The 144,179-nt window shown below is 41.1% G+C and overlaps 2 protein-coding genes and 1 long non-coding RNA gene across 3 annotated transcripts in view; all 3 read left to right on the forward strand.

Annotated features, from left to right (window-relative positions):
• LOC115127700 (regulating synaptic membrane exocytosis protein 2) overlaps nucleotides 1–14,681 on the forward strand; it is a gene marked incomplete at its 5' end in the record, with an annotated part of 134,535 nt that extends 119,854 nt beyond the window's left edge. The window contains 2 exons of the mRNA XM_065020070.1: nucleotides 11,161–11,264; nucleotides 14,584–14,681. Coding sequence (XP_064876142.1) covers nucleotides 11,161–11,264; nucleotides 14,584–14,681 — 202 coding nt within the window. The remainder of the gene's footprint in view (nucleotides 1–11,160; nucleotides 11,265–14,583) is intronic.
• A 6,445-nt stretch (nucleotides 14,682–21,126) lies between these two features.
• LOC135572392 (uncharacterized) lies at nucleotides 21,127–62,133 on the forward strand. The gene is made up of 4 exons (XR_010464252.1): nucleotides 21,127–21,167; nucleotides 41,816–41,838; nucleotides 56,532–56,677; nucleotides 62,036–62,133. It is a non-coding gene; the product is annotated as an uncharacterized LOC135572392 (long non-coding RNA).
• A 17-nt stretch (nucleotides 62,134–62,150) lies between these two features.
• On the forward strand, nucleotides 62,151–80,831 carry LOC115116572 (regulating synaptic membrane exocytosis protein 2-like). The gene is made up of 7 exons (XM_029645067.2): nucleotides 62,151–62,200; nucleotides 62,507–62,685; nucleotides 71,141–71,282; nucleotides 77,042–77,154; nucleotides 78,270–78,371; nucleotides 78,534–78,673; nucleotides 79,066–80,831. Exons 2-7 carry the CDS (start codon nucleotides 62,556–62,558, stop codon nucleotides 79,279–79,281), a joined length of 843 nt encoding a protein of 280 aa, XP_029500927.1. The 5' UTR covers nucleotides 62,151–62,200; nucleotides 62,507–62,555; the 3' UTR covers nucleotides 79,282–80,831.
• The last annotated feature ends 63,348 nt before the right edge of the window (nucleotides 80,832–144,179 follow it).

Here is a 144,179-nt window from a genome sequence, read left to right on the forward strand (position 1 = left end):
GGAACCAATACAATGGAACCAATATATGGAACCAATAGATGGAACCAATACAATGGAACCAATAGATGGAACCAATACAATGGAAACAATACAATGGAACCAATATATGGAACCAATACAATGGAACCAATACATGGAACCAATACAATGGAACAAATAGATGGAACCAATACATAGAACCAACAGATGGAACCAATAGAATGGAACCAATAGATGGAACCAATATATGGAACCAATACAAAGGAACCAATACAATGGAACCAATAGATGGAACCAATACAATGGAACCAATAGATGGAACCAATACAATGGAAACAATACAATGGAACCAATAGATGGAACCAATACAATGGAACCAATAGATGGAACCAATACAATGGAACCAATACAATGGAACCAATAGATGGAACCAATACAATGGAACCAATACAATGGAACCAATACAATGGAACCAATAGATGGAACCAATATATGGAACCAATAGATGGAACCAATACAATGGCACCAATACAATGGAACCAATACAATGGAACCAATAGATGGAACCAATATATGGAACCAATAGATGGAACCAATACAATGGAACCAATAGATGGAACCAATACAATGGCACCAATACAATGGAACCAATACAATGGAACCAATAGATGGAACCAATATATGGAACCAATAGATGGAACCAATACAATGGAACCAATACAATGGAACCAATACAATGGAACCAATACAATGGAACCAATAGATGGAACCAATACAATGGAACGATACAATAGACCCAACAGAATGGTACCAATGGTAGGGTGTTAGGTGACTCGACAAGCAATGGACACTTTGAAGCAGCAGTGATGAAATCAATTTTCACTAAATGTCAATAATATGGACTTTACAATACATAATAAATCATTTGAAAACATGAATGTGGAATTGTTTAACCATGGCTAAATATCACAAAAATGTATATGATGATATTTCGATGATATGAGCCCAAATGTAAAGCAAGTGCCGTGCTAAGATCATTCAAATCTGAGGCACAGCCTTTTTTATGAAACACATGAAATCGGTGTGTTCATAATGATTTTATTTTTACCATCAGTATTCCTCGCTCTACCAGAGTCAGATTGATGTGATACTGTATTGTCAATAAGTATAGGAAAGTCCCATGTTTTATGGTCATCAGACGTCCTGAAATATGAGGTAAAACGTTTTTCCTTCGCTTCTGTCATTCAGATGTTTTCAGAGACAGGACAAAAACATAGCCTGTTACAGAGTAGGGCTTCGTAACCAGGGATTGGTCCAAATTCACATCGCCACCCGTTTTCATGACGAGACGCTAGTCGCAACGTCCACAGTGAAGAGGGATGCTGGCCTTCTAGGCAGAGTTGCAAAGAAAAAGCCATATCAGACTGGCCAATAAAAATAAAAGATTAAGATGGGCAAAACAACACAGACACTGGACAGAGGAACTCTGCCTAGAAGGCCAGCATCCTGGAGTCACCTCTTTACTGTTAATGCTGAGACTGGTGTTTTGCGGGTACAATTTTTTTTTTGTAGTATCCAATTGGTCAAATCAAATCAAATTTATTTATATAGCCCTCCGTACATCAGCTGATATCTCAAAGTGCTGTACAGAAACCCAGCCTAAAACCCTAAACAGCAAGCAATGCAGGTGTAGAAGCACTGTGGCTAGGAAAAACTCCCTAGAAAGGCCAAAACCTAGGAAGAAACCTAGAGAGGCACCAGGCTATGTGGGGTGGCCAGTCCTCTTCTGCCTGTGCCGGGTGGAGATTATAACAGAACATGGCCAAGATGTTCAAATGTTCATAAATGACCAGCAGGGTGAAATAATAATAATCACAGACAGAACAGTTGAAACTGGAGCAGCAGCACGGCCAGGTGGACTGGGGACAGCAAGGAGTCATCATGTCAGGTAGTCCTGAGGCATGGTCCCAGGGCTCAGGTCCTCCGAGAGAGAGAAAGAAAGAGAGAATTAGAGAGAGCATACTTATATTCACACAGGATACCGGTTAGGACAGGAGAAGTACTCCAGATATAACAAACTGACCCTAGCCCCCCGACACATAAACTACTGCAGCATAAATACTGGAGGCTGAGACAGGAGGGGTCAGGAGACACTGTGGCCCCATTCGATGACACCCCCGGACAGGGCCAAACAGGAAGGATATAACCCCAATGTTACCTTAATTTAATTATACCAATGTGTTTTCAATAGTTGAATTCCCTTAATCTATTTTATGAGAATTTGTAAGATTCTTGTTTGCATAAAATAGACGGAGACTTAATCCACAAACCATTCCTTTCTTCCTAGTTGGAATGGTGTTCATTAACTTTAATTACTCCTTTTCGGTGTCACACAATCCCTTCTTATGAACTCATATTGTTAATCAGATACAGTGCCTTGCGAAAGTATTCGGCCCCCTTGAACTTTGCGACCTTTTGCCACATTTCAGGCTTCAAACATAAAGATATAAAACTGTGTTTTTTTGTGAGGAATCAACAACAAGTGGGACACAATCATAAAGTGGAACGACATTTATTGGATATTTCAAAAAAATTTAACAAATCAAAAACTGAAAAATTGGGCGTGCAAAATTATTCAGCCCCCTTAAGTTAATACTTTGTAGCGCCACCTTTTGCTGCGATTACAGCTGTAAGTCGCTTGGGGTATGTCTCTATCAGTTTTGCACATCGAGAGACTGAAAATTTTCCCCATTCCTCCTTGCAAAACAGCTCGAGCTCAGTGAGGTTGGATGGAGAGCATTTGTGAACAGCAGTTTTCAGTTCTTTCCACAGATTCTCGATTGGATTCAGGTCTGGACTTTGACTTGGCCATTCTAACACCTGGATATGTTTATTTTTGAACCATTCCATTGTAGATTTTGCTTTATGTTTTGGATCATTGTCTTGTTGGAAGACAAATCTCCGTCCCAGTCTCAGGTCTTTTGCAGACTCCATCAGGTTTTCTTCCAGAATGGTCCTGTATTTGGCTCCATCCATCTTCCCATCAATTTTAACCATCTTCCCTGTCCCTGCTGAAGAAAAGCAGGCCCAAACCATGATGCTGCCACCACCATGTTTGACAGTGGGGATGGTGTGTTCCGGGTAATGAGCTGTGTTGCTTTTACGCCAAACATAACGTTTTGCATTGTTGCCAAAAAGTTCAATTTTGGTTTCATCTGACCAGAGCACCTTCTTCCACATGTTTGGTGTGTCTCCCAGGTGGCTTGTGGCAAACTTTAAACAACACTTTTTATGGATATCTTTAAGAAATTGCTTTTTTCTTGCCACTCTTCCATAAAGGCCAGATTTGTGCAATACTGATTGTTGTCCTATGGACAGAGTCTCCCACCTCAGCTGTAGATCTCTGCAGTTCATCCAGAGTGATCATGGGCCTCTTGGCTGCATCTCTGATCAGTCTTCTCCTTGTATGAGCTGAAAGTTTAGAGGGACGGCCAGGTCTTGGTAGATTTGCAGTGGTCTGATACTCCTTCCATTTCAATATTATCGCTTGCACAGTGCTCCTTGGGATGTTTAAAGCTTGGGAAATCTTTTTGTATCCAAATCCGGCTTTAAACTTCTTCACAACAGTATCTCGGACCTGCCTGGTGTGTTCCTTGTTCTTCATGATGCTCTCTGCGCTTTTAACGGACCTCTGAGACTATAACAGTGCAGGTGCATTTATACAGAGACTTGATTACACACAGGTGTATTGTATTTATCATCATTAGTCATTTAGGTCAACATTGGATCATTCAGAGATCCTCACTGAACTTCTGGAGAGAGTTTGCTGCACTGAAAGTAAAGGGGCTGAATAATTTTGCACGCCCAATTTTTCAGTTTTTGATTTGTTAAAAAAGTTAGAAATATCCAATAAATGTCGTTCCACTTCATGATTGTGTCCCACTTGTTGTTGATTCTTCACAAAAAAATACAGTTTTATATCTTTATGTTTGAAGCCTGAAATGTGGCAAAAGGTCGCAAAGTTCAACGGGGCCGAATACTTTCGCAAGGCACTGTATAATAAAACAGAGTATAAGTTTACTTAGTTACAGTTTCATTTAAAATAAGACTATTTGTTCAGTCATTTAATCATAATTTTCCTAACACCCACCCACTTTGCCAAAGCACAGCCCCCACACCACCAGAGGGATATCTTCAACCACCAACTTACCATCCTGAGACAAGATCTTCGCCACGGCACAACCCAAGGGGGGGCGCCAACCCAGACAGGAAGATCACATCAGTGACTCAACCCACTCAAGTGACGCCCCCCTCCTAGGGACAGTATGAAAGCCCGGACGACGCTGGGCCAATTGTGCGTCGCCCCATGAGCCTCCCGGTCGCGGTAGGCTGCACTCAAACCCAGAATCTCTGGTGGCACAGCTAGCACTGCGATGCAGTGCCTTAGACCACTGCGCCCCCCGGGAGGCTTGCCGGTACTATTTAATGAAGCTGCCATTTGAGGACTTGTGAGGCGTCTGTTTCTCAAACTAGACACTCTAATGTACTTGTCCTCTTGCTCAGTTGTGCACCGGGGCACATCCAGATGGAGATATATACAGTTGAAGTTGGACGTTTACATACAATTAGGTTGGAGTCATTAAAACAAATTTTTCAACCACTCCACACATTTCTTGTTAACAAACTATATTCTTTGGCAAGTCAGTTAGGACATCTACTTTGTGCATGACACAACTGAGTCTGGTTCATATCTGGGTTCTAGTGAGTCTGGTTATCTGGGTTCTAGTGAGTATGGTTCATGTCTGGGTTCTTAGTGAGTATGGTTCATGTCTGGGGTCTTAGTGAGTCTGGTTCATGTCTGGGTTCTAAGTGTGTCATATCTGGGTTCTAGTGTGTCATATCTGGGTTCTTAGTGAGGCTGGTTCATGCCTGGGGTCTTAGTGAGTCTGGTTCATGTCTGGGTTCTTAGTGAGTCGGGTTCAAATCTGGTGTCTTAGTGAGTCTGGTTCGTATCGTGGATCTTAGTGAATCTGGTTCATATCTGGGATCTTAGTGAGTCTGGTTCGTATCGTGGATCTTAGTGAATCTGGTTCCTATCTGGGATCTTAGTGAGTCTGGTTCATATCTGGGATTTTAGTGAGTCTGGTTCGTATCCGGGGTCCAAGTGTATCATATCTGGTGTCTTAGTGAGTCTGGTTCCTATCTGGGATCTTAGTGAGTCTGGTTCCTTCTGCTAAATGACTTAAATGTAAATGTAATGTAAATGTTCCTATCTGGGGTCGTAGTAAGTCATTTCTGGGGTCAGTGGGTCATTTTCATATCTGGGGTTTTAATGTGCCTGGTTCATATATGGCGTGTTAGTGAGTCATTTGTGGGGTCTTGGTGAGTCTGGTTAACATCTACAGTCTTAATGAGTAATATCTGGAGTCTTGATGAGTCTGGTTCACATGTGAGGTCTTAGTGAGTCTGGTTCATATCTGGGGTCTTCTGAAATCATATCCTGGGTCTTAGTGAGTCCTTTTAATGTATTGTGTCTTAGTGAGTCAATTTCCTATTTGGATTATTGAGGTCAGTCTGGTTCAAATATGGGGTCTTAGTGAGTCTGGTTCCATTCTTGTGTCTTAGTGGATCTGGTTCAAATCTGGGATCTTAGTGAATCATATCTAGGGTCTTAGTGAGTCTCGTTAATATTTGGGATCTTACTTAATAAAGTTCATACAGTGCATTCGGATTGTATTCAGACCCCTTCACCTTTTCAACATTTTGTTACGTTACAGCCTTATGCTAAAATTGATTCATTTTGTTTTCCCCCCTCATCAAGCTAATCAAATAGATTTTTATTTGTCACAACAGGTGTTGACCTTACCGTGAAATGCTAAATTACAAGCCCTTAACCAAAAATTCAGCCGAAAATATTTACTAAATAAACGAATGTAGAAGAAAGTTGTTCAGCAGTCTTATAGTTTGGGGTAGAATATGTTAATGAGCCTTTTGTTACTATACTTGGCGCTCCGGTACCGCTTGCCTTGCGGTAGCAGAGAGAACAGTCTATGACCTAGGTGACTGAAGTCTTTGACAATTTTGGGGGCTTTTCTCTGACACCGCCTAGTACATAGGTCCTTGATGTCAGGAAGCTTGGCTCCAGTGATGTACTGGGCCGTACGCACTACCCGCTGTAGTGCCTTACGGTCAGATGCCGAGCCGTTGCCATACCAGGCGGTGGTGCAACCAAGCAGGATGCTCTCGATGGTGCAGCTGTAGAACTTTTTGTGGATCTGGGGACCATTGTCAAATCTTTTCAGTCTCCTGAGGGGGAAAATGTGTTGTCGTGTCCTCTTCACAACTGTCTTGGTGTGTTTGGACCATGATCATTTGTTGGTGATGTGGACACCAAGGAACTTGAAACTCTCAACCCACTCTACTTCAGTCCCATTGATGTGAATGGGGACCTGTTCGGCCCTCCTTTTCCTATAGTCTTGATCAGCTCCTTTGTCATGATCATATTGAGAGAGGTTGTTTTCCTGGCACCACCCAGCCAGGTCTCTGACCTCCTCATAGTTGTCGGTGATCAGGTCTGCCATTGTTGTGTAGTCAGCAACCTTAATGATGCTGTTGGAGTCGTGCTTGGCCACATAGCTGTGGGTTAACAGGAAGTACGGGGGGGACTAAGCACGCACCCCCGAGGGGCCCCAGTGTTGAGGATCAGCGTGGCAGATGTGTTTTTGCCTGCCCTACCACCTGGGGGTGGCCATGGTGTTGAACACTAAGGTGTTGAACGCTGAGCTGCAGTCAATGAACAGCATCCTCACATAGGTGTTCCTTTTTTCCAGGCCAGGCCACTCAAGGACATTCAGGGACTTGTCCCGAAGACACTCTTTACATTGTCTTGGCTGAGTGTGCTTATGGTCATTGTGCTGTTGGAAGGTGAACCTTTGCCCCAGTCTAAGGTCCTGAGTGCTCTGTAGCAGGTTTTCACAGCATCAATCAATCAATCAATCAGTCAAATGTATTTATAAAGCCCTTTTTCATCAGCCAATGTCACAAAGTGCTATACAGAAACCCAGCCCAAAACCCCAAACAGCAAGCAATGCAGATGTAGAAGCATGGTGGCTAGGAAAACTACCTAGAAAGGCAGGAACCTAACAAGAAACCTAGAGAGGAACCAGGCTCTTAGGTGTGGCCAGTCCTCTTCTGGTTGTACTGGGTGGAGATTATAACAGTACAAGGCCAAGATATTCATAGCTGACCAGCAGGGTCAAATAATAATAATAACAGTGGTTGTAGAGGATGCAACAGAGGGTGCAACAGGTCAGCACCTCAGGAGAAAATGTAGTCGAGCCTTCAAAATTCAAGACAACAGGTGCGGTAGAGAGATAGAGTGGAAAAGAGTCGAAAACAGCAGGTCCGGGACAAGGTAGCATATCCGGTGAACAGGTCAGCGTTCCATGGCGGCAGGCAGAACAGTTGAAACTTGAGCAGCAGCACGACCAGGTGGACTGGGCATAGCAAGATGTCATCAGGCCAAGTATTCCTGAGGCATGATCCCGGGAGGAGAGGGAGAGATTTAGAAGGAGCATACTTAAATTCACACAGGACACCGGATAAAACAGGAGAATTACACCAGATATATCCGACTGACCCTAGCTCCCCGACACAAACTATTGCAGCATAGATACTGGAGACTGAGACGATACCCCGGCCCCGATACCCCCGGCCCCGTCTGACGATACCCCCAGACAGGGCCAACCAGGCAGGATTGGCCCCGCCCACTTTGCCAAAGCACAGCCCCCACAGCACTAGATGGATAACCGCAAACGTACTACCCTGAGACAAGGCTGAGTACAGCCCACAAAGAGCTCCCCCATCGCATGAACCCAAGTGGGTGCCAACCTGGATAGGAAGATCACATCAGTGACGCACCCCTCCTAGGGACGGCATTGAAGAGCACTCGTAAGGCAGTTACTCAGCCCCTGTAATAGGGTCAGAGGCAGAGAATCCCAGTGGAAAGAGGGAAACCGGCCAGGCAGAGACAACAATGGTGGTTTGTTGCTCCAGTGCCTTTCCTTTCACCTTCACACCCCTGGGCCAGACTACAATCAATCATAAGACCTACTGAAGAGATGAGTCTTCAATAAAGACTTAAGGGTCGAGGTTAGCACTGGAGTAATATCACAAACATTTTTGGTTCTAGTCAAGATTCTAGCACTAACTGAAGTTTATTTAGTGCTTTATCCGGGAAGTCGGAAAGTAGAGCATTGCAGTAGTCTAATCTAGGATTGATAATAGCATGGATTAGTTTTTCGACATCCTTTTTGGACAAAACGTTTCTGATTTTTACAGTGTTACGAAGATTGAAAAAGCTGTCCATGAAATACTCTTGATTCGTTCGTCAAAAGAGAGATCAGGGTCCAGAGTAACGCAAAGGTCCTTGACAGTTTTATTTGAGACAACTGTACAACCATCAAGATTAATTGTCAGAGCCAACAGAAGATCTCTTTGTTTCTTGGGACCTACAACAAGCATCTCTGTTTTGTCTAAGTTTTAAAGTAAAACATTTGCTGCCACCCACTTCCTTATGTCTAAAACACAGGCTTCCAGGAAGGGTAATTTTGGGGCTCCACCATGTTTCATCGAAATGTACAGTGTGTATCGTTAACATTATGTTTCCGAATGACATTACATGTGAATAGTAAAGTCACCAAAAATGTGAATATTATCTGCCATGACTATAAGGTCCGATAGGAACTCCAGTCCAGGAGCCCTGTAAACAGTAGCTATAAAAAGTGATTGAGTAGGCTCGATAGATTTCATGACTAGAAGGTCAATAGACGAAAACGCAGTCCTTAAAAAAAAAGTGTTACATTTGCTATCGTAGATGTTAGCAACACGTGCAACACGTGGAGGATGTGGTCACTAGTGTAACCAGGAGGAGATACCACATATAACACAGTAAATTAATCAGGATTAAGACATGTTTCAATCAGGCCAATCACACATATTTTTTCTTGTTACCCCTTTTTCTCCTCAATTTCGTGATATCCAATTGGTAGTTACGGTCTTGTTCCATAGCTACAACTTCCATACGGAGCCGTGCGTCCTCCAAAACACAAACCAGCCAAACTGCACTGCTTCATGACACAAAGCCGGCTTAACCCGGCTGGCGAGTGTGTCAGCGTGCATTGCGCCTGGCCCACCACAGGAGTCACTAGATGGGACCAGAACATCATGTCGGCCAAACCCTCCTCTAACCCGGACGACGCTGGGCCAATTGTACGCTGCCCCATGGGTCTCCTGGTCGCGGCTGGCTCCGACAGAACCTGGACAGAACCTGGACAGGAACCAGGATCTCTAGTAGCACAGCTAGCACCTTAGACGACTGCGCCACTCGGGAGGCCAAGTAGCCCTATTTTGAGATGTGAGATATCACAATCTCTTTCAATAATTATAGGAATGGATGAAGTCTTTATTCCATTCACACCGTCATGTTTAGTTTTGCACAAGCTAGATCGAGGCAAAGACACGGTCTCAATGGGGATAGCTGAGCTGACTACACTGACTATGCTAGTGGCAGACTCCACTAAGCTGGCAGGCTGGCTGACAGCCTGCTGCCTGGCCTGTACCCTATCTCATTGTGGAGCTAGAGGAGTTAGAGGCCTGTCATAGATAAGATGAGAGCACCCTTCCAGCTAGGATGGAGTCCGTCACTCTTCAGCAGGCCAGGCTCGGTCCTGTCTGTGGAAGATTCCCCTTTTGGGAGGGGCAGAAAACAGTTTTCAACCAGCGATTGAGTTGTGTGACTCTGCTATGGAGCTCATCACTCCCCCTAACAGGGAGGGGGGCAGAGACAATTACTTGATGCCGACAAATCTTTCTAGCTAATGTACACACTGAAGCTATGTTGTGCTTGGTGATCTCTTACTGTTTCATCCGAACATCGTCGGTGCTGACGTAGATAACAATATCTACACTCGCCAGTTTTAGCCTTAGCCAGCACCCTCTTAAGATTAGCCTTAACATCGGTAGCCCTGCACCCTGGTAAACAGATTAGCCTTAACATCGGTAGCCCTGCACCCTGGTAAACAGATTAGCCTTAACATCGGTAGCCCTGCACCCTGGTAAACAGATTAGCCTTAACGTCGGTAGCCCTGCCCCCTGGTAAACAGATTAGCCTTAACGTCGGTAGCCCTGCCCCCTGGTAAACAGATTAGCCTTAACATCGGTAGCCCTGCCCCCTGGTAAACAGATTAGCCTTAACATCGGTAGCCCTGCCCCCTGGTAAACAGATTAGCCTTAACATCGGTAGCCCTGCCCCCGGGTAAACAGATTAGCCTTAACGCCGGTAGCCCTGCACCCTGGTAAACAGATTAGCCTTAACGACAGGGTGTTGTCCAGGTAGCCCTGCACCCTGGTAAACAGATTAGCCTTAACGATCGGTAGCCCAGTCCCCCTGGTAAACAGATTAGCCTTAACATCGGTAGCCCTGCCCCGGGTAAACAGATTAGCCTTAACATCGGTAGCCCTGCACCCTGGTAAACAGATTAGCCTTAATGTCGGTAGCCCTGCACCCTGGTAAACAGATTAGCCTTAACGTCGGTAGCCCTGCCCCCTGGTAAACAGATTAGCCTTAACATCGGTAGCCCTGCCCCCGGGTAAACAGATTAGCCTTAACATCGGTAGCCCTGCACCCTGGTAAACAGATTAGCCTTAATGTCGGTAGCCCTCCCCCTGGTAAACAGATTAGCCTTAACGTCGGTAGCGCACGTTCAAGAGTTTTGGAGAGAAAAGAAAGAAGGGATACTGGTCTGTAGTGACATGCGAGTGTAGGCTTTTTTCAGAAGGGGTGCACCCTGGTAAACAGATTAGCCTTAACGTCGGTAGCCCTGCCCCCTGGTAAACAGATTAGCCTTAACGTCGGTAGCCCTGCACCCTGGTAAACCGATTAGCCTTAACATCGGTAGCCCTGCCCCCTGGTAAACAGTTTATGATCGCTGGATGATTCGTTTTAAGTCTAATACTGCGGGTAATGGAGTCGCCAATGACTATGGTTTTCAATTTGTCAGAGCAAATGGTGGGAGGCTTCGGCGTCTCAGACCCTGTAACAGGTGGAGGAGAGACCAGAGAAGCGTCCTGTCCCATAAAGACGAACCTTAGGTCCAGGACTAACACCTCTCTGTCCAACAGGATGAACACTTACTTGGTCCAAACAAGCACAACCGGTTCCCCAGTGTCTCATCAAAGAGGACGACAGCTACCCAACGTCCCATCCAAGGGCTCACTGGATCGAAGTGAGTAAACCAGCTTTCTCTGCAAGGATGTTTCTTCATCAAAACTTTCTGTGGAGAGAAAATACAACTTCTCTGCATCCACAACATTCTGCTCTTCAAAGTTAGTCAGTGAAGTGTTTCTCTCCAATATCTCAAGTCAGACAGTGTCTTTCCCATCAACATACTGTACAATATAAATCACTTTTAGACCATGTTAGTACCATGTAGTAGAATACAGTACTAGACCATGTTACTACCATGTAGTAGTTGTCACTACTAGACCATGTTACTACCATGTAGTAGAATACAGTACTAGACCATGTTACTACCATGTAGTAGTTGTCACTACTAGACCATGTTACTACCATGTAGTAGAATACAGTAGAAGACCATGTTACCACCATGTAGTAGATGTAACTACTAGACCATGTTACCACCATGTAGTAGAATACAGTACTAGACCATGATACCACCATGTAGTAGAATACAGTACTAGACCATGTTACCACCATGTAGTAGAATACAGTACTAGACCATGTTACCACCATGTAGTAGAATACAGTACTAGACCATGTTACCACCATGTAGTAGAATACAGTACTAGACCATGTTACCACCATGTAGTAGAATACACTACTAGACCATGTTACCACCATGTAGTAGAATACAGTACTAGACCATGTTACCACCATGTAGTAGAATACAGTACTAGACCATGTTACCACCATGTAGTAGAATACAGTACTAGACCATGTTACCACCATGTAGTAGAATACAGTACTAGACCATGTTACCACCATGTAGTAGAATACACTACTAGACCATGTTACTACCATGTAGTAGAATACAGTACTAGACCATGTTACTACCATGTAGTAGAATACAGTACTAGACCATGTTACCACCATGTAGTAGAATACAGTACTAGACCATGTTACTGCCATGTAGTAGAATACAGTACTAGACCATGTTACCACCATGTAGTAGTAGTTACTACTAGACCATGTTACTACCATGTAGTAGAATACAGTAGTAGACCATGTTACAGTGCCATGTAGTAGAATACAGTACTAGACCATGTTACCACCATGTAGTAGAATACAGTACTAGACCATGTTACCACCATGTAGTAGAATACAGTACTAGACCATGTTACCACCATGTAGTAGAATACAGTACTAGACCATGTTACTGCCATGTAGTAGTTGTCACAACTAGACCATGTTACCACCATGTAGTAGTTGTCACTACTAGACCATGTTACCACCATGTAGTAGTTGTCACAACTAGACCATGTTACCACCATGTAGTAGAATACAGTACTAGACCATGTTACCACCATGTAGTAGAATACAGTACTAGACCATGTTACCACCATGTAGTAGAATACAGTACTAGACCATGTTACCACCATGTAGTAGAATACAGTACTAGACCATGTTAACACCATGTAGTAGAATACAGTACTAGACCATGTTACCACCATGTAGTAGTTGTCACAACAAGACCATGTTACCGCCATGTAGTAGAATACAGTACTAGACCATGTTACCACCATGTAGTAGAATACAGTACTAGACCATGTTACCACCATGTAGTAGAATACAGTACTAGACCATATTACCACCATGTAGTAGAATACAGTACTAGACCATGTTACTGCCATGTAGTAGAATACAGTACTAGACCATGTTACTGCCATGTAGTAGAATACAGTACTAGACCATGTTACTACCATGTAGTAGAATACAGTACTAGACCATGTTACTGCAATGTAGTAGAATACAGTACTAGACCATGTTACCACCATGTAGTAGAATACAGTACTAGACCATGTTACCACCATGTGGTAATTGGGGCGGCAGCGTAGCCTAGTGGTTAGAGCGTTGGACTAGTAACCGGAAGGTTGCGAGTTCAAACCCCCGAGCTGACAAGGTACAAATCTGTCGTTCTCAGTTAACCCACTGTTCCCAGGCCGTCATTGAAAATAAGAATGTGTTCTTAACTGACTTGCCTGGTTAAATAAAGGTAAAAATTAAATAAAATAAAAAAATGTAGTAGTAGTTACTACTAGACCATGTTACCACCATGTAGTAGAATACAGTACTAGACCATGTTACTACCATGTAGTAGAATACAGGACTAGACCATGTTACAACCGTGTGGTAGAATACAGTACTAGACCATGTTACTGCCATGTAGTAGAATACAGTACTAGACCATGTTAACACCATGTAGTAGTTGTCACTACTAGACCATGTTACTTCCACATAGTAGTCACTACTAGGCCATACTACTACCTTGTAGTAGCAGTTACTACTAGGCCATGTTACTACCATGTAGTAGTAGTTACTACTAGGCCATGTTACTACCTTGTAGTAGCAGTTACTACTAGGCCATGTTACTACCTTGTAGTAGCAGTTACTACTAGGCCATGTTACTACCTTGTAGTAGCAGTTACTACTAGGCCATGTTACTACCATGTAGTAGTTGTCACTACTAGACCATGTTACTTCCACATAGTAGTTACTACTAGACCATGTTACCACCATGTAGTAGCAGTTACTACTAGGCCATGTTACTACCATGTAGTAGTTGTCACAACTAGACCATGTTACCACCATGTAGTAGTAGTTACTACTAGACCATGTTACTACCATATAGTAGAATACAGTACTAGACCATGTTACTACCATATAGTAGAATACAGTACTAGACCATGTTACTACCATGTAGTAGAATACAGGACTAGACCATGTTACAACCGTGTGGTAGAATACAGTACTAGACCATGTTACTGCCATGTAGTAGAATACAGTACTAGACCATGTTAACACCATGTAGTAGTTGTCACTACTAGACCATGTTACTTCCACATAGTAGTCACTACTAGGCCATACTACTACCTTGTAGTAGCAGTTACTACTAGGCCATGTTACTACCATGTAGTAGTAGTTACTACTAGGCCATGTTACTACCTTGTAGTAGCAGTTACTACTAGGCCATGTTACTACCTTGTAGTAGCAGTTACTACTAGGCCATGTTACTACCTTGTAGTAGCAGTTACTACTAGGCCATGTTACTACCATGTAGTAGTTGTCACTACTAGACCATGTTACTTCCACATAGTAGTTACTACTAGACCATGTTACCACCATGTAGTAGCAGTTACTACTAGGCCATGTTACTACCATGTAGTAGTTGTCACAACTAGACCATGTTACCACCATGTAGTTGTAGTCATTACTAGACCATCTGACAAAATAGAAATGTCAATGATTTTACATTTGTGTATATTGTGACATAACATCACAGCTTCGTTCCCTTTTTTATTGCCCAGAAGATGGAGAGGAGATGAATAATTCTTATCAAGGTCTGTACCTGCTAGTCTGGAGAGTAGTAGAGCAGTCCCAACAAGGCAACGTCCATGTCTCCTAGTCTGTCATGTTCTGTACCTGCTAGTCTGGCCTCTAGTTCTACAGAGCTGTCCCCAACAAGGCCAAGTCCATGTCTCCTAGTCTGTCATGTTCTGTACCTGCTAGTCTGGCCTCTAGTTCTACAGAGCTGTCCCCAACAAGGCCAAGTCCATGTCTCCTAGTCTGTCATGTTCTGTACCTGCTAGTCTGGCCTCCAGTTCTACAGAGCTGTCCCTAACAAGGCCAAGTCCATGTCTCCTAGTCTGTCATGTTCTGTACCTGCTAGTCTGGCCTCTAGTTCTACAGAGCTGTCCCCAACAAGGCCAAGTCAATGTCTCCTAGTCTGTCATGGTCTGTACCTGCTAGTCTGGCCCCTAGTTCTACAGAGCAGTCCCTAACAAGGCCAAGTCCATGTCTCCTCATCTGTCATTACTGTTAGCCGGTGTCCGTTGGGCCCTGTGCTTTCCCCTTCCTGTTAAGTTCCCTGTATATATGGGCACTTAGGTCCCTGTCTCTACACAGTCACTGTAATGTCTTGTTCCTTATATGGTCACTCAGGTCCCTGTCTCTACACAGTCACTGTAATATCTTGTTCCTTATATGGCTATTCAGCTCCCTGTTTTTATACAGTCATTGTCATCTTGTTCCTCATAGCCATTACAGCAGGGGTGGGCAAAGTACTGCCCCTGGGCCAGATCCTGGTCCCGAGCCCATTCAATCCCGATGTTACACCTCTGCTGTAATTTCTCATAATGGCCACTCAGAAACCAACCCATAGCTGATACATATTGTCCATGTTTGCAGATGGGGTTGTGTTGTTGATATGGTATTGTGTTTTATGTCAATGTCAGTTTTATGTCCAATTTGATTTGGATCTGTTTAGTCCAAGCTCATAGTTCTGTTGTATTCTCTGCACCACAGTGATTTACAGTAGATATGCTATGTTAGAGTAGATATGCTATGTTAGAGTAGATATGCTATGTTACAGTAGATACAGTACCAGTCAATAGTTTGGACAAACCAACTCATTCCAGGGTTTTTCATTATTTTTACTATTTTCTACATTGTAGAAAAATAAGACATCAAAACTATGAAATTACACATGGAATCATGGAGTAACCAAAAAGTTAAACTAAAATATATTTTATATTTGAGATTCTTCAAGGTAGCCACGCTTTGCCTTGATGACAGTTTGCAGGTATATGGGTGTGCGAGACTTGACCCATTAACTCTGCATCTTTAAAATAAAATAAAAATATTCTTTCAAAATGCCGATGTTTTTTAAGTTATGGATCCATAACGAATTACTATGGGAATAAATATCACTGAATTACGGAAACATCCTCCAACCCTCTACATGTAATTGTTGGCGGAGAGTCACGTCATTTTTTCGACATACTGTAGGTGACATGAGTCTCACTAGTGTAATGTGCTGTTAAAAGTGGTGTAGGTCTTATAATTAAAGAGCATATTGATGTTAGAAGCAATAGCCTACAACTATTTTGGCTGGCAGAACAACATATTTTTACCACGTCAGCTCGGGGATTTGATCTAGCAACCTTTTGGTTACTGGCCCAACTCTCTAACCACTAGGCTACCTGCCGCCCCAGATAGTGTATAGCAGCGGATAGTAGATAACAGCAGATAGTAGATAGCAGCATATAGTAGTTAACAGTATATAGTAGATAACAGCATATTAGTATATAGATAGTAGCAATACTAGCAGCACAAAGTAGATAGCAGCAGATAGTAGACAGCAGATAGTAGACAGCAGCAGATAGTAGACAGCAGCAGATAGTAGACAGCAGCAGCAATAGAAGCAGTTAGAAGATAGCAGCATATAGTAGTTATTAACAGTAGATAGCAGCATATAGTAGTTATTAACAGTAGATAGCAGCATATAGTAGTTATTAACAGTAGATAGCAGCATATAGAAGTTATTAACAGAAGATAGCAGCATATAGTAGTTATTAACAGTAGATAGCAGCATATAGTAGTTATTAACAGTAGATAGCAGCATATAGTAGTTATTAACAGTAGATAGCAGCATATAGTAGTTATTAACAGTAGATAGCAGCATATAGTAGTTATTAACAGTAGATAGCAGCATATAGTAGTTATTAACAGTAGATAGCAGCATATAGTAGTTATTAACAGTAGATAGCAGCATATAGTAGTTATTAACAGTAGATAGCATATAGTAGTTATTAACAGTAGATAGCAGCATATAGTAGTTATTAACAGTAGATAGCAGCATATAGTAGTTATTAACAGTAGATAGCAGCATATAGTAGTTATTAACAGTAGATAGCAGCATATAGTAGTTATTAACAGTAGATAGCAGCATATAGTAGTTATTAACAGTAGATAGCAGCATATAGTAGATATCAGCATATAATAGATAGCAGCAGATAGTAGATAGCACCAGTAATAGCAGCCGATAGCAGATAGCAGCTGAGTAGAAAGCAGCAGATAGTAGATATAGTAGATATCATTAGATAGTATTAGATGCAGATGGTATACAGCATCAGGTATTAGATAGCAGTGGATAGTAGTTAGCAGCAGTAATAGAATCAGAAACTAGTTAGTAGCAGTAATACCAAATAGTAGATAGCAGCAGCTAGTAGATAGCAGCTGTAAGAGCAGCAGATACCAGTAGTAATAGAAGATAGAATATATAGAAGATATGTCTCTTTTCATTGAGCCATCTTTCTTTTCATTGAGCCATCTTTCTTGTCATTGAGCCATTTTTCTTGTCATTGAGCCATTTTTCTTGTCATTGAGCCATCTTTCTTGTCATTGAGCCATCTTTCTTGTCATTGAGCCATCTTTCTTTTCATTGTGCCATCTTTCTTTCTGCTCATTGTGGTGCTTTATGGTCCTTCTCTTTTCTTTTCATACCATCTGACATCCTTGGCCATGCCCCCAACAGGAGGACCAATGGCGTATCAAACACCTCACCCCATCCACTACCGAGTTCCCTCCCCTCTCCAACACCAGCCATCAATTCCTGTCCAGCAACATCCTCCACAACCTCTCATACGCCAACTATCTGCCCCTGTACAGTACCAAAACCAGCCCCTGTATATTACCAAGGCCCACCCTCTGCTCTGTATCAAGCTCCTCCCCTGTCCAGTCCCCAGCCCCTTCCCCAGCCCCTGTTGTAACCTCTCCCCAGCCCCTGTTGTAACCTCTCCTCCAGCCCCAACACCTGCCCCAGTTGTAACCTCTCCTCCAGCCCCTGCCCCAGCAGTACCTTCTCCTCCAGCCCCTGCCCCAACACCTGCCTCAGTTGTAACCTCTCCTCCAGCCCCTGCCCCAATTGTAACCTCTACTCCAGCCCCTGCCCCAGCACCTGCCCCAGTTGTAACCTCTCCTCCAGCCCCTTCCCCAGAGCCAGCCTTGCCCTCCCCCAGCCCCTGCCCCTGCCCCTGTCACCTCTTCTCCAGCCCCAGAGCCAACTCCAGCCTCAAACCCTGTGCCGCCACCACAGACTCCTGAGCCAGGTGTGTCTCACTCATTTAATCTGTTGTCTGTAGCTATGCTGTACCTCACAGAACCTCCCTACAACTATTCTTATCTCATGATAAAAATGTCTGTTTCCTTGATGTGTTCTGATGTATTATTTAGACTGTCTGTTGTCCTGTCTCATCCTCCTCGGTAATGTGACTGTCTGTGTTGTCTTCTCTCATCCTCCTCGGTAATGTGACTGTCTGTGTTGTCTTCTCTCATCCTCCTCGGTAATGTGACGGTGTCTTTCCCACAACCTGGAAGACACTGAGAGAAGCCAGTCTACAGTCAGTAATGGGAGGAACACACCTGGGGTACGAGAAAAGGTAAGTGTGGGGAGTGTGTGTGACGGTATGCAGCTTTGTGTGATGCTGTGTGGTTTTCTGTTTGAAGGTTGATGCTTTAGAAATGATGCATAAAGCTTTAGGTAGTGTTTTAAGTGATTTGCTAGCTGATAAATTACGTAAAGACCGTGGACACATTGTTAGCTTGTGTATTTTACACTACTGACCAAAAGTATGTGGACATCTATGCACATCGAACCTGTTATTTCCAAAATCATGGGCATTAATATGGAGTTGGTCCCCCCTTTGCTGCTATAACAGCCTCCACTCTTCTGGGAAGGCATTAATATGGAGTTGGTCCCCCCTTTGCTGCTATAACAGCCTCCACTCTTCTGGGAAGGCATTGATATGGGAAGGAGTTGGTCCCCCTTTGCTGCTATAACAGCCTCCACTCTTCTGGGAAGTCATTAATATGGAGTTGGTCCCCCTTTGCTGCTATAACAGCCTCCACTCTTCTGGGAAGGCTTTAATATGGAGTTGGTCCCCCTTTGCTGCTATAACAGCCTCCACTCTTCTGGGAAGGCATTAATATGGAGTTGGTCCCCCTTTGCTGCTATAACAGCCTCCACTCTTTCTGGGAAGGCATTGATATGGAGTTGGTCCCCCTTTGCTGCTATAACAGCCTCCACTCTTCTGGGAAGTCATTAATATGGAGTTGGTCCCCCCTTTGCTGCTATAACAGCCTCCACTCTTCTGGGAAGGCATTAATATGGAGTTGGTCCCCCCTTTGCTGCTATCACAGCCTCCACTCTTCTGGGAAGGCTTTAATATGGAGTTGGTCCCCCTTTGCTGCTATAACATCCTCCACATTAATATGGGAGTTGGTCCCCTTTGCTGCTATCTTCTGGGAAGGCATTAATATGGAGTTGGTCCCCCTTTGCTGCTATAACAGCCTCCACTCTTCTGGGAAGGCTTTAATATGGAGTTGGTCCCTGGGAAGGCATTAATATGGAGTTGGCTTTGCTGCTATAACAGCCTCCACTCTTCTGGGAAGGCTTTAATATGGAGTTGGTCCCCCCTTTGCTGCTATAACAGCTTCCACTCTTCTGGGAAGGCTTTCCACGAGATGTTGGAACGTTGCTGCAGTGACTTGCTTCCATTCAGCCCCGAGAGGATTAGTGCGGTTGGGAGATTAGGCCTGGCTCCCAGTTGGCGTTCCACTTCATCTAAAAGGTGTTTGATGGGGTTGAGGTCAGGGCTCTGTGCAGGCCAGTCAAATTCTTCCACACCGATTTCGACAAACCATTTCTGTATGGACCTCGCTTTGTGCATGGTCATGCTGAAACAGGAAGGGGCCTTCCCAAAACTGTTGACACAAAGTTGGAAGCACATAATCGTCTAGAATGTAATTGATGATGTAGCGTTAAGATTTCCCTTCACTGGAACTAACAGGCCTATCCCGAACCATGAAAAACAACCCCAGACCATTATTCCTCCTCCACCAAACTTTACAGTTGGCTCTATGCATTGGGGCAGGTAGCGTTCTCCTGGCATCCGCCAAACCCAGATTCGACCGTCGGACTGCCAGATTGTGAAGCGTGATTCATCACTCCAGAGAAAGCGTTTCTACTGCTCCAGAGCACAATGACAGCGAGCTTTACACCACTCCAGTCAACACTTGGCAATCTTAGGCTTGTGTGCCTGCAGCTCCTCAGGCCATGGAATCCCATTTCATGAAACTCCCTGACAAACAGTTATTGTGCTGACATTCCTTCCAGAGGCAGTTTAGAATTCAGTAGTGAGTATTGCAACTGAGGACAGATTTTTACGCACTACGCGCTTCAGCACTCAACAGTCCCGTTCTGTGAGCTTGTGTGGCCTACCACTTTGCGGCTGTGCTGTTGTGGCTCCGAGACATTTCACAACAACAGCATTTACAGTTGCCCGGGGCAGCTCTAGCGGCATCCTATGACAGTGCCAGGTCACTGAGCTTTTTAAAAAACCTTTATTTAACTAGGCAAGTCAGTTAAGAACAAATTCGTATTTACAACGACAGCCTACCAGGGAACAGTGAGTTAACTGCCTTGTTCAGGGGCAGAATAACATACTTGTTAGCTCAGGATACGATCCAGCAACCTTTCAGTTACTGGGCCACTAGGCTACCTGCTGCCCCTTTACAGTAAAGCCATTCTACTGACAATGTTGTTCGAAGGAGATAGCATGGCTGTGTGTTCGATTTTATACAACTGTCTGGCAACAGGTGTGGCTGAAATAGCCAAATCCACTCATTTGGAGGAGTGTCCACATACTTTTGTTTATATAGTGTACCTTCCTAAAATACAAGTCAGCAGTAGCACCATCAGACCTGCAGGCAGAGCCAAAGTCCTATTGTTTGAGAAGATTTCTGCAGACAGAGGATATGTGTGTTTTGAGCTCATTCCAGTTCAAAAGCTCCAATATAATTACACACTTTTATGATTTTTAATGGACTGTTTCAACCCAGCTATTGAATCATAGAAAGTCCTTCTACATTAGAGGGGTAGAGGAAGGTAACCTAATAAGACTAGAGGGATGTAGGAGCTATGCAGATGTACTGGTGTGTGTGTGTGTGTACATGCATGCGTGTGTCAACATGGTCTGTGACATGACTGGCCGTCTCTTCCTGTGGTTTGTAATAGAGGTGACGTGGGAGGACCAGCAGAGGAAGGCTAATGGTATGGTACCAGGTAGCCTCCCTAACCCTAACCCAATGGTACGGTACCAGGTAGCCTCCCTAATCCTAACCCAATGGCAGGGTATCATGTAGCCTCCCAAACCCTAGCCCAATGGTATGGTACCAGGTAGCCTCCCTAACCCTAACCCAATGGTACGGTACCAGGTAGCCTCTATATCCTTAACCCAATGGTATGATACCAGGTAGCCTCCCTAACCCAATGGTACGGTACCGGGTAGCCTCCCTAACCCTAACCCAATGGTAAGGTACCAGGTAGCCTCTATATCCTTAACCCAATGGCAGGGTATCATGTAGCCTCCCTAACCCTAACCCAATGGCAGGGTACCAGGTATCCTCCCTAACCCTAACGGTACGGTACCAGGTTGCCCAACTTAGTACCTCCCTTTCACCACTTTAGGAACCAGGTAGCCCAACTTAGTACCTCCCTCTCCACCCGTAGGAACCAGGTCTGGCTCCACATATGTAGGCCTGTGTCTCAGCCAAACATTAGGGCCCTGGCTTGGGAGGAAACCTATTCCCATGGGCCACATGCTCTGGCCCTCTGACACCATGGGCCCCATGCTCTGGCCCTCTGACACCATGGGCCCCTGGCCCCATGCTCTGGCCCTCTGACACCATGGGCCCCTGGCCCCATGCTCTGGCCCTATGACACCATGGGCCCCTAATCCCATGGGCCCCATGCTCTGGCCCTCCAACACTTTGGCCCATATCCCTAACCATATGGTTCTCATTCTCTGGCCCTCTAACTCCATGCTCTGGCCCTCTAACCCCACGGACACCATTCTCTGGCCCTCTAACCCCATGGATCCCATGCTCTGGCCCTCTAACCCCATGGACCCCATGCTCTGGCCCTCTAACCCCATGGACCCCATGCTCTGGCCCTCTAACCCCATGGATCCCATGCTTTGGCCCTCTAACCCCATGGACCCCATGCTCTGGCCCTCTAACCCCATGGATCCCATGCTCTGGCCCTCTAACCCCATGGACCCAATGCTCTGGCCCTCTAACCCCATGGATCCCATGCTCTGGCCCTCTAACCCCATGGATCCCATGCTCTGGCCCTCTAACCCCACAGACACCATGCTCTGGCCCTCTAACCCCATGGATCCCATGCTTTGGCCCTCTAACCCCATGGACCCCATGCTCTGGCCCTCTAACCCCATGGACCCCATGCTCTGGCCCTCTAACCCCATGGATCTGAATCAAAATACAAATCTGTCCATGCTCTGGCCCTCTAACCCCATGGATCCCATGCTCTGGCCCTCTAACCCCATGGATCCCATGCTCTGGCCCTCTAACCCCATGGATCCCACGCTCTGGCCCTCTAACCCCATGGATCCCACGCTCTGGCCCTCTAACCCCATGGATCCCATGCTCTGGCCCTCTAACCCCATGGATCCCATGCTCTGGCCCTCATACAGTTAATGGTAGATCTATCCTGAATCAAACCATACAGTTACTGATAGTTCTGTCCTGAATCAAACCATACAGTTACTGATAGTTCTGTCCTGAATCAAACCATACAGTTACTGGTAGATCTGCCTGAATCAAACCATACAGTTACGTGTAGATCTGTCCTGAATCAAACCATACAGTTACGTGTAGATCTGTCCTGAATCAAACCATACAGTTACTGGTAGATCTGTTCTGAATCAAACCATACAGTTAGTGGTAGATCTGTTCTGAATCAAACCATACAGTTAATGGTAGATCTGTCCTGAATCAAACCATACAGTTACTGGTAGATCTGTCCTGAATCAAACAATACAGTTACTGGTAGATCTGCCTGAATCAAACCATACAGTTACTGGTAGATCTGTCCTGAATCAAACCATACAGTTACTGGTAGATTTGTCCTGAATCAAACAATACAGTTACTGGTAGATCTGTCCTGAATCAAACCATACAGTTACTGGTAGATTTGTCCTGAATCAAACCATACAGTTACTGGTAGATCTGCCTGAATCAAACCATACAGTTACGTGTAGATCTGTCCTGAATCAAACCATACAGTTACGTGTAGATCTGTCCTGAATCAAACCATACAGTTACTGGTAGATCTGTCCTGAATCAAACCATACAGTTACGTGTAGATCTGTCCTGAATCAAACCATACAGTTAATGGTAGATCTGTCCTGAATCAAACCATACAGTTACTGGTAGATCTGTCCTGAATCAAACAATACAGTTACTGGTAGATCTGCCTGAATCAAACCATACAGTTACTGGTAGATCTGTCCTGAATCAAACCATACAGTTACTGGTAGATTTGTCCTGAATCAAACAATACAGTTACTGGTAGATCTGTCCTGAATCAAACCATACAGTTACTGGTAGATTTGTCCTGAATCAAACCATACAGTTACTGGTAGATCTGCCTGAATCAAACCATACAGTTACGTGTAGATCTGTCCTGAATCAAACCATACAGTTACGTGTAGATCTGTCCTGAATCAAACCATACAGTTACTGATAGATTTGTCCTGAATCAAACCATACAGTTACTGGTAGATCTGTCCTGAATCAAACAATACAGTTACTGGTAGATCTGTCCTGAATCAAACCATACAGTTAGTGGTAGATCTGTCCTGAATCAAACCATACAGTTAGTGGTAGATCTGTCCTGAATCAAACCATACAGTTACTGGTAGATCTGTCCTGAATCAAACCATACAGTTACTGGTAGATCTGTCCTGAATCAAACCATACAGTTACTGGTAGATCTGTCCTGAATCAAACCATACAGTTACTGGTAGATCTGTCCTGAATCAAACCATACCAGTCCTGAATCAAACCATACAGTTAGTGGTAGAACTGTTCCAAGGTTTTTAGAGACCTATTTTTCTGGTTGACCTCTTCTACAGACCCAGAAATATCTAGAAATACCTTTTGAAGAGGAGCTAAGGAGTCTGAAGTATTGACTAGCTACATGTTTATCGTCCACATCACATCTGGTTGTCCTGTAGCTTTTCAACATTACATTGTCCTGTAAATTGTGTGAAGTGGACAACACAAAAAAAACATTAATTCAAGAACCGTACAAGAACCATGCATATACAAGAACCGCTCATATACAAAGAAGCATGCATACACAATAACTGTTCATACACAATAACTGTTCATATACAAGAACCGTTCATATACAAAGAACCATGCATACACAAGAACTGTTCATACACAAGAACTGTTCATATACAACAACCGTTCATATACAAGAACCGTTCATATACAAAGAACCATGCATACACAATAACTGTTCATACACAATAACTGTTCATATACAAGAACCGTTCATATACAAAGAACCATGCATACACAATAACTGTTCATACACAAGAACTGTTCATATACAAGAACCGTTCATATACAAGAACCGTTCATATACAAAGAACCATGCATACACAAGAACTGTTCATACACAAGAACTGTTCATATACAACAACCGTTCATATATTATGACACAGGCATCTAACGTTTATGTCAGCCTAGTATCTTGTGGACACACTGTCAATATAAATTATACTGTAAATCTGTCATGGTACAACAGGATGTGTGAGATAATGAGCAGCATTAGTTCTGGTGTTTAGGGTTAGGGTTCGATCTGTGATCATACAACAGGATGTGTGAGATAATGAGCAGCATTAGTTCTGGTGTTTAGGGTTAGGGTTCGATCTGTGATCATATAACAGGATGTGTGAGATAATGAGCTGCATTAGTTCAGGTGTTTAGGGTTAGGGTTCGATCTGTGATCATACAACAGGATGTGTGAGATAAGCAGCAGCATTAGTTTTGGTGTTTAGGGTTAGGGTTCGATCTGTGATCATATAACAGGATGTGTGAGATAATGAGCTGCATTAGTTCAGGTGCTTAGGGTTAGGGTTCGATCTGTGATCATACAACAGGATGTGTGAGATAAGCAGCAGCATTAGTTTTGGTGTTTAGGGTTAGGGTTCGATCTGTGATCATACAACAGGATGTGTGAGATAAGGAGCAGCATGAGTTCCGGTGCTTTGGACAAATCACAATTGAGCAAGTGTTTGCGTCGTTCCAATTTCGGAAGGGGGGAGTGGGCAATCATTTGGCCCATAGACTTGCCAAGAGAGAGAGTGGAGCACTTTGTTTCGGTTCTGATCCTCTTTCCATCTCTTCTCTTAAAACGTATGAACTTAAACCAGTTCTGGGTTAACCAACATTAGTGTCAGCCAGAGGAGAGTTCAAGGATGGAGACCCCTCTGTGTCCCAGTGTGGTTATTATTATTATTATAATAAAGTTCTCATTAGCAGCTGTTATACTGGTAGTTTTCTATTCTCTAAACTTCTACCCTATGGCTCGTCTTGCTTTGACTAGAGTAGTCTGTAGATGAGGTAGGGTAGTCCGTTATTGCAAAATAATGCTTTAATGCTGCCTAGTTTTGTACTGACTTAAAATGAATAATAAAATGAATAATAAAATGACTCATTGCATTGGGTTTTTGTAGCCAATATAGGATAGTTTCTTGTCCCTATAAAAAACGTAAAAATATTGGGTATATTCACTACAGTATTAAACCAATAATTTAGGAAAAGAATGATGAGTTAATTTGCAGACCCTGACGCTTCTAACTTACACTATATATATACACACACAAAAGTGGATTCTGCTATTTCAGCCACATCTGTTGCTGACAGATGTATAAAATCTTGCACACAGCCATGCAATCTCCATAGACAAACAATGACAGTAGAATGGCCTTGCTGAAGAGCTCAGTGAATTTCAACCTGGCACTGTCATAGGATGCCACCTTTCCAACAAGTCCGTTCGTCAAATTTCTTCCCTGCTAGAGCTGCCCCGGTCAACTGTAAGTGCTGTTATTGTGAAGTGGTAAGGTCTAGGAGCATCAACGACTCAGCCGCGAAGTGGTAGGCCACACAAGCACACAGAACCACAGAGTGCTGAAGTGCGTAGCAAGTCAAAATCGTTTGTCCTCAGTTGCAACACTCACTACATAGTTCCAAACTGCCTTTGGAAACAATGTCAGCACAAGAACTGTTCGTCGGGAGCTTGCCAAGAAGCCGCACACAAGCCTAAGATCACCATGTGCAATGCCAAGCGTCGGCCGGAGTGGTGTAAAGCTCACCACTATAGGATCTGGAGTAGTGGAAACACGATCACTCCAGTGAACATCTGGCAGTTTGATGGAAGAATCTGTGTTTGTCGAATGCCAGGAGAACGCTGCCTGCCTGAATGCATAGTTCTGACTGTAAAGTTTGGTGGAGGAAGAATTATAATGTGGGGCTGCTATTCATGGTTCGGGCTCCTCAGATATTTTAGACGGTTCTGTGCTTTAAACTTTGTGGCAACAGTTTGGGGAAGGCTCCCTTCCTGTTTCAGCATGACAATGAGCCCGTGCACAATGCGAGGTCCATACAGAAATAGTTTGTCGAGATCGGTGTGGAAGAACTTGACTGGCCTGCACAGAGCCCTGACCTCAACCTCATGGAACAACTTTGTGATCAATTGGAACGTTGACTGCGGGCCTAATCGCATATCATAGGTGCACAACCTCAATAATGCTCTTATGGCTGAATGGAAGTCTCCGCAGAATGGTCCAACATATACAGTTGAAGTCAGACGTTTACAAACACCTTAGCCAAATACATTTAAACTTAGTTTTTCACAATTCCTGACATTTAATCCTAGTAAAAATTCCCTGGCCAAGGTCAGTTAGGATCACCTTTTTATTTTAAGAATATGAAATGTCAGAATAATAGTAGAGAGAATTATTTATTTCAGCTTTTACTTCTTTCATCACATTCCCAGTGGGTCAGAAGTTTACATACAGTCAATTAGTATTTGGTAGCATTGCCTTTCAATTGTTTAACTTGGGTCAAACGTTTCAGGCAGCCTTCCACAAGCTTCCCACAATAAGTTGGGTGAATTTTAGCCCATTCCTCCTGACAGAGCTGGTGTAACTGAGTCGGGTTTGTAGGCCTCCATGCTCGTACACACATTTTCAGTTCTGCCCACACATTTTCTATTGGATTGAGGTCAGGGCTTTGTGATGGCCACTCCAATACATTGACTTTGTTGTCCTTAAGCCGTTTTGCAACAACTCTGGAAGTATGCTTGGGGTCATTGTCCATTTGGAAGACCCATTTGCGATTAGCTTTAACTTCCTGACATGTTGCTTCAATATATCCACATATTTTTCCATCCTCATGATGCAATCTATTTTGTGAAGTGCGCCAGTCCTTCCTGCAGCAAAGCACCCCCACAACATGATGCTGCCACCCCTGTGCTTCACGGTTGGGATGGTGTTCTTGGGCTTGCAAATATCCCCCGTTTTCCTCCAAACATAACGATGGTCATTATCACCAAAGAGTTCAATTTTTGTTTCATTAGAACAGAGGACATTTCTACAAAAAGTACGATCTTTGTCCCCATGTGCAGTTGCAAACCGTGGTTTGGCTTTTTTTATGGCGGTTTTGGAGCAGTGGCTTCTTACTTTCTGAGCGGCCTTACAGGTTATGTCGATATAAATCAAATCAAATTGTATTTGTCACATACAAATGGTTAGCAGATGTTAATGCGAGTGAAGCTAAATGCTTGTCCTTCTAGTTCCGACAATGCAGTAATAACCAATGAGTAATCAAACCTAACAATTTCACAACAACAGCCTCCTGAGATTGAAGAGGCACTGCTGCCTCTTCTTCACCACGCTGTCTGTGTGGGTGGACCATTTCAGTTGGTCCGTGATGTGTACGCCGAGGAACTTAAAACTTACTACCCTCTCCGCTACTGTCCCGTCGATGTGGATAGGGGGGTGCTCCCTCTGCTGTTTCCTGAACGATCCACGATCATCTCCTTTGTTTTGGTTGACGTTGAGTGTGAGGTTATTTTCCTGACACCACACTCCGAGGGCCCTCACCTCCTCCCTGTAGGCCTTCTCGTCGTTGTTGGTAACAAAGCCTACCACTGTAGTGTCGTCTGCAAACTTGATGGTTCAGTTGGAGGCGTGCGTGGCCACACAGTCGTGGGTGAACAGGGAGTACAGGAGAGGGCTCAGAACGCACCCATGTGGGGCCCCAGTGTTGAGGATCAGTGGGGTGGAGATGTTGTTACCAACCCTCACCACCTGGGGCCGGCCCGTCAGGGAGTCCAGTACCCAGTTGCACAGGGTGGGGTCGAGACCCAGGGTCTCGAGCTTGATGACGAGTTGAGGGTACTATGGTGTTAAATGCTGAGCTCTAGTCAAATCAAATTCAAATCAAATGTATTGATATAGCCCTTCTTACATTAGCTGATATCTCAAAGTGCTGTCCAGAAACCCAGCCTAAAACCCCAAACAGCAAGCAATGCAGGTGTAGAGGCATGGTGGCTAGGAAAAACTCCCTAGAAAGGCCAAAACCTAGGAAGAAACCTAGAGAGGAACCAGGCTATGAGGGGTGGCCAGTCCTCTTCTGGCTGGGCCGGGTGGAAATTATAACAGAACATGGCCAAGATGTTCAAATGTTCATAAATGACCAGCATGGTCAAATAATAATAATCACAATAGTTGAGGGTGCAGCAAGTCAGCACCTCAGGAGTAAATGTCAGTTGGCTTTTCATAACCGATCATTAAGAGTATCTCTACCGCTCCTGCTGTCTCTAGAGAGTTGAAAACAGCAGGTCTGGGACAGGTAGCATATCCGGTGAACAGGTCAGGGTTCCATAGCCGCAGGCAGAACAGAGCAGCAGCACGGCCAGGTGGACTGGGGACAGCAAGGAGTCATCATGCCAGGTAGTCCCGAGGAATGGTCCTAGGGCTTGTGGAGGTCTGAGGTATTGGCTGTTCTTTTGATTTTCCCATCAGCCATGAAGTTCTTTGAAAGGCTGGTAATGGCTCAGATGAACACCATTATCCCAGAAACCCCAGAGGGATATCTTCAAACCACCAACTTATTACCCTGAGACAAGGCTGAGTATAGCCCACAAAGATCTCCCCCACAGCACGAACCCTGACAGGAAGATCACATCAGTGACTCAACCCACTCAAGTGACAACCCCTCTTAGGGACGGCATAGAAGAGCATCAGTAAGCCAGTGATTCAGTCCCCATAATAGGGTTAGAGGCAGAGAATCCGTCAAGATCGGCCATGCAACTTCTCCTGAAAAAGAAAGATATCTTGACAAGATTGAAATCTTCGGTTGTGTTCTATATCTTGCTCCTTGCAAGCTTTTCACACCACTTAAAATGTGCAAAAAATCTCCCCCTCCCCCCATACCAGATATTTAGCTATTTGGCTAGCTAATGATGCTACTGACAGCTGGCTAAAGCTACCTCTTCTGACATAAACCGCTTAATTAGCTTGTTTAATTTATCCTATAAGTGTAGCTGGACATACGGCTCCTAAATTAAGAGGGACTATTATCAGAAATCAGTCTGTCGATCAGCATGTTTCTCCACGATTGCTACTTTTGATCAGCTTTGGACAGACAGCTGCTTCGTGAAAACTCATCATAATGTTAGCTAGCTGCTAAGAAACAGTAGCTAGCTAGTTTTTGGTGGAAGAATCTAACATTGTGTGTGTTGCACTCGTCAGCTGGTTAACAGCATCCCTTTAGTATGACTGGCTGGCTTAGCTAGCAAGCTTAGCCTGCTTGTTAGCTAATGTTGGACAAATCATGTTAGTTTTCATGACATTGTCAAACGTCAAAATACTGCTCATTGGTGCACAAAACATTTTAGCTTGATGTAAAATGATACAACTTCCTCATCAAAGAATGTCAACATTATATACAGATGTATTGTTTCAGCTTTGATTAATTCAGCCTGTACAAAGCTGTATTAATCCCTTGGGATCTAATAAAAGGCCTACAGCGTTCAGTAGGATCCGTTGATCAGTTGATTGACTGTCTGCCGGTGTGGAAGTTCCCCAATGTTTATAGTTATGGATAATGTATCATTATAGTGGATAATGGATAATGTTTTTTTGTAGTTATTGTTATAGTTGTAGACAATTTATCATTATAGTTATGGATAAATTATCAGTATAGTTATTGTATTAATCGTTACAGTTATGGATAATGTATCATTATACAGTTATTATAGCTATCATTGTAGTTATCGTTACGGATAATGTATCATTATGCAGTTATTATAGCTGTCATTGTAGTTATCGTTACGGATAATGTATCATTATACAGTTATTATAGCTATCATTGTAGTTATCGTTACGGATAATGTATCATTATGCAGTTATTATAGCTGTCATTGTAGTTATCGTTATGGATTTTGTATCATTATACAGTTATTATAGCTATCATTGTAGTTATCGTTACAGTTATGGATAATGTATCATTATACAGTTATTATAGCTATCATTGTAGTTATCGTTACGGATAATGTATCATTATGCAGTTATTATAGCTATCATTGTAGTTATCGTTACGGATAATGTATCATTATACAGTTATTATAGCTATCATTGTAGTTATCGTTACAGTTATGGATAATGTATCATTATACAGTTATTATAGCTATCATTGTAGTTATCGTTATGGATTTTGTATCATTATACAGTTATTATAGCTATCATTGTAGTTATCGTTACAGTTATGGATAATGTATCATTATAGCTATCGTTACAGATCATTTATCAATGTAGTTATCATTGTAGTATAATGATGAATTATTAATAACGATAACTATAATGATAATTTATCCAAAACTATAAAGATAACTATAATGATAAATGATCCATAATTATAATGATAAATGATCCATAACTATAACAGCACCTTACAAAAGTTTTCACCCCCCTTGGCATTTTTCCTATTTTGTTGCATTACAACCTGTAATTGATTTTTATTAGGATTTCATGTAATGGACATACACAAAATAGTCCAAATTGGTGAAGTGAAATGAAAAAAAGAACTTCAAAATGTAAAAATATAGTATTCACCCCCTTTGCATACGGAAAATGGATTATTATCGTTATGGATCATTTATCATTATCATTATGGATCATTTATCGTTATGGATCATTTATCGTTATGGATCATTTATCCTTATGGATCATTTATCGTTATGGATCATTTATCATTATCATTATGGATCATTTATCGTTATGGATCATTTATCGTTATGGATCATTTATCGTTATGGATCATTTATCGTTATGGATCATTTATCATTATGGATCATTTATCGTTATGGATCATTTATCGTTATGGATCATTTATCATTATGGATCATTTATCGTTATGGATCATTTATCGTTATGGATCATTTATCATTATGGATCATTTATCGTTATGGATCATTTATCATTATGGATCATTTATCGTTATGGATCATTTATCATTATGGATCATTTATCGTTATGGATCATTTATCGTTATGGATCATTTATCATCATGGTTATAGTTATGGATCATTATCATCATAGTTATAGTTATGGATCATTATCATCATAGTTATAGTTATGGATCATTTATAGTTATGGATCATTTATCATCATGGTTATAGTTATGGATCATTATCATCATAGTTATAGTTATGGATCATTTATCATCATGGTTATAGTTATGGATCATTATCATCATAGTTATAGTTATGGATCATTATCATCATGGTTATAGTTATGGATCATTATCATCATAGTTATAGTTATGGATCATTATCATCATAGTTATCATTATAGTTATGGATCATTATCATCATAGTTATAGTTATGGATCATTATCATCATAGTTATCATTATAGTTATGGATCATTATCATCATAGTTATCATTATAGTTATGGATCATTATCATCATAGTTATCATTATAGTTATGGATCATTATCATCATAGTTATCATTATAGTTATGGATCATTATATCATAGTTATCATTATAGTTATAGTTATCATAGTTATCATTATAGTTATGGATCATTATCATCATAGTTATAGTTATGGATCATTATCATCATAGTTATCATTATAGTTATGGATCATTATCATCATAGTTATCATTATAGTTATGGATCATTATCATCATAGTTATCATTATAGTTATGGATCATTATCATCATAGTTATCATTATAGTTATGGATCATTATCATCATAGTTATCATTATAGTTATGGATCATTATCATCATAGTTATCATTATAGTTATGGATCATTATCATCATAGTTATCATTATAGTTATGGATCATTATCATCATAGTTATCATTATAGTTATGGATCATTATCATCATGGTTATCATTATAGTTATGGATCATTATCATCATAGTTATCATTATAGTTATGGATCATTATCATCATAGTTATCATTATAGTTATGGATCATTATCATCATTATAGTTATGGTTATCATTATAGTTATGGATCATTATCATGGTTATCATTATAGTTATCGTATTATAGTTATCATTATTATGGATCATTATCATCATAGTTATCATTATAGTTATGGATCATTATCATCATAGTTATCATTATAGTTATGGATCATTATCATAGTTATCATGGATCATTATCATCATGGTTATAGTTATGGATCATTATCATCATAGTTATCATTATAGTTATGGATCATTATCATCATAGTTATCATTATAGTTATGGATCATTATAGTTATGGATCATTATCATCATAGTTATCATTATAGTTATGGATCATTATCATCATAGTTATCATTATAGTTATGGATCATTATCATCATAGTTATCATTATAGTTATGGATCATTATCATCATAGTTATCATTATAGTTATGGATCATTATCATCATAGTTATCATTATAGTTATGGATCATTATCATCATAGTTATCATTATAGTTATGGATCATTATCATCATAGTTATCATTATAGTTATGGATCATTATCATCATAGTTATCATTATAGTTATGGATCATTATCATCATAGTTATCATTATAGTTATGGATCATTATCATCATAGTTATCATTATAGTTATGGATCATTATCATCATGTTATCATTATAGTTATGGATCATTATCATCATAGTTATCATTATAGTTATGGATCATTATCATCATAGTTATCATTATAGTTATGGATCATTATCATCATAGTTATCATTATAGTTATGGATCATTATCATCATAGTTATCATTATAGTTATGGATCATTATCATCATAGTTATCATTATAGTTATGGTATATCATAGTTATCATTATAGTTATGGATCATTATCATCATAGTTATCATTATAGTTATGGATCATTATCATCATAGTTATCATTATCATAGTTATCATTATAGTTATGGATCATTATCATCATAGTTATCATTATAGTTATGGATCATTATCATCATAGTTATCATTATAGTTATGGGATCATTATCATATAGTTATGGATCATTATATCATTATAGTTATGGATCATTATCATCATAGTTATCATTATAGTTATGGATCATTATCATCATAGTTATCATTATAGTTATGGATCATTATCATCATAGTTATCATTATAGTTATGGATCATTATCATCATAGTTATCATTATAGTTATGGATCATTATCATCATAGTTATCATTATAGTTATGGATCATTATCATTCATAGTTATCATTATAGTTATGGATCATTATCATCATAGTTATCATTATAGTTATGGATCATTATCATCATAGTTATCATTATAGTTATGGATCATTATCATCATAGTTATCATTATAGTTATGGATCATTATCATCATAGTTATCATTATAGTTATGGATCATTATCATCATAGTTATCATTATAGTTATGGATCATTATCATCATAGTTATCATTATAGTTATGGATCATTATCATCATAGTTATCATTATAGTTATGGATCATTATCATCATAGTTATCATTATAGTTATGGATCATTATCATCATAGTTATCATTATAGTTATGGATCATTATCATCATAGTTATCTATAGTTATCATTATAGGATCATTATCATCATAGTTATAGTTATGGATCATTATCATCATAGTTATCATTATAGTTATGGATCATTATCATCATAGTTATCATTATAGTTATGGATCATTATCATCATAGTTATCATTATAGTTATGGATCATTATCATCATAGTTATCATTATAGTTATGGATCATTATCATCATAGTTATCATTATAGTTATGGATCATTATCATCATAGTTATCATTATAGTTATGGATCATTATCATCATAGTTATCATTATAGTTATGGATCATTATCATCATAGTTATCATTATAGTTATGGATCATTATCATCATAGTTATCATTATAGTTATGGATCATTATCATCATAGTTATCATTATAGTTATGGATCATTATCATCATAGTTATCATTATAGTTATGGATCATTATCATCATAGTTATCATTATAGGATCATTATCATCATAGTTATCATAGTTATGGATCATTATCATCATAGTTATTATGGATCATTATCATCATAGTTATCATTATAGTTATGGATCATTATCATCATAGTTATCATTATAGTTATGGATCATTATCATCATAGTTATCATTATAGTTATGGATCATTATCATCATAGTTATCATTATAGTTATGGATCATTATCATCATAGTTATCATTATAGTTATGGATCATTATCATCATAGTTATCATTATAGTTATGGATCATTATCATCATAGTTATCATTATAGTTATGGATCATTATCATCATAGTTATCATTATAGTTATGGATCATTATCATCATAGTTATCATTATAGTTATGGATCATTATCATCATAGTTATCATTATAGTTATGGATCATTATCATCATAGTTATCATTATAGTTATGGATCATTATCATCATAGTTATCATTATAGTTATGGATCATTATCATCATAGTTATCATTATAGTTATGGATCATTATCATCATAGTTATCATTATAGTTATGGATCATTATCATCATAGTTATCATTATAGTTATGGATCATTATCATCATAGTTATCATTATAGTTATGGATCATTATCATCATAGTTATCATTATAGTTATGGATCATTATCATCATAGTTATCATTATAGTTATGGATCATTATCATCATAGTTATCATTATAGTTATGGATCATTATCATCATAGTTATCATTATAGTTATGGATCATTATCATCATAGTTATCATTATAGTTATGGATCATTATCATCATAGTTATCATTATAGTTATGGATCATTATCATCATAGTTATCATTATAGTTATGGATCATTATCATCATAGTTATCATTATAGTTATGGATCATTATCATCATAGTTATCATTATAGTTATGGATCATTATCATCATAGTTATCATTATAGTTATGGATCATTATCATCATGGTTATCTTTATAGTTATGGATCATTATCATCATGGTTATCATTATAGTTATGGATCATTATCATCATAGTTATCATTATAGTTATGGATCATTATCATCATAGTTATCATTATAGTTATGGATCATTATCATCATAGTTATCATTATAGTTATAGTTATGGATCATTATCATCATAGTTATCATTATAGTTATGGATCATTATCATCATAGTTATCATTATAGTTATGGATAATTATCATCATAGTTATCATTATAGTTATGGATCATTATCATCATAGTTATCATTATAGTTATGGATCATTATCATCATGGTTATAGTTATGGATCATTATCATCATGGTTATAGTTATGGATCATTATCATCATGGTTATCATTATAGTTATGGATCATTATCATCATAGTTATCATTATAGTTATGGATCATTATCATCATGGTTATCATTATAGTTATGGATCATTATCATCATGGTTATCATTATAGTTATGGATCATTATCATCATAGTTATCATTATAGTTATGGATCATTATCATCATAGTTATCATTATAGTTATGGATCATTATCATCATAGTTATCATTATAGTTATGGATCATTATCATCATAGTTATCATTATAGTTATGGATCATTATCATCATAGTTATCATTATAGTTATGGATCATTATCATCATAGTTATCATTATAGTTATGGATCATTATCATCATAGTTATCATTATAGTTATGGATCATTATCATCATAGTTATCATTATAGTTATGGATCATTATCATCATAGTTATCATTATAGTTATGGATCATTATCATCATAGTTATCATTATAGTTATGGATCATTATCATCATAGTTATCATTATAGTTATGGATCATTATCATCATAGTTATCATTATAGTTATGGATCATTATCATCATAGTTATCATTATAGTTATGGATCATTATCATCATAGTTATCATTATAGTTATGGATCATTATCATCATAGTTATCATTATAGTTATGGATCATTATCATCATAGTTATCATTATAGTTATGGATCATTATCATCATAGTTATCATTATAGTTATGGATCATTATCATCATGGTTATCATTATAGTTATGGATCATTATCATCATAGTTATCATTATAGTTATAGATCATTATCATCATAGTTATCATTATAGTTATGGATCATTATCATAATAGTTATAGTTATGGATCATTATCATCATGGTTATCATTATAGTTATGGATCATTATCATCATAGTTATCATTATAGTTATAGATCATTATCATCATAGTTATCATTATAGTTATGGATCATTATCATAATAGTTATTGTTATGGATCATTATCAACATAGTTATCGTTATGGATCATTATCATCATAGTTATCATTATAGTTATGGATCATTATCATCATAGTTATCATTATAGTTATGGATCATTATCATCATAGTTATCATTATAGTTATGGATCATTATCATCATAGTTATCATTATAGTTATGGATCATTATCATCATAGTTATCATTATAGTTATGGATCATTATCATCATAGTTATCATTATAGTTATGGATCATTATCATCATAGTTATCATTATAGTTATGGATCATTATCATCATAGTTATCATTATAGTTATGGATCATTATCATCATAGTTATCATTATAGTTATGGATCATTATCATCATGGTTATCTTTATAGTTATGGATCATTATCATCATGGTTATCATTATAGTTATGGATCATTATCATCATAGTTATCATTATAGTTATGGATCATTATCATCATAGTTATCATTATAGTTATGGATCATTATCATCATAGTTATCATTATAGTTATGGATCATTATCATCATAGTTATCATTATAGTTATGGATCATTATCATCATAGTTATCATTATAGTTATGGATAATTATCATCATAGTTATCATTATAGTTATGGATCATTATCATCATAGTTATCATTATAGTTATGGATCATTATCATCATGGTTATAGTTATGGATCATTATCATCATGGTTATAGTTATGGATCATTATCATCATGGTTATCATTATAGTTATGGATCATTATCATCATAGTTATCATTATAGTTATGGATCATTATCATCATGGTTATCATTATAGTTATGGATCATTATCATCATGGTTATCATTATAGTTATGGATCATTATCATCATAGTTATCATTATAGTTATGGATCATTATCATCATAGTTATCATTATAGTTATGGATCATTATCATCATAGTTATCATTATAGTTATGGATCATTATCATCATAGTTATCATTATAGTTATGGATCATTATCATCATAGTTATCATTATAGTTATGGATCATTATCATCATAGTTATCATTATAGTTATGGATCATTATCATCATAGTTATCATTATAGTTATGGATCATTATCATCATAGTTATCATTATAGTTATGGATCATTATCATCATAGTTATCATTATAGTTATGGATCATTATCATCATAGTTATCATTATAGTTATGGATCATTATCATCATAGTTATCATTATAGTTATGGATCATTATCATCATAGTTATCATTATAGTTATGGATCATTATCATCATAGTTATCATTATAGTTATGGATCATTATCATCATAGTTATCATTATAGTTATGGATCATTATCATCATAGTTATCATTATAGTTATGGATCATTATCATCATAGTTATCATTATAGTTATGGATCATTATCATCATAGTTATCATTATAGTTATGGATCATTATCATCATAGTTATCATTATAGTTATGGATCATTATCATTATAGTTATCATTATAGTTATGGATCATTATCATCATGGTTATCATTATAGTTATGGATCATTATCATCATAGTTATCATTATAGTTATAGATCATTATCATCATAGTTATCATTATAGTTATGGATCATTATCATCATAGTTATCATTATAGTTATGGATCATTATCATCATAGTTATCATTATAGTTATGGATCATTATCATCATAGTTATCATTATAGTTATGGATCATTATCATCATAGTTATCATTATAGTTATGGATCATTATCATCATAGTTATCATTATAGTTATGGATCATTATCATCATAGTTATCATTATAGTTATGGATCATTATCATCATAGTTATCATTATAGTTATGGATCATTATCATCATAGTTATCATTATAGTTATGGATCATTATCATCATAGTTATAGTTATGGATCATTATCATCATAGTTATCATTATAGTTATGGATAATTGATCCTTAGTTATATTTATTGGTAAGGATATAGTTATCCTCCTATATTTCCTTACCTTTACCTTTACCTATGTATATATCATTATATATCATTACCTAATAACAACTCCTAGTAGTTATTATGCTCGTCAGCTAGTAGTCACTCGGAAACTAGTATTGGGATATGTTTTGACTCTCTTAAAAAATATATTATTGTCCACACAATGAAATATTCTTTAGTCCAATCATTTTAACCTATAACCAGGGTCCCTTTCTGTTCAGTGAGAGTGTCAGAGGCGTTTGCTCTCCAGATCGTTAATCTGGCCTAGTTGTCAAAGTTTCAAGCTTTTATTAAGTCACTCTGTTTTTTGTCTTATACACATCATTACAATTCAATGGTTATACAGTTTCTTAATACAACAATAATGCTCAATCAATCCTTAATGCTGTAAGCTATGCCAGGTAATATTGCAAAACTTGAAATGCGTTAACACGTCTAACAATATTCAATAAATAGCAAAAATAGTTAAATTACCTTAAATGCTCAGCCCCTTGGTCGCTTTCCTGTAATTGGTATTCTCACCGCTATCACATCTGGTTCCTGGTGTCTAAAATGTGAACGCCCGCTTTGTCTAAGTGATCAAGAGGTGGTTAGACCTCTGTTTTTCGGAGACTCAGTCGGGTTCACAAGATTCAACCAGTTTCTTCAGATAGTGACCCAATAAGTACTTAAGCAAAATTATCCGGTCCTCAAAATATTGTTCTAGTTCAACAAAAAGTGTATATCCTAATACTATTCACTTCCAACTCTGTGCATATACTCAATATATTGTAACTGGTGCTTGGCTGTTTTTCCTTGAATTGCTAATCACCTCTGGTTCCTGGTGTCAAAAATGCGAACGCCCGCTTTGTCTAAGTGATCAAGAGGTGGTTAGACCTCTGTTTTTCGGAGACTCAGTCGGGTTCACAAGATTCAACCAGTTTCTTCAGATTGTGACCCAATAAGTACTTAAGCAAAATTATCCAGTTCTCAAAATAAAGTGTATAGTGCAATAGTAAATTTACCTGTGATGATTCTTCATATGAAGTCTGTCTCATATGTTAATGAGGATCATACTGTCTTATGATCTCTGTTCTCTTTATATACCTTTTTACAGGGGAAGTTCCCACTAGGGCTGTAGCCCTACGTAACCTTAGGCCTGTGTGTTAAACGGAGGCTTCCTATTATTACCATTTAAGGTCATGCACTACTGACTCTCACATTGCTGCTTCTACTCAATCATACCAGCTGGTTGTTTCTACCACTGGAGGTGGCGTAGGTGGTATGTCAAGCGTCAGCTGGGAGAAGTCTATGATAGGTATCTCCTCTGCTTCCCCCTGTTGTCCAGTTTCTGCAGGTGCGGTCCATGGTTCCAGAAGGTCCCGTGAATGCCCTGTGTTGCTGTCCCCATTGCTTGGTGGAGTGGGCAGATTCTTTTCATCTCTTGTCACAGATAATTTATCATTATAGTTATCCTTATAGTTATAGATCATTTATCATTATAGTGATCATATTGTGATCGTTATAGTTATCCTTACAGTTATGGATCATTTATCATTATAGTTATCCGTATAGTTATGGATCATTTATCATTATAGTTATCCGTATAGTTATGGATCATTTATAATTATAGTGATCAGTATAGTGATCAGTATAGTTAACCTTATGGATCATTTATCTTTATAGTGATTATAGATATGGATAATTTATCATTATAGTTATGGGTCATTTATCATTATAGTGATCAGTATAGTGATCAGTATAGTTAACCTTATGGATCATTTATCTTTATAGTGATTATAGTTATGGGTCATTTATCATTATAGTTATCCTTATAGTTATGAATAATAATGCATTATGTCTCAATAGAGTGATTGCAATTAGCTGGAGGTACAAAATAACTCTTACTTCTAAAAAGAGTCGGAGTAAGTGCAGGTGAGCAAACTACATGTTCAGTAGAAATATCACGATTGGGGCAGCTAAAGTATTCTCTTCAACTGATTTTTCTAAAACACTTAAACATGTCTACCTTAACATCAAAATCGTTGCACCTAGTTGTAGGCACAAAATATAATAAAGGGTTAAGCAAGGAGACATGGGCAGGGCTCAATATCTTGCTTGATAAATTAAAAAGACACTCAGTCCCGTGCCTCTAGTAGTAGTTTCTTCGAACCCTGTCGGGTGCCTCTAGTCGTCGGTTCTTCGAACCCTGTCAGGTGGGGCATCTCCGCCCTTCCGTCGGCCCAGTTTTTTGTATGCTATTTTAATATGAGAATTAATTAATGATATCAGGCCAAACCCAGCCATGATTACAGACACCTCTATGTGTGTGTGTCTTTTGACACTATATAAACTAGCCACCTCTGTCATTATACCCTGATGAAGACAGCTTGTCTGTCGAAACGTTGGACATTAGGTTATTACATTTTTGCATCTGAGCTCCTAGAGTGTGCGGCTCTCCTTTATTTTTTCAAGTGTCCACCAGAGGACACCATGTCCTTAGTAGTTGTTTACTTTGTTCTGGCAGTGTTCGTTAGACTTGATATGACAGACGTTCCAATGTTCCTCTTTTCTCGTCTTCGGTCCAGTTTCCTAGACTACGTTACATGCAGAGCTGCAGGCGACGCATGTCTAGTCTTCTTCTTTGTTGAGTTTCAGAGGGTCTTACCCTTTTCTGGTCTGGTAGAGTCGAACCATATTACACATGTAGCCACAGTTCCACGATTTCTTGTCTCAATGGGTGATTATTTAGGGTATAGCTAAGACAACTTTCCACACTGGCAGCAACCCGGCATGTTTTGGTCTAATGTACATTTCGTTAGGAGTCCTTTTATAGGCACTCTGGAAAAAGGGATGTTCCATCCTTTTGGCATAATGGTTACTGACTGGATAAAACTTTACATGAACAACAAATATCTCATCTATCCTTATCAGGTGGTAGCTGGTATCCTTATCAGGTGGTAGCTGGTATCCTTATCAGGTGGTAGCTGGTATCCTTATCAGGTGGTAGCTGAAGTGATGATATTGGTAATAATCAATTTCCTCCAATTCTTTTCTTCTACAGGTGCTTTGAAGGATCCATCCAAGGTAAGAGTTATTTTTTAAAATTTGTGTTGAAAAGCTTGTTGCTTCGGGTTAAGGTTAGATTTGACATTACAGACAGCACTAAGATTGATTTGGCTCTTTCCAATACAGTAATTGATTGAACCTCTGTTTAAACCATGGAATGCAAATGTTGTCATTAAAAATATAAAAAATATACAATATTTAGTGGACAATATTTAGTGGGCAATATTTAGTGAACACTCCGAACCTGCATGAATTCAACTATCAGAAAGGTTTCTCTCTGTCTTCAAATCCTCTTACCTTGGCATACTGTAACAGTTTTGACTTGAGGTTATTGTTTGTATGGATGCCAGGTAGGTTGTGCTTACCAGAGAAAATATAGGTTTCTCCTTTTGGTTTGGGAGGGAATGAGTCTCGTCTGGTCCATCAGGTCTACACCAAAACAAAGGACTCATGTAAAAGTCAGGATGGACATACACTTTTGTGACCTTAGTCATGCAATGTTTGTCCATTCATAAAGTGTAGCGTAAACCCAGTCTCAATCATACAATCAAAATATCAAACTCTTTTACCACACAAACATAAAGAGTATCACATCTCAATACGTCTTCAACTACAACTGACCACATAAATCATGGTATACATCACACTAAAACAAATTAAATACCTTCTGCAATAAAGTTGTAGTCGGTCAGTCAGACAATCCAATCTGCCAACAGAGGAGAAACGCCATGAAGAACCAGCAGAGACCAACTGAGATGTGTAGTATAGTCCAAAGGAAGCAATGAGTGGATCCGATCCTGGTTAAACTTGAGACAAGGCTACAAAGCACACTTTTAAATGCAACAAAACAAGTAAAGAAGCTTCGGAACTGAGGTTTGAACACATCCTCAGTCACGTCTCCATCACAACCCCACTTTTGCACAGCTGATGCTGGCGATTTAATTGGGAATTAATGGGGAAGCACCCTATTGGAAGGAGAAGCACTGAGACGGTTCAGACAAATTCAGGGCCGTCATAATACGAGTCCATATCATCAAGTTCTGCTTTCCTGACCATATACCATAAATAGTATTGAAAAACATGTTTTTAATCAAAGTAATCCCCCATAATACTTATTAATGAATTGTGACGTGGTTGAGAAAACATGTCTTCCTAAGAACCTGGTACCTAAACCAAATGTATAGTCATTGATTCAACCTCTACGTTTGGAATGTAAATGCACACAGTATTCAATGGGTATGGATGTAGCATATACACACCTGGAAGGGACACATGGCCATAGAGAGAGGACAGGGGGTGGAGACAGATGCCCAATAGTAGGGTGTTAGGTCACGTAACAAAATTTGGACGAGAATTCTACTGTTTGACTCTCACTTCATAAATCAGGATATTTTGATCAACTGTGAATTCATTTTTATAAAATATTTTCTCATAAATGTCTTCCTTAATATGTTGTGAATAACGTGAGTATGTGTCGATGTCTGAAACCGTTTGTGAGGATGTCTCTCTGATATCGGGGGAGCTCCCTGAATCAGTGGGCCAGAGTGGTTTGACAACCACTTTTTGCACTCTCCTGAAAATACTGCTTTCACATTCGTCCATTTCGGGAGGTGTTATCTTATCCAATCATAAACGATTTGAGTACCAACTCGAAGTATACAAGTTGACTGACATCTGGAAGGAGTTTTCAGGAGAAAGCAAATAAAGTGCATGAGTGAGAAGGTAAGCAAGCTTTCATCTACATGGTTTGACCATGTACTGTACATTTGAAGAACCTGAAAAAAATGTATGTCACTACATGTCTAAGATTATTGGGAACATCTTGCAAAGCTGCTATCAAGATTTCATGCTGAATTGTTGAACCGATTGTAGATTTACAGCGAGTAGGTGGCTATCAAGTTGTTTACCTAGCTTGCCACCCTTATCTAACTAAGGGAAAGAGTGGGGCGTTCTGCTTGGCTGTGGCGGAGATGTTCTCTCTCAATGCGCTCTCTGTCACCCTGTCTCACTCTATCGATTTGGTAAAAATTATATTAAATTGATTATCTACGTTTAATTACTCAGGGTCTTAGGAACAATTTGATGTGCAGAAATTGAGACTTAATTTAGACTGGTGGATATGACCGGAGATTAACCACAGAGGTGAAAAGCTGTTTTTAGCAAGTCTACTAGCAAGCTAGGTAACGTTAGCTAGTTCATGGGGGAGAGAAGTGTTACTTGCCGCCTGACTTTCTGACAAAGGAGAGAGAGAAAGGAAATAAAAGAGGGAGAGAGAGTAGTAGGCAGGAAGGGATGAAAAGAGAGAAAATGGGGGAGAAGATATGGAAGGGAGGGATAAATTCTGACTGATAAATGCCTTGACAGATGCTCATTATTTTTATTGTTTGATATTAATAATATTCTAGCCATGTTCAACAGATATCTTGCTCTTCTGGGTGGCCTATTCTGATCAATTAGTGTTTATAATGTCCAGTGCTTTCAGAAAGCATTCACACCCCTTGACTTTTTCAAGATTTTGTTTTGTCACACAGTGAATTCAAAATGGATTACATTTAGATGTGTCACTGAACTACACACAATAACGCATAATGGCAAAGTGAAATGTAGTTTTTAGATTTTTTTTTACAAATAAGTACAGGAGTATAAATGTGTTTAATTAACAAGTCACATAGTAAGTTGCATGGAATCACTCTGTGTGCAATGAAGTCACGCCTACTCCCACTCCCCCTCTCCAGCGCTTGACGTCACCTGTCTACTAACCACCAGTCCTGGAAACCATCATTACGCACACCCGCTCCCCATCATTATGCACACCTGGGCTTCATCATCATCTATATTACATTCCCTTTATTTAGCCCTCAGTAGCCTCAGTAATCAGGCAGTATTGGTTTGTTGTCATATTCAGTAGGCATCTCCTGTTTTGATAATTTACCTTTCAATGCATTTCGTCATCAATTTACCATCACTCCCTGCTTCCTGACTCCCTGCATATTCGAATACTGCCTCACAATATGGAAGTAGCAGAAGATAAAACCATCTTCCAGACTGTCAACGAACAGGGTCATCTACTCCACCAACACCACGACCAGCTGGCGGAACTGGGTACGGCCATGGTGGACGTCCTCCACTTTCTCCACCACCTTAAAACCCTCAGCGAGGCTCTCCATACCCCTATCAGAGGGCCTCCTACCATGGATCGTCACAGGGAGTCAGTCCTCCAGCCTACCCAGCCGTCCCCCTAGGTCAGCAATGTCTGACTGTCCTATTCAGAGAAGTATGACGGTACTCCATCCCAATGCCGTGGCTTCCTACTCCAGTGCTCCCTCTGTTTTGCCCATCAGATGGGAGCCCCCACCACAGAGGTCCAAGATTGCCACAGTAATTTCCCTGCTGACCAGGCAGGCGTTGAATTGGGCTATGGCCATCTGGAAGAGAGGAGAGGAGGAGCTGGTTTCCTTTGTGAGGTTCATGGCTCTGTTCAGGACGGTCTTCGACCATCCTCCAGTGGGCAGAGAGGGAGGTAAGAAACTTCTCCAACTCTAGCAGGTTGCTCAGACAGCTGCGGAGTACGCCCTCACCTTTTGGACTGTGGCAGGTTTTCCAATGCCTCGCAAAGAAGGGTACCTATTAGTAGGCAAAAAAAAGTAGGCACTGAATATCCCTTTGAGCATGGTGAAGTTGTTAATTACACTGCATGGCGTATAAATACACCCAGATACTACTAAGATACAGGCCTCCTTCCTAACTCAGTTGCTGTAAAGGAAGGAAACAGCTCAGGGATTTCATCATTAGACCAATGGTGATTTTAAAACAGTTAGAGTTTAATGGCTGTTGTAGGAGAAAACTGAGGATGGATCAACAACGTTGTAGTTACTCCACAATACTAACTTAAATGACAGAGTGAAAAGAAGGAAGCCTGTACAGAATACAAATATTCCAAAACATGTATCCTGTTTGCAACAAAGCACTAAAATTGTACTGCAAAAAATGTCAAAGAAATTAACTTTTTGTCCTGAATACAAAGCATTATGTTTGGGGCAAATCCAACACAACACATCACTGAGTACCACTCCACATATTTTCAAGGGTAGTGGCGGCTGCATCGTGTTATGCTTGTCATCATTAACCTCTATAAAAAGCACAGGCAAAATCCTAGAGGAAAGCCTGTTCAGTCTGCTTTCCACCAGACAACGGGAGACAAAATCACCTTTCAGCAGGACAATAACATAAAACACTAGGCCGAATATACACTTGAGTTGTTTAACAAGACGACATTGAATGTTATGTTCCTGAGTGGCCTAGATAGAGTTTTGACTTAAATCGTCTTCAAAATCTATGGCAAGACTTGAAAATGGCTGTCTAGCAATGATCAACAACCAACTTGACGGAGCTTGAAGAATTTTAATCTTGTCCAATAAAGATATGCAAAGTTCTTAGACTTACCCAGATGGACTCACAGCTGTTATCGCTGCCAAAGGTGATTCAAGATATGAGTGTTTTATTTTACTTTCTATTTTGACAAGAGTATTGTGTGTGGATGATTGACAAAAAAAATGCCAGTTAAATACATTTTAAGCCCAATTTTTAACACAACAAAATGTGTAAAAAGTCAAGGGGAGTGAAAACTTTCTGAAGGTACTGTATGTGTGTGTGTGTGTGTGTGTGTGTGTGTGTGTGTATATATATATGTCTGTGTAAAATTCAGAAGTTTACATAAACCTTATGTCACGACTTCCGCCGAAGTCGGTCCCTCTCCTTGTTCGGGCGGCGTTCTGCGGTCGACGTCGCCGGCCTTCTAGCCATCGCCGATCCACTTTTCATTTTCCATTTGTTTTGTCTTACACACCTGATTTCACTCACCCAATTACTTGTTCATTATTTAACCCTCTGTTCCCCCATGTTTGTTTGTGAGTGATTGTTCGTTGTAAATCGGTCCGTTATTGTGGGCTCGCTATATTGCTTTGTATGTGTAGTTTGAGTAAAGTACGTTGATTACTCATATCTGCTGCCCTGCGCCTGACTCTCTACACCAGCTTCACACAGGACCATTACACCTTAGCCAAAAATATTTAATATCAGTTTTTCACAATTCCTGACATCTAATCCTAGTAAAATTCCCTGTCTTAGGTCAGTTAGGATCACCACTTGATTTTAAGAATGTGAAATGTCACCAGATTTTTCAGTACTGCCCACAAATTTTCCATGGGATTGAGGTCAGGGCTTTGTGATGGCCACTCCAATACATCGACTTTGTTGTCCTTATGCCATTTTGCCACAACTTTGGAAGTATGCTTGGAGTCATTGTGCATTTGGAAGACCCATTTGCGACCAAGCTTTAACTTTCTGACTGATGTCTTGAGATGTTGCTTCAATCTATTAATCTATAATTTTCCTTTCTCATGAGCCATCATTTTTGTGTAGCGCACCAGTCCCTCCTGCAGCAAAGTACCCCCACAACATTAAGCTGCTGAACAGAGGACATTTCTCCAAAAAGTGTGAAGCTGTGGCTTCTTCCTTGCTGAGCGACCTTTCAGGTTATGTTGATATAGGACTCGTTTTACTGTGGATATCAAAAGGCATGGACCAAAGAACTGGTCAATGGTAAGTGTTCATGATATTTTAGTTCTCAAAAAACACTCAAACAAAATAACAAAGGGAAAAACCAAAACAGTTCTGTCAGGTGCATACACTAAACAGAAACTAACTACCCACAAAACACAGGTAGGGAAAAAAGGCTGCCTAAGTATGATTCCCAATCAGAGACAACGATAGACAGCTGCCTCTGATTGGGAACCACACTCGGCCAAAAACAAAGAAATAGAAAACATAGAAATAAAGAAACTAGAAACTAACCAAAATAGAGAATAAAAGCCTCTCTATGCCCAGGGAGTGACAACCCAAGTTAACCTGTTGCTTCTACTCGGGACGCTTGCGTCCCAACTAGAGCTCTGGAAATGCAAATGCGCTACGCTAAATGCTAATAGTATTAGTTAAAACTCAAAAGTTCATTAAAATACACATGCAGGGTATCGAATTAAAGCTACACTCGTTGTGAATCCAGGCAACAAGTCAGATTTTTAAAATGCTTTTCGGCGAAAGCATGAGAAGCTATTATCTGATAGCATGCAACACCCCAAAAGACCCACAGGGGACGTAAACAAAATAATTAGCATTTTGGCGTTACACAAACCGCACAATAAAATAGAAAACATTCATTACCTTTCACCATCTTCTTTGTTGGCACTCCTAGATGTCCCATAAACACTATTTGGGTCTTTATTTCGATTAAATCGGTCCATATAAAGCCTAGATATCGTTATATGTAGACTGTGTGATAAACGAAAAAACATTGTTTCAAAACGTAACGTCATTTTTTAAAATTCAAAAAGTCGACGATAAACTTTCACAAAACACTTGAAATACGTTTGTAATGCAACTTTAGGTATTAGTAAACATTAATAAGCGATAAAATTCATCAGGAGGCGATGTAAAGATCATTAGCTGTCCGTCTGGAAAAATGTCCGGCTAGAAACTCAACGAAAATATCCGGTCCTAGACCTGAAGAAATACGGTGCCTCGCATGTGTTTGACCAAGAAAAAACTCGAAGGGAAATGACAAGACTCTAGACACCGTGTGGAAGCTGTAGGTACTGCAACCTCAGTCAATTAATTGTGGTTCACCTTTATCAATGGGTTCAAGTAGCGCATGGATATATTTTCCCATTTTCAGTGATCAGTTTTTCCTGTGCTTTTCGATGTAAATGCCGTTCTGGTAAAGCCACAGCAGTGATTTAACCAGTTTTTTAACGTCTGAGTGTTTTCTATCCACACAGACTAAGCAAATGCATATACTATATTCCTGGCATGAGTAGCAGGGCGTTGAAATGTTGCGCGATTTTTAACAGAATGTTCAAAAAAGTAGAGGGTCGACTTAAGAGGTTAAACAATTTAAAGGCATTGATACCAAATACTAATTGAGTGTATTTAAACTTCTGACCCACTGGGAATGTGATGAAAGAAATAAAAGCTGAAATAAATAATCTATTATTCTGACATTTCACATTCTTAAAATAAAGTCAGAATCATAACTGACCTAAGACAGGGAGTTTTTACTAGGATTTAATGTCAGGAATTGTGAAAAACTGAGTTTAAATGTATTTTCAAAGGTGTATGTAAACTTCCATCTTCAACTGTACATACTACCACAATCAGCCCAACTAACTGATGCCTGTATATTAGCTTAGATAGCTACTGTTGTAGTTTCGCTTCTGTTTTTTTTCACTGTCTTTATTACTGTTTTTATTTCTTTACTTGTTCAACTAATACCTTTTTTCCACTATTGTTTAGAGCCTGTTAGTAAGCATTTCACTGTAAGGTGTATTTTGGCGCATGTGACATGTGACATATAAACTTTGATTTGATTTGAGCCATGGAGGGAACATCAAAGTCCCCGGCAGAAGACAGCTGGTACATGGGCTCAAAACGATATGAAGGTCTTAAGTCCGGACACAGGGGAAGAAGGCAGGCGCGCCGAGAATTATTATTTTTCTTTATTTCTGGTTCCGACACACATCCATTCACGCTCACCTGGAGTCCAAAAATGAGCAGCCATTTACGCTCACCTGGAGTCCAACAATGAGCAGCCATTTACGCTCACCTGGAGTCCAACAATGAGCAGCCATTTTCTGGTTCAAGCTAGTAGAGGGGTACAGTGGTGGAAATTGATCATAGTTGAGTAAGCTCCCATTATGATCCTGTTGGATGTTTTGATAGGAATCTTTTAAAGATACAGATAGTCTCATAGAATCCTTATTGGTCAAATGTTTTATTTAAAAACTAAGACTTTGGTAAATGTGTTAAGTGCACAGTTTTGATTAAAAGGTTATTCAAAGTAAACAGCACAGCAACACGACAACACAGAGGTGTAATGTTTGTAATCACTGCCAAATGTGTTGAGTAGGATTAACCATTGTTGGATTAACAATTTTTTGGTCATTGACTTTAATTCCTCAAAGTATTTTGGAGGAGGAGGTATAGGCAGCATAGAGAAAATAACATTTAGTCAACCCAGTACTTTCATTTTTACTATAGCAATCTTACCTTGTAATTAGATTTTAAGAGAGGACCATCTCTGCAAATCAGAGGTGATCTCCTCTTTTAGTTTGACATAGTTCCTTCTACAAATTTGGGAATATTTGGTTGGTATGCATACGCCCAAAAAAATAAAGTCTGCCTCATGCTACTGCACTGGAGATGCAGCAGGCAAAGTAAGCTGTTTCACAGGGCTATTTAGGGGCACCATTACATATTTTTCCTAGTTTATTTCATATCCAAGAATGAACCAAAAACATTAAATAATTTCACAATCTGTGGAAGGATATTCGAAAGGTCTGATAACTACTATGTCATCAGCATAGTGACACTTTATGCTGCGTAACTTTAATATTGATTGTTGAAATAGGTGGGTCCAATCTAATCGCTTGAACAAGGGGCTCCAAAGACAGGGCAAAGGGCGTTGGTGATAATGGACATCCTTGTTTTGTGAAACGTTGTAAACAGAAAGTCTTGGATATAATGTTTCCCATCTGCACAACTGCTCGTGTTGCAGAGTACAATGTTTTTAACATGGGATAAATCCTTTACCAAAACCAAAGGACTCCAAAACACAAAATAAATTGTTCCATTCTTGCCTATCAAAGGCTTTTTCAAACTAAAAAGTGAAGCATGGACTAGGTTGTTTTCTGACTCATTTTTGATATTGAATGGACGTCTAATATTATCTGAGGCTAAAAGACATCACTTAAGTCTCCTCCCATAACAAGTTGGTATTCTGAAAGATCTAATAGGGCTCCCGAGTGGCGCAGCAGTTTAAGGCACTGCATCTCAGTGCTAGAGGCGTCACTACAGACACCCTGGTTCAGCGGTCTAAGACACTGTATCTCAGTGCTCGAGGCGTCACTATAGACCCTGGTTCAGCGGTCTAAGACACTGCATCTCAGTGCATCACTACAGACACCTTTTATTTTCTTAGTGGCTGAGGAGTGAGGAACACATAAATTTAGAATGTATGGATAATTGTGTAATTTGTTTATCAAGAAATTAAATAAAATCACCTATTTCAATATAAACAGGAAAATATATTTTTATACACCATTATACACATTTGTGAACAAACTCTGACAAAGGTTTTAACAATAATAGAAACAAAAACAGTAACCACCGGCAAGTGAGGAAATCTATAGCTTCAACTATTCTCTTTGCCTGGAAGGAACTCAAATTCACTAACATCAGGAGGAGGCTCTCAAACAGCGACGCACGTCGCAAGTCAGTCCCACTATGTCAGTCACTTGTCTTTATCCAACATGACATGAATACGTGGCAGCTGCAGTTAAGCAATACTGTATAACTAGAATGACAACAACCAAGTCAAGCAAGTTAACAAATCAACCAGGCCCCTCATACCAAATTAACTAAGTTATGTAGCTGAATAACAAATAAACATGGGTAACATTAGCTACTTAGTCTGCAGTGGGAAGAATCTGGAGGAATTGTTGGCTCCTTCTCTTGTAGTTGTCCTCAGCTGCAAGGCCTGCCTCTGCTTCTATCACAGTATGGAATTTAAGAAGTGTTCTATTTTTCCTGATCTCCAGGATGGCTGGGTATGTCAGGAATGGGCGAAGTCTTCTTGCTGTCATCTGTCGTTTGATATAGTCAAAGGATTTCATCTCCAGTGTGGTTTCACTGCTGTAGTCTGGGATGAACGCCAGATTGGATCTCCCATCTCGGTGGGTTCTTGAGGGCTCTGGTTCAGAGTATCCACTCAGTCCTCATATCTTTAACAGGCAGAATATGAGGGTGCGGGAACGGCTGCGATTATTATTGCCAATGTAGATTTGGTGTGCCTGTTGAATTTCAATATTGCTCCGTTGTAGCAACAGTATCCATTTTGGTAGATTCTCCTGAGGAAAACCTTTTGGGTCAGAACCCTTCGCGGTTACATCCAGGCCCACCATAAGTATGTTCAGTTTCCTCTCTCTGTCTTCAAGCACGTCATTTTCTCCCTCAGTTGCATCACTGCTTCTCGGCAGGTGGCTATGTCGTCTGTAGCAGTCCTGGTGCTAACCTGCATCTCTTCACAGCATCGCTCCAGAGACTTGCATGTGACAGATTGGCTGGCTATGTTGTTTGAGAGTTTTAAGATAGATGTTTTGGAGGCTTCCACCATATATTTAAGTGATTTAATTTCTCCAGAAAGCAGTTCCTCCAGGGATTCCTTAACTGCTTGTTTGAACATTACATCGAAGTTTGTTGTTGATTCAGAGCCTTCATTATGGCAGAGTTGGATGTATCGTCACTGGTCTTAGTTGGCTCGTTGTCTTTCTTTGTTAGCGATGCTTTTAGGCTTTCCTGTGCCTTAGTTGAGTGTCCTCGGTTGCGTAAATCCATGTAATGAAGCATGTTGATGGTTCAGAGGCAAGTTGTCAGAAATGTATTACAGATATTGGACTTTTGAGACAGTACTAGGAACTAACCTTGCATCTCTGCCAAAAGGCCACTGAAAGTTTGTTGTGCACACATTTATGATCACTTGCAATCTCACTTTTACTAGAGTAGCTATCAGGGAGGTTAGCCGCCAACACACACACACACAGTTTGAGTGGTAAAGGTATGGTGAGTCTAGCATAGAAGGTGTGGGAGGAGTTGGGAATGGTTTGAAAAGGAAAAAAAAGTTGGGAATGCATTGATTTGAATGCATATATTTCTATGGTTTGAAAAGTAGAAACAAACATTTCTCAGCTATTGTAGTCTGAAGCAGTCTGTAATGTTAATTTGGTGTCTCTAGCTCAAAGGTTTTAGAGCAGGGTTAGGAAGAAGAAAAATAATAAGAGCATGTCAAACAAGTGTTGCTGTTACAAGAACACTAAACCCTAAAAGTGCCTCTGGTTAGTTCAGTAGTATATCTAGGTCAAAAAATGATTATCAATGATTATCAATAAACATCAAATATTCACATAAATTAATACATTTGCATATATGTATTTAATTGTATTTAATTTGAACATGCAAATGAATTACTTAAAAATCACACAATGTGATTTTCTGGATTTTTGTTTTAGATTCCATCTCTCACAGTTGACGTGTACCTATGATAAAAATTACAGACCTCTTCATGCTTTGTAAGTAGGAAAACCTGCAAAATCGGCAGTGTATCAAAAACGTGTTCTTCCCACTGTACACATAATGATTAAATATTCACTTACTTTTTGAAAATCATCCTCTGATTTGTCATCCAAAGGGTCCCAGCTATAACATGTAGTGTTGTTTTGTTAGATAAAATCCTTCTTTATATCCCAAAAATTCAGTTTAGATGGCTCCACCGATTTGAGTATTCCACTCGTTTAACTTGCAGAGAAAGGAATCCGAAAATCTACCCCTAAACTGTTTCAACAAGTCAAAATACATTTCTATTTACTCCTCAGATACCCTAAAATGTAATCAAACTATAATATTTATTTCAGGAAGAAGTATGTTCAGTAGGAAACCGATTTTAGCAGGTGCGTAATTTCTTCATGACCCGCACAGACACAACTTTTCAAGACTGTGTCCTTCTACAAAAACTGTTATTTCTTATTTGTTTTTGAAGTTACATGCCCGAGAACCTGAACTGCTGACACCCTGTGGAAGCAATAGAAATGCATCCAGGGAGCTAATTTACTATATGACCTTTGTCTTGCATTTCTAAGAGGATGGTCTCTCTCTCTCAAAAACATTCTGGTTGGTTTTTCTTTGGATTTTCTCCTACCATATCTATTGTGTTATATTCTCCTAAAATTATTTTAGCTTTCCAATGGTACCAATTATATGCATATCCTGGCTGCAGGGCCTGAGCTACAGGCATTTTATTTTGGGCACCTCATTCAGCCGGAAATTGAGAAAAAAGAGGCCTAAGAAGTTCTGAGTCCACCTGTCATTTTGGTGCCATTTTTGTAAAAGGCCTCACCATTGACCTGTGCATTATCTCCCATGACCTTTTGCCCAGAATTTGGACACACAATTTTTTTTTTCAGGCATGGTAAAGCCTACAGACGTGGGAGTCTGTTGTACCATTTGGTATGTATTATCAGTTCAGCTCTAACAGTAATGTTTATTTCAACCCCCCTTAACACCCTACCAGTAGATTGGCATTAAACAAACACGTCTAGATTATGGCATTAGCCAAACACATCAGCAAGTTTCCTTCCCTATGTGAGTGTAGAAGCAGATCTATCGCTATCGACAAGTCATCCTTCATGGTAACACACCTATGGTAGCACAGTTGACAAGTCATCCTTCATTTTGCCGCTAGAAATGTGGTAACCATGATTTGCCGCTAGAAATGTGGCCATTTGCAAGTATAAATGTGTTAAAAATCCATTGAAGTAACTAGCAGATTTACTAGATAGCTACAATAGTTACCTTGGTAACCAAATAAACAGATTTACTAGCTTAGCTAACAAACCATCCTTCTTGCTTTCTATTACGAAAATTGAATTCAACAATACCAATAATGTTTCCAATTTGACTTTTGTTTTCAAAAGCAGCTCAAGCATAGGATATTTAAGGATGTACTGTAGCCATTGAGTATTGGGTAACACTTTACTTAACACCCACCCAGCTAGCAATGAGGAAGCAGCCCTCTTCCGAGGGCTGGAACTGATTGAATCGGCCTGGAATCGGGTGTCGGACTCGGGTCGTTTCTGTCACCAGAATTCAGCCGACTTTGCCGGCATCTTACCAGAATCCCTCCAGAAGTGGCCCGATGCAAATTTAAATAAACATATACAAAATTAACCGATTTAGTCATTTTAAATATTACTATTATTCATACCAATTATACCCATCCACAAAAAAAACATTTTGTCTCTGAGGAAATACCACACACCATGGTGACTGTGTCAGCGTGCATGCGCCTAGCCCGCCACAGAAGGCGCTACAGCTCGATGGGACAAGGACATCCCGGCCGACCAAACCCTCCCCGAACTCGGACGATGCTGGGCCAATTGCGCGTCTAACCAGCATCTGTAGAAACACAGTTTGCACTGCGATCCAGTGTCTTAGACCGCTGCACCACTTGGGAAGTTCCATTCACAAAGTTTTTCATGCTTATCAATTGCCTTGTACAAATTATCAAAATAGTAAAAAAGCAGCCCGTGTCGTCATCTGCCAGAGAGTAGCCCCAATCGTCCCTAGCCCCAAGTAATACATTTGGCACAGATAACTCCGGAATCAGCCCGAGATCAATCCCCGCATCCTAGCCATAAGTAATACTTCCGAAGGCGGCCCAGACGATGGCCGAGTCTGACTCTCAGCCGAGTGCCCCAAATCGGGCACAGGTGTGTCCCATTTCATTGACAACCTTTCTGGCTCTGCCCACCGACATCCTATTAAGGAAACGAGCAAAGAGAAAGAATTTGGCAGACAGAGTGGGAGGGTCATAACATGTCATAATATGGTCATAACACTGTCATGACGGTCACTGTTTAGACCTGTTGAGACATATATTGTGTTATTTTATGGCTGGTCCAGTCGGACACCTACATAAGAGTGTCTAAACCTACTAAACCTACTACACAAGGCAAAAAGTTCCATTACACCATAGCCTAGCTGTCAACAGTATGTTTATGTTATTTTCTGAAATTGACCATATTCAATTATCATTGCAATTGATCACAAATTGATGTCAGACATGTACCTACCCCAATGCTCTGTTGCTGATGAATGCAGGAGCAGATTTTAGGAGCAGGGCATAAGTTTTGTACGATTATGATCGTCATAATGCTTCTTAACAGTGTCAAAGTGTATTTTATGCAAGTTACTTAAAATATATATTTAAAAAAACATGACTGTAAATAATTCATTACAACAACAACAAAGGATTAAAGAAACAAACTTTTTTCAAAAAGGAAACTTCTTGGAAGGGAAAAAAACGTAACGCAACAGCATTTGCTGTTAACATGGTCTAGATACTGTTATGACCATGTTATGTCAGCTGTTATGACATATTATGACATGCTTATGCCATAATGTGTTATGATGCTGAGTATTAAGTAACGTTTTCCAGAATATTATTCTGGAAAATAATGCAGGGCATTATAATACATGCTCTAGAATGTCCTTCGAGCCAATCAGAAACGAGTATTCAACAGGGGCGGCAGGATAGCCTAGTGGTTAGAGCGTAGTGGTTAGAGTGTTGGACTAGTAACCCAAAGGTTGCAAGTTCAAATCCCCGAGCTGACAAGGTACAAATCTGTCATTCTGCCCCTGAACAGGCAGTTAACCCACTGTTCCTAGGCTGTCATTGAAAGTAAGAATTTGTTCTTAACTAACTTGCCTAGTAAAATAAAGGTCAAATTAAAAAATAATTCTGAATGATTATTGACTTCACTTCTGTTATACATACAATTATTACATGCATAGTATACAACTATGGAATGGCTATTGCTTCTATAGCTCATATCTTCTGGTCTAGGCCTAGCAAGTGGAATAGAATGTTATATCGAGTGTCTTGGCTAACACAACGTATTTCTCCAACACTTTATTGAGTGTTTTGGCTAACGCAATGCATTTCTATAACACTATATATAGTGTTTTGGCTAACACATAATATATTTCTCCAACATTATATTGAGTGTCTTGGCTAACACAATGTATTTCTCCCTCCACCCCTGTAGCCGCAGACGCTGAGAGGCTCAGACACTGCCAAATCCTTGGACAGTGATGTTAGCGACGTGTCCGCTATGCCATGTGCTTCTCGGCTCAGCAGCATGAGCCACATGTCTGTCCAGTCGGAGACGGCAAAGGGAAGCCACAACATCAGGTGGGACTGAGCTCTGTGTCTGGCCTGCCTGGCCAGCCTTACCTCTGGAACCTACTAATGCTAATGCCACTGGCAATGGGCAAGCTGCCTCAATTCATGGTTGTTCATTACTCTGCTATGCAGAAATGTTCCATATGGAAATATTTGCACCCAGCTACTATTTGAAAGGGAACGTGAATATTCTATGCAGACAAGTACTGCTCTCTTGATGGTTTAGTTCATGATTGACTTTGCTCAGACTAGAAGCGAATGACTGAACATGTTTTTTGAGGGTTGTTCCATCACAAGCTTGGCTATATGTTGCTATGGTGTATTACGGATATTACAATGGGATTTCAAACAAAAGAGCATACAGTATGTTTAAGAAAACCCCTTGCCAGGGATGTGCAACTCCAATCTTTTTTGGGGCAAGTGTCTGCTGGTTTTCATGTTGCCTGTATGAGTCAGATAGTTCACTTGTTTTCTGGGTCTTGATATTTCACTTTGGTTTGTCATTCTATGTTGTATGTCTGCCTTGCCTGTTTCAAACAATATTCTATTTGAATTTATTATTTATTTCAGGTAGGCTAGTTAAGAACTAGTTCTCATTTACAATTGCGACCTGGCCGAGATAAAGCAAAGCACTGCGACACAAATAACAACAGTTACACATGGAAAACACATACAGTCAATAACACAGTAGAAAGAAAGTCTATATACAGTGTGTGCAAATGAGGTAAGATAAGGGAGGTAAAGGCAATAAATAGGCCATAGTGGTGAAATAATTACAATTTAGCAATTAAACACTGCAGTGATGTGCAAGGAGAGATACAGGGGTGCAAAGGAACAAAAATATATATATGGTGATGAGGTAGTTGGATGGGCTATTTACAGATGGCATATGTACAAGTGCAGTGATCTGTGAGCTGCTCTGACAGCTGGTGCTTAAGGTTAGTGAGGGAGATATGAATCTCCAGCTTCAGTGATTTTTGCAATTCGTTCTAGTGATTGGCAGCAGAGAACTGGAAGGAAAGGCAGCCAAAGCAGGTATTGCCTTTGGGGGATGACCAGTGAAATATACCTGCTGGAGCACGTACTACGGGTGGGTGCTGCTATGGTGACCAGTGAGCTTAGATAAGGCGGGGCTTTACCTAGCAAAGACTTATAGATGACCTGGAGCCAGTGGGTTTGGCGACGAATATGAAGCGAGGGCCAGCCAACGAGAGCATACAGGTCGCAGTGGTGGGTAGTATATGGGGCTTTGGTGGCAAAACGGATGGCACTGTGATAGACTGCATCCAATTTGCTGAATAGAGTGTTGGAGGATATTTTGTAAATGACATCGCCGAAGTCGAGGATCGGTAGGATGGTCAGTTTTAAGAGGGTATGTTTGGCAGCATGAGTGAAGGATGCTTTGTTGCGAAATAGGAAGCTGATTCTAGATTTAATTTTGGATTTGGAGATGCTTAATGTGAGTCTGGAAAGAGAGTTTATAGTCTAATCAGACACCTAGGTATTTGTAATTTCAACATATTCACTCAGAACCATCCAGAGTAGTGATGCTGGACGGGCTGGCAGGTGCAGGTAGCGATCGTTTCAAGAGCATGCATTAGGTTGTACTTGCATTTAAGAACATCTGGAGGCCACAGAAGGAGAGTTGAATGGCATTGAAGCTCATCTGCAGGTTGGTTAAGATTGTGAGGAAAGCACTTTTAAAGAATAACCAGGCATCTTCTACTAACCGAATGGGGTCAATATCCTTCCATGATAACCGGGCCAGGTTGATTAGAAAGGCCTGCTTGCTGAAGTGTTTTAGGGAGTATATGACAGTGATGAAGGGTGGTCGTTTGACAGCAGATCCATTACGGACCAAGCAATGAGGCGGTGATTGCTGAGATCCTGGTTGAAGATAGCAGAGGTGTATTTTTAAGGCAGGTTGGTTAGAATGATATCTATGAGGGTGCCTATGTTCACAGATTTGAGGTTGTACCTGGTAGGTTCATTGATAATTTGTGTGAGATTGAGGGCATCAAGCTTAGATTGTAGGATGGCCTGGGTGTTAAGCATGTCCCAGTTTAGGTCAGCTAACAGCACAAGCTCTGAAGATAGATGGGGGGCAATCAACTCACATATGGTGTCCAGGGCACAGCTGGGGGCAGAAGGTGGTCTATAGCAAAGCTGCAACAGTGGGAGACTTGTTTCTGGAAGGATGGACTTTTCAAAGTAGAAGGTCAAATTGTTTGGGCACAGACCTGGATAGTATGACAGAACTCTGCAGGCTATCTCTGCCCTAGATTTCAACTACGACACCTTTGGCAGTTCTATCTTGTCAGAAAATGTTGTAGTTGGGGATGGAAATTCAGGATTTTTGGTGACCTTCCTAAGCCAGGATTCAGACACGATTTGGACACCCGGGTTGGCGGAGTGTGCTAAAGCAGTGAATAAAAAGAAACTTAGGGAGGAGGCTTTTAATGTTAACATGCATGAAACCAAGGCTTGTACGGTTACAGAAGTCAACAAATGAAAGGGCCTGGGGAATGGAGAATGGAGTAGAGCTAGGCACTGCAGGGTTTAACCTCTACATCACCAGAGGAGCAGAGGAGGAGTAGGATAAGGGTACGGCTAAGGGCTATAAGAACTGGTCGTCTAGTACGTTCGGAACAGAAAGTAAAAGGAGCAGGATTCTCAGCGCGGTAGAATAGATTCAATGCATAATGTACAGGATGTGGTAGGATGTGAGTACAGTGCTGGTAAACCTAGGCATTGAGTGACGATGAGAGAAGTATTGTCTCTAGAGACATCAACTAACCCAGGTGAGGTCACAATAGGGCTAGCTGAGGCATATTGAGCAGGGCTGGAGGCTCTACAGTGAAATAAGACAATAATCACTAACCAAAACAGCAATAGACAAGGCATATTGACATTAAGGAGAGGCATGCGTAGCCGAGTGATCATTGGGTCCAGTGAGTAGCTGGGCGGGCTGGAAACACGGCGATTCAGACAGCTAGTGGGCCGGAGCTAGCAGAAGGGCCTTAGAAGGACGTCGCAACGGAAGAAGTCTGTTATAGCCCCTTCCTGTGGTTACGTCAGCAGACCAGTCGTGATGGATCAGCGGAGGGCCATGTAGTAAAAGGGTCCTGGCCAATTGGCAAAATATGTATAGTAGCCCAAAAAATTGGCATACTCTAGACAGCTAGCGGGCCGCTGCAAGAAGGCTAGTAGATGGGCATTCAGCGGACGTCGCGACGGAGGAGCCTGTTGAAAAACCCCCTCGGGCACATTACGTCGGTAGTCCAGTCGTGATGGATCGGCACGGCTCCGTATCGGCAATAAAAGGGGTCCAGGCCAATTGGCAAAATAGGTGTTGTAGCCCAAACGGTGGCTGATGGACCTCTTGAGTTAGCCGGGTGATGGGCCTAGCATAGGCTAGCTCCAGGTTAATTGGTGCTTGCTTCGGGACAGAGACGTTAGCCAGGAGGTTAGCTGATGACCGCTAGCAGTGGCTAGCTGACTACTAGCTAATAGCTAGTTAGCTGGCTAGCTACTGTTGGGGGTTTTGGTTCTAAAGTAAAGAAAATAGCAAAACCATACCACATTGGGTGAGGCGGGTTGCAGGAGAGAATGTTGAAGTTGGGGATAAGAAAAATATTTTTAAAAATATGTGCGAATAAAAAAGATAAGCTATTTACACACTGGACACGACAAGACTAAGAGAAAAGACGCCTGACTGCTATGCCATCTTGGATCCGATTAGTCTGCATTGCCTATTTCTTACAATATTCTTTGCCTGCCTTGCCTGTTTCTGAGAATGTTCTGTCTGCCTGTTTCTGAGAAAGTTCTACAGTTGAAGTCCAAAGTTTACATACACTTCGGTTGGAGTCATTTTTCAACCACTCTAAGTTGGTTAGGACATCTACTTTGCGCATGCCACAAGTAATTTTTCTAACAATTGTTTACAGACAGATTATTTCACTTATAATTCACTGTATTACAATTCCAGTGGGTCAGGAGTTTACATACACTAAGTTGACTATGCCTTTCAACAGCTTGGAAAATTCCAGAAAATAATGTCATTGCTTTAGAAGCTTCTCTTAGGCTAATTGACATATGAGTCATATTAGTCAATTGGAGGTGTACCTGTGGATATATTTCAAAGCCTACCTTCAAACTCAGTGCCTCTTTGCTTGACATCATGGGAAAATCAAAAGAAATCGGCCAAAAATCAGCCAAAAATTGTAGACCTCCACAAGTCTGGTTCATCCCTGGGAGCAATTCCAAATGCCTGAAGGTACCACATTCATCTGTACAACCAATAGTGTGCAACAATAAACACCATGGGACCACACAGCCATCATACCGCTCAGGAAGGAGACTTGCACTTGGGTCAACCAAGTGCACTTCACAAAATAGATAGCAGCATGAGAAAGGGAAATGATGTGGATATATTGAAGTAACATCTCAAGACATTAGTCAGGAAGTTAAAGAATGGGTCTTCCAAATGGACAATGACCCAAAGCATACTTCCAAAGTTTTGTCAAAATGGCTTAAGGACAAAAAAAGTCAAGGTATTGGAGTGGCCATCACAAAGCCCTAACCTCAATCCTATAGAAAATTTGCAAGCAGAACTGAAAAAGCATGTGCGAGCAAGGAGGCCTACAAACCTGATTCAGTTTCACCAGCTCTGTGAGGAGGAAGGGGCCAAAATTCACCTAACTTATTAGGAATTGTGGAAGGCCACCTGAAATGTTTGACCCAAGTTATACAATTTAAAGGCAATGCAACCAAATACTAATTGACTGTATGTAAACTTCTGACCCACTGGGAATGTGATGAAATAAATGAAAGCTGAAATAAATCAAGTAAATCAAAGTGGCTTGGGGGTAGAAGATGTTAAGGAGCCTTTTTTGGTCCTAGGTCCCCTCTTCACAATTGTCTTGGTGTGTTTGGACCATGATAGGTTTTTGTGGAAACCAAGGAACTTGAAACTCTTGACCCGCTCCACTTCAGCTCCTTCAATGTAAATAAGGGCCTGTTCGGCCCTCCTTTTCCTATAGTCCATGATCATATCTTTTGTCTTTCTCACATTGAGGGTGAGGATGTTTTCCTAGCACCACACTGCCAGGTCTCTGATCTCCTCCCTATAAGCTCCCTATAGACATGTTCTATGTCTGCCTGTTTATGAGAATGTTCTGTGTCTGCCTGTTTCTGATAATATTCTATGCCTGCCTGTTTCTGAGAATATTCTATGCCTGCCTGTTTCTGATAATGTTCTATGCCTGCCTGTTTCTGAGAATGTGCTATGTTCATGGTCACCCATTTTCTCTGCCCTCTGTTCTGTTTTTCATGCCTCCGATCATTCATCCTGTTGTGTGTCTTCAGTGAGGGCCAGTTGGAGGTGGGGATTGTGGCTGAGGTGGCTGAGGAAGTAGTGGGAGGAGCAGAAGGAGGCCGAGTGGGGGCAGAGGGGGGCGGAAGTGGGGCGGAGGGCGGAGAGGGGGCAGTGTCAGGGGAAGAGGAGGAGGAAGAAGACACAGCAGAGACCAAGTAAGTCTGAAATCTAACCAGTGACAACCTGTCACTAACCCTAAACCCTGACACTGCTCCTGTTCCACTTATACTTGTAACCTGTGACCTTTGACCGTTGTCAGTGTCGTAGTCCCCTGTAGCTGAATCTGCAATCTCCCTCCTCTCCTCCTATTTTCTCTTTCCCATCTCCACTTGTCCTCTTTCCATTCCTTCCCTGTATCTTTGCTCTGTCCCATCTACGTTACATACTGCCCTGAGCTACCTTGCCCTGCCATGATTGATGTTGCTGACTGACAGTAAGTTTACGTCCAAAATGATAAACAGGCCAGTGGCGGCGGCTCCCATCCAGAGGAGCTCCAGTGTGGGAGGGGAGATGTGCTCTCTGAACAGGAATGATGACGATGATGACGACAAGAAGAGGCGCTCAAGCTTCGGTGCTAAAATAATGGGGATGGTCGGCCTCGGGAAGAAAAGCCAGAGCGCCACGCAGATCAATGATGAGGGTAAGTCCACACTGTTTACCTCACCTTATAACCCTAACCCTGAGGGTGAGTCCAGGCTGTTTAGCTCAACTTATAACCCTAACCCTGAGGGTGAGTCCAGGCTGTTTTGCCTCAACTTCTAACCCTGAGACTGAGCCCAGAATGTTTTACCTCACCTGCTGATGCTACAGGGAGAGACAAGGAGAGGGTTGATGCTACATGGAGAGACAAGGAGAGGGATGATGCTACAGGGAGAGGGTTGATGCTACAGGGAGAGACAGGGAGAGGGTTAATGCTACAGGGAGAGACATGGGAGAGACAAGGAGAGGGTTGATGCTACAGGGAGAGACAAGGAGAGGGTTGATGCTACAGGGAGAGACAGGGAGAGGGTTGATGCTACAGGGAGAGACAAGGAGAGGGTTGATGCTACAGGGAGAGATGGTGAGAGAGTTGATGCTACAGGGAGAGACAGGGACAAGGTTGATGCTACAGAGAAAGTGTTGATGCTACAGGGTGAGATAGGGATAGGTTTTATGCTACAAGGAGAGGGTTGAGGCAACAGGGAGAAAAGGGGAGAGGGTTGATGCTACAGGGAGAGGGTTGATGCTTCAGAGAGAGACTGGGTCATCAAATAAATGAAACATTTGGAATACAGACTGTTGTCCTACAATAAACATATAGAGGAGATGGACCCCCCGGTTGCCCTCTAGTTTACAGTGAGCTGGCAGTCCCATCCACCAAACTACCAGGTGTGAAACAGGGAAGAGACTGGCTAAAAACTAATGAGGAAATGATCTCAACAGAGAAAAATGTCCTCCTGTGTGCTACCTATATCCCCACCAATAGAATTCCCATACATTCATGATGACAGATTCTCCATCCTGGAGGGGAAGTCAACCATTGCCAGGCCCAGGGACATGTACTAGTCTGTGGCGACCTAAATGCCAGAACTTGACAAGAACCTGACACTCTCAGCACACATGGGGACAAACAGCTACTGTCGTGGAAAATCGGTTCAAATATGACGCTTACAAGAACTGGTGAATTCAATAATAGACTTTTAATACAACGTATTGCAAGCCGGAGTGGTCCGCGGAACACACACACCCTTTTTCAGAGCACTCGCTCTGATTTATACACATTCAACATATGAGTCCATCCCACATGCAAATGAAGTTACATCCCAATCCGTGCATCCTGCTTGTTCAGCCCAATAACGCCCATATCTGCGTTCCGTCAGATTATAATGATGACAAGACCCTTGCTTTTTCCCTGCACTCCGCTTAATGCATTCTCCTGTTTGTGTGTTATCTAGGGTCAGCAGACTATGTGTCTCCTCTGTTTTTAGCGTGTCCAGCTATACTAAAAATACTATACATTCCTCTATGCTATAGGCTTGCTTTGTCCCTGCACTTAGCTCAATGTGTGTCTTTATCTCGGATCAGCAGACTATGTGTCTCCTCTGTCATTCCTTCAGCATCTCCATGTCCTAAAAATATGTGGGCTATGTCTATAATCCATCAGTTGGTCATTTGGATGACCCCCTCCTTTGTATATCCCTCTGACCTTGGTATGTCCAGCTGTCCTGGCGCCTATGTGTCGCCTTCTCTTCATGTGGTCTGTTTTTAGTGTTCAGCTATTCTATACATCTATGGCCTCCTCTGGTCTCCTCTCCTATACAATAGACAATGTATTTTACCAGAATGGCAAATGCACTCTATAAGTGTATCTCTCTCTTGTGTTACAGTATTACGTTCCTCCATATATGTACATAATTCTCCCATACTACCAACATAAATGGGTCACAATTCCTGCAGCTCTGTCTTACGTTGGGTCTGTACATAGTCAATGCTAGGCTTCGAGGAGACTCTTATGGTGGGTACACCTACAGCTCATCTCTTGGCAGTAGTAGTGTAGATTACTTTATCAGTGAACTCAACCCAGAGTTTCTCAGAGCGTTCACAGTCCACTAACACCACTATCAGAACCTGAACAGAAATACTCAAATTTTGTATTTATTTATTTTATTTAACCTTTATTTAATCATGCAACAAAGCCAAAGCAATTGCACAATATTAAGAAATTGTATAGATGGAAGGAAATGCAAAAACCTACCAAAAAACAATTAGGCAATAACGAATTCAAACCTTTTAGACAACTTCCTGGACAAAATATGTCACTGTAATAGTGGTGTGAACTTGGCAGTAGAAAGCCTGAAAACTATTTTTGACCTCTCAGCTTCCATATTAAATCTAAACTTTTCAAGCATTCAGCCTAAGAAAATTAGCAACAATTGCAAATGGTTTGATGAAGAATGCAAAAACCTAAGAAAGACCATAGAGACACAGAAAAACCTGAGTCTATGCCTTCACTATGGTGAATCACTAAAACAATACAGAAATACATTAAGGAAAAAAACAACACGTCAGAAATCAGCTCAAAGTAATTGAAGAGTCCATAGAATCTAACCACTTCTGGGAAAATTGGAATATACTAAACAAACAACAACACAAATAGTTACAGTTGAAGTCTAAAGTTTACATACACTTAGGTTGGAGTTGTTAAAACTCGTTATTCAACCACTCCACAAATTTCTTGTTTAACAAACTAGTTTTGGGAAGTCGGTTAGGACATCTACTTTGTTTTTCAAAAATAGTTTACAGACAGATTATTTCACTTATAATTCACTGTATCACAATTCCAGTGGGTCAGAAATTTACATACACTAAGTTGACTTTGCCATTAAACAACTTTGAAAATTCCAGAAAAGGATGTCATGGCTGTAGAAGCTTCTGATAGGCTAATTGACATCATTTGTGTCAATTGGAGCTGTACCTGTGGATGTATTTCAAGGCCTACCTTCAAACTCAGTGCCACTTTGCTTGACATCATGGGAAAATCAAAAGAAATCAGCCAAAACATCTGAAAAAAATGTGTCGTCCTCCACAAGTCTGGTTCATCCTTGGGAGAAATTTCCAAATGCCTGAAGTTACCACATTCATCTGTACAAACAATAGTAGGCAAGTATTAACACCATGGGACCACACAGACGTCATACCGATCAGGAAGGAGACGTGTTCTCTCCCAGAACAACAGCAAAGGACCTTGTGAAGATGCTGTAGGAAACAGGTGCAAAAGTATCTATTTCCACAGTAAAACGAGTCCTATATCAACATAACCTGAAAGGCCGCTCAGCAAGGAAGTTTTAATGGTTGTTCCAAAACAGCCATTAAAAACAGACTATGGTTTGCAACTGCACATGGGGACAAAGATCATACTTTTTGGAAAAATGACCTCTGGTCTGATGAAACAAAAATAGAACTGTTTGGACATAATGACCATTGTTATGTTTGGAGGACAAAGGGGGATGCTTGCAAGCCAAAGAACACCATCCCAACCCTGAAACACGGGGGTGGCAGCATCATGTTGTGGGGCTGCTTTGCTGCAGGAGGGACTGCACCTCACAAATATATGGCACCATGAGGATGGAAATGTGGATATTTTGAAGCAACATCAAGACATCAGTCAGGAAGTTAAAGCTTGGTCGCAAATGGGTCTTCCAAATGGACAATGACCCCAAGAATACTCCCAAAGTTTTGGCAAAATGGCTTAAAGACAACAAAGTCAAGGTATTGGAGTGGCCATCACAAAGCCCTGACCTCAATCCCATAGAAAATTTGTGGGCAGAACTGAAAAAGCGTGTGTGAGCAAGGAGGCCTCAAAAACCGACTCAGTTACACTAGCTCTGTCAGGAGGAATGGGACAAAATTGACCCAACTTATTGTAGGAAGCTTGTTGAAGGCTACGCAAAACGTTTGACCCAAGTTAAACAATTTAAAGGCAATGCAACCAAATAGAAATTGAGTGTATGTAAACTTCTGACCCACTGGGAATGTGATGAAAGAAATAAAAGCTGAAATAAATCATTCTCTCTACTGTTATTATGACATTTCACATTCTTAAAATAAAGTGGTAATCCTAACTGACCTAAGACAGGGCATTTTTACTAGAATTAAATGTCAGGAATTGTAAAAGAAAACTGAGTTTAAATGTATTTGGCAAAGGTATACGTAAACTTCCGACTTCAACTGTATCTATCCAAAACAGAGATGAGTGGATAAACCACTTTTCCAATCTTTTTCACTATATAACAAAGAGCAAAACAGCAAGAACAAATACCTGATCAATTACAAATCTTAGAATCAGCTATTAAAGACTACCAGAACCCACTGGATTCTCCAATTACATTGAATGAACTACAGGACAAAATACTAACCCTCCAAGTCAAAAAGGCCTGTGGGGTTGATGGTATCCTACATGAATTCATAAAATATACAGACCACAAATTCCAATTGGCTATACTTAAACTCTTTAACATCATCCTTAGCTATGGCATCTTCATCAATATTTCGAACCAAGGTCTGATCACCCCAATCCACAAAAGTGGAGACAGAGTTGACCCCAATAACTACCATGGGATATGCGTCAACAGCAACCTTGGGAAAATCTTCTGCATTATCATTAACAGCAGACTTGTATATTTCCTCAGTGAAAACAATGGACTGAGCAAATGTCAAATGTGCTTTTTACCAAATTACCATACAACAAATCACAGGGGTGGCAGGTAGTCTAGTGGTTAGAGCGTTGGACTAGTAACCGAAAGGTTGCAAGATTGAATCCCTGAGCTGACAAGGTAAAAATCTGTCATTCTGCCCCTGAACAGGGCAGTAAACCCACTGTTCCTAGGCTGTCATTGAAAATAAGAATGTGTTCTTAACTGACTTGCCTAGCTAAATAGAGGTAAAATAAATATTCACCCTTCGCACTCTAATTGACAAAGTCTTCTTATGCTTTTGACTCAATTTGGCATGAGGTTCTGCTATACAAATTGATGGAAAGTGGTGATGGGGGAAAACATACGACATTCTAAAATCCATGTACAAAAACAACAAGTGTGCATTTACATTTGGCAAAAAACACACATTTCTTTCCACAGGGCTGTGGGGTGAGACAGGGATGCAATTTAAGCCCCACTCTCTTCAACATATATAACAGTGGATTGGCGAGGACACTAGAACAGTCTGGAGCATCCGGCCTCCCGCTACTAGAATCTGAAGTCAAATGTCTACTGTTTGCTGATGATCTGTTGCTTCTGTTCCAAACCAAGATGGGCAGCAGCATTTAGATCTTCTGCACAGAGACAGTCAGACCTGGGCCCTGACAGTAAATCTCAGCAAGACAAATATTATGGTATTCCAAAAAAGGTCCAGTTGCCAGGACCATGAATACAAATTCCATCTAGACACCGTTTCACTAGAGAACACAAAAAAAGATGCATACCTTGGCCTAAACATCAGCTCCACAGGTAACTTCCACAAACCTGTGAATGATCTGAGAGACACAGCAAGAAGGGCACCCGAGTGGTGCAGCGGTGCAAGAGGCATCACTACAGTCCCTGGATCGAATCCAGGCTGTATCACATCCGGCCATGATTGGGAGTCCAATAAGGCAGCGCACAATTGGCCCAGTGTCATCCAGGTTTGGCTGGCCATCATTGTAAATAAGAATAAGTTCTTAACTGACTTGCCAGGTTAAATAAAGGTAAAAAAAATATATTCACTAACGTTTAAAAGTTTGGGGTCACTTAGAAATGTCCTTGTTTTTGAAAGAAAAGCACATTTTTTGTCCTTTAAAATAACATAAAACAGATCAGAAATACAGGGTCGACATTGTTAATGTTGTAAATGATTATTGTACTTGGATACGGCAGACTTTATTTATGAAATATCTACATCGGCGAACAGAGGCACATTATCAGCAACCCTCACTCCTGTGTTCCAATGGCACGTTGTGTTAGCTAATCCAAGTTTATAATTTTAAAAGGCTAATTGACCATTAGAAAACCCTTTGCAATTATGGTAGCACAGCTGAACAATGTTTCTGATTAAAGAAGCAATAAAACTGGCCTTCTTTAAGACTAGTTGAGACTAGTTAAGACTAGCATTCATGGGTTTGATTACAGGCTCAAAATGACCAGAAACAAAGACCTTTCTTCTGAAACTCGTCAGCCTGTTCTTGTTCTGATAAGTGAAGGCTATTCCGTGCTAGAAATTGCAAAGAATCTGAATATCTCGTGCAACGCTGTTTACTATTCCCTTCACAGGACAGCGCAAACAGTCTCTAACCAGAATTGAAAGAGAAGTGGGAGGCCTCGGTGCACAACTGAGCAAGAGGACAAGTACATTAGTGTCTAGTTTGAGAAACAGATGCCTCATAAGTCCTCAACTGGCAGCTTCATTAAATAGTACCCGCAAAACACCAGTCTCAACGTCAACAGTGAAGAGGCGACTCTGGGATGCTGGCCTTTTAGGCAGAGTTGCAAAGAAAAAGCCATATCTCAGACGGGCCAATAAAAAGAAAAGATTAAGATGGGCAAAAGAACATAAACATTGGACTGTCACGACTTCCGCCGAAGTCGGTCCTTCTCCTTGTTCGGGCGGTGTTCGGTGGTCGACGTCACCGATCTTCTAGCCATCGCCGCTCCACCTTTTCATTTTCCATTTGTTTTGTCTTGTTTTCCCGCACACCTGTTTACTCTATACGTGTATATTATCCTCTGTTCCTCCCATGTCTGTGTGGTCGTTCGTTACGTGTGTAATGCTACAGGCTGGTTTTGCGCCAGGTATTGTTGTAACCCGTGGTTATGTTATTTGTACCTAGTTGTGTAATTTTTGCCCTATTGCTTTTTTGCTTGGGCCAGAGTGTTGTGACACAGTTGCGTCCGGCTGTTTTCCTCTGCCTGAACAAAGTGTGCCTGTTCACTCATCTCTGCTCTCCTGCTCCTGACTTCCTTCGACCAGTTGCGCATACGCTGACATGGACAGAGGCACTCTGCCTAGAAGGCCAGCGTCTCGGAGTCGCCACATTCGTTCTTGACGTTGAGACTGGTGTTTTGCGGGTTCTATTTAATGAACCTGCCACTGAAAATTCTTATTTAAGTCTGTTTTGTAAAATACACTTTGCATAAAAACCCTTAAATATGTAAAAGAAGGAACTTCAAAACAACTGTGTTCTTTGATGTTGGTTGCACTGTATATTCATGTAACGATTGTCCTCTTCTTCTGATGAGGAGTAAGAGAGGTCGGAACATTATGCAGTGTGGTAAGTGTCCATTTTAACATATAAAACTGAACACTACAAAAATACAAATAACAATGTGAATGAACAAACTAAAATTGAAACAGTCCCGTATGGTACAAACACAGACACAGGAAACAATCACCCACCAATCAAAAGTGAAACCAGGCTACCTAAGTATGGTTCTCAATCAGGGATAACGATTGACAGCTACCTCTGATTGAGAACCATACCAGGCCAAACACCGAAATCCCAAAACATAGAACAGGGAACATAGACAACCCACCCAACTCACGCCCTGACCATACTAAAACAAAGACATAACAACAGAACTAAGGTCATAACGTGACAATTCAACATAAATGATCTCACAAATGTAATAATACCTAAGGCTTGTAAATGTCCCGTACCTCAGGTTCTGTTAATGATGACCTCAGTAGCAAAGTAAATATCCATTCATAAATTCATAATGCAGTAACCACGTGTTCCACACAGGAATACAAATTATAAGGATTCCCTGTTTCACCAACAACTGAACACATATCCCAACTCAACACGGAGTAAATCACAATAAAAACAAATGAAATATCACTTGGAAAAAGTTGTATTCAGTCTGTTAGTCAGTCAATCCAATCTGCCAACAGATCTCCAGCGGAGAAGGCCACAGAGAACTGCTGGTACCAACGGAGATTTGTTAGATGTCCAACAATAGACATTTTTGGATCCAATCTTTTCTAATCTTACAACACGGCTAAAATGCTGTTAAATGGAACAGAACGGTCTAAATGAGCTGTGGAACTGAGGGTTTGATTTCCTCATTTGCACCACCTGTCACCATCTGATGCTATTTAACAGGGAGTTAAAGGCGAAGCGAAGTTTCAGGAGGAGAACCACAGACAGTTCAGACAAATTCAGGGCCATCAGAAGGGAGACGGATAATGATGACGCTAAAGTGAAAGATTTGATGCTACAGGGAGAGGGTTGCTGACCTCTCTTGACACGTTCTGGAACCTCAAATCAATATGTTACACTGCAGTTAGATGTTACCGCTCAAGGCTAACACGTCCCCATCTGTCTCTTTCTCCGTGTAACATTATAGTTAAATGTTACTTCTCAAGGCTAACACGTCCCCATCGGTCTCTTTCTCCATGTAACATTATAGTTAGATGTTACTTCTCAAGGCTAACACGTCCCCATCTGTCTCTTTCTCCGTGTAACATTATAGTTAAATGTTACTTCTCAAGGCTAACACGTCCCCATCGGTCTCTTTCTCCGTGTAACATTATAGTTAGATGTTACCTCAAGTCTAACATGTCCCCTGTCTGTCTCTCTCTCTCAGAGGAGGAAGGGAAGAAGAAGATAATTCGTCTGCCAGTCCAGAGGAGTGTTGAGACGGGATTGGCCATCGAGTTCAAGAGCAGATTGACACGGCAGGTTAGCCGAGAGTCTTCCGACCCTGACGCCGAGGCCAAGCCGGGAAAGTAAGCATCCCTCTCAAAATCCTATCCTCATTTTCCTTCTTCCCCCTCCAGGATACACTATAAAGAGGAAGAATCTGAATCGTTTATAGTGCACTGGAAATCTCCCAATATTAACATAGTAGTTTGTGAATAAAGTACAACATCAATGGATTTCCTAGACCAAACATTGATAATATAATGTCCCATTTCAGTGGGTTGTTATTATGAATACACTACTTGAGCGTTATAGGATAGTGCAGCAGTGTTGTGAGTAACACATTACAAAGTCACATAGAGTACTCAGATTATTTTTTTGTCGTAATGAGCAGGGTAGTTTCTCAATTTAAGTAATCTGTTAATAACATTTCAGGAGAATCCCCTGCTGATTATAGACCCGTAAATGTAATAAATTGTGACAATAAAATAATAACAAATCTTATAAGCAATATAATTGTGAAAAATCTTACCAGATTTGCCAGGCTACATATCTATCAAACAAGGTTAATTAAAAAGACACTTACAAACAAATACAAGAACATGTTTCAGTTTATGCAATAATGGCTGTTGATGCCTAAAAGGCTTTTGACCTTCTTGAATGTCCTTTTCTATTTAAGACTTTGGAAGATTTCAACTTTCTAGCTGAAACGATACATTTAATAAAAATATTTGATAAAATATACACTAATAACACATTATCTGATTAAATTGTTTTTGAAAGGATCACAAGACAGGGATGTCCTCTCTCCCCTTTTCTGTTTGCACTGGCAATTTAAACACTTGCAGAAAGAATTAGGCAGGACCCAAACGTAAAAGGTATCAGTATTGGTAAACATGAATTTGAACTAAACTTATTTGCAGATTATCTCCTGATATACCTGACAAATATTGAAAACTCAATGCCCCCTTCGCTAAAAGAAAATAATCTGAAAACTCAAATCTCAGGTTATAAAATGAACATATGAAAAAAATCTAATGGTGGCAATAAGAAAAAGAAAAAGAGAAACTCACGATCTACAGAAATCCTTTAAATGGACCACAAAAACATATGAAATACTTAGGATGCTTAATGAGTGATGACAAACAACAAATATACTACTTTATTCCATTACTCAAACAATATTACATTTACATTTTAGTCATCCAACAGAAACTCTTATCCAGAGCGACTTACATCAAACTGTTTTAGAAACTGACAGACAGGGTCTGGTAGTGCTCCAGTCCCAGCAACATCAAACTGCTTTTGAGACTGACAGTCAGGGTCTTGTAGTGCTCCAGTCCCAGCAACATCAAACTGTTTTAGAGACAACAGACAGGGTCTGGTAGTGCTCCAGTCCCAGCAACATCAAACTGTTTTAGAGACTGACAGACAGGGTCTTGTAGTGCTGTGGTCCCAGCTACATCAAACTGCTTTAGAGACTGACAGGCAGGGTCTGGTAGTGCTGCGGTCCCAGCTACATCAAACTGTTTTAGAGACTGACAGACAGGGTCTTGTAGTGCCCCAGTCCCAGCAACAAACTGTTTTAGAGACTGAATGACCTCATTGCTGAGCGTGAAGTTGATTTCATGTTTCTCACTGAAACATGGCTGTCTTCAGACTGTAGTGCCACTCTCATTGAAGCCCCCCTCCAGAATACAGCTTTTCATACTCTTTCCATACTCGATCATGGGGGACAGACTCTATTTTTACTAATGCTCTCAGCTGTAAGGACATTTTGTTTGGTGTCATTGGGTGTTTTTCTTTTGAGCATCATGTTATACTGTTTAAATGTCAGCCACCAGTGCTGGCCATATCCTTATATAGGCCACCAAAGCAATGCCCCAATTTATTTACTGTTTTGTCTGAACTATTGTCTATTGTCCTTGAGAACTATGATAAAGTCATTGTGTTGGATATTTTAATATTCATGTTGACAAAAGACTGACTCCAAGGCCATTGAATTTCCCCACCACCTTCTGGAAAAAAAGGTTTTAATTGCATATATGAAGAAGTGCAAGCTTTTGTTAATGACTCCCTGGCACTAAAAAGGCACTAAAAACTTCTATGGTGAAACCCCTTTTGAATAAAATGTGTCTAGATTCTTCAGCCTTTAGCAATTCCCGGCCAATCTCCAACCTCCTAATCTTAAAAAGAATTCTAGAGAAATGGGTTTTCAAACAGCTAAATTATTTTTTAAGTGCCAACTGTATTTAAAAAAAAATCCTATCTGGTTTTCGGGCCCACCACAGTACTGAGACAGCCTTAGTCAAAGTGTTAAATTATCCAAGAGCCAACACAGATGCCAAACAGTTCTCTGTGCTTGTACTCTTGGATTTAAGTTCGACACCTCTCCGGTCCAGTTATACATTGATTTAGGATCTATTTAACCGGTCAATAGTTTCTTTGTAACCATTGGTGAACATATCTCAGAGAAAGTTGTAATCTGTATAAAGGGCAAAAGATGAGTCTTTCTTAATAATCTACTGGAGAACCATTTTGGATTTAAATGTCATTTATGTATGAGTGAAGCTTTAATATTTAATAATTTTAACCCCCCAAATGCATATTTATTATATAAATAGTTGAATTTTGTCTGGCTTTGCATTCCAAATAAAATTAAATATTTTTTGCTCATATGACTTAAAACATGAGTCATCTGGAGTAGGCAGTGCCATTACTAAGTAAGTAAAATGTGATAAAAGTTCATCAATGTGATTTTTCCATAAATAGACAAGTATTTACCTCTGCATGGTTGCAGAATCTTGTTTATTTTGCTTTCAACTTTCTATTGAAATTGATTGTGGTTCATTTATATTGTTTGAGATGTGAATACCAAGTTTATCTACTTCACCATACGCCCATTTTATTGGTAAACTACAAGGTAGTGTAAACACTGGATTTTTTTACGATCCAATACGTAATATGGTACACTTGTCATAATTAGGTTTTAGTCCAGAGAGGCTAGAAAAGTGATACACATCTTAAATGAGATTGTGCAGGGATCCAGATTGCAGACTTAAGAGAACTTGAGTCATCTGCATTGACAGTTTTGTTTTTATCCCCTGGATATCTAACCCCTTAATGTTCTTCTTGGATCAAAATGTAATAGCTAGCATTTCAATGGTTAATAGCTAGCATTTCAATGGTTTTTCCTCTCTCCTATTTTGTGCCTCTATAGTACAGTTTCCATGTCCATCTACCTGTGTTGTAACTTCCACTATTTCCTTTATTAGTCGAATCTCTTTTTACCTAAACTGCTTTGGTTTTTTACTTTTGATGCCAGCAAGAATGAGAATAGGAATTAATCAAGACTGCTAGCTTGATTAAGACTCCTCTATATCTCACTAGGTCATGGTTTTTCAGCCTCCATATATCCACCATGATCTTCAATTATAACTTGCTATACTTTTTTCCCCACTTCCCATAATGATACCCACATTTTAATTATACTTACCACAACCAGTGTTTGTAAACTTACCATTAAAAAACACCATGATGATTAAGTGTCCATATAGCTGTACCATAATATTTGCACTGTTAAGCATACTGTAGCTGCAACCATGTAAACTTCCAATTGTCCTAATATCCCACCCACTAAAACTTCCCCCCATATCTAGGTCGGTTGTCACTAAGACCATCAGACCATCTCCCTGACTCATGATACACCTTTGCGTCCTAAGGCAAACCCTTGGCCGCCAATTGACATAGGCCAGAGGGAAATATTGGCCGTCCCATGATAACGTACTGTACATCTTTGAGGGTGCTTTTTAAAGAGAACTAACCAAATAACATGGAAAACAAAACAAAACATAAATAAATATCTTATATTGAAATATATAATATACCTCACTTAGAGAAGTGCTTCCTTAAAGCCAGTTATTGTCTTAGTTCTACCGTTAACTTTAATCAGTATATCCCAGTGTTAACCAGCCCACCACACACTAATAGAGACAACAACCCTGTTGACAATACCTATTCCATTAGCCGGTGTGTTTCGGAACAATAATAATCGTTTGCATTTTTTAAATGTAAAAGGGTAATGACACCAATTATTTTAGAATTGTATAGGCCTACTCCAACAGAGAACCTATGCAGGTTTCTCATTCTATAATCCTTTATCCGAGCCCTACGTTTTTATTTTCATTACCTTTATTCCCATTATAGCAATAGTATTGTTTTATACTTATGCACTTTAGATCAAGTTATTCAGCTTTCATTGTTTTATTATCATACCGTAGGCTCTCTGTAGTGTCTTTTAGGGAGTCCACGGTAGTTTTCTATATCTTACCTTTCATTGTTTTATTATCATACCGTAGGCTCTCTGTAGTGTCTTTTAGGGAGTCCACGGTAGTTTTCTATATCTTATTTTCTGCTCATATTTCTTCCATCATTTTATTACTGTAATCCATTCCTGTTTATAAGGTCTCAACCTCCCCCAGTCGCCCAGGCAATATATCCTGTTTTCTTAACCGCTCACTCATGCTTGTAAGCAATACTCTTATCTTCTAGAGACATAGTTATAAAAAAGTCCCCCTCCAATGTTAAATTTGGAATTTTAGACGGCGTCTTTCCTTGAGTTTTGCTTGCAGATCTCGAGGAAAGGTCTTCTCTTGTTCGCAGTTTATATGTTACCCCTTGGCAACGCTATCAGAAAGCACAGCATTGATTTTCACTGCTATGCAGACGATACACGACTTTACATTTCTTTGACACCAGAGGATTTTACCTCTACGTATAAATTATTTGACTGTAATAGTGATTTAAATACTTGGATAGCTCACAACTTCCTCCAGCTCAATTAAGACGAGACCGAGGTACTTATTGTTAGAGCCGAATCACAGAGAGAATCTGGCCGCACATTTTAATTCACGGGCAATAAAGATAAAACACCTATGTATTATTTTAGATTCTTAATTCAATTTCAATCACACATTAGGAATGTCACAAAAATATATTTTTACCACCTGAGGAACATTGCCAAGGTGCTATCATTTCTCTCTCAGGCTGATACAGAGAGACAAATCCATGTTTTTATTACAAGCAGGCTTGACTACTGTAAAGCACTCCTGTCTGGTCTACCCAAGAAAGACATTGGTCAACTGCAAAACACACAGAATTCTGCAACACGGGTACTGACCATGACCAGACAGAGAGCACACATTACACTGGTTTTAAGGTCTCTGCACTGGCTGCCTGAGAGTTTTAGAATTAATTTGAAGATTCTTCTATTGGTTTTTAAATATATCCATGATTGTTCAGCCCATTACATGTCAGACATGCTTTTATGTTATGTACCCAGTAGGTCCCTCAGGTCCTCTTGCAGTGGCCTAGAACCAAGAGGGATGGAGAAGCAGCCTTTAGCTTCTATGCCCCCAGCCTCTGGAATAGCCTGCAAGAGAATCTGAGGGGGGCTGCAACATTAACAATGTCTACACTGTATTTCTGATTAATTTGATGTTATTTTACTGGACAAAAAATTTGCTTTCTTTAAAAAACAAGGACATTTCTAAGGTGACCCCAAACTTTTGAATGGTAGTGTTTTTATATATTAGTATTATAATCGCAACCAACCCTAACGATCCCATCAGCATGTCACCTGCAGAGAACATATATATTCATATTCAGAACAGAAGACACTAATCAGTGTGTTTTGTCTCTCCATGTCCTCCATTTCCATGATGTCAATAACCAGTGTGTTTTGTCTCCCCATAGCCTTATCTTCCCTGGTGGCAATAACCAGCGTGTTTTGTCTTTCCATAGCCTAATCTTCCCTGGTGTCTAAGTGTGTTTTGTCTTTCCATAGTCTTATCTTCCCCGGTGTCCGTATCACATCTGACATCCACTTCACTGAGTTTCTGGAAGGGTTGGGCCCCGCACAGCTAGCCGGTAGACAGACACTTGCCACGCCACCAATGGGTAAGCACCATGACTCCTTTCCCTTTTTATGACTACTCCTAGTAATCACTCCTCCCCCTTGGCCAAAATCCCTCATCCTTGTTTTGACACTCCTACTTGTTATGCTGTTCCATGCAGGTGACATCCAGATGGGATGGTTAGGGTAGTGTTCTGGTTAGAATATTAATATATAGTTAAAGTCTGAAGTTTACATACACTTAGGTTGGAGTCATTAAAACTAGTTTTCAATCACTCCACAAATTTCTTGTTAACAAACTATAGTTTTGGCAAGTCGGTTAGGACAACTACATTGTGCATGACACAAGTATTTTTCAAACCATTGTTTACAGACAGATTATAATTCCCTGTATCACAATTCTAGTGGGTCATTAAAAAGCTTGGGAAATTTAGAAGATTCTGATAGGCTAATTGATATAATTTGAGTCAATTTCAGGTCTACCTGTGGATGTATTTCAAGGCCTACTTTCAAATTTAGTGCCTCTTTGCTTGACATCATGGGACAATCAAAAGAAATCAGCCAAGACTACAGTCCTCTTCCGGCAGGGCCTGGTGGAGATTATAACAGAACATGGCCAAGATGTTCAAACGTTCATGGATTACCAGCAGGGTCAAATAATAATAATAATCACTGTGGTTGTAGAGGTTGCAACAGGTCAGCACCTCTGGAGTAAATGTCTGTTGACTATTTATACCCAAGCATTCAGAGTTAGAGACAGCAGGTGTGAGAGAGAGAGAGAGAGAGAGAGAGAGAGAGAGAGAGAGAGAGAGAGAGAGAGAGAGAGAGAGAGAGAGAGAAAACAGCTGGTCCGGGACAAGGTAGCACATCCGGTGAACAGGTCAGGGTTCCATAACTACAGGTCGAACAGTTGAAACTGGAGCAGCAGCACGACCAAGTGGACTGGGGACAGCAAGGAGTCATCAGGCCAGGTAGTCCTCAGTCATGGTTCCAGGGCTCAGGTCCTCTGGGAGGGAGAGAGAGAATTAGAAAGAGCATACTTAAATTCACACAGGACACCGGATAAGACAGGAGAAATACTTGAGACATAACAGACTGACCCTAGCCCACTGTCACAAACTATTGCAGCATAAATCTAAATAATATATGTTTTCTGTAGGTGACATCCAGATAGGGATGGTGTACAGGAAAGAACGTCTGGATGTGGAGGTCATCAGGGCCAGAGGACTTGTGGGTAAACAAGGCAACAAGCAGCTGCCAGGTGAGCATGATATATTACTGGTATTATATATGTTATCATATTATCATTATAGCACAATGTCCCCAGGGAAGGGCATTTAAGTCCAGAAAGCACATTGTCACTTTTATTCAGCAAAAAATGTGATTGAAATGTACTTATTGCCCTCTCTGCTTGTTTCTCAAGCCCCCTATGTGAAAGTATATCTGATGGACAACGGGAAATGCATAGTCAAAAAGAAAACCAGACTGGCTAAAAAAACATTGGATCCCCTCTACCAGCAGCAACTTCAGTTTGAGGAGAGTCCAGAGGGGAAGGTTTTACAGGTAACTCGTGAAATGCATTTCAATGGTCCTTTATAGGTCTATTTCAGTCTATTATGAGTAGTTTGAGTAACACATAATCAGTGTTTTCTCTTCTCCAGATTATCCTGTCGGGAGAATATGGTTAGTGTTACTTTTAGGGTTAGGGTAGGTTGAAGATTCCCAGGTTAGGACAAGCTAATAATTCCATGAGGAAGCTTTAGAAAGTCAACCTGCATCATGGGACCAGGGCCGTTGCTAACTAGCATAGCTATTCCCATTGTATTGAAATCATCCTCATTTATGCAGTTATGGGATATTAGAATCCTCTTGTTTTAACCATTGCTCTTCAACCTAGGGGTTAGGGTTAGTACTATTTACGAAGTAGTATGTAATACCTGTGTTCTCTTCTCCAGATAATCGTGTGGGGGGACTATGGACGCATGGACCACAAATCCTTTATGGGAGCTGCTCAGATACTTTTAGATGATTTAGATTTATCCAACATGGTGATTGGTTGGTTCAAACTGTTCCCCCCCACCTCATTGGTGGATCCAACTTTGGCACCTTTAACTAGCAAAGCAGCAGTAGCAGAACAAGCTGCAAATGCAGCAAAATTAAGGGACAGCTAGCATTGTCATAGAAATAAGCAACAGGAGGTAAGTCTGCCAGGCCACACCCTCTTGGGCCAAGCCCTTGTTACCCTGGTAACACTGCATGCTTGATGTTCTGAGCCCATGAAGAGGGAGGGTAGAGTCTGGAGCAGGCCATCTGATCTTACTGCAACAAGGTGCCCCCTGCGGGTGGAACTGTCTTACTGCAACATGGGTCAGGAAAACCTAACGCTAACCCCCCTGGGTCTACACCCCTCCTAGGGAGGAGCAGACAGGCACATGAACCTGTGGCAAGAAAAGGAAAGAAGAAGTGGAATGAATTCAGTGGTACTAGATTTCAGTCTCTGTTAAATCCATGATGAGGAAATAGAACAACTAATTCATGAGTTGGATTAGGGTTAGTTGTACAGTTTGTCATGACGTGGCCCTTTCTGGGTGTAGATTGTGGCTTCCCCCTCTCTCACGGTCTCCTACACCCAGGTTCTGTTATCTCAGGTCGTAAATTCCTGGTGGAGGCTCTCTTCCCTTTTGATGCAGAGAGACCACAGAGTGAACAGTGGATTTCACGTGGCCGAACTCCTAAATCCCCAAAATGGGGAAAATGAAACTATATGTCCTCTTGTGAGAATGTGGGAAGGGTCTGTGGACACTTAAGGGACAGTTGTGTTGAGTGTGTTTCATTTGGTGACCTCACGAAGGACAGGAAACACACATAACTATATCTCTGAATGTGTACATTTTTCAAGTTTGGTGTTTGCATCTAATTCTTGTATGAAATGAATGAGTAAGGATGAAACTCTTTGTGAAATGAAGTTTAAAGTTTAACTAAGTCATTGGCCCGCCCCCGTGAGCACAGACATGATCTGGCGTCATGGAACCGCCTTTTCTATTGTTACGAATAAACCCCCTCCTGAGGAAATCCTCTTCAGACTATACCCACAACGTGAGCTGTGATTGTGAATAGTTAATACCATGCATACCTCGGTGTAAGCTGATGTAGCACAGGCTTGAGTACCAAGACAAGAAAACCATACCACGTGGAGCATTGGCTACACGGCTGGAAATGGTTCAACTCTGAGATTATCGATCCCCACAGAATAAGATAGATAGATACTAGTCTGCAGTTAGAAATGATGTAAACCTGGGACGAGAATACCGAAAACCTCCGAAACATCTATGAGAACATTTCTGAATGGTACTCTGAAGTATCCATTCTAACCAAGAAAGACTGATCTTCAGGGAAACAGAAAGAGAGAGAGAGAGACTCGGATGAACTTTCCAGCAGACAGACCGGATTCCAACAGAGAAGACAACAAAGACCCATCATAAATATGTACTTGCAATTATTATCGACTGAGAGGATGTTCATGTGCGAAGGATGAGCATTTCAATATATAAAATTATAGACTGTAATGAATCCATTTTGTCTTTCCCTTTGTCCACCAAGCTGTCATATCGGCTTAGCCCACTAGGGAATCTTCCCTATCATTGTTAGTAACCAATATCTACTGTTTGTTTATTTATGCATTTCTGTCATTATTTAGTTAGTAAATAAATTATTAAGCCAATTGGTGTATGGATGATCCATAGTTTAGGCTGGGTTCATGCAGACAACCAACAATTTATGACGTTTGGAATGAGACTGACGTGAGGTAAAGAATAATTCATTAATAGAAGACTATTGATCAGATATTAAAATATCTGAAGAGTTATACTCGGAACAGTATAACTTTGTAATCCGTGGTGCCCCAACTTCCTAGTTAAGTTTATATGATTAGTTTAATCACGTAATAATAATTACAGAGAATTTATTTGATAAAATAACAGTCTTCCCCTTCCCCTGTTGGATATATCAATTGTGCAAACAGAACTGTGCAGACAGACTGTTGTAAGCAGATAGATAAAGATATTTGTTGCGTATGTGTTTCCATTTCAACAAGCTATTTGGAAGCGCCTCTGGTCGTGTGTCGATAGTGTCAGAGCAGTTAGTTGTAAATTACAGATTTAGTCCGTTAGGCAAAACGGTGCAATTTCTGTCAGTCAATATTCATTTTTAGAGGAAGAGAGGCAGTAAGGTTAGAAATTAGAGGATAGATCTGTTCAGTGACCGAGCCGAAGTTATCTGTCCGCCTACCGCTCTAAGCCAGTGTGGGTAGGCCACAGGCGTATCTGTTTTTATGTACCGTGCGCTCCGGTAATATAATGCTAGCAAATAGTATGCCGAATTTGTTCATTTGAGACGTCACTATTAAACCCCCCTTTCCATGTTGAAGGAGACCCTATTTTGTTCTTTGGAAGTGAGATTTCTGTACAAATAGGATTAGTGTAGCACTAGACTCTACAGCTAATAAAGGGAAAACAGCATTTCTTTTTCCTTTTGTCACATTGAAATTCCTCCGACCTTGCGTGACAGAAGTCCCGCCTTTGTACTTCCGTAGATTTCAGCTTTCTGCGATCAATGACCCCCTGGTGGTGAAGAATCGCCAGTACATTTTTTTCAAAAGGAATTAGGAAACATCCAAACGTGGATCACGTTAAGATATCCAGCCAATCGTAATTGACTGCATATCAACGTCTCATTCAATTGAACTAATAAGTAGAATTGCCAGATTTTCCTTGTCAGGTGGATCTTAAATTATATCCACATTTATTGGGTTTCTAAAATGAGAAAACAAAAATTTTCCACATTAAAATGTCTTAATGCTAGGGGGCAGTATTTTGACGTCCGGATGAAAAGCGTGCCCAAAGTAAACTGCCTGTTACTCAGGCCCAGAAGCTAGGATATGCATATATTTGGTAGATTTGGATAGAAAACACTAAAGTTTCTAAACTGTTAAAATAATGTCTGAGTATAACAGAACTGATTTGGAAGGCGAAACCCCAGGGGAAAGAAATTGAGGTCATAGGATTTTCCAATGGGTTTCTATGGGAAACCCTACTTATTAGGAACCTGGTTGCAGTTCCTATGGCTTCCCCTACATGTCAACAGACTTTAGAAATTGGTCAATGTTTTTCTTTTGGGAAATGAAGAAGTAGTGCTGTTCTTTGTACGTGTCACTCTGAAGGTCCCTAGTCTTTTGTTGCGCATGAACAGGAACACGCTCCGTGTTATTTTTCTTCTTTGGTATTGGAAACAGATGATCCCTTAGATTTTATCGATTATTTCCATTTTAGGATACGTGAGGTTGGATTAGGAACGTTGTTTCAAATGTTTGGACCAAGTTTATAGGTAACGTATTAGATACTTTGTAGCCTTGTTGGGTGAGTTGGAACCGGTGTATTTTTTAATCAAACGCGCCAAATAACTCATACAGCATACTCATGAGTACCAAATGTTTGCCTTTCTTCGGCACGTAGGACACTAGAGACGTGTTGGCCGTGCACACAAATTTAGAGGAATTGATAGGCCTGTTCTGTGTACTCATCAGCTGAGGTTGGAGGTTTCCTTTTGAGGAGCTCCTGTCCCAGCTTGTGTGAAGTAAAAAAAGTGATATCATGTGATGTTGTGACCACGGAGTCCCTGTGTCACATCCAGGACAAACTGCATCCCTTTGTTCTTCTCAGGGACTCCTCCAACTGGTTTCCCCATATACACTTGCAAGTTCCACACATATGATGAAGCAGCATCACAGGCAGCCCAGCTCGTGATTCCATATTTTGCGGGTTTAGACAGTATGTACTGCATGAAGGGGCAGGGGCCTCTAAATGCCATAAGCTGCTAATTAACAGTAACGTTGGGCCCAGGGTTGTAAAACAGGGGAAGGCGGTCTACCCACTTGTCCCACACTGATCTGATTGCAGCTAGCTCGTCTCTCTGCCGCCGAGCTGGTCTGGTGTCTCGGTTATCGAAGCGCATAATCCTGGAAATAGGTTATCTACCAGTTTCTGCATCCCACAGGGATTCTGTGCATTCCCCATTGGATCTGAAAACACATGGAAGGATAATAACCGCAAAGTACACATGTAAATGAGTTTGACCCATCTCCTTCCATCTCTCTCCAAAAACACACCTTCCCTCCAAATTAGTGCAGAATGATTTTCTGGATGGTGTCTGGGATGAACAGTTCAAAAGAAGACTATGTCCTGCACATGAGTAACCACCATCTGCATCGGCCCTGGTCGCATCCTTATCACATTGGCAGCCATGCGGGGTGGCTCATTCCTTGGGCAAGAATACCATTCAATTTCACAATTTTTTGACATCCATATTTCTCCTCCTGCTGGCTACTGAAGAGCTGGTTGCTGCCAGGCTGGTCCTGGGGCTGGCTGAGGGTCAATCTCATCCTCTTCTTACAACTCACTGTCAGACTCCGAACTGACAGAGACATGATCCTCATATTCAGAAAATTCTTAATCTTCCAAAGTGGAAGACGCTCCTTCCACACTAGCATCTCTCTCCGCAAAAATGATTTCTAAGGCCCAATGAGCAGAGATTATTTTTGCCTTACTGATTCAAAGCTATTTATTTGTTGTGTCCCTCCCCCAATTTGCACCTGTCTGTGATAGAGTCTGGGAAAATATTGCACATTGTGCAGGCTCCCGCAAGACATTCTGTAGTTTCACACACTACGCCATGTTCAGAAATTCCTCCAAATATCCAGAGGAATTATAGAAAGCCATGCCAGATAACAGAAATATTCATCATAAACTTTGACTAAAGATACATGTTCGACATATAGTTAAAGATACACCGGTTCTTAACACAACCGCTGTGTCAGATTTTTTTTAAATGTTACGGAAAAAGCCTAACATTGCAATAATCTGAGACAGCGCTCAGACGTAACAATATTTCTCCGCCATGTTGGATGGAGTCAACAGAAATACGAAATTACAACATAAATATTCCCTTACCTTCGATGATCTTTCATCAGAATGTAGTGCAAGGAGTCCTAGTTCCACAATAAATAATTTTGTTGTTCCATAATGTCCAATACTAGTGTCCAAGTAGCTGCATATGCTATCACTTTCAACTCACGTGCCCAAAAACTGACTGCTGGTCCAAGATATATCCAAAAGATATATTCTAGGTAGAATAAACCGGTCAAACTAAGTACAGAATCAATCTTCAGGATGTTATAATCATATATATCCAATAACATTCCAACCGGATCATTCGTTTTCATCTGGGGCTGATTGGAACAGCTGTAGCACTCACAGAGAAAGGCGCCACAGCAAAATGGCATTCTGTTGCAACACCGACTCTTTTCCCTCCCATTAGGTCAAAGTTCACAGCAAATGCTCCATTACACTTTCTACTGAATGAGGACATCTAGTGGAAGGAGTAGGAAGTGTTTCCAGATCCAAACCTTATTGGGAAAGGAGGGGGTGATGACGTCAAAGTTGCCCCAACTTTCAGAATTTCAAAACTTGTTTGGAAGATTGCCTGCCCTATGAGTTCTCTTATACTCACAGACATAATTCAGACATAACAGACATAACAGTTTTAGAAACTTCAGAGTGTTTTCTATCCAATAGTAATAATAATATGCATATATTAGCAATCTAGGACAGAGTTTGATGCAGTTCACTATGGGCATGCAATTCATCCAAAGTGAAAATATAAATTATCGTAGATTTATCGGTGGTGACAGTGTTTCCTATCCTCAGTGCGAAGTTCGAAGTTCTTCAAAGGTAAATTATTTAATTTGATTGCTTTTCTTATTTTCGTGAAAATGTTGCCTGCTGCCAGCAGAGCCTAGCATACCTCAAGGGAACATTTTGACATTTGCTGTATGGTTAGTGAGAAAGTCCATATTGCAAATGTACGGTCCCTTACTAGATGTCCGAAAACATTTGTAAAATTTGCGGACGGCGTCGGGCCGAGCGGCAGGGCCGGACCTACCGGGAAGTCATCAAATGAACTTTGTCGGACATTCGGTTTCCGTTTTATAAAATAATCAAATTCTGGTCATTTTTCCACTGTACCGGAAAATCCCACAAGAGGGCATAAGCAATCATATTGCTATTGGACAAAACATCACGAATCACGACGGGGCCTTATCTCGGAAACGGAAAATATTTCGAAGCCGAAACTTGGTGAGCGTAGGTTTGGCATAATGGGCAGTTGGCCCCGAACAAGATGGCGCCTAGGCCTCAACGGTTTTTGAGTTATGGCCATTTCTCTGGGATTAAAGGTCCAAAATGAAAATAGAGAAATTATTTTTCCACTTCATGTCAAAGTCAAGGAGCCTCCGGTGTCAATAAAAAAAGAACCAGCCATTTATCTATAGTCATTTAAGAGAAATCGTACAATGACAGATTGGTGATGTTCATGGATAGGTGTTTTTTTTTTCAACAGTTACAGATCCAGTTGCAGGGTGTTCATACGAATCTTTTTAAAGTGTGCTGCGGAGCTCGGCGAGATTTCTGTGATTTTCTATGATTTTCTGAAATAACACATACTCACTAAACCCTCCATAAATAACTCAGTTCTTAACGTAAAGACTTAAAACTCAGGATTCTGTAAAGGCATACCGCAATCAGGATGTGAGTTTATTTATAGCTTCCTGTGCCAACCGGAAGTGCCTTAAATTGTGTCATAGGTGCAGTTTCCAAGGGTTAAAAAGGTCAGATCTTTTCAAAACGTCATATGTGTGATTAGGCAACCCCCATAAACTGTCACACAAATTTGCTTTTGGGTGACAGTGAGAGAACCGTTAGGGTGAGAAGCACAATTCGACCTCAGGTACGTTCCTAAGGTCCTCCCGATCTGTGCAAGCCTAACCTTGACTGTGTAGCATTAACCCTTAACAGTTAAACAGGGTTTTTTGATCTCACAGATTACAATGACATCTCTTCCCATAGGAATACATTGTCTGCTCCTCTAAATTCAACCTGAGGCCTATGTGGGTTATGAATGCTTTATGAACCTGTCTTCGATGACAGTCCATCAGGACACTATGAGGTCTACCTGTGTCGATTCCAAGCTTCCTGGACCAACCGGAAGTGGTTAAATTGACCCAAAAGGTGTTTTCAAATCAAATCAAATCAAATTTTATTTGTCACATACACATGGTTAGCAGATGTTAATGCGAGTGTAGCGAAATGCTTGTGCTTCTAGTTCCGACAATGCAGTGATAACCAACAAGTAATCTAACTAACAATTCCAAAACTACTGTCTTATACACAGTGTAAGGGGATAAGGAATATGTACATAAGGATATATGAATGAGTGATGGTACAGAGCAGCATACAGTAGATGGTATCGAGTACAGTATATACATATGAGATGAGTATGTAGACAAAGTAAACAAAGTGGCATAGTTAAAGTGGCTAGTGACATAAGGATGCAGTCGATGATCTAGAGTACAGTATATACATATGCATATGAGATGAATAATGTAGGGTAAGTAACATTATATAAGGTAGCATTGTTTAAAGTGGCTAGTGATATATTTACATCATTTCCCATCAATTCCCATTATTAAAGTGGCTGGAGTTGGGTCAGTGTCAATGACAGTGTGTTGGCAGCAGCCACTCAATGTTAGTGGTGGCTGTTTAACAGTCTGATGGCCTTGAGATAGAAGCTGTTTTTCAGTCTCTCGGTCCCAGCTTTGATGCACCTGTACTGACCTCGCCTTCTGGATGATAGCGGGGTGAACAGGCAGTGGTTCGGGTGGTTGATGTCCTTGATGATCTTTATGGCCTTCCTGTAACATCGGGTGGTGTAGGTGTCCTGGAGGGCAGGTAGTTTGCCCCGGTGATGCGTTGTGCAGACCTCACTACCCTCTGGAGAGCCTTACGGTTGAGGGCGGAGCAGTTGCCGTACCAGGCGGTGATACAGCCCGCCAGGATGCTCTCGATTGTGCATCTGTAGAAGTTTGTGAGTGCTTTTGGTGACAAGCCGAATTTCTTCAGCCTCCTGAGGTTGAAGAGGCGCTGCTGCGCCTTCTTCACGACGCTGTCAGTGTGAGTGGACCAATTCAGTTTGTCTGTGATGTGTATGCCGAGGAACTTAAAACTTGCTACCCTCTCCACTACTGATCCATCGATGTGGATAGGGGGTGTTCCCTCTGCTGTTTCCTGAAGTCCACAATCATCTCCTTAGTTTTGTTCACGTTGAGTGTGAGGTTATTTTCCTGACACCACACTCCGAGGGCCCTCACCTCCTCCCTGTAGGCCGTCTCGTCGTTGTTGGTAATCAAGCCTACCACTGTTGTGTCGTCCGCAAACTTGATGATTGAGTTGGAGGCGTGCATGGCCACGCAGTCGTGGGTGAACAGGGAGTACAGGAGAGGGCTCAGAACGCACCCTTGTGGGGCCCCGTGTTGAGGATCAGCGGGGAGGAGATGTTGTTGCCTACCCTCACCACCTGGGGGCGGCCCGTCAGGAAGTCCAGTACCCAGTTGCACAGGGCGGGGTCGAGACCCAGGGTCTCGAGCTTGATGACGAGCTTGGAGGGTACTATGGTGTTGAATGCCGAGCTGTAGTCGATGAACAGCATTCTCACATAGGTATTCGTCTTGTCCAGGTGGGTTAGGGCAGTGTGCAGTGTGGTTGAGATTGCATCGTCTGTGGACCTATTTGGGCGGTAAGCAAATTGGAGTGGGTCTAGGGTGTCAGGTAGGGTGGAGGTGATATGGTCCTTGACTAGTCTCTCAAAGCACTTCATGATGACGGAAGTGAGTGCTACGGGGCGGTAGTCGTTTAGCTCAGTTACCTTAGCTTTCTTGGGAACAGGAACAATGGTGGCCCTCTTGAAGCATGTGGGAACAGCAGACTGGTATAGGGATTGATTGAATATGTCCGTAAACACACCGGCCAGCTGGTCTGCGCATGCTCTGAGGGCGCGGCTGGGGATGCCGTCTGGGCCTGCAGCCTTGCGAGGGTTAACACGTTTAAATGTCTTACTCACCTCGGCTGCAGTGAAGGAGAGACCGCATGTTTTCGTTGCAGGCCGTGTCAGTGGCACTGTATTGTCCTCAAAGCGGGCAAAAAGTTATTTAGTCTGCCTGGGAGCAAGACATCCTGGTCCGTGACTGGGCTGGGTTTCTTCTTGTAGTCCGTGATTGACTGTAGACCCTGCCACATGCCTCTTGTGTCTGAGCCATTGAATTGAGATTGCACTTTGTCTCTGTACTGACGCTTAGCTTGTTTAATAGCCTTGCGGAGGGAATAGCTGCATTGTTTATATTCGGACATATTACCAGACACCTTGCCCTGATTAAAAGCAGTGGTTCGCGCTTTCAGTTTCACGCGAATGCTGCCATCAATCCACGGTTTCTGGTTTGGGAATGTTTTTATCGTTGCTATGGGAACGACATCTTTGACGCACGTTCTAATGAACTCGCACACCGAATCAGCGTATTCGTCAATATTTCCATCTGACGCAATACGAAACATGTCCCAGTCCACGTGATGGAAGCAGTCTTGGAGTGTGGAGTCAGCTTGGTCTGACCAGCGTTGGACAGACCTCAGCGTGGGAGCCTCTTGTTTTAGTTTCTGCCTGTAGGCAGGGATCAGCAAAATGGAGTCGTGGTCAGCTTTTCCGAAAGGGGGCGGGGCAGGGCCTTATATGCGTCGCGGAAGTTAGAGTAACAATGATCCAAGGTTTTACCACCCCTGGTTGCGCAATCGATATGCTGGTAAAATTTAGGAGTCTTGTTTTCAGATTAGCTTTGTTAAAATCCCCAGCTACAATGAATGCAGCCTCCGGATAAATGGTTTCCAGTTTGCAAAGAGTTAAATAAAGTTCGTTCAGAGCAATCGATGTGTCTGCTTGGGGGGGGGATATATACGGCTGTGATTATAATCGAGGAGAATTCTCTTGGAAGATAATGCGGTCTACATTTGATTGTGAGGAATTCTAAATCAGGTGAACAGAAGGATTTGAGTTCCTGTATGTTTCCTTCATCACACCATGTCTCGTTAGTCATGAGGCATACGCCCCCGCCACTCTTCTTACCAGAAAGATGTTTGTTTCTGTCGGCGCGATGCGTGGAGAAACCAGTTGGCTGCACCGCATCGGATAGCGTCTTCCCAGTAAGCCATGTTTCCGTGAAGCAGAGAACGTTGCAGTCTCTGATGTCCCTCTGGAATGCTACCCTTGCTCGGATTTCGTCAACCTTGTTGTCAAGAGACTGGACATTGGCAAGAAGAATGCTGGGGAGTGGTGCTCGATGTGCCCTTTTTCGGAGTCTGACCAGAACATCGCCTCGTTTCCCTCTTTTTCGGAGTCGTTTCCTTGGGTCGCTGCATGCGATCCATTCCGTTGTCCTGTTTGTAAGGCAGAACACCGGATCCGCGTCCCGGAAAACATATTCTTGGTCGTACTGATGGTGAGTTGGCGCTGATCTTATATTCAGTAGTTCTTCTCGACTGTATGTAATGAAACCTAAGATGACCTGGGGTACTAATGTAAGAAATAACACGTAAAAAAACAAAAAACTGCATAGATTCCTAGGAACGCGAAGCGAGGCGGCCATCTCAGTCGGCGCCGGAAGTTGTAACATGTGGGTTATCTGGCATTACCATTTTGATGTACATAACCTTCAAAAGGTGAAAATGACTACATTCAACCCTCTGTAGATCAGTCAATTCTTAACTTAAAGACTTAACTCAGGATTCTATAAGATGCTACCTCAGTCAAGACATGTGTTTACCTATAGCTTCCTGTGCCAACCGGAAGTGCCTTTAATTGGGACACACTGTCTGTTTTGAAGGGTTAAAAAAGTCACACCTTTCCAAAACTTCATATGTGTGACTAGGTAAACCTCATGTACTGTAAATCAGTAATTTCTCCCAACAGATGTCAAAGAAAAGCTCTCAAACACACACACAGCAAGGATGGAGTGAAAAAGTGCGGTGCCTAAAGACACAGACAGCAGGCAATGGCATTACCATAATCCATAGGCTGTGCCGAGTTCAACGAGATATCCCGCTTGACCGTAGCTCGCTCGGTCTAAGCGCAGCGACCATTAGAAAAGTAGGCCCAAAATGAAGCCTGCCCCACAACGTCATTTGCTTTTGGGTGACAGTGAGAGAACCGTTAGGGTGAGAAGCACAATTCGAGCTCAGGTACGTTCCTAAGGTCCTCCCGATCCGTGCAAGCCTAACCTTGACCGTGTGGCATTAACCCTTACCAGTTAAAAGAAGGTGTTTACTTCAAAGAGTTTGCATTGACTTCTCTCCCCATAGGAATACATTGCCTGCACCCCTAAATTCAACCTGAAGCCTATTTGGGTTATGAATGCCGTATGAACCTGTCTTCGGTAACAGTCCATCAGGCCACTATGAGGTCTACCTGTGTTGATTCTAAGCTTCCTGGACCAACCGGAAGTGGTTAAAATCGCCCTAAAAGTGTATATCCATACCCTGCCTGCAGGTTGATAGACATAGTGCATTCAACCCTGTGTAAATCAGTCAGTTCTTAACGTAAGTACTTAAAACTCAGGATTCCGTAAAAGCATACCCCAATGAGGATATGTGTTGACTTATAGCTTCCTGTGCCAACCGGAAGTGCCATAATTGGTGTCTCAGGGGCTGTTTCGAAGGGTTAAAAAAGTCAGATCTGTCCAAAACTTCACATGTGTGATTAGGCAACCCCCATGAACTGTAAATCCGTCATTTTTCCCATAAAATTTCAAAGGAACTAAATCACACACACACAACTTGGAAGGAGAGACAGACAGTGGCTGAAATACTTAGCTTTGTTCGAGCTAAAAAAGAACCGTCAGATCTAGAGTTCCGAAACTTTAGAAACCTGTTCTAGACCTCCGGTCGATAGTGCGTGGTGAGTTACGTGGCTCTAGAAGGTTCTCGGATCGAGAAACAGCCTCGTACATTTGCAATGACTTCAATTAATTTTTGCATCACGAAAATGACGGCATTTAGAAATGTCCCAGAGTCGCAAGACTACGTGCACTGCGACCGTCTCGGCCCATATAGACAGACCCCAACGTTTCTGTCCGATAGCTCATTCAAGGACCCCGTAGCAAGTCATGGAAAAAAGTGGATTTTCAGCACCAATTAGGGTTTTGCTCGGACACCAAATGACCGATCGAGCCGAAACTTGAGATTCGGGGTCGCCTCAGCTAGGCCTACACATAACATAAGAAATGGACCCGCAGCTAGAACATAACTACGTGTTATGTTTTTTTTTATGGTTTGAACCGAAGGCGTTGTGAATTTTGGGCCAGCTCTGAAGTATGTGATAGTTGGCTACTAAACGAGTTGGAAAAAGTGGGTTTGGTGTCAGTTTGTATCAGTTTGGTGTCAGAATGATATGTAATTGACTGATGGACGGTGACTTGCTGGTGACTCTTGTCCATTTGCAATATGTTTAAACAGTGAGGTACCATCACCAAAGTGACATTCTGAAATCAACTCTAACGAGCGATTGAGGTGAACCAGAATCACTGCCCAGCCATCCCGAGTTCATCGGGCCAGTCAATTTCGCATTCCTGCAGGATTTTTATAGCATGACAAAATCGTGATGGTACATGCCCTTTGAACCATATTGCAAATGCACAGTGACTTTGCAAAAGTGAGAAAACAAACAAATGGACATGATGAAATCAACACAACGAGTGATGGAAAGGTACAACTATCACTGCTCGGCCATCCTGTGTTCATCAGGCCAGTCAATTTTGCATTTTTGAGCATGTCAAATTTCTTATGGTAAATGCCCATTGAACCATATTGCAAATGCAACACTTGCAATATGATTCAACAGTGAAAAAACATCACCAAATGGACATGATGAAGTCAACACAATGAGCGATGGAAAGGAGCAACTATCACTGCCAGGCCATCCCGAGTTCATCTGACCAGTCAATTTTGCATTTCTGCAGGATTTTTGAGCATGCCAAATTCATGATGGTAAATGCCCATTGAAACATATTGCAAATGCACGTGCATTTGCAATATGATTCTATAGTGAACAAAACATCACCAAATGGATATGATGAAATCAACACAACGAGTGATGGAAAGGAACAACTATCACTGCCCGGCCATCCCGAGTTCATCAGGCCAGTCAATTTTGCATTTCTGCAGGATTTTTGAGCATGTCAAATTTCTTATGGCATTTGGCCCCAAAAAAAGTCACTTTTGACTTCCTATGAAATCATATTGCAAATGGACTAATCATATTCCTTATGCACAAGTAAAAAAAAAAATTATGATAAAATTTTACAAAAGCATATTCCTACAGTTCTTACACATGATTAATTGACATAAAATCGAAACAATTTCGAAAAACGGTCCAGAAAGCACTTTAACCTGTTAAGGCTACCCCAGAATACTGCCCCTTCTGGAGGAATTCGGCACCCATATAAACCATGATAAATTTTTGTCAAAAGTTGCTAATATATGCAATTAAAAATTGTTATCGAATAGGAAACACTCTAAAGCTTATAAAACCGTTTAAATTTTGTCTCTAGCTAAAGCAGAAGTCTCAGGGCATGCATTCTCCCAAAGTCTCTCTTGTAATGGGAAAAGTTGCCATCACTTTGACGTCACTGTTTACACACTTCCCAAAGAGCTATAACCATGGAAACACGTTCTATGTCGTCAGCGTGAAGCCTGCTTTCGATGAGGCCTGTAACTGCGAGAATCACGTGCTCACGAGACGTTCAGTGTGACCAAACGTCCCGGTGACGCACAAAAAAAGTTTCACCAATGGGAGATTGAAGATTTCTCTCTCTTTCTCCCAGGACAGACTGAACAACGTGTGCTAATCTGTTCGCCCTCACGATTGCTGTAGACCTTTATAACATGCTAAGGCTTAATTATAAACATAGTTTGACAAGTTTATCGAAATATAATGTATACTTTCGACGTTTTGTGCGAGCCACTTGAAATTTGCATACATTTGACCGAAAAGTGTCTAGTTTGAGAACGGAAAGACACAGAGTTGCAAACTGAACGCTAACTTGGTGAGTATTAACCCTTCCACGTCTTCTGAAGCAAGAACAGCCATGGTAAGGGAATATTTACGTCTTCATTTTGGGTTTCTGCCGACTCCATGATAGAGGAGTCAGCATGCTAAATTCTCTATTATAGCCTAGTAAACGCCAAATGTAACGTTAAAAATAATTGTAACATAGCAATTGCATTTAGAAGAAGTTTATCTTGCCATACATATGTAAAACATGCATATTTAGTCAAAGTTTATGATGTGTATTCCTTGTTAGCTGACGTTATCTGCCGGAGCTATTTATTTCTCCTGACATTGCAGTAGCATTTTTTGAACGATGCATAATTGTAAACAGAGATTTATGGATATATATTGCATATTATTGAAAAAAAAATGAATGTACTGTGTAACATGTTATATTACTGTCATCTGATGAAGATTTCAAAAGGTTAGTGAAATGATTTTTCTTTTAATCCTGCGTTTGTTGATTGCATATTTTTTCCTACTTGGCTAAGCTAATGAAGTATGTATGCAGTGGTGGTTGGACATAAATATGTGCTATGTTTTCGCCGTAAAACATTTTAGAAATCTGACTTGCTGGGTAGATAAACAACTTGTTTATCTTTCATTTGAGCTATTTTACTTGTTAATGTGTGGAGGTTAAATATTTTTAGGAATATTTTTTCGCATTGTGCGTTATGCTAATGAGCTTGAGCCGTTGTCACGATACCGGATCCGGGATGGGTCGGACTATGAGGTTAAGGGGTGATACGTTTTTTTTCCGACTTTTGACTTCCTATGAAATCATATTGTAAATGGACAAAACATATGCCTTATGCACAAGTAAAAAAAAATATTATAATAATTATGATCATAAAATACGACTAAAGTATGTTGATACAGTTCTTATACGTGTGTAATTGACACAAAATTAGAAAGAATTTCGAAAAACTGTCCAGAAAGCACTTTTTTAAGGGGTGATAAGTTTGACAAAAAAATAATTTTTTCAAAATTTTGCTTTTGGATGTTGACTTGGGTTACATTTCCAATATGAAAAACCATGGTGGAGCGGATTCGCCACCTGTTGGATTTTTAAAGTGTTAACCCACTGGCAATTGCCATATGGCATTTGCAATACACTTTGCATGAATCAACGCCGAATTGGGTGGTATTGGACAATGTGTATATGGTTTGTTCGATGCCAATGACTTCCCATTCATTTTTGTCCAATTCAGGGGGGGTATTCCCTTACATAGCATTATGCCATGATAAACTTACACAAATGCTCGTCTAGCGTTGGCCTTAACCCATATTTTGAAAATCTGAGAGGACAGTGTGATTAACAAAAGGCTAAACTGTGTCTCAATATATTTCATTTGTGATTTTCCCTTACGGCTATTCTTCATTTTGAAAGTCCATGGAGAATAAGAGCAACTCCTCCCAGCTGCCCACTGCACTGAGGATAGGAAACACTGTCACCACCGATAAATCTACGATAATTGATCATTTCAATAAGCTTTTTCCACGGCTGGCCATGCTTTCCACCTGGCTACCCCTACCCTGGACAACATCTCAGGACCTCCTTCAGAAACTTGAAGAACCCCCCCAGCTTCGCCTTCACCCAAACCCAGACTGCTGATGTTCTGAAAGAACTGCAACATTTGGATCCCTACAAATCAGCTGGGCTAGACAATCTGGACCCCCTCTTTCTAAAATTATCTGCCAAAATTGTTGCAACCCCTATTACTAGCCTATTCAACCTCTCGTATCGTCAGAGATCCCCAAAGATTGGAAAGATGCCGCGGTCATCCCTCTCTTCAAAGGGGGAGACACTATATACCCAAACTGTTATAGATCTATCTCCAACCTGCCCTGCCTTTCTAAAAACTTCGAAAGCCAAGTTAACCTCTTGCTTCTACCTGAGACGCTTGAGTCCCAACTAGAGCTCTGGAAATGCAAATGCGCTACGCTAAATGCTAATAGTATTAGTTAAAACTCAAACGTTCATTAAAATACACATGCAGGGTATCGAATTAAAGCTACACTCGTTCTGAATCCAGGCAACAAGTCAGATTTTTAAAATGCTTTTCGGCGAAAGCATGAGAAGCTATTATCTGATAGCATGCACCAATACACTACAACACAAAAGCCACGCAGGGGACGTAAACAAAATAATTAGCATTTCGGCGTTACACAAACCGCACAATAAAATAGAAAACAGTCCTTACCTTTCACCATCTTCTTTGTTGGCACTCCTAGATGTCCCATAAACACTATTGGGTCTTTATTTCGATTAAATCGGTCCATATAAAGCCTAGATATCGTTATATGTAGACTGTGTGATAAACGAAAAAAACATCGTTTCAAAACGTCATTTTTTAAAATTCAAAAAGTCGACGATAAACTTTCACAAAACACTTCGAAATACGTTTGTAATGCAACTTTAGGTATTAGTAAACGTTAATAAGCGATAAAATTCATCAGGAGGCGATGTAAAGATCATTAGCTGTCCGTCTGGAAAAATGTCCGGCTAGAAACTCAACGAAAATATCCGGTCCTAGACCTGAAGAAATACGGTGCCTCGCATGTGTTTGACCAAGAAAAAACTCGAAGGGAAATGACAAGACTCTAGACACCGTGTGGAAGCTGTAGGTACTGCAACCTCAGTCAATTAATTGTGGTTCACCTTTATCAATGGGTTCAAGTAGCGCATGGATATATTTTCCCATTTTCAGTGATCAGTTTTTCCTGTGCTTTTCGATGTAAATGCCGTTCTGGTAAAGCCACAGCAGTGATTTAACCAGTTTTATAAACGTCTGAGTGTTTTCTATCCACACAGACTAAGCAAATGCATATACTATATTCCTGGCATGAGTAGCAGGGCGCTGAAATGTTGCGCGATTTTTAACAGAATGTTCAAAAAAGTAGAGGGTCGACTTAAGAGGTTAATAAACAGATCACCGACCATTTTGAATCCCACCGCACCTTCCCCACTATGCAATCTGGTTTCCGAGCTAGTCATAGGTGCACCTCAGCCACGCTCAAGGTCCTAAATGACATCATAACCGCCATCGATAAAAGACAGTACAGTGCAGCCGTTTTCAATCGACCTGGCCAAGGCTTTAGACTCTGTATTCACCACATTCTTATCGGCAGACTCAATAGCCTTGGCTTCTCAAATCACTGCCTCGCCTGGTTCACCAACTACTTCTCAGATAGAGTTCAGTGTGTCAAATCGGATGGCCTATTGTCCGGACCTCTGGCAGTCTCTATGGGGGTGCCACAGGGTTCAACGCTCGGGCCGGCTCTCTTCTCTGTATACATCAATGATGTCGCTCTTGCTGCTGGTGATTCTCTGATCCACTTCTATGCAGACAACATCATTCTGTATACATCTGGCCCTTCTTTGGACACTGTGCTAACAAACCTCCAAACGAGCTTCAACGCCATACAACTCTCCTTCCGTGGGCTCCAATTGCTTTTAAATGCTAGTAAAACTAAGTGCATGCTCTTCAACCAATTGCTGCCCGTACCCTCCCGCCCAAATAGCATCACTACTCTGGAAGGTTCTGACTTAGAATATGTGGACATCTACAAATACCTCGGTGTCTGGTTAGACTGTAAACTTTCCTTCCAGACTCACATTGTTAAGCAGGGGGACACGTCTGGCACTGCAGGATTTGAGTCCCTGGCGGCGTAGTGTGTTACTGATGGTAGGCTTTATTACTTTGGTCCCAGCTCTCTGCAGGTCATTCACTAGGTCCCCCCGTGTGGTTCTTTTTGACCCCACGGGGTGAGATCTTGCGTGGAGCCCCAGATCGAGGGAGATTATCAGTGTGTCTTCCATTTCCTAATAATTTCCTAATAATTACTCCCACAGTTGATTTCTTCAAACCAAGCTGCTTACCTATTGCAGATTCAGTCTTCCCAGCCTGGTGCAGGTCTACAATTTTGTTTCTGGTGTCCTTTGACAGCTCTTTGTTCTTGGCCATAGTGGAGTTTGGAGTGTGACTGTTTGAGGTTGCGGACAGGTGTCTTTTATACTGATAACAAGTTCAAACAGGTGCCATTAACCTCTTCAGTCGACCCTCTACTTTTTTGAACATTTTGTTAAAAATCGCGCAACATTTCAACGCCCTGCTACTCATGCCAGGAATATAGTACGTTCATATGGTTAGAATGTGTGGATAGGAAACCCTCGGACGTTTTTAAAACTGGTTAAATCACGACTGTGGCTATTACATAACGTGCGTTACATCGGAAAGCGCAGGAAAACCTGATCACAGAAAATGGAAATAAATATCCTTGCGCCACTTCCAGCAATTGTTAACAGTGAGCCGAATTAGATAAGACCGAGCATTCAACTCCCACAGCATCCCCATGTTGTTTAGAGTCTTGTGAATTGAATCCTCTTTGATTCTTGGTTGAACCGAAAGAGGGGCACGACTTACCTCCGGTCTCCGCCCAGATCATTCCGGAAGAGCTCTCTCCTGAAATTTTTTCCAAGACGACAGCTAATGATATTTACATCGCCTACGGATGATTTTTATCGCTTATTAACGTTTACTAATACCTAAAGTAGCATTACAAATGTATTTCGAAGTGTTTTGTGAAAGTTTATCGTCTACTTTTTGAATTTTAAAAAATGACGTTACGTTGTGAAATCGCTGTTTTTTTCGTTTATCACACAGTCTACATATAACGATATCTTGGCTTTATATGGCCCGATTTAATCGAAATAAAGACCCAATAGTGTTTATGGGACATCTAGGAGTGCCAACAAAGAAGATGGTGAAAGGTAATGACTATTTTCTATTTTATTGTGCGGTTTGTGTAACGCCGAAATGCTAATTATTTTGTTTACGTCCCCTGCTGTGCTTTTGTGTTGTAGTGTATTGGTGCATGCTATCAGATAATAGCTTCTCATGCTGTCGCCGAAAAGCATTTTAAAAATCTGACTTGTTGCCTGGATTCACAACGAGTGTAGCTTTAATTTGATACCCTGCATGTGTATTTTAATGAACTTTTGAGTTTTAACTAATACTATTAGCATTTAGCGTAGCGCATTTGCATTTCCAGAGCTCTAGTTGGGACGCAAGCGTCCCAAGTAGAGGCAAGAGGTTAATACAGGTAACGAGTGGAGGACAGAGGAGCCTCTTAAAGAAGAAGTTACAGGTCTGTGAGAGCCAGAAATCTTGCTTGTTTGTAGGGGAAATACTTATTTTCCACCATAATTTGCAAAGAAATTCATAAAAAATTCTACAATGTGATTTTCTGGATAAAAATGCTCTCCTTTTGTCTGTCATAGTTGAAAATTACAGGCCTCTCATCTTTTTAAGTGGGAGAACTTGCACAATTGGTGGCTTACTAAATACTTTTTTGCCCCACTGTATATAATGACATTTCAGCTAGATCTACTGTCTCCATTTAACTTTGGCCATTGTTGTGGGCCTGCCCTCCCCTCAACAGCCTCAAATAGGCTTTTTCATGTGGGTTGGGGTGGGACGGTAGACACACGCATCTCACATTTCATGACATTACATGTTTATATATTGCTTCTAAAATAAATAAAAAATCACAAATAATATTTTATATTATTAATTTCAAACAAGGGCATTAGCATGATAAGAACTTACCAGTCCTACAACAATCTCTGTCTCACTTTCCCAATAAATTTATTCAAAAATTGTGTGTACATCTGTATATCTAGACTTAGATTTAGCTTTCCCTGACTTAGTCGCCATACTGATTTATATATAAACTGCTGAATCTTGCGCGTTTACCAAACAATGCAGTGCGTAATATGTGTTTCTCCTTCCGGAACCGGGAGAATTGTCATCAACTACACTAATTAGCATAGCGCAACGGTCAAAAATCATGAAATCACAAGTGAAATATAGTGAAAAACAGTTTAGCCTTTTGTTAATCCCCCTGTCATCTCAGATTTTGAAATTATGCTTTACAGCCAAAGCAAGACAAGCGTTTGTGTACGTTTATCGATAGCCTAGCATAGCATTATGTCCAGCTAGCAGCAGGAAGCTTGGTCACGAAAATCAGAAAAGCAATCAAATTAACCTTTACCTTTGATGATCTTCAGATATTTTCACTGACGAGACTCCCAGTTAGACAGCAAATGTTCCTTTTGTTCCATAAAGATTATTTTTATACCCAAAATACCTCCGTTTGTTGGTCACGTTATGTTTAGAAGTCCACCGGAAATAGCAGTCACGACAATGCCGAAATACATTCCAAATTATATCCATAATATCGACAGAAACATGGCAAACGTTTTTTATAATCAATACTCAAGGTGTTTTTCAAATATCAATTCGATAATATATCAACCGGGACAATTGGCTTTTCAGTAGGAGTGAGAGGAAAATTACTACCTCTGTCTTTTACGCAAGAATCACTCTGAGAGCCCTCAGCTGGCCACTTACGCAATGTGGTCGTTTACGCTCATTCTTCAACATAAAGGCGTGAAACTACGTCAAAATGCTGTAGACACCTTAGGGAATACGTAGAAAAAGGAATCTGGTTGATATCCCTTTCAATGGCCAATAGGGGCGCATAGGAACACAACAGTTTCAAAATAAGAGGCACTTCCTGATTGGATTTTCCTCAGGTTTTCGCCTGCAAAATCAGTTCTGTTATACTCACAGACAATATTTTGACAGTTTTGGAAACTTCAGAGTGTTTTCTATCCTAAGCCGTCAATTATATGCATATTCTAGCAAATGGGCCTGAGAAATAGGTGGTTTACTTTGGGAACGTTATTTTTCCAAAAATAAAAATAGTGCCCCCTAGTTTCAAGAGGTTAACATGTCCAGGCCCGTCTGAAGTTTGCTAGAGAGCATTTGGATGATCCAGAAGAAGATTGGGAGAATGTCATATGGTCAGATGAAACCAAAATATAACTTTTTGGTAAAAACTCAACTCGTCGTGTTTGGAGGACAAAGAATGCTGAGTTGCGTTTTGAGTGAAAACCTCCTTCCATCAGCAAGGGCATTGAAAATGAAACGTGGCTGGGTCTTTCAGCATGACACCGCCCGGGCAACGAAGGAGTGGCTTCGTAAGAAGCATTTCAAGGTCCTGGAGTGGCCTAGCCAGTCTCCAGATCTCAACCCCATAGAAAATCTTTGGAGGGAGTTGAAAGTCTGTGTTGCCCAGCAACAGCCCCAAAACATCACTGCTCTACAGGAGATCTGCATGGAGAAATGGGTAAAATACCAGCAACAGTATGTGAAAACCTTGTGAAGACTTACAGAAAACATTTGACCTCTGTCATTGCCAACAAAGGGTATATAACAAAGTATTGAGATAAACTTTTGTTATTGACCAAATATTTATTTTCCACCATAATTTGCAAATAAATTCATAAAAAATCCTGCAATGTGATTTTCTGGATTTTTTTCTTCCATTTTGTCTGTCATAGTTGAAGTGTACCTATGATGAAAATTACAGGCCTCTCTCATCTTTTTAAGTGGGAGAACTTGCACAATTGGTGGTTGACTAAATACTTTTTTGCCCCACTGTAAATGAGACAGTAGATCTAACAGGTCTATAATAATATATCCAACCTTATGTTCCCTGTACTCTATATATATCTGTTTATTATACCTGTTGATACAGGGCTCATATGTGAAAATATTCTAACTGAACATTTTCTTTCACAGTGACACTGACTCCAAATGGGAGCCCCCAGTGCCAAGGTGTCCATCCCCCACTGAAGCTGGTTCATCCAGCCGGACACCTGTTGTCTCAGCGCTACGGGGGCATGGACCGCAAATAATGTCCCCATTCCAAATGCAATAAAGGACTACAACAAGAGCATGGGAGGTGTGGGCCTGTCAGATGTGCTGATAGGATATTACAATGTTCTCCATAAGACTATGAAATGGTACAATACCTTCTTGAAAATAAAAGAAAGCCGCACACTCTTGGAGCTCAGATGCAAAAATGTAATACCAACGTTTCGACAGCCAAGCTGTCTTCATCAGGGTATAATCACAAACACTGCGGGATGACTTGTTTATATAGTGTCAAAAGACACAGGTGTCTGTAATCATGGCCAGGAGTGGCCTAATATCATTGGTTAATAATCAAATATTAAAATGTCATACAAAGAACAGCATACAAACAAATGGATAGCATACGATCATAGATTAATTTGACTATACAAGTTTACACACAATTACAATGGCAAAGTCACAATAATCACAAGAATGGCTTCAGATCAAAGTCTCCGTTGAGACCGAATGGCGCAAGGGTCTTTAAATTAAAGACCCAGGCAGCCTCTCGTTTTAACAATAAATTATCAAGGTCACCCCCTCCCCTAGGGAGGGTGACATGTTCGATGCCAATATAACGCAGAGACGAAATCGAGTGGCCTGTCTCCAAGAAGTGGGCCGCAACTGGATAAGTAAAGTTTTTACATCTAATGGTGCTACGATGCTCTGAGATACGTACTTTTAATTTGCGCTTTGTTTTACCTACATAATTTTTACCACAAGGACAAGTTATAAGATAAATAACTGCCTTAATGGAGCACGAAATAACACCTTTTATTGGGATCGATTTCCCTGTTTGTGGGTGTTTGAAGGATCTACATTTATAAGTGCCATTGCATTGAGCACAGCCATTACATTTGTAATTTCCATCCAGTAGGGGCGCAAATAGACGTTGTTCAGGAATATATTGGGGTGGTAAATCAGAGTTTACCAATTGGTCTCTGAGATTTCTGCCCCGCGAGAATACGACCAAGGGAAGGTCAGAAAACACATTACTGAGACTATCATCATATTTTAGGATGTGCCAATGTTTGTGAACAATTCCCTTAATTTGTTCAGAGCGCTTTGAATAGCGGGTAGTTAAAACGCAAGAATGCGTCTTTTTGCGAGACTGACCTTGAAAAAGGTCATGTCGTTTTGTTTTGAATTTTCTCAATGGCAATATTAATCTGATCATTCTTGTAGCCCCTCTCCTTGAACTTTCTTTGAGTCTCAGCCATATTTCTGTCGAAATCGGACTGTTTTTTGCAAATTCTTTTGATTCGACAGAATTGTCTGTAGGGCAAACTATTTTTTAAGGGAAGTGGGTGACAACTATCAGCCCTCAACAAACTGTTACGATCAGTAGGTTTCCTGTAAAGATCAGTGTATAGAACATTATCTTCACATTATCTTCACACAAGATCAGTCAAGATCAAGAAAACTGATTTGACATGTATCAGATTGCATAGTAAATCTCAGATGCTCAGAACAGGAGTTAAGAAAAGCATAAAACGCCTGGAGCTGTTTGGCATCACCCCTCCATAGAACACAAATATCATCAATATACCGTTTCCACATAATGATGTGAGGCAAGAAAACATTTTTGAGAGGATTGAAAATAGACTGTTTCTCCATGTAACCCACATACAAATTAGCATAGTTAGGAGCCATGGGGGGATCCCATAGCAGTCCCTTTAGTCTGAATAAAGAAATAATTTAGAAACATGAAATAGTTGTGCGTGAGTAATATTTCAGCCAATGTTATAATGCAGCACTGGAAGGTAGTTCATTAGGGTCACGTTGCAGAAGAAAATGTTCCATAGCTTCAATACCGCCCTCGTGTGGAATATTAGTGTATAATGACTCAACATCAAAAGTAACTAACAAGGTATTCTCAGGGAGATGATCAAGAGATTCAATGATAGAGATCATACTGCTGGTGTCCTTTACAAAGGAGGGGAGCTGTTCTGCGAGTGGTCTAATAAAAAAGTCAACAAAAGTAGATAGAGGGGCCGTTACTGCATCAATGCCCGCTACAATAGGGTGCCCTGGAGGTTGTGTAACATTCTTGTGTAATTTCGGCAAAGTATAAAAAGTAAAAAAAACAAAGTAAAAAAACAATACCTTCTTCTATCAGTTCATCGAGAGCTGGTCATCAAGGAGCTTGCTGGCTACAGCACCACTGCACCACGTTCTGGCCCCTCTACCTGTGTCCCTTCTGCTCCTGCCACAAGTGGTGTTCATCTGCCCAAATGTATTTCTACAGGCATGGATGTGCCTCAGGGCCAAAAGGACACAGCATGGAGGCGTCGCTGTGTTCTTTGCTAAATGAAGTCCCCATCACCTGAACCACATGCTTGGTGACCCTCTACTTTACAGCAGAAAGAGACTGCTATGGCACCTGGCATCAGCAGCACAATATTGTGTAGAGGACTGAGGGTCTTCCAAATATTGAAAGTGTTATTTTGTAAATGTGCATATATATTTATTTATTTTTCTCAAAAAATGTTTTGGGGGGGGGGGGTGTTAGAATACCATTTTAGTATTTTGTATATAGTTATTCCATTCAAAATGTATAACTTCACCAATTTGCCCACTTGGGTACATTTGGGCTACTTGTGTGGGACACCTGGGTGATGTCATGATAAATGTCATATAGCACACTCATTTTGGAAGTTATCATTCTGAAACTTTGCACAAGAACTGTTGTCCTCTTAAGTGTTTCACTGAAATTGTCCCCATCATCCTATCTGAATGTTTGTTTTACCTTGTTCATTTTAAAGGATGATGATACAACAATAAAAAATAAAAAAAAATGTTTTTTTCATTGTATTATCTAAACCAGATCTATTGTGTTATATTCTCCTACTTTCAAATCACATTTACACAAACTTCAGTGTTTTCTTTCTAATGAAACCAAGAATATGCATATCCTTGGTTCTGATCCTGAGCTACAGGCAGCTAGATTTGGGTATGTCTTCAGGCGGAAATTGAAAAAAGTAGGGGGTAGCTGTAAGTTTAACAAGATGTTTATTGTATTGGACTTGTTAATGTGTGAAAGTTAAATATTTCTAAAGAATATTTTATCAGCTGAATGGGAGGGTGTGTTCCCTTCAGGGAACTCCTTGTGCCCCCCTAGCCCCAACAGGTTTTAATCTACCCATCGTGTCCGATTTTTAAAATGTTTAACAGCGAAAACACAACATATATTTATGTTAGATGACCACCAAATTCAAAAACACACAGAGCGATATTTCACAGTCACAAAATCATAAATACAGATAAAATGAATCCTTAGCCTTTGATTATCTCCATCAGATGACACTCATAGGACATCATGTTATACATGTATTGTGTGTTTTCTTTGATAATGTGCATATATATATATATATATCAAAAATCTCAGTTTACATTGGCGCATTACGTGCAGAAATGTTTTGATTCAAAAACATCCGGTGATTTTGAAGAAATACTCACAATAAACATTGTTAAAAGATACAAGTGTTATTCACAGAATTAAAGATATCCTCTATGCCACCACTGTGTAAGATGTTTTTTTTTACTTTACAGAACAATAATCTGAGAACGGCGCTCAGAACCCAAAAAACACTATAAATATTCACTTACCTTTGAATATCTTCATCAGAAGGCAGTTCCAGGAATCCCAGTTCGACAACAAATTACTGATTTGTTCCATAAAGTTCCAAAAAGCCCATAATTTTGTCACTTGTTGTTAGCTTGTAGCAATTCCTCCAGACAAAAACTCAAAATGTTCCGTTACAGGTCGTAGAAACAAGGCAAATGATGTATGCAATCCATATTTAGGATGTTTTAAACATTAATCAGCAATACGGTTCCAACCGGAGAATTTCATTGTCTGAAGAAACGCATTGGAACGCAATTACACTCTCTCGTGACCGCGCGCAACGAGATCGAGGCTTTCTACCAGACCACCCACCAAAAGAGCTATCATGAGCCCCTCCTTCATAGTAGAATCATACAACCAGAATCTAAAGACGGTGACATCTTGTGGAAGCCCTAGGAAGTGCATGCTCATCCATATCTAACATGGACATCCAATGGCACTGTTTTCTATATTGAGTTCTCACTTCCTGTTTGGATTTCTTCTCAGGATTTTGTCTGCCATATGAGTTCTGTTATACTCACAGACATAATTCAAACAGTTTTAGAAACTTCAGAATGTTTTCTATCCACCAGTAATAATACTATGCATATATTCCCATCTGGGAAAGAGTAGGAGGCCGTTTACTCTGGGCACGCCTTTCACCCAAAAGTGAAAATACTGCCTAGCCTCAACTTAAGGCGTTTTTGGAGCAGTGGCTTCTTCCTTGTTGAGTGGCCTTTCAGGTTATGTCGATATAGGACTCATTTTACTGTGGATATAGATACTTTTGTACCTGTTTTCTCCAGCATCTTCACAAGGTCCTTTGCTGTTGTCCTGGGATTGATTTGCACTTTTCACACCAAAGTATGTTCATCTCTAGGAGACAGAACGCATCTCCTTCCTGAGTGGTTTGACGGCTGCGTGGTCCCATGGTGTTTATACTTGCGTACTATTGTTTGTACAGATGAACATGGTACCTTCAGGCGTTTGGAAATTGCTCCCAAGGATGAACCAGACTTGTGGAGTTCTACAAAAAAAATCTGATGTCTTGGCTGATTTCTTTTGATTGTCCCATGATGTCAAGCAAAGAGGCACTGAGTGTGAAGGTAGGCCTTGAAATACATCCAAATTTACACCTCCAATTGATGTCAATTAGCCTATCAGAAGCTTCTAAAGCCATGACATAATTTTCTGGAATTTTCCAAGCTGTTTAAAGGCACAGTCAATTTAGTGTATGTAAACTTCTGACCCACTTGAGTTGTTATACAGTGAATTATAAGTGAAATAATCTGTCTGTAAACATTTGTTGGAAAGAATACTTTTGTCATACTGTTAAGGGATTTTTTATCAATAATGAATAATGCTGTATACATTTCAATCAGGACTGACTAATCAGAATACTATTATGTTACTGTATAGATGTATGAATTTTATTTTAATCCTAGTACTGAATATAATCTGTGTAATTATAATCAAGAATTAGAACAATGACTGTCTGTCCCTTGGTAGAAACGAATGAACTTATCGTCAGACTGGCTAGAATGCTTATCTACACAGGGAGGCCTTGGCCTGGTCATAAATGATCTAAACTGGTGGGAGCCAATGTAGGAGGGCTTGAGAACGATACTGCCGTTGTACCGGAGTGGAGGAGGGACGGGACAGTTTGAAACCTAATGACGTCATTTTCAGTTTATAACCTGTTGTAAATTGTATCATGTTCAGTACTCTCGAGAATAAACGCTATTGCTTGATTTTGAGATTGGTCTCTGCCCATTTTATGCAAATAAGTTTCTTACAAATCCTTAGAAATGGGCTGGGGGTATTAATTGAATTGGGTAATAAACATATAGGAATTTAATTCCTCTAACACATACACAAAGTAGATGTCCTAACCAACTTCCCAAAACTATAGTTTGTGAACAAGAAATTTGTGGAGTGGTTGAAAAATGAGTTTTAATGACTCCAACGTAAGTGTATGTAAATTCCGACTTCACCTGTATATTAAACTGATATGATAGGAAGTTTTAGGAAGCTGATATGATAGAACCCGTACTTGTTTTAGCAGTCTCAGCAGAGCAGTCCTCTTCGCTGGAGGCCTCGTCTAGGCTCTCTTGTGGCTGATCTCAGCATGGAGCTGCTGCAAACTCTGGTCTGCGTTGTCATTGTAGAACTGTTCTGAGACCAGTAGTTTGAGCTAACCCATATTGGCAGACAGCAGGTCTATGACCAGTAAAATAACCAGGATAACAGACAGGGGGACGAGAGACCCGGAGAGGATCAGGGAGGGTTGGGGTTAGGGTTATCAGGTCTATGACCAGTAGATAACAGACAGGCCTACCACAGACATGGAGACAGGACTCGCAGCTAACTTTTTTCCTCACCGTGCCGTTACTGTCCCAAAGTACAATTTCAACTGTCCCAAACTGAACTTGAACAATCCCAAAATGTAAATACTTTTTTATTTATGTTTTGATATACCAACGTGGGTCTAGGTCATTTGCTGTTTTTTAAAAGTATTTTGGGTATTTCTGAGACAGATACAGTCTAAATTACATAAACTAAATTTGTTGAGAAAAAAATGTTTTATCTTAATGAAAACAAACATATATTACATTATTAATAATTATAATTTGTTAATTGAACATTTAACCACATGTATACAGTGATATTGTGAAGTGGTTACTGCCCCATTTAAACAACATAGCACAACAATCTACAATAAAGAAAGTGTGTGTGCTCCCTAGCCTTCACTTTCTCTGCTTCACTTCTCTTCAGTCACTAAAGATTTCCCTTACCTTTTTGAACACTACCATTTGCCTAATTGGCAGGGCCTCAAATGTACTTTTTGATCCACCAGACACTGTGGCAGGTAGATTTAAAAATCTTCAAACCAGATTTTTTACCAGCCAAAATATTTTTTCTAACTGAAATTTCACCAACAAAACATAGAAAAACAGATGTGCATGCTTTGTAATGTTTCTAGTAAGCAATAATGTGGTATATTGTTTAATTTAATTTCCTTTTTTGTGACCTGACCAAATTATCACAGATGAGCCCCTTAAGGGAGGGAGGTTAATGCAACTCAGAGTCATGTTTGTGGCTGTGAGATTGAGTCTGACTGGTACCTGTGTTGCTTCTCTTCCCTAGCAGTTGAAACTCAAATAAAAAACAACCTGGCTTGTGAACAAAACAATGTAAATCACTAAAAAACACAAGGACAAAGTCTCACTTCAGTAGACTTTCGTTTCAAGTAAATTTAAAGAAACGTGTATGTGCACAGAGCAAAATAATAATAATCTGTCACTCAGCTCTTTACAGCCCCCAGCCAGGCAGTGTTGGAGCACGAGGAAGAAATACTTTGCACACTTTACAGTGTGCATTCGGTTTAGGCCAGGGAATACAAACATATTCTGTTTCTAGATAATGCAAATGCCACAGCAAAACCCAGAACACAAAAACTCAGCTCTGGGCCTGCAGACAGGCTGGAAGCTAGTCAAATGTTCATTCTAATAGGACTATTTACCCAACACTGGAATGATATTCTAATATTATACATTTCCACAACCTAAATAATTACATATGCAATGCCTAGTCAGCCATATCCTTGTTTGAAACCTTGATGTTTTACATAGTCTATCTTACTTTGCTTTTAATAGCCTAGAGCCAAAATCCCTCCATAGAAAAAAAGGGAATTATTTAAGTTGTCCTGATAGGGCAGCAGGCAGCCTAGTGCTTAGATCGTTGGAATAGTAACCAAAAGGTTGCAAGATCGAATACCGGAGCTGGCAAGGTAAAAGTCTGTCGTTCTGCCCCTGAACAAGGCAGGTAACCCACTGTTCCTATTTTCATTGAAAATAGTTAAATAAAGGTAATAAAAAATGTAATAAAAATATGTCATGAAAACATAATTTATTATTTAATTAAAATGCCAGACTATGGTTTGCAACTGCACATGGGGACAAAGATCATACTTTTTGGAGAAATGTCCTCTGGTCTGATGAAGCAAAAATAGAAATGTTTGGACATAATGACCATTATTATGTTTGGAGGAGAAAGGGGGAGGTTTGCAAGCTGAAGAACACCATCCCAACCGTGAAGCACAGGGGTGGCAGCATCATGTTGTGAGGGTGCTTTGCTGCAGGAGGGACTGGTGCACTTCACAAAATAGATGGCATCATGGGGCAGGAAATTTATGTGGATATATTGAAGCAACATCTCAAGACATCAGTCAGGAAGTTAAAGCTTTGTCGCAAATGGGACTTCCAAATGGACAATAACCCCAAGCATACTTCCAAAGTTGTGGCAAAATGGCATAAGGTCAACAAAGTCAAGGTATTGGAGTGGCCATCACAAAGCCCACACACGGTTAGCAGATGTTAATGCGAGTGTAGCGAAATGCTTGTACTTCTAGTTCCGACAATGCAGTAATAACCAACGAGTAATCTAACCTAACAATTCCACAACTACTACTTTATACACACAAGTGTAAAGGGCTAAAGAATATGTCCATAAAGATATGAATGAGTGATGGTACAGAACGGCATAGGCAAGATGCAGTAGATGGTATCGAGGAGAGTATATACATATGAGATGATTAATGTAGGGTATGTAAACAAAGTGGCATAGTTTAAAGTGGCTAGTGATACATGTATTACATAAAGATGCAGTAGATGATATAGAGTACAGTCTATACATATACATATGAGATGAATAATGTAGAGTATGTAAACAATATATTAAGTAGCATTGTTTAAAGTGGCTAGTGATATATTTTACATCAATTTCCATCAATTCCCAATATTAAAGTGGCTGGAGTTGAGTCAGTGTGTTGGCAGCAGCCACTCAATGTTAGTGGTGCTGTTTAACAGTCTGATGGCCTTGAGATAGACGCTGTTTCTTCAGCCTCCTGAGGTTGAAGAGGCGCTGCTGCGCCTTCTTCATGAAGGAAAATGTTTTATTTAATACATTTTAGAATAAGGCTGTAACGTAACAAAATGTGGAAAATGTCAAGGGGTCTGAATACTTTCCGAAAGCACTGTATCAAATCACACTAGCTTCATATAACATTATATCATATCAACTTCATTTTAACAAAATTTCATAATAGCTTTATAAAGTCATAAAAATAATAATTTCATATAATTCCAAAAAACGTCATGTCGTATTGCCTTCATATATAAGTTCATACCATATTAGCTTCATATAACATCATATCAATTTCATATAATGTCATATCATATTAGATTCATATAACTACATATCAAATCAACTTCAGATAACGTCATATCATATTAGCTTCATATAACATTGGCTTCATTTAACGTCTTATATTAGCTTTATATAACTTAACATGAAATCAACTTTCTTTAGCTCTGAAGTTGCATTCTAGTCATTGTTGTGTCGTTGTTCATTATTGCGATGACAATTATTTTATCAAATCAATTAACGATGTTTAATTATTAAAATACTCATGTAACAATTAACTCATTAGCAATCTTGGGAAAAAGTTTGTTTCATGAGTTATCATTTTAAGAATGAACTCTACAGATGTAAATATATCGTTATCATCTTAGTCATCCATTAATTCTAATTTACCTCATCAGTCTCATAATGAACGTCATATAAATCTGCACGAACCCTAGTCTCCATGATGAATCAGCAAAACACAAATTGGCTTAATTATTTATTTACTAAATAATCACACAGAATTACATAAACACACACAAACAGGATAGATTATATATTGGTTACTAACATGATGCAATGAAAGTTCCCTATTAGACTTATGACGGCTTGTTACACAACATGGCGGATTTAAAAGAGAGGGAAAGGGAGAGACAAAGGAATTCAACTATCGTACATACAGCTGATAACTATGCTCATGGAATTGCGAATACTTTGCACATGAACGGCCGCTCATTCGAAAGAATTCCAATGTAGATATTTACGTGTGTATGTCTTTGCTGTCTATTTGTTGTAAAAACTCGATACATCTACGGGGAGTAATTCGACTGTCTCTGGTTGTGTAAGTCTCTGGGTGTCCACCAGAGGTCACTGTCGTATCTTTGCTATCATTAAATGAAGACTTTTAATTTTTATCAAAGATTATCTGTAATTAGTATTACGCGATTAAACTGATTAATCATGTAACTGTAATTAACAAGGAAGTCGGGGCACCAAGGAAAATATTCAGATTACAATGTTATAATTTCCTTATTTTATTTCAATATTTTTTATTGAACACACACAAGAATGGTGTATATACAAGACAGGTATACAATTCTTATCTAAACATAAAAGAGCATGCAGGAACAACAAGACCCAGTGTTCTGGGTGCAAAACAAATAATACAAAACACAACATACAAAACAAGGGCATGTAGAAAGAAAGTGGGTAAGGCTGCCAGATTTGATCAAATGTTGATCATTTATTGTTCAGAATATATCTAATTATTTCTAAGTGTACAGTGTTTGCCAATTCACTGAGCCATAATTTTGTAGAGGGCACTTCCCTCCTTTTCCAAAACAACAAGATTCGTTTTTTTGCCGAAATGAGACCGTAAGAGATTAGTTGTTTTTGGGGGTTGGTTAATCCGTTTAGGGACTCAGATACTCCCAGGAAGGGGATGAAGGGGATGTATCAGGAAATATCCTATGCAGTTTAGTTTTGGAATAGTGTAATCTGTGTAATACCTTGAATTGTATGAGGCGATGTCTGGAATTAATGGAGCATGTGTGGAAATACTCCAAGCTCTCTTCCCAGTCTACCACCGAGATGTCAGTCCCTAGTTCTTCCTCCCATTTTGCCTTAATGGCATCTGTAGAAGGTGTGCTAACAGATTGAAAAGCATCCTATAGACGCGATATCAGTTTGTCTGAGGTGGGCATATTTTTATGCATCCGTCAAACATGGAAGGTTTAGCATTCCCAAATGTTGGGAGGTGTTTTCTAACGTAGTCTCTAATTTGTAGGTGTCTGAAAAAAATTATTCTGGGAAGATTATAAAATTCCCTCAGCAACTCAAAGGTAGCCATGGTCCCATCTATCTATAATTCCCCTATGGTACTTATCCCCAACTCTCCCCATCGCTCAAAGGTGTTACCAAGGTTAGAGGGGGCAAAGGAGGGATTCCTGGAGACAGGGAGCATGAATGACATTGGTCTAAGCTCAAAGTGGACTTTAATTTGCTTCCAGATTCGGACTGTGCTATGTATAATAGGATTGTTACAATAAAGTTACATCTCCAGATTGACAGGCGACAAAATCACAGCACCAATAGAGAAGGGGTGACACTCCTCACGCTCCATACTAAGCCAGCTGGATGATGGAAGTGCGTCATCCAGCAGAAACGTAACAATGCGGAGGTTAGCGGCCCAGTAATAAAATATAAAATTTGGGAGAGACAATCCTTCTTCCATCTTGGATTTACAGAGGTGTTTTATACCTATCCTGCAGCTCATCCAGGATGGAAAAATCAATGCGATGGAAAGAAGGTTTGCTGTGTCTGTCAGTGTAACGTTCTGAGTGTAGTGGGTGAGAAGTCAGGCGCAGGAAGCAGAGAGTTCAGGGGAGTGCTACTTTAATGCACCAAAACGGCGAACATAAGCCAACCCCACGAAAACACAGGGCGTATAACAAAACAAACGCCCCAAACAGGGGGACTTAAGTGATCCTAGCATAAATCCTAATTGGATGTTCCGTTGTGCATGTGCATTTATGCTTACACAAGCACGCATGTCAAGGGAAGAAAACCAAGTATCCTGGCAGATTACAATCTGTTCAGAATGAGTCTGACGTAGTCAGGTCATTTTCAGGTCAATGTTTTTACTAAAAGTCACTGTGTCTTCCACTATTGTAGTGGTGATAGGTACGAAGTATATTTCATAGCTATGTTATCCACGGAGGAGCTAACCTCATGACGGAAGTACTCTTTAAGTATTGGACCAGTCGTACGTGGTGTGATCGTGGTTAATGATTCTAATAATTTTCCTCCTGAATGAAGGATTCTATTTATTAGTGACGTGTGTGTTAACCATTGGAAGAGTGCACTGGAGATTCCCTTACACGTGTTGCACTCTGAGTGACTCCTATGTCGCTATTGTCAAGGGTAATTTGATTGGTTAGGTCTCTAACCTTCTTTCTGATTGTAGCTAGACTGACTGTCACTGGTATTGGTACTTGTGCTCAAAGGGACCAGTTATCCTACCGATTTATTCTGAAATATTTTACTACCGGAACACATGATTGGAGCATTTTACTAGTTGTATTGTAGTTGAACCTACACATAGCAAGGAATGATTATTGTTGCCATTTGTTTTGGAGGTGGACAAGTCCACTGGACTTCCTTTACGACCAGTGTGGTACACCTCAGTACCATCTTAGATGTGTTTTAAGATAATCCCCGTCTAGGGGCCTGTCTGCTCCTCACTGTTCTCATAGGCTGTAACCTTATATGGCTGTAACCTTTCAACCAAATCTCCTGGTGTTTCTGCTTCAAAATGCTCAGTGGCTGTCGAGGCATGTCAGTCACCGTCAGCGTGTGGCAACCTCTTCAGTACCTGCTAACTGAGATGAGGATATCGGTCTGTGATATCGCAAAGTGTTTCACCAGTGGGAGTCATCAGGCCAGTTGCTGGACTGACGCCATTAGTGTCATTGTAAGTGGTGACAGTCCCCAACAAAGCGGAAGGTGTATCATCGGAAGCAGAATATACTCTGCGCATCAATGTTTTTCTTGCTGAGACGGCCGCAGCGCTTGTGGAAGTGTCCAAAGGGCAAGAGGAGTTCATCTCAATTACAGTATTGCACAACTGCAAGGAGGAGGGAAGTTGCTTATTCACAGAGACAGATGGCTCGAAATCATGAAAAGAATGGCCAATCAGGTTAGCTGATGGAATGTGTCGAGATATCGTAATATCTCCTTGGATCGGATTCTGCCCCAAGAGGTTTCTAAACATCTTTTTCCCAAGGGGTGCTTTCGACAGATACCCCTCGTGACTGATTGCATTGCAGCTAGCGTTAGGGGAAGACAGTGTGGTCAGTGGAGAAGGCACTGTGGCCTGTGACCATGCTTGGTTGGCTTTCAAATCCATCAATGGGAGTAACCGATCCATCAAGTCTGCTCCAAGTAGCAGGGTTACAGTTTCGAGGCTGGTAACATACACAGGGTGAACGAGCGATACGTCCTTGAAGTGTAGGTTCAGCATGACTCTCAATGTAAGAGGCGAGGTAGTCTGAGTGACCCCTCGAAGTGTAGTGTCGCATCGTTCCACTTTTAACCAACGTTTTTTAACCAACGTCATCAAACAATGTTTGAGAGATGAGTGATATTGTCGCACCAGAATCATCGCACCATGACAAGTTAAGCAGTCCTCCAGGACTGTTTCCAGGTATGGCCGTTTTGATTCGTGTTTAGTGGACATATTCCCCACTAAGTGGAGTGGTCATTCTCAACGACGTGATGTGCCATTTCTGTTCAAGGTGGAAGCAGATTGACTTTTCCGATTTTGAGGGGGCTTGGCTTTAACGAAGTGTTTGACCTTTTTCTTCACAACCTTTGTATCAGAGTCTATAGACAAAGCCCGGGGGCTTGTTTCTTGATCGAGCGGGCCCTGGATAGGGTCTTGAATGAGAGCGGGATACATTTTTACTTTAACGTGCTTGCTATGGGTGTTGTTTCCTGCGGACCTGGTGTCCGGTAATTCCCCGTCTAGTCCTTGTGACTAATCTTTTACTCTTTTCTCAAATTGTTCTCGTTCTTCCCGTAGTGGAACTTCTGGAGAACATTGGTCTACGTTTTTATTGTCCTTCAACCCTTTGTTACCCTTGTGCTCTGACACTTTTTGTGGGTTGGGTGCAGGAACGTAGCGAACGGGTCGATTGTAGCGGTAGTCATGCTGATGGCGACGTACTTTACAGTTATTTAGGGTTATTGGAATCGTGGTTTTGTGGGAGAAACTGTTGTCGTGCGTCATCTCTCAACGCTCCAATACCTGATAATGCACCCTCTAACTGGAAGTGAGTGCTCGTGGTCAAACTTCAAAACCGAGTGGTCAGGGCACTTAGCGTTGTGAACTTTTGATGCCTCAAAAGCTGTGCTTGCAAGCTCTCTGAGTTGTAAGATAGGCAAGCCAACGTGGGCGGCAGGGCCCAAGTAGGTAATGAAGGTAGGATACATGTTCGACAGGAACATTTGTTTAAAAGGTAACATGCCTGTTTCGGTGAGTAGGCCAAAGTTAGCTGAACGAAGCCTATGATAGTAAGCTTGCGTGTTTTTCGTTCCGAGCTTGTTTGACTGTGTTAGCCAGTGAACTATCGTGTTTGCGAGTCGCAGAACCACTGAATTCTAATTTCAAAGCTGTGGAAAGTTTAGTGTAGTCATTTAGCACATGTTGCTGTTGTAGACGAATTAACCTTGTCACGTGTCTATTCGATGTTCGCTTCAACAGATAAACCCTGTCAGAACCCATAGTGTTCGGGTAGCCATCCAACGCGTCCTCTATGTCAGCTAGGAACGTCTCTGTATCATTTGGCTGACCTGGAACGGGGTCAAAGGTGGGGAAATTCTTGATGAGTTTGTCAAGGTATTCCGCGCAAAGCGGGCAGAGAGGGTTGGCTTCATCCTGTGGAGAGATTGGGGCCGAAAGGCCAAGAGGAGAAGCCAAGCCTTGTTGTTGTTGGCCAAGAGGAGCAATATTACTCAGTGCCGAATGGCCAAGAGGAGAAGACTGAGGGACACATGAGGGAGGCAAGGTCTGAAACCTATCGTGTTTACTCCTGTGAGTACAGGGCTCCGGTTGCTTGGATTGGTAGTCACACTGTAGAGCGTGACCATTCTGGACTTCCTCCAGATGGTACCTAAGGGTGGTATTCTGCTGCATTGCAGAGTCCACTTGAGCGCTTAGAGCACTGATTTTGGACACGTGAGTCTGTCGTGGTTTGCAGATAGAGGTCTTGAGTACGGAGCGAGAGATTCAGTGATGGGATTTCCTCCACTTGCTTAGAAATCAATATTTGCACCTTCATCACCTGAGTTCTCTCATCATTCATTTGGTCAGCGACTTCAATGAGTTCTGCTGATTTGTCATCCAATTTTGTCATTGTGTTCATTAACTGATCGTTGAGCACTCCTGTTTGTAGATAACTCTTCAGATTTATCTAGTTTGGCGTGGACATCATCGTATTTAGTGTTGGCTAAATCAAGTTGTTTCTGTAGCATATGATTTTGTTCCTGTAGAAGACGATTTTGTTGAAGAGCGTGTGCTTGTTCATCGTCATATGTTTTCAAGCGCAGTTCCATAGCTAGCAGATTTTTCCCTTTTCTGCATTTGTCATTGGTTTCCCGGTTCTCTCCACCTGTCCCTTTATGTCTACCATTACCTGCTCGTGCTTCAGCTGTGCACTGCGGTATTGGACAGATGCCAATCTCGGGTGGCAAGTGGCAAGACATCAGGGCTGAGACTGGAGAGAACCGATGGTTGATTTTGGAAAGACATCAGGGCTAGAGAGAGCCTGCCCCCGATGGTTGATTTTGGAAAGACATCAGGGCTAGACTGGAGAGAACCTTACGAGGCCTGCCCCGATGGTTGATTTTGGAAAGACATCAGGGCTAGACGATGGTTGGTTGTTTTGGAAAGACATCAGAGCTAGACTGGAGAGAAGAACCTGATGGTTGATTTTGGAAAGACATCAGGGCTAGACTGGAGAGAACCTTTACAAGGCCTGCCCCGATGGTTGGTTTTGGAAAGACATCAGAGCTAGACTGATGGTTGAGAGACATCAGGGCTAGACTTACGAGGCCTGCCCCGATGGTTGATTTTGGAAAGACATCAGGGCTAGACTGGAGAGAACCTTTACGAGGCCTGCCCCATCAGGGCTAGATGGTTGGTTTTGGAAAGACATCAGGGCTAGACTGGAGAGAACCTTTACGAGGCCTGCCCCCGATGGTTGATTTTTTTGGAAAGACATCATGGGATTTTAGACTCAGGGCTAGAGAGAACCTTTACGAGGCCTGCCCCGATGGTTGGATTTTGGAAAGACATCAGAGCTAGACTGGAGAGAACCTTTACGAGGCCTGCCCCCGATGGTTGATTTTGGAAAGACATCAGGGCTAGACTGGAGAGAACCTTTACGAGGCCTGCCCTGATGGTTGATTTTGGAAAGACATGGTAGACTGATTTTGGTTGAAAGACATCAGGGCTAGACTGGAGAGAACCCCCGATGGTTGATTTTGGAAAGACATCAGGCCTGCCCCGATGGTTGGTTTTGGAAAGACATCAGGGCTAGACTGGAGAGAACCTTTACGAGGCCTGCCCCGATGGTTGGTTTTGGAAAGACATCAGGGCTAGACTGGAGAGAACCTTAGGCCTGCGCCCGATGGTTGGAGGCCTGACCCCGATGGATGGTTGGTTTTGGAAAGCGTTGTTGTCTGCTTTTCCACTAATGGCATAATTTTAGCGTTGTTGTCTGCTTTTCCACTAATGGCATAATTTGGTATCGCTGCTGAGGTCAGAGATCAATCCGTTTGCGGGTGGAGGTTCACTAATTAGTGGGCGAGTGGGGACTACCCCCTCTGATAGCTTGCACATTATTAGAACATTTGAAAGGAAAAACATTTTTTCCCAATTTTCCAAAGTTTGGTTTTGGAATATATTGGGAGCTGCAAAGATGATTTTAATCTATTTATGGACATTAATGAACCATCAGTACTGGACAGTACTGTGGAAGTTGGACGTGAATGAATTTGCAAAAGCAAATTGGATGAACTTTTTATGGCTGCAGTGGCAGTATTGAGTAGCTTGGATGAAAAGGTGCCCATTATAAACGGCCAGCCCCTCAGTTTCAGTTGCTAATATATGCATATTATTAGTAGTATTGGATAATAATCACTCTGAAGTTTCTAAAACTGTTTGAATTATGTCTGTGAGTATAACAGAACTCATATTGCAGGCAAAAACTTGAGAACTTCCACTTCCTGTTTGGATTTTTTCTGGGGGTGGCAGATTTTCAACCTAGCTCTCATTGAAATTACAGAGAGATATGGATGAGTTTTCACTTCCTACACCTTCCAATAGATGTCAACAGTCAATAGAACTTTGTCTGATGACTCTAATGTGAAGGGGGGTTGAATGAGACAGGAAATAGTCACCACTGCCATGAGTTGACCATGCTTTCACTATGCGCGTTCACAAGGGATGGACCTGCGTTCCACCGCTCATTTGAAGTCATTCTAATTCTCCAGTTGGAATGTTATTCAAGATGTATATAAACAACATTCTAAAGATTGATTCAGTACATCGTTTGACATGTTTCTACTGACTGTTACGGAACTTTTGGACATTTCGTCACATTATAGTGGACGCGCTTTGTGACTTTGGAATTGTTTACCAAACACGCTAACCAAAGTACCTAATTGGACATAAATAACGGACATTATTGAACAAATCAAACATTTATTGTGGACCTGGGATTCCTAGGACTGCATTCTGATGAAGTTCATCAAAGGCAAGGAAACATTTATCATGTATTTTCTGGTTTCTGTTGACTCCAACATGGAGGCAATTTTTTCTATTGTTCTTAGCGCTGTCTCAGATTATTGCATGAGTTTCTTTTTCCCGTAAAGTTTTTTTGAAATCTGACACAACGGTTGTATTAAGGAGAGGTATATCTATAATTCCATGTGTATAACTTGTATTATCATCTACATTTATGATGAGTATTTCTGTTGAAATATGTGGCTATGCAAAATCACTGGATATTTTTGGAACTAGTGAATGGAATGCTCCAATGTAAACTCAGAATTTCTGATATAAATATGAACTTTATCAAACAAAACATGCATGTATTGTGTAACATAAAGTCCTATGAGTGTCATCTTATGAAGATTATCAAAGGTTAGTGATTCATTTTATCTCTATATGTGCTTTTTCTCTCTTGGCTGGTAAAATTGGATGTGTATTTTAGTGAGTTGTTGGTGAGCTAACATAATCGTTTGTGGTGCATTCCCCGTAAATTGTATTTGAAATCGGACACTGTGGTGGGATTAACAACAAGACTACCTTGAAAACGATATAAGATACATGTATGTTTGAGGAATTTTAATTATGAGATTTCTGTTCTTTTGAATATGGCGCCCTGTACTATCACTGGTTGTTGTTATATCGCTCCCGGTAACGGGATCTCAGCCATAAGAAGTTAATCAATGATAATGATTAATCATACCTGGGAATTAAACTTTAAATTAACCTGGGAAGTTGGTTCAATCAAACGGAAGTACAAAGGGCGATACTTCCGTCGCGCAAGGCGGTGGAATTTAAACGGAACACAGGAAGTGAAAAGTGTTCCCTCTCTGTTAGCTTAGCATCTCGTGCAAGCTAACCCTACTTTGTTCATAAAACTTACTTCCAAGCACAAAATAGGGTCCCTTTTACCCTGGAAAGGGTGGCTTTACTAGTGACGTCTCACATTAAACCATTCGGCATACTTTGCTAGTGTTATGTTGACCAGAGCGACACGGTACATAATAAGGATATGCCTGTAGTCAGTCCACACTGGTTTAGTGTGGAAGGCGGACAAGATACTTTGACTCGCTCACCGAACGAATATCTTCTCATTTCTAACCTTACTGGCTCTCTGCCCTTGCTCTAGAAGTTAATATTGACCGACAGAAATAGTACCGTTGGGCCTAACAGACTAAATCTGGAATTTAACACTCATTGCTCTGACGCTAACGACCACTACCGGAGGCGCTCCCAAAATAGCTTGTTCCAATGGGAACACACACACAGTGCTGTACAGAAACCCAGCCTAAAACCCCAAACAGCAAGCAATGCAGGTGTAGAAGCACGGTGGCTAGGAAAAACTCCCTAGAAAGGCCAAAACCTAGGAAGAAACCTAGAGAGGAACCAGGCTATGTGGGGTGGCCAGTCCTGGAGAAGCAGCATGGCCAGGTGGACTGGGGACAGCAAGGAGTCATCATGTCAGGTAGTCCTGGGGCATGGTCCTAGGGCTCAGGTCCTCCGAGAGAGAGAAAGAAAGAGAGAAAGAGAGAAAGAGAGAGAGCACATGTGGGGTGGCCAGTCCTCTTCTGGCTGTGCCGGGTGGAGATTATAACAGAACATGGCCAAGATGTTCAAATGTTCATAAATGACCAGCATGGTCCAATAATAATAAGGCAGAACAGTTGAAACTGGAGCAGCAGCACGGCCAGGTGGACTGGGGACAGCAAGGAGTCATCATGTCAAGTAGTCCTAGAGAGAGCACACTTAAATTCACACAGGACACCGAATAGGACAGGAGAAGTACTCCAGATATAACAAACTGACCCTAGCCCCCCGACACATAAACTACTGCAGCATAAATGCTGGAGGCTGAGACAGGAGGGGTCAGGAGACACTGTGGCCCCATCCGAGGACACCCCCGGACAGGGCCAAACAGGAATGGTATCATCCTCACTCATTCACCTTATACAACAATTAGATGTAAACCTCATATCTGAGTAAAGTGGCCGCACCATCTCCCATGAGCTTCACCAAAATGTAACAAACGGACCAGTTCGTAGCTGGATTCTTCACCGATCTTTTATACCTTCTCCGGAACATAAATGTTGTTCGGACCTCAAGTTCTGTGAGGTGGAAGAAATTCCTTTGTTCTCTATGAAACTTCACTCTGTCTCTATACTGTTTGGCCATGAGGCAGGGTCTTCCCTAGGAATTTACGACCTCTCTGACCACAGCAGCCTGGTTGTAGGAGCAGAGAAGCAGAGAGAGTGGGATGGTGCTCGCTGTACCCAAATAGGGCAATGTCATGACATCACCATTTCGTTTGTAGCTTCTCTGTCTCGGCCTGTCTGTTAGAATTAATCTTCCAGAGGTTTACCAATGTCGTTTCATAGAGGTATCTATAGTGTTGAGAGTAAATTGTCTTTGTCTTCTCGTCTTCGGTCGAGTTTACTAAAGTGCTTAAACAGTTGCAGTCTGAATGTTCCTGTGTCGTACCTTTCAGCTAACGCTGTCAGTCACGCTATTCTAATGTAAAGTCTAACCATTTTACACATCCGGCTTACCGTCCGTGTACTGGTCTAGAAGAGTCTAACCATTTCAAAGTGTGTCCTCAATGATATCACAAACAACAACTTTTTTGACATGATTATAGTTTCATGCCCCACCAAGCATTTTATCACCTTACTTGTGTTAGGAATATTGTGTCATTCTCCACTTTTAGAGAGGGGGCGCTGTTGAGTGGACCCACGGTAACCTGATCATGATAGTAAAGACACGATATATATGACATCATTCATTGTCCTCACTCCTCTGACATCATTCATTGTCCTCACTCCTGTGATGTCATTCATTGTCCTCACTCCTGTGACGTCATTCATTGAAATGGTTACATAATGTGAAGTGATGGCTTATTCTTTATTTTATTTCAGAAAAGCTTCTGTTCTTCCGCACTGCAAAGGAGAAGGATATGCGCCTCACCTAAAATTGAAGATATCCAAAACAGTGATAATCTGGGAAATGTATTTTTGTCATTCATTCAGGCAATCACCTGTAGACCTACTTAAAGACCTAGTACTAAATTCAGTAAAAACAATGGCATTGCTAGTTTGTGTAAATGTTGCACAAAGATCAGCAGTTTATTCTAATCGCGGTGAATATGTCTTGTATTAAAAAACCATTTCTATAGTTAGTGTGTGAATAATTTTGTTGTACAAAAATATTTGTTTTGATTTCATTAAAGTAAACCTCAAAGTAATCTTCAATGAGGTGCTTGGGTGTTGTCTTTATGAATAAGATACATGCATTTCAATTGTGCTCTAACACTCATAAAAATGCCTTTGATTTCATTAAATTAAACCTCGACATCAAGCAATCTTCTCTTTTTTTGTCTTTACATGCATTACAATGGCAACTGCAATGTCTTCCAACTGCAAGAAGGCCTCCAGCAATGTCTGAACTTTTACTTTTGAAAAGTGATATATCAACTATGAATACAGTAATGTACAGAAACTAAAGTGTAAAAAATACATTTCTAACAGTCTGTTTTAGGCATTCAAGGTGTTGGTCTTATGGAAATCCGTGACGTCAACTTGCTTGAGGAACAATAGAGAACAAAATAAGAAATCCCCCGCTTGTGCTGTGTCATGACTTACCTGGACCACCTATTGAGATGTGCCTCTTGTTAAGTAAATGAGTTGTTAATTAAATGAGGTGAAAAAGAGACAAGTTTTTAAGAAAATAAAAATCACAGTAGGTCTCCTCCTCTCCTGTTAAACTAGTGAATCACAGTAGGTCTCCTCCTCTCCTGTTAAACTAGTGAATCACAGTAGGTCTCCTCCTCTCCTGTTAAACTAGTGAATCACAGTAGGTCCCCTCCTCTCCTGTTAAACTAGTGAATCACAGTAGGTCTCCTCCTCTCCTGTTAAACTAGTGAATCACAGTAGGTCTCCTCCTCTCCTGTTAAACTAGTGAATCACAGTAGGTCTCCTCCTCTCCTGTTAAACTAGTGAATCACAGTAGGTCCCCTCCTCTCCTGTAAAACTATTTGCTCTGAAGTATTAAACGTTATTAACCTCTTCAGTCGACCCTCTACTTTTTTGAACATTCTGTTAAAAATCGCGCAACATTTCAGCGCCCTGCTACTCATGCCAGGAATATAGTATATGCATTTGCTTAGTCTGTGTGGATAGAAAACACTCAGACGTTTAAAAAAACTGGTTAAATCACTGCTGTGGCTTTACCAGAACGGCATTTACATCGAAAAGCACAGGAAAAACTGATCACTGAAAATGGGAAAATATATCCATGCGCTACTTGATCCCATTGATAAAGGTGAACCACAATTAATTGACTGAGGTTGCAGTACCTACAGCTTCCACACGGTGTCTAGAGTCTTGTCATTTCCCTTCGAGTTTTTTCTTGGTAAAACACATGCAGGACACCGTATCTAATCCGGTCTAGGACCGGATATTTTCGTTGAGTTTCTAGCCGGACATTTTTCCAGACGGACAGCTAATGATCTTTACATCGCCTCCTGATGAATTTTATCGCTTATTAACGTTTACTAATACCTAAAGTTGCATTACAAACGTATTTCGAAGTGTTTTGTGAAAGTTTATCGTCGACTTTTTGAATTTTAAAAAATGACGTTACGTTTTGAAACAATGTTTTTTTCGTTTATCACACAGTCTACATATAACGATATCTAGGCTTTATATGGACCGATTTAATCAAAATAAAGACCCAAATAGTGTTTATGGGACATCTAGGAGTGCCAACAAAGAAGATGGTGAAAGGTAATGAATGTTTTCTATTTTATTGTGCGGTTTGTGTAACGCCGAAATGCTAATTATTTTGTTTACATCCCCTGTGGGTCTTTTGGGGTGTTGCATGCTATCAGATAATAGCTTCTCATGCTTTCGCCGAAAAGCATTTTAAAAATCTGACTTGTTGCCTGGATTCACAACGAGTGTAGCTTTAATTCGATACCCTGCATGTGTATTTTAATGAACTTTTGAGTTTTAACTAATACTATTAGCATTTAGCGTAGCGCATTTGCATTTCCAGAGCTCTAGTTGGGACGCAAGCGTCCCGAGTAGAAGCAACAGGTTAAATAAAGCATTTAAGACAAAAAAAGCCATAAACTGATTCAACTTTATAAAAAATATCACAAGTTTTAAGTACAGTGTATCAACTTCTGAGAGACTAGAACTCTCTTATGTGCATTTTAATAAACAGAGTAAACTTTTATGATTCAAGTTGAGTACATTGTGATAAGTATTGTAAATACTCATGTGTCCCTGGGTGGGATCAAACCATGCCTCAATGAACAGTAGAAAGGGTCAAATAAGGTCACCAAAATCATGCTACGGCTATACACAACTGGCCCCCAAAGTGACAGGCGTGGATTCTCAACACTACATTAAACATGACTGAGGGGGAGAGTTCAGGGAGAAGATTGCACAGGGTGCTCCAAGCCCCCAATGAATCATCAGGACATCAGTTCAATAAAAGTTCCTACACTGGGGGGTGTGACAAGAGAGCCCAACAGTTACAGGCTTTTGTTTTTCCATTTGTTTTGAGGTTGGACTTTTAGCACGTATAGCATTATAGCAAGTAGGGCGCACAGATTGTAGTCTCCCCGTTAGTCATTATGTGTTACACCTGTGCTGGCTGCCATCTCGTTAGAGGGAAGGTGTTTCACTTGTGTTGGCCCAGGTGCTATTTAGGAGTGGCTGGCCCAGTGCTCCAGTGGAGCATGAGAGATGTTGGGGAGAGCTATACTTTCACATTAGCTGAAGTGTGATTTCAAACTCAACCTATATAAGTGTTATAGAAGTCTGACTTTTGGTTTCCCCTGTTTTGCTCCATATTCTTTTTACTCAATATCCTAAGTGGTTGTGGATATCCATTTTAGTTTGCCTTACTAGTGGCTTTGCCAACTTTCAGTGAGCACCCACATGGGTGGCTTTCTGAACCCATTTTTAACCCCTTTCTGTTTTTTTGGGCTGTCAATAATTTCCTTTGTTTGTTCCCTTTTGTTGTGAGCAACATTGCGTTTGTTTTGTGGGAACGTAACAAAATGGGTGGTCGTCCGGGATTTTGTTTCCCATGAGTATGGTAGGCCCTCCAGTCCCCTACTCTGAAGCTCTGCTGTGCCTCAAACGAGTTTTCAAAATACACTTTTGGGTAGAGTTTGTCACTGACATTGAACTTGAGAGGTTATAAGGTTGGTGAAATAATTTTGAAAGTAGCAGAATCACACAAGCTAATCAAATAAAGCCATAGACTTTAAGTAAGAAGCATTTGTGGAAAACCCTACATGGGAGACACTAGATACATGTACAAAGGTGAATCTGCTCGTCATTGCGAAGCATTATGACATCAAGGTGGCATCTGACGATCCAAAAGTAGTAGAGTTGATCGGTGTTGTTTTGGTGGAGGAGGAAATACTTCCAGAGAGGGAGGTTGATGAAATGGGTCCTATGGGAGGTGGAGTACATCCTGTAGATGTGCAACTAAGGGAGTTAGAACTAAAGGCAAAGTTGGAGCAACACAAGTTTGAGCCCGAGCACAGGGAAAGAGCAAACGTGCAGCCAGACTATAACAAGAACGTGTGCATGCCATTCGATTTTAAAAGAGATGGAGCTGGAAATACGACAAAGGGAGAGCAATCTGGAAGCACTCCGAATCCAGTCAGGCCATCCAGAGTTTGAGCTTGAAACAACTGACTTGTACCGCCTTTCAATAAAAAGGAGGTGGATGTAGAATACCAGTAAACCTACTCATTCCAGGGTTTTCTTTAATTGACTATTTTCTACATTGTAGAGTAATAGTGAAGACAACTATGAAATAACATTATGGAATCATGTAGTAACCAAAAAAGTGTTAAACAAATCTAAATATATTAGAGTTTCTTCAAAGTAGCCTCTGTCTTGATAACAGCTTTGCACACTCTTGCCATTCTCTCAACCAGCTTCATGAGGAATGCTTTTCCAATAGTCTTGAAGGAGTTCCCACATATGTTGAGCACTTGTTGGCTTCATTTCTTTCAATCTGTGGTCTAACTTATCCCAAACCAGCTCAATTGGGTTGAGGTCAGGTGATTGTGGAGGCCAGGTCATCTGATGTAGCACCATCACTCTCCTTGATCAAGTAGCCCTTACACAGCCTTGATGTGTTTTGGGCCATTGTCCTGTTTTAAGATAGTCCTACTGAGCGCAAACCAGATGGGATTGTGTATCGCAGCACAATGCTGTGGTAGCCATGCTGGTTACGTGTGCCTTGAAATCTAAATAAATCACTGACAGGGTCACCAGCAAAGCACCCACCCCACCACGACCTCCATGCTTCACTGTGGGAACCCCAAATGCAGAGATCATCCGTTCACCTACTCTGCATCTCAAAGACATAACGGTTGGAACCATACATCTTAAATTTGGACTCTTCAAACCAAAGGACAGATTTCCACCGGTCTAATGTCCATTGCTTCAAATCAAATCAAATCAAGTTTATTTATATAGCCCTCCGCAAGGCTATTAAACAAGCTAAGCGTCAGTACAGGGACAAAGTGGAATCTCAATTCAATGGCTCAGACACAAGAGGCATGTGGCAGGGTCTACAGTCAATCACGGACTACAAGAAGAAACCCAGCCCAGTCACGGACCAGGATGTCTTGCTCCCAGGCAGACTAAATAACTTTTTTGCCCGCTTTGAGGACAATACAGTGCCACTGACACGGCCTGCAACGAAAACATGCGGTCTCTCCTTCACTGCAGCCGAGGTGAGTAAGACATTTAAACGTGTTAACCCTCGCAAGGCTGCAGGCCCAGACGGCATCCCCAGCCGCGCCCTCAGAGCATGCGCAGACCAGCTGGCCGGTGTGTTTACGGACATATTCAATCAATCCCTATACCAGTCTGCTGTTCCCACATGCTTCAAGAGGGCCACCATTGTTCCTGTTCCCAAGAAAGGTAACTGAGCTAAACGACTACCGCCCCGTAGCACTCACTTCCATCATCATGAAGTGCTTTGAGAGACTAGTCAAGGACCATATCACCTCCACCCTACCTGACACCCTAGACCCACTCCAATTTGCTTACCGCCCAAATAGGTCCACAGACGATGCAATCTCAACCACACTGCACACTGCCCTAACCCACCTGGACAAGAGGAATACCTATGTGAGAATGCTGTTCATCGACTACAGCTCGGCATTCAACACCATAGTACCCTCCAAGCTCGTCATCAAGCTCGAGACCCTGGGTCTCGACCCCGCCCTGTGCAACTGGGTACTGGACTTCCTGACGGGCCGCCCCAGGTGGTGAGGGTAGGCCCAGGTCAACACGGGGGGTGGGTTCTGAGCCCTCTCCTGTACTCCCTGTTCACCCACGAACGCACGCCTCCAACTCAATCATCAAGTTTGCGGACGACACAACAGTGGTAGGCTTGATTACCAACAACGACGAGACGGCCTACAGGGAGGAGGTGAGGGCCCTCGGAGTGTGGTGTCAGGAAAATAACCTCACACTCAACGTCAACAAAACTAAGGAGATGATTGTGGACTTCAGGAAACAGCAGAGGGAACACCCCCCTATCCACATCGATGGAACAGTAGTGGAGAGTGTAGCAAGTTTTAAGTTCCTCGGCATACACATCACAGACAAACTGAATTGGTCCACTCACACTGACAACGTCGTGAAGAAGGCGCAGCAGCGCCTCTTCAACCTCAGGAGGCTGAAGAAATTCGGCTTGTCACCAAAAGCACTCACAAACTTCTACAGATGCACAATCGAGAGCATCCTGGCGGGCTGTATCACCGCCTGGTACGGCAACTGCTCCGCCCTCAACCGTAAGGCTCTCCAGAGGGTAGTGAGGTCTGCACAACGCATCACCGGGGGCAAACTACCTGCCCTCCAGGACACCTACACCACCCGATGTTACAGGAAGGCCATAAAGATCATCAAGGACATCAACCACCCGAACCACTGCCTGTTCACCCCGCTATCATCCAGAAGGCGAGGTCAGTACAGGTGCATCAAAGCTGGGACTGAGAGACTGAAAAACAGCTTCTATCTCAAGGCTATCAGACTGTTAAACAGCCACCATTGAGTGGCTGCTGCCAACACACTGTCATTGACACTGACCCAACTCCAGCCACTTTAATAATGGGAATTGATGGGAAATGATGTAAATATATCACTAGCCACTTTAAACAATGCTACCTTATATAATGTTACTTACCCTACATTATTCATCTCATATGCATACGTATATACTGTACTCTACATCATCGACTGCATCCTTATGTAATACATGTATCACTAGCCACTTTAACTATGCCACTTTGTTTACTTTGTCTACATACTCATCTCATATGTATATACTGTACTCGATACCATCTACTGTTTGCTGCTCTGTACCATCACTCACTCATATATCCTTATGTACATATTCTTTATCCCCTTACACTGTGTATAAGACAGTAGTTTTAGAATTGTTAGTTAGATTACTTGTTGGTTATCACTGCATTGTCGGAACTAGAAGCACAAGCATTTCGCTACATTCGCATTAACATCTGCTAACCATGTGTATGTGACAAATAAAATTTGATTTGATTTACATCTGCTGATATCTCAAAGTGCTGTATAGAAACCCAGCCTAAAACCCCAAACAGCAAGCAATGCAGGTGTAGAAGCACGGTGGCTAGGAAAAACTCCCTAGAAAGGCCAAAACCTAGGAAGAAACCTAGAGAGGAACCAGACTATGTGGGGTGGCCAGTCCTCTTCTGGCGGTGCCGGGTGGAGATTATAACAGAACATGGCCAAGATGTTCAAATGTTCATAAATGACCAGCATGGTCGATTAATAATAATAAGGCAGAACAGTTGAAACTGGAGCAGCAGCACGGCCAGGTGGACTGGGGACAGCAAGGAGTCATCATGTCAGGTAGTCCTGGGGCATGGTCCTAGGGCTCAGGTCCTCCGAGAGAGAGAAAGAAAGAGAGAAAGAGAGAATTAGAGAGCACACTTAAATTCACACAGGACACCGAATAAGACAGGAGAAGTACTCCAGATATTTCAAACTGGCCCTAGCCCCCCGAAACAAACTACTGCAGCATAAATACTAGAGGCTGAGACAGGAGGGGTCAGGAGACACTGTGGCCCCATCCGAGGACATCCCCCGGACAGGGCCAAACAGGAAGGATATAACCCCACCCACTTTGCCAAAGCACAGCCCCCACACCACTAGAGGGATATCTTCAACCACCAACTTACCATCCTGAGACAAGGCTGAGTATAGCCCACAAAGATCTCCGCCACGGCACAACCCAAGGGGGAGGGGTGCCAACCCAGACAGGATGATCACATCAGTGACTCAACCCACTCAGGTGACGCAACCCTCCCAGGGACGGTATGAGAGCCCCAGTAAGCCAGTGACTCAGCCCCTGTAATAGGGTTAGAGGCAGAGAATCCCAGTGGAAAGAGGGGAACCGGCCAGGCAGAGACAGCAAGGGCGGTTCGTTGCTCCAGAGCCTTGCCGTTCACCTTCCCACCCCTGGGCCAGACTCAATCATATGACCCACTGAAGAGATGAGTCTTCAGTAAAGACTTAAAGGTTGAGACCGAGTTTGCGTCTCTGACATGGGTAGGCAGACCGTTCCATAAAAATTGAGCTCTATAGGAGAAAGCCCTGCCTCCAGCTGTTTGTTTAGAAATTCTAGGGACAATTAGAAACACATATTACTTGTGTTTCTTGGCCAAAGCAAGTCTGTTCTGATTGGTGTCCTTTTAGTAGTGGTTTGTTTTCAGCAATTTGACCATAAAGGCCTATTTCAAGCAGTCTCCTCTGAACAGTTGATGTTGAGATGTCTGTTACTTGAACTCTGTGGCATTTATTTAGGCTGCAATCTGAAGTGCAGCTAACAGCTGAACTTATCCTCTGCAGCAGAGGTAACACTAGGTCTTCCCTGTGGTGGTCCTCATGAGAGCCAATTTCATCATAGCGCTTGAGGGTTTTTGTGACTGCACTTAATCTTTGAAAGTTTTTGAAATGTTCCATATTGACTGACCTTCATGTCTTAAAGTAAAGATGGACTGTCATTTATATTTGCTTATTTGAGCTGTTCTTACCATAATATGGACTTGGTCTTCTACCAAATAGGGCTATCTTCTGTATACTACCCCACTTTGTCACAACACAACCGATTGGCCCAAACGCATAAAGAAATTCCACAAATGTACTTTTAATAAGGCACACCTGTTAATTGAAATGCATTACAGGTGACTACCTCATGAAGCTGGCTGAGAGAATGCCAAAAGTGTGCAAAGCTGTCAAGGCAAAGGGTGGCTACTGTACTTTGAAGAATCTCAAATATAAAATATTTTGATTTGTTAAACACTTTTTTGGGGTTACTACATGATTCGTCAGGGTAGCCTAGTGGTTAGAGTGTTGGACTAGTAACCGCAAGGTTGAAAGTTCAAATCCCCAAGCTGACAAGGTACAAATCTGTTCTGCCCCTGAACAGGCAGTTAACCCACATTTCCTAGGCCATCATTGAAAATAAGAATTTGTTCTTAACTGACTTGCCTAGTTAAATAAAGGTAAAATAAAAAATCCATATGTGTTTTTAATAGTTTGTCTTAACTATTATTCTACAATGTAGAAAATGGTAATAAAGAAAATAACTCTTGAGTAGGTGTGTCAACTTTTGACAGGTACTGTATATTTCGCTCTAGGCGGATTGCCACATCCCTAAAATGGCCACGCGATATTCGCTAACTGTTTCTCCAAGATGTTCTTGTGGGAAAGCTCAAAGTGTACACAAATTTCTCTTGACCAGAGTTCAGATTATGACACTGTTAAAGCTGCTATCCTTCAGGCTGACGAGTTGGTCCCAGAGGCAAACAGACAATAGTTCCCTAAATTACGAAAGAGCATCACAAAGCCATGCTGAGTTTGCAAAGGAACAAGCATATCTTTTTGATCGGTGCTGTGGTTTTCAAGAGGTCACAGACCTTGAGGATTTAAATACACTCATACTTCTCGGGCAGTTCAAGAATTGCCTTCAACAATGGGTTGCAACCTACATTTATAAGCACAAAGATCTCGCTTGAATAAACTGCAGTTCTTGCAGATGAGTTTGACACATCTACCTTGAAACTAAGCACTCAGTAGTTATCCAGAGAAGTCACTTCCTACTGTGAGGTTTTAGTCCATTTATACCCAAAGAAAGATCACCAGAAAATAACTTTTTTTTCCGTATCCGCCAGTTTGTCATTACTGCCGTGAGAAAGGACACAGTCTCTGTGTCCTAAGTTGAAACAGAAAAATGAGGGGGAGAGAAAGCTGTTTCTTCTTGTGGGAGTACTCCAGACCAATAAGTCTCTTGTTGGGACTGGGGTATCTCCTAAACAAGATTTTGGATCAGATGGGTATGAACCCTTTCAGAAGGGTTTGGTTCTCTGCAGAGTGGTGACGCTTCTAAGCAGCCAGTGAAGATACTGGGGCATCCCAGTCCTTCATTTTGGAGGGTATTTTGCTTTTTTTTTTACATTTCAGCAACGGGTTACATTGTGTTAGGTTACTTTTGTATAATGTGGAACTCGAGCCTGGTCTTATTTCTGGTTCTGTTGGAGTGAGGCCTAGCCTACCAGTGAAGGGAGTCTCATTTTTGAGAAATGATTTGGCTGGAGGGAAGGTTGTGCCAAATCCTCTCATTTGTAAGGAACCAAAAATAAAGGAACCTGATGGGTTATAAGAAAAGTATCCTAGAGTGTTCCCAGCATGTGCCGTTTCAAACGTTATGTCTAAGAAAGCCACCGGGAGCAAGTCTAGTGTTCAGGATGTCAGCGATCCTACCATGGTCGATCTGTCAGATGTTTATGGGTGATACTGATTTTGCTAAACCTCCTGAATTTACCTCTCCTTTGAAAACCCCAAAGGTGAGTGAGTTTTTTGGACCGCTGAAGGAAGAGAGGATCCCTACAACTGACACTTCAATGTCTAGGAAACAGCTGACTGCGGAACAGAGTAAAGAAGTTTCCATAACCTCTCTTTATGCTGAGATGTCCAGGGGAGGAGTTTGAAGTTCTTGTGGGTTACTTTGACAGATGTTCTCACGCTACTTCGGAGCAAGACGATTGGACCAGTTTATTTAAAATTGTCATTCCATTTACGCTTCGGCAAGAGGATACCTAGGTTGGCTCACGATAGTAGTATGGCAGGCCATTTTGGTCAAGAGGACATATGATTCATAACTTCTTCTGGTCAGAAACATGATGCTGTGGCTTACTGTAAATCTTGTCGCAGATGAGAAAACCGAACTAAGCTGTACCGGTTGCACCTCTGCAACCTATTCTTGCTTTTGACTAACCTTTCAGCAGGGTTCTGGTGGACTGTGTTGGTTCTTTGTCCAATGCCAAGAGGTGGTAACCAGTTTTTCTTAACCATAATGTGTGCTGTCACTCGTTTCCTTGAGGCCATTCCACTGAGGAAAGTTACAGCTAACAGTATTTAAGACCCTTGTGAAATTAATTTCAATGTTTGAACCTCCAAGTAGTGCAGTCAGACAAAGGTTAGAATTTTCAGCAAGTGCTACAACAGTTGGATAACCCATTGCCCTTCCAGTGCCTACCACCTATAGTCTCAAAGTGCTCTTTAGAGATTTAATCAGAATTGATGTCTATGTTGAGAGCTTCTAATTTAGAGTTTAACCTTTCTGGTGCAGGCGTTCCGCTAGTGACTCCCCACAACAACATCCGGTGAAATTGCAGCGCCAAATTAAAAATACAGAAATAGTCATAAAAAACATTCATAAAAAATACAAGTGTTAAACATCGGTTTAAAGATGAACTTCTTGTTAATCCAACCGCTTTGTCAGATTTCAAAAAGGCTTTACAGCGAAAGCATACAATGCGATTATCTGAGGACAGCACCCCGCTTACAAAAGCATACAAACATTTTACAACCAAGTAAAGGAATTATAAAAGTCAGAAATAGCGATAAAATTAATCACTTACCTTTGAAGATCTTCATATGGTTGCAGTCACGAGAGTCCCAGCTACACAAATGTTACTTTTGTTCGATAAAGTCCCTCTTTATATTGCAAAAACTCTTTGTTGGCGTGTTTTGTTCAGTAATCCACTGGCTCAAAGGTGGTCAAAACATGCAGACGAATACATCCTAATAGTACCAGTAAAGTTCGTCAAAGCTTCTCAACCAGATGTCAAAATACTGCCCCCATGCCATAAGAAGTTATAAAGGTAGTTTTTACCAGGCAACTTGAATACAGTCACTGAGTAGCCAACCGGCTAAACCTCCAGTGACCAAAATAGCATTGTTGCTATACAGTCTGAAATAGACAATTGGCTAAATACTGTAGCTACTAGTTAGCTGAATTGTCTTTGCGATAGTGCGTCATACAGACACTGTTCCATATAGAACTCACCAGCCAATATAGCTATGCCATCCATGCCCTTATTTCTGGTCCTCAGTTTTTCTTGAGGATTCCATCGCCTTGTGATGGTCATCATAGCTCTGTCTTTCCCTCATCCATGTAAAGCATAGCACAGCTGGGTAGGCGAGTGTGAAACGTACATCCAACTCATGTAGCATATTCCTTGTTGCTGTAAAAAGCCTAATTGTATTCACCAGCTCCTTGGTCATATCGGGAAAGAATGATAGCTTGCAGCCCTTCCAGGTCACCTCTCTATTCTTCCGATTTACATTCCGTTCACATCGGCCAGTACGCTCTCTCTCGATTCCCGAGAAAGCGGATGATGATCGGTCTAGGCGGCTGATTCTCACGTCGTATTAATGCTAGGGAACGGTGGACTCGTTGAAGCTCGGATTCATCCAGATCCACCCCCAGAGCCTCCGAGGTAATTTGTCTCACGCATTTCTGCGGCTTGCCATCCTCCCAGACTCTCCTTGACCCTAAGTCTTAAATTGAGGCGTCTGACTCGGTTAGCCGCATCTGGTATGCTTCTGTGGATACCCTCATACAGTTCGGTGTTCTAAATCAGTCGATCGTTGTCGTCCTCCAGCATTGATATCCGACCCTCTGTCTCGTCTAGCCGCTGTAATATGACCGATACATCTTCTTGCATATCAATCAGATTGTTTGACCTGCGAAACATCAGAATTCAAGAATGGTGCTCTACCCATTTTCTTCAATGGTTTTCTGTAGGGATGATTGCAAGGCCGATTTTATTAGATTTTATTTAAAAAAAACATTGTTTCGTAAGAATCAATCTAGATCACCTTTACTCCACATGGAGATACTCGTACATAGCTCTCCCTCGCCCTCCATTTGGCAAATCCGACATACAGCTCAATACATCACGGAGGCCAAGCTTTCCTGCTGACCGATATACTAGGCGGTGTCTGATGAAGACCGAAAAAAGTGTCAGACTCCAGTCGCCCAAGTCATAGACTGTTCTCTCTGCTACCGCACGGCAGGTGGTACCAGAGAGCCAAGTCTAGGACCAAAAGGCTCGTTAATAGCTTCTACCCCCAAGCCATAAGACTGCTGAACAACTAATCAAATGACCACCGGACAATTTACAATGACCCCCGCCCTCCGCCTCCCCCTTTTTGTTTTTACACTGCTGCTACTCACTGTTTATCATCTATGCATAGTGACTTGACAAATTACCTCGACTAACATGTACTCCCACACATTGACTCGGTACCCCCTATATATATCCTCATTATTGTTATATAAATTAATTATTACTTTTTGATTTTACAAATTTTATTTGGTTAATATTTTAACTTTCTTGAACTGCATTAAGGGCTTGTAAGCAAGCATTTCACGGTAAACAGAAAGCAAGTACATTTATTAACGTAATGTATAATATGGGACTGTTTAAAACATACTGAACTGCAGAATCTTGTTTCGAGAAAGGGTGTTTCTTAGGGTTTTTCTTTGAGTCAGCTGGTAGGTGTGTGGGATAAATCTCTTGTTCAGTAGTCTCCCCCCTGTAAAAGTATATTGTAGTTTCTGGGAAAGAGGATTAATATAAAAGTCAATATATTCTGCAACCCGATATGACTCTTATCCACAGTCACTAACAATCGGATGGCCGCATGGAACCTGGAAAAGAACAGTCCAACTCTCTGGAGCTTTGTGGATCTTGGGAAGCAAATAAAATTGTCTGGGTGAATCTGGTCCCAACAAGTAAGACATTTTTTTAACCGTAATAAAGTTTTTTTTTTTTTCATACAACTCTACCACTATCACGGATCATACCCTATATTTCCGGTTTAATAGTGTGAGGTAGCAGGGCATGATATTTCTCATCACTTAGCTATCTATTTGCTTCCACCAAATATTGGACTTTATCCATAACGACAATTAGTGACCCCTTATCAGCTGGTTTTAGTACGATACTCTGTTATCTAGATGCTTAATAGCATTCAATTGTTGAGTAAGATTTGAAATTAGTAGCTGGTTTGGGCCTAAGCTTCGCAAAATAATCCAAGTCCTTCTGTATTAGTCTGTATGGGATGTAAGGGAACACCTCCTGAAATGGACAAAAATGAATCACCCTCGTAAAAAAGTGCTTTCTGGACCGTTTTTTCACATTGTTTCTATTTTATGTCAATTAATCATGTGTAAGAACTGTATGAATATACTTTTGTAAAATGTAATCAATTTTTTTTTAACTTGTGCATAAGGAATATGATTTGTCCATTTTCAATATGATTTCATAGGAAGTAAAAAGTCAAAGTCAAGTCACAAGTCAAAAATCCTGCAGAAATTCAAAATTGACTGGCCTGAAACTCGGGATGGCCGGGCAGTGAGAGTTGTTCCTTTCCATCACTCGTTGTGTTGACTTCATGTCCATTTGGTGATGTTTTTTCACTGTTGAATCATATTGCAAATGCACGTGCATTTGCAATATGGTTCAATGGGCATTTACCATCACGAATTTGTCATGCTCTTAAATCCTGCAGGAATGCGAAACTGACTGGCCCGATGAACTCAGGATGGCTGGACAGTGATTCTGGTTACTCTCCATCGCTCGTTGGGCTTGATTTTAGAAGTGTCACTTTGGTGATGGTACCTCACTGTTTAAACATATTGCAAATGGACGAAAGTCACCAGCAAGTCACCGTCCATCAGTCAATTAGATATAATTCTGAAACTAAACTGATACAAACTGACACCAAACCCACTTTTTCCAACTTCTTTGTAGCCAACTATCACATCCTACAGAGCTGGCCCAATATTCACAACGCCTTCTATTCAAACCATAATAAAACGTAAAACACATAGTTACTTCCAGCTGCGGGTCCAGTTCTGATGTTATGTGTAGGCCTAGCTGAGGCGACCCCGTATCCCAGGTTTCGGCTCGATAGGTCATTTGGTGCCCGAGCAAGACCCTAATTGGTGCTGAAAATCCACTTTTTTTCCATGACTTGCTACGGGGTCCTTGATTAAGATATCGGATATAAATGTTGGGGTCTATCTATATGGGCCGAGGCGGTCACAATGCACCTAGTCTTGAGACTCTGGGACATTTCTAAATGCCGTCATTTTCGTGATGCAAAAATGAATTGAAGTCATTGCAAATGTACGAGGCTGTTTCTCGGTCCGAGAACCTTCTAGAGCCACTAACTCACCGCGCACTATCAACCTGAGGTCTAGAACAGGTTTCGGAACTCTAGGTCTGACGGTACTTTAAAAGTTCCAACAAGGACAACGGAATGGATCGCATGCAGCGACCCAAGAAAACGACTCCGAAAAAGAGGGAAACGTAGCGGTCTTCTGGTCAGACTCCGGACAAGGGCACATCTCGCACCACTCCCCAGCATTCTTCTTGCCAATGTCCAGTCTCTTGACAACAAGGTTGATGAAATCCGAGCAAGGGTAGCATTCCAGAGGGACATCAGAGACTGCAATGTTCTCTGCTTCACGGAAACATGGCTTACTGGGAAGACGCTATCCGGTGCGGTGCAGCCAACGGGTTTCTCCACGCATCGCGCCGACAGAAACAAACATCTTTCTGGTAAGAAGAGCGGCGGGGGCGTATGCCTCATGACTAACGAGACATGGTGTGATGAAGGAAACATACAGGAACTCAAATCCTTCTGTTCACCTGATTTAGAATTCCTCACAATCAAATGTAGACCGCATTATCTTCCAAGAGAATTCTCTTCGATTATAATCACAGCCGTATATATCCCCCCCAAGCAGACACATCGATGGCTCTGAACGAACTTTATTTAACTCTTTGCAAACTGGAAACCATTTATCCGGAGGCTGCATTCATTGTAGCTGGGGATTTTAACAAAGCTAATCTGAAAACAAGACTCCCTAAATTTTATCAGCATATCGATTGCGCAACCAGGGGTGGTAAAACCTTGGATCATTGTTACTCTAACTTCCGCGACGCATATAAGGCCCTGCCCCGCCCCCCTTTCGGGAAAAGCTGACCACGACTCCATTTTGTTGATCCCTGCCTACAGGCAGAAACTTAAACAAGAGGCTCCCACGCTGAGGTCTGTCCAACGCTGGTCAGACCAAGCTGACTCCACACTCCAAGACTGCTTCCATCACGTGGACTGGGACATGTTTCGTATTGCGTCAGATGAAAATATTGACGAATACGCTGATTCGGTGTGCGAGTTCATTAGAACGTGCGTCAAGATGTCGTTCCCATAGCAACGATAAAAACATTCCCAAACCAGAAACCGTGGATTGATGGCAGCATTCGCGTGAAACTGAAAGCACGAACCACTGCTTTTAATCAGGGCAAGGTGTCTGGTAACATGTCCGAATATAAACAATGCAGCTATTCCCTCCGCAAGGCTATTAAACAAGCTAAGCGTCAGTACAGAGACAAAGTGGAATCTCAATTCAATGGCTCAGACACAAGAGGCATGTGGCAGGGTCTACAGTCAATCACGGACTACAAGAAGAAACCCAGCCCAGTCACGGACCAGGATGTCTTGCTCCCAGGCAGACTAAATAACTTTTTGCCCGCTTTGAGGACAATACAGTGCCACTGACACGGCCTGCAACGAAAACATGCGGTCTCTCCTTCACTGCAGCCGAGGTGAGTAAGACATTTAAACGTGTTAACCCTCGCAAGGCTGCAGGCCCAGACGGCATCCCCAGCCGCGCCCTCAGAGCATGCGCAGACCAGCTGGCCGGTGTGTTTACGGACATATTCAATCAATCCCTATACCAGTCTGCTGTTCCCACATGCTTCAAGAGGGCCACCATTGTTCCTGTTCCCAAGAAAGCTAAGGTAACTGAGCTAAACGACTACCGCCCCGTAGCACTCACTTCCGTCATCATGAAGTGCTTTGAGAGACTAGTCAAGGACCATATCACCTCCACCCTACCTGACACCCTAGACCCACTCCAATTTGCTTACCGCCCAAATAGGTCCACAGACGATGCAATCTCAACCACACTGCACACTGCCCTAACCCACCTGGACAAGAGGAATACCTATGTGAGAATGCTGTTCATCGACTACAGCTCGGCATTCAACACCATAGTACCCTCCAAGCTCGTCATCAAGCTCGAGACCCTGGGTCTCGACCCCGCCCTGTGCAACTGGGTACTGGACTTCCTGACGGGCCGCCCCCAGGTGGTGAGGGTAGGCAACAACATCTCCTCCCGCTGATCCTCAACACGGGGCCCCACAAGGGTGCGTTCTGAGCCCTCTCCTGTACTCCCTGTTCACCCACGACTGCGTGGCCACGCACGCCTCCAACTCAATCATCAAGTTTGCGGACGACACAACAGTGGTAGGCTTGATTACCAACAACGACGAGACGGCCTACAGGGAGGAGGTGAGGGCCCTCGGAGTGTGGTGTCAGGAAAATAACCTCACACTCAACGTCAACAAAACTAAGGAGATGATTGTGGACTTCAGGAAACAGCAGAGGGAACATCCCCTATCCACATCGATGGAACAGTAGTGGAGAGGGTAGCAAGTTTTAAGTTCCTCGGCATACACATCACAGACAAACTGAATTGGTCCACTCACACTGACAGCGTCGTGAAGAAGGCGCAGCAGCGCCTCTTCAACCTCAGGAGGCTGAAGAAATTCGGCTTGTCACCAAAAGCACTCACAAACTTCTACAGATGCACAATCGAGAGCATCCTGGCGGGCTGTATCACCGCCTGGTACGGCAACTGCTCCGCCCTCAACCGTAAGGCTCTCCAGAGGGTAGTGAGGTCTGCACAACGCATCACCGGGGGCAAACTACCTGCCCTCCAGGACACCTACACCACCCGATGTTACAGGAAGGCCATAAAGATCATCAAGGACATCAACCACCCGAACCACTGCCTGTTCACCCCGCTATCATCCAGAAGGCGAGGTCAGTACAGGTGCATCAAAGCTGGGACTGAGAGACTGAAAAACAGCTTCTATCTCAAGGCTATCAGACTGTTAAACAGCCACCATTGAGTGGCTGCTGCCAACACACTGTCATTGACACTGACCCAACTCCAGCCACTTTAATAATGGGAATTGATGGGAAATGATGTAAATATATCACTAGCCACTTTAAACAATGCTACCTTATATAATGTTACTTACCCTACATTATTCATCTCATATGCATACGTATATACTGTACTCTACATCATCGACTCCATCCTTATGTAATACATGTATCACTAGCCACTTTAACTATGCCACTTTGTTTACTTTGTCTACATACTCATCTCATATGTATATACTGTACTCGATACCATCTACTGTATGCTGCTCTGTACCATCACTCACTCATATATCCTTATGTACATATTCTTTATCCCCTTACACTGTGTATAAGACAGTAGTTTTAGAATTGTTAGTTAGATTACTTGTTGGTTATCACTGCATTGTCGGAACTAGAAGCACAAGCATTTCGCTACACTCGCATTAACATCTGCTAACCATGTGTATGTGACAAATAAAATTTGATTTGATTTGAAGGTTAACTAATGCAGGCAGTGTATGTCTCTACGCACCCCAATGTGTCCCTCCTTCCAAGCTGTGTGTGTGATTTTAGTTTTTCTTTGAAATTTTATGGGAAAAATGACTGATTTACAGTTCATGGGGGTTTCCTAATCACACATATATGAAGTTTTGGACAGATCTGACTTCTTTAACCCTTCGAAACAGCCCCTGAGACACCAATTATGGCACTTCAGGTTGGCACAGGAAGCTATAAGTAAACACCATATCCTCATTGGGGTATGCTTTTACAGAATCCTGAGTTTTAAGTCTATACCATAAAAACTGACTGATTTACACAGGGTTGAATTCACTATTTCTATCAAACTGCAGGTTGGGTATGGACATACACATTTAGGGTGATTTTTAACCACTTCCGGTTGGTCCAGGAAGCTTAGAATCAATACAGGTAGACCTCACAGTGGCCTGATGGACTGTCATCGAAGACAGGTTCATAAGGCGTTCATAACCCACATAGGCTTCAGGTTGAATTTAGGGGTGCAGGCAATGTATTCCTATGGGGAGAGATGTCATTGTAATCTGTGAGATCAAAAAACCCTGTTTTACGGTCAAGGTTAGGCTTGCACAGATCGCGAGGACCTCAGGATCATACCTGAGGTCGAATTGTGCTTCTCGCCCTAACGGTTCTCTCACTGTCACCCAAAAGGAAATGTGATTTTGGGCCTACTTTTTTTCATTGTCGCTGCACTCAGAGCGAGCTACGGTCAAGCGGGGCATCTCGTTGAACTCGGCACGGCCTAGAGAATATGGAAATGCCATTGCAGGCTCTGTGTGTCTTTAAACACCGCACTTTGTCACTCCATCCTTGCTGTGTGTGTGTGTGTGTGTGTGTGTGTGTGTGTGTGAGAGAGAGCTTTTCTTTGACATCTGTTGGGAGAAATGACTGACTTACAGTTCATGGGGTTCCCTAATCACACATATGAAGTTTTGAAAAGATCTGACCTTTTTAACCCTTGGAAACATCCACTATGACACCATTTAAGGCACTTCCGGTTGGCACAGGAAGCTATAAATAAACTCATATCCTGATTGGTGTATGCCTTTACAGAATCCTGAGTTATAGGTCTTTACGTTAAGAACTGAGTTATTTAAGTAGGGTTCAGTGAGTGTGTGTTATTTCAGAAAATCATAGAAAATCACAGCAATCTCGCAGAGCTCCGCAGCACACTTTAAAAAGATGCGTATGAACACCCTGCAACTGGATCTGTAATTGTTTTTTTTTTAAAACACTTATTTTTGAACATCACCAATTTGACATTGTATGATTTCTCTTAAATGACGATAGAGAAATGGCTGGTTCTTTTTCTATTGACACCAGAGGCTCCTTGACTTTGACGTGAAGCGGAAAAATTATTGCTCTATTTTCATTTTGGACCTTTAATCCCAGAAAAATGGCCATAACTCAAAAACCGTTGAGGCCTAGACGCCATCTTGTTCGGGGCCAACTGCCTATTATGCCAAACCTATGCTCACCAAGTTTCGGCTTCGAAATATTTTCAGTTTTGGAGATAAGGCCACGTCGTGATTCGTGATGTTTTGTACATTTGCAATATGATTGCTTATGCCCTCTTGTGGGATTTACCAGGACAGCGGAAAAATGATAAATTTGATAATTTTGTAAAACGGAAACCGAATGTCCGAGAGAGTTTGATGACTTCCTGGAAGATCCAGCCCTGCCGCACGGCCCGACGCCGTCCACAACTTTTACAAACGTTTTTGGACGTCTAGTAAGGGACCGTACATTTGCTATATGGACTTTCTCACTAACCATATGGCGAATGTCAAAATGTTCCCTTAATGTAACTGGCATGTTTTTGTGAGATGGGGTTAAGAAAATTATCTATGAATTCAGCTGCTGGAGATGACACTACCACAATCAGAGACGATGGGTCTTCCCATGGGGATCCGAAAGGGGACGGTCCACGTCTCTGGTATTTTGTGAATTTTTGGTAAGAGGTAAAAGAGTCTCTGTCTCAGTATATTAGGTCCATCTAAATATTCTTTCTGTCAATGTGAGATGAATTTATTTTTATAAAGGTCCGCTATAGTCTGTCTCACTAGTGTCTGTCTGCATCTGTGTGGAAGTGGGGATGGGAGTGTAGTGTTGTGTTTTGGAAAGTTGGCGATTGGCTTCCAAGAGATATTGCTGATTATCTATTATCACTATCTTGGAGCCTTTGTCTACTGGTTTAATTGTTATGTTTATTTTGTCTTAGCCTGGTTATAGCTAGTCTTGTGTAATGTTATGTGAAGTTGTAATGGTAGCGCTATGTAAGTCTCTAATACTCTGTGTATTGGTTTTAGTAAGTTTTCTAATCGGTTGTGATAGTTTCTTTAGTGGGGATTCCCATTTAGATCTTTCAGTGAATGGTTGGGTAATAAAATCAGTAGTGTAGTCAAAATGCTCTAATAACTTGAGGTTTCTATGAAACCTATGGATGTCCCTTTGCAGGTCCCCATAGTCCGACCGCATCTGTGTCAGGACAAACGCCATTCCCTCCTCCAGCAGCCGAATCTCGAAAGGACAGAACAAATACTGTGGAGAGATCCATACTGTTAGTGTGTTGGTGGAGGGGCTGCCCTATGTGCGTACCCTCTTCTACCACTTTAGCTGAGTTGCCCAATGTTTCAGTGTTTTGGCTGCTGTAGCTAGTGTCCAATGTATGTAGTCATGATTTTCAGTGATGAATTCTGAATAGTCTATTTCCAGTAGGGCATTGTAATGTGTAGTGATCTTTGTGTTTATGTTTCAATATGTCCTTCTGTTGACGTGAGAAGATGATGATTGGCCAGAAAGTTGGCGGCATTGGGGTACATGACTGTGGCTTTGTTGTGGAGTATGTGTAGTTGGCTTATGGGTGTTGATTTCCTTTCCTTTTCTTTGTTATTTATCCCCAGAGGCAGCACAACCACCTTGGTGTTTGGGGTGGACTTGGCCAAAACCCAGTAATGTGATGAAATTGTGCTCCTGAATAACTATCTATCTGAATGTGTTATACTAAGGTTAGAATCTCCTACAATGGTGATCGTTTTATCGAATAGTCCCCGCGATATGCAACTGTTCAGGGAAGTCACGAACCAATACACGCAGTCAGTCAGGAAAGCTAAGGCCAGCTTCTTCAGGCAGAAGTTTGCATCCTGTAGCTCCAACTCCAAAAAGTTCTGGGACACTGAAGTCCATGGAGAACAAGAGCACCTCCTCCCAGCTGCCCACTGCACTGAGGCTAGGTAACACGGTCACCACCGATAAATCCATGATTATCGAAAACTTCAACAAGCATTTCTCAACGGCTGGCCATGCCTTCCGCCTGGCTACTCCAACCTCGGCCAACGGCTCCGCCCCCCCCGCAGCTACTCGCCCAAGCCTCTCCAGGTTCTCCTTTACCCAAATCCAGAAAGCAGATGTTCTGAAAGAGCTGCAAAACCTGGACCCGTACAAGTCAGCTGGGCTTGACAATCTGGACCCTCTATTTCTGAAACTATCCGCCGCCATTGTCGCAACCCCTATTACCAGCCTGTTCAACCTCTCTTTCATATCGTCTGAGATCCCCAAGGATTGGAAAGCTGCCGCAGTCATCCCCCTCTTCAAAGGGGGAGACACCCTGGACCCAAACTGTTACAGACCTATATCCATCCTGCCCTGCCTATCTAAGGTCTTCGAAAGCCAAGTCAACAAACAGGTCACTGACCATCTCGAATCCCACCGTACCTTCTCCGCTGTGCAATCTGGTTTCCGAGCCGGTCACGGGTGCACCTTAGCCACGCTCAAGGTACTAAACGATATCATAACCGCCATCGATAAAAGACAGTACTGTGCAGCCGTCTTCATCGACATTGCCAAGGCTTTCGACTCTGTCAATCACCATATTCTTATCGGCAGACTCAGTAGCCTCGGTTTTTCGGATGACTGCCTTGCCTGGTTCACCAATTACTTTGCAGACAGAGTTCAGTGTGTCAAATTGGAGGGCATGTTTTCCAGTCCTCTGGCAGTCTCTATGGGGGTGCCACACGGTTCAATTCTCGGGCCGACTCTTTTCTCTGTATATATCAATGATGTTGCTCTTGCTGCGGGCGATTCCCTGATCCACCTCTACGCAGACGACACCATTCTATATACTTCCGGCCCGTCCTTGGACACTGTGCTATCTAACCTCCAAACGAGCTTCAATGCCATACAACACTCCTTCCGTGGCCTCCAACTGCTCTTAAACGCTAGTAAAACCAAATGCATGCTTTTCAACCGTTCGCTGCCTGCACCCGCACGCCTGACCAGCATCACCACCCTGGATGGTTCCGACCTTGAATATGTGGACATCTATAAGTACCTAGGTGTCTGGCTAGACTGTAAACTCTCCTTCGAGACTCATATCAAACATCTCCAATCGAAAATCAAATCAAATCAAATGTTATTTTTCACATACACATGGTTAGCAGGTGTTAATGCGAGTGTAGCGAAATGCTTGTGCTTCTAGTTCCGACAATGCAGTAATAACCAACAAGTAATCTAACTAACAATTGCAAAACTACTGTCTTATACACAGTGTAAGGGGATAAAGAACATGTACATAAGGATATATGAATGAGTCATGGTACAGAGCAGCATAGGCAAGATACAGTAGATGGTATCGAGTACAGTATATACATATGAGATGAGTATGTAAACAAAGTGGCATAGTTAAAGTGGCTAGTGATACATGTATTACATAAGGATGCAGTCGATGATATAGAGTACAGTATATACGTATGCATATGAGATGAATAATGTAGGGTAAGTAACATTATATAAGGTAGCATTGTTTAAAGTGGCTAGTGATATATTTACATTTCCCATCAATTCCCATTATTAAAGTGGCTGGAGTTGAGTCAGTGTCAGTGTGTTGGCAGCAGCCACTCAATGTTAGTGGTGGCTGTTTAACAGTCTGATGGCCTTGAGATAGAAGCTGTTTTTCAGTCTCTCGGTCCCAGCTTTGATGCACCTGTACTGACCTCGCCTTCTGGATGATAGCGGGGTGAACAGGCAGTGGCTCGGGTGGTTGATGTCCTTGATGATCTTTATGGCCTTCCTGTAACATCGGGTGGTGTAGGTGTACTGGAGGGCAGGTAGTTTGCCCCCGGTGATGCGTTGTGCAGACCCTCTGGAGTGCCTTACGGTTGAGGGCGGAGCAGTTGCC

This window comes from Oncorhynchus nerka, linkage group LG7 (assembly GCF_034236695.1).
Source record: "Oncorhynchus nerka isolate Pitt River linkage group LG7, Oner_Uvic_2.0, whole genome shotgun sequence".
Taxonomy (NCBI): domain Eukaryota; kingdom Metazoa; phylum Chordata; class Actinopteri; order Salmoniformes; family Salmonidae; genus Oncorhynchus; species Oncorhynchus nerka.

Bases quoted from the DNA above. Each gene is read 5' to 3' on its own strand.
- LOC115116572 (XM_029645067.2), top strand. From the start codon at position 62,556: ATGTGCTCTCTGAACAGGAATGATGACGATGATGACGACAAGAAGAGG. The intron at 62,686-71,140 runs GTAAGTCCACAC...TCTCTCTCTCAG, and splicing joins CACGCAGATCAATGATGAGG to AGGAGGAAGGGAAGAAGAAG. The intron at 71,283-77,041 runs GTAAGCATCCCT...GTCTTTCCATAG, and splicing joins GCCGAGGCCAAGCCGGGAAA to TCTTATCTTCCCCGGTGTCC.